The 110,031-nt window shown below is 55.6% G+C and overlaps 7 protein-coding genes and 1 pseudogene across 11 annotated transcripts; 4 read left to right on the top strand and 4 right to left on the bottom strand.

The window, feature by feature from the left end:
* Positions 1–4,559: 4,559 nt before the first annotated feature.
* Positions 4,560–27,389, top strand: ASIC4 (acid sensing ion channel subunit family member 4). The gene is given in 13 exon segments (XM_032401415.1): positions 4,560–4,614; positions 4,617–4,667; positions 4,670–4,863; positions 4,866–5,516; positions 20,716–20,860; positions 20,957–21,084; positions 21,284–21,446; positions 22,144–22,200; positions 24,619–24,772; positions 26,134–26,225; positions 26,305–26,384; positions 26,722–26,826; positions 27,013–27,389. Coding segments are annotated over 13 exon segments (1,989 nt in total). The 3' UTR covers positions 27,127–27,389.
* Positions 27,390–28,023: 634 nt separating this feature from the next.
* Positions 28,024–33,031, bottom strand: CHPF (chondroitin polymerizing factor). Its single transcript, XM_032401405.1, has 4 exons — positions 32,704–33,031; positions 31,038–31,610; positions 30,344–30,523; positions 28,024–29,741 (listed from the first exon to the last, which is right to left on the bottom strand). Exons 1-4 carry the CDS (start codon positions 33,016–33,018, stop codon positions 28,482–28,484), a joined length of 2,328 nt encoding a protein of 775 aa, XP_032257296.1. The 5' UTR covers positions 33,019–33,031; the 3' UTR covers positions 28,024–28,481.
* A 207-nt stretch (positions 33,032–33,238) lies between these two features.
* OBSL1 (obscurin like cytoskeletal adaptor 1) lies at positions 33,239–59,287 on the bottom strand. 3 transcript variants are annotated; one of them, XM_032401363.1, is made up of 21 exons: positions 58,223–59,287; positions 55,994–56,263; positions 55,658–55,909; positions 55,223–55,525; positions 54,760–55,056; positions 53,474–53,746; positions 52,026–52,298; positions 51,107–51,379; positions 47,923–48,195; positions 46,975–47,250; positions 46,611–46,898; positions 46,148–46,423; positions 45,288–45,557; positions 44,869–45,141; positions 43,611–43,877; positions 42,742–42,854; positions 42,123–42,279; positions 41,801–41,962; positions 41,368–41,472; positions 40,739–41,008; positions 33,239–33,306 (listed from the first exon to the last, which is right to left on the bottom strand). In XM_032401363.1, exons 1-21 carry the CDS (start codon positions 59,232–59,234, stop codon positions 33,263–33,265), a joined length of 5,727 nt encoding a protein of 1,908 aa, XP_032257254.1. In that variant the 5' UTR covers positions 59,235–59,287; the 3' UTR covers positions 33,239–33,262. The 3 variants fall into 3 exon arrangements, with proteins under 3 accessions (XP_032257254.1, XP_032257264.1, XP_032257272.1); XM_032401373.1 differs by lacking the exons at positions 33,239–33,306; positions 46,148–46,423 and having other exon boundaries at positions 40,731–41,008; XM_032401381.1 differs by lacking the exons at positions 33,239–33,306; positions 40,739–41,008; positions 41,368–41,472; ... (8 more) ...; positions 46,975–47,250; positions 47,923–48,195 and adding an exon at positions 50,387–50,686.
* Positions 33,745–39,749, top strand: TMEM198 (transmembrane protein 198). The gene is made up of 5 exons (XM_032401395.1): positions 33,745–33,836; positions 34,154–34,358; positions 36,628–37,203; positions 38,260–38,462; positions 38,849–39,749. The coding sequence occupies exons 2-5, from the start codon at positions 34,193–34,195 to the stop codon at positions 38,984–38,986; spliced, it is 1,083 nt and encodes a 360-aa protein (XP_032257286.1). The 5' UTR covers positions 33,745–33,836; positions 34,154–34,192; the 3' UTR covers positions 38,987–39,749.
* A 1,063-nt stretch (positions 59,288–60,350) lies between the features above and the next one.
* INHA (inhibin subunit alpha) lies at positions 60,351–63,312 on the top strand. The gene is made up of 2 exons (XM_032411118.1): positions 60,351–60,655; positions 62,319–63,312. The coding sequence occupies exons 1-2, from the start codon at positions 60,382–60,384 to the stop codon at positions 63,149–63,151; spliced, it is 1,107 nt and encodes a 368-aa protein (XP_032267009.1). The 5' UTR covers positions 60,351–60,381; the 3' UTR covers positions 63,152–63,312.
* LOC116637815 (60S ribosomal protein L34-like) lies at positions 63,184–67,535 on the bottom strand. The gene is made up of 2 exons (XM_032413359.1): positions 67,165–67,535; positions 63,184–63,190 (listed from the first exon to the last, which is right to left on the bottom strand). The coding sequence occupies exons 1-2, from the start codon at positions 67,533–67,535 to the stop codon at positions 63,184–63,186; spliced, it is 378 nt and encodes a 125-aa protein (XP_032269250.1).
* A 4,240-nt stretch (positions 67,536–71,775) lies between these two features.
* Positions 71,776–83,760, bottom strand: LOC116637808 (annotated as a pseudogene).
* STK11IP (serine/threonine kinase 11 interacting protein) lies at positions 83,501–98,820 on the top strand. 3 transcript variants are annotated; one of them, XM_032401340.1, is made up of 25 exons: positions 83,501–83,564; positions 83,734–83,819; positions 86,054–86,259; positions 86,448–86,522; positions 86,810–86,905; positions 87,283–87,390; positions 87,513–87,584; positions 88,660–88,786; positions 88,998–89,101; positions 89,237–89,332; positions 89,568–89,609; positions 89,794–89,940; positions 90,139–90,223; positions 90,792–91,073; positions 91,263–91,468; positions 91,782–91,898; positions 91,999–92,176; positions 94,109–94,339; positions 94,436–94,539; positions 95,517–95,614; positions 95,709–95,887; positions 96,116–96,197; positions 96,448–96,518; positions 97,011–97,258; positions 97,847–98,820. In XM_032401340.1, exons 2-25 carry the CDS (start codon positions 83,759–83,761, stop codon positions 97,994–97,996), a joined length of 3,165 nt encoding a protein of 1,054 aa, XP_032257231.1. In that variant the 5' UTR covers positions 83,501–83,564; positions 83,734–83,758; the 3' UTR covers positions 97,997–98,820. The 3 variants fall into 3 exon arrangements, with proteins under 3 accessions (XP_032257231.1, XP_032257220.1, XP_032257240.1); XM_032401329.1 differs by having other exon boundaries at positions 91,239–91,468; XM_032401349.1 differs by lacking the exon at positions 89,237–89,332 and having other exon boundaries at positions 91,239–91,468.
* Positions 98,821–110,031: the final 11,211 nt, after the last annotated feature.

The raw sequence follows: 110,031 nt of genomic DNA, 5'->3' as shown, positions 1-110,031 counted from the left end.
GACGGTGTTCCATCTGCCACCTCAAGGAGGCGCTGCGTGCCCTCAGTTCTCTAGCCGGGAGCTCCCAGGCTCCCCGGGCCGGCCCTGCCATTCCCACTCACCCCATCTGCCGTGCACCCCTCTGCTTAGCTCTGCTACCCTTGGCACGCGCAGGGCATGGGGGCTCGCCAGTAGGGGGAAAGTCCCCACCCCCATGAGATGTCAGGAGCCCCTTCTTTCCTCTCTGCCAGGCGATAGCCACCTTCTGGCCCCCCGATTTAATCTTGTCCCCTTCACAGCCCTCGTTTCTCCCGCTCGTCTTGGCCCCGATGTCCTGCCCTCGGCCCTCTCCTTCCTGCCCCTCGCCCCCGTCCGCGCCGCGCCCCCGCCCCTGCCCCTCAGAGCTTTAATCCCTCCCGCGGCTCAGCCGCCTTATCTGCTCCCAGCAGCTTTCACTGCTGCAAAGCCCTCTCCCCCTCCTTCTCTGGATCTTCTCCCCCTCCTTTCCTGGCTCCCTCTTCTCTCTGACCAGCACCCCCACTCCCAGCATGTCTCTGCCTCGCAGGCCCCCAGGATGGCTCCTGGCCGACACCAAATTTGCACCCCAGTGCCCTTTGCCCTCTCTCCAGGCTCCGTTCTGAGGTTGCCGGGTGCCCACCCACTCCCACACTGGTCCCTTCCTCCCCCAACCGCCCCCTGAAGGCCCCACAGACTTGGGCAGTTTCTGCCTCGCCAAGATTTTTTCCTCTTTCATCTTCCTTTTCTGGTCCCCTCCTCAGTTCCTCCAGTCACCTGCCCCTCGATCTTGGACCTGGTGCCCCTCAGCCCCAGTGATCCAGGGCCTCAGCTTGGGCATCCCCAGAAGAGGATGGGGTCAGGCCGGGCTGGCCCGAGGATGGGGTAGGGGGTGCAGAGTGCTGGCCGGCAGTGGGGGCAGGGCCTGGCGGTGGGACGCTAACCCTCTTCAGTCGCCTCAGATCACGTCCGGGCCTCCCCACCCCCCCTTCGCTGGAACTCTCATTAACCGCTTCTCCTGCCTCGTCCGCGGCATAAATAACCCAGATAAATCAGCCGCCGTCCGCCCCCCGCCCCTCGGCCCCCGCACAGCCCGTTTGTCACCGCTGCTTGCTCACCAGCCAGGCCTGGCCCAGTCCCGGCCTCCGCCCCCCCATCCTTGTCCCTTCCCGCCCACATCTGTCCCACACTAGCTCATCCCTTGGTCCGCACCAGAGCCAGGGCTGGGACAGGTGTCTGGGCTTGGGAAGGGTGGCCAGGAGGTGTCGTCCTCTGGGAGCAGGGGAGGCTGGGGACTCTCTCTAGAAGAATGCTAAGAGTTTGGGGGTCATGTCATTTATGAGTGGGCCACCCAGGAAGGGAGGTGAGAAGGCGCAAATGCAGACGGTGCACCGGGGGTGGAGGTGGGGGTGCTCTGCTGGGAAAAGAGGCAAAGTCCCAAAAGCCTGGGTGCAGTAAGGACCTTGGAGGCTCCCTTTGGAACCCCCAAGCTGGATCATGGGAGGTCTCTGGGTCTGCCTTTGAGGCATTTTGCCCAAATAAAACCTGCACTTCCTCAGGTGCTCTGGCAGAACCCTCCTGCCCTCCCTGTCTCCTCCCTCACCCTTCTGTCCCCCATTCCCATGCTCTCTGCCTTGTCTAGCTGTACAGATGCCACTCCCATCTCTCTGCCTGCCGGTCCATCCACCACTATCAGGAAGCCTCGTTCACCTCTGGGGCGTGGGGCTGGGTGGAGAATTGGACCAGGAACAAATCTGGGGAATGGGGACAACTGGAGAGCCGCGGAAGCCTGGCCCTGCAGCCCCCTCACCCCTGTGCCTCTCCTGTGCCCCACACCCACTCCCAGCCCGAGTCCCTGACAGACCCTCCCCCTTCTGCTCACACCCAGCTCAGGTCCCGGCCAACCACGCTTGGCCCTGATGCTCACTGCAGGGGGGCAGCTGGTCCCAGGGGAGTAGGTGGGGGAAGCCAGGAGGGGATGGGGGGAGTTTGGGCGCAGGGCTGGGGGTGGGGGTGGGGAAGAAGCTGGGCCGGGCCCCAGGGACCAGCTGGGCAATGAGCCGGGGAAGCAGCCGGGAGGCTAAATGAGGGAGATTATCACCCAACTGCAGCCGGGCAGAGAGGGAGGCAAGCAGGGAAGCGGGGAGAGGGAGGGGGGAAAAGGACGGGGGGCCAGAGGGGAAGGGGGTGTAGGGGGACAGGGGAGCAGAGGAGACAGAAGAGACTGGAGGGTGAGGTGCAGGATGGGTGGAGGGGATGTGGGAGGGGGCTCCCACCAAGCATAACTGGATTCCTAGGGGTCTGGGAGACTGGGTGATGGGGACCTGGGGACAATTGGAGACAGCTGGCTGTGGGGCAGTGGGGGGTGGGGTGAGTGCAGTGAACTCCTGTTCCAGTTCCGAGTGGCCTGGAACTCCCCTCTCCACCCACCCCCCAACTTCATTCCTTCAGAGGCTTCGTACATGCCCTCTGGAGGAAAGAAGGTGTAATTTGGGCTGATGATGGAGGCCAGTATATTAGGGGAGTATGACCCCGTGATCCCGGTGGATCTCAGGGCAATTTAGGGACATGCGTTGAGTCCAGGGTAGCACCGAGTGCTGGGGAGAGCTCGGGGGGCAGCTCCCCGCTTTCTTGGCAGAGCCCCAGACTGAAGTAACCTTAAAAAAGCAATTAAATCACCTTTAAAAAAAAACCCAGTAAAGAAAAATCAATACTAGGAGAAAGGGGGGTAGGCTGGGGGAGGAGGAGGTGGGGCGGAAGCACTAAAGGGTCTGGGAGTCTAGCAGGGAGGGCAGAGCATGGCAGGGGGCTGCCCGGGTAGGGGGCACTGTCTGTGGTCACTTGGAGGCTCTGAGGGCTAACTCAGCGGCTGCTTCCCGTGCCTTCCCCGCTTTTTCCCTCTGGGACGCTGCTGGCCCTAGCCCTGACCCCAGGGGCCTCCTCTTCCCAGCTGGGGGGAGACTGCTTGTGGGGGAAGCCCAGCCGCAGGGGCACCCCCCAGAAGCTACTTTGAAGAGAGGCTGGGGACCACCGCAGCAGGGTGCCACACGTGGCCGGGGCTTGGGGCTGGTGGGCTCCATGCTGGGGTGACCGGTGACTGATGAGGCCTGACCTGGCCTCGCAGCCAAGGTGGGCAGTGACAGATTCCCTGCTCCCCAGGGTAGCCGCCCCTAGGCCCCTCCTCTGGGTCCAGGTGGGGGCTGTGACTGTTGGGGCAGTCCTGATGCAGGGGAGGGGTGGCCTCTGGGCAGCGGGTGGACCTGGGGCTCTAATCCCCAGCAGCTGCTGTTTCCCTCAGATCGATTCCCTTCTCACTTTTTTTTCAGCTGCTGGTTCCGCGGCTCGGATCGATGTAGCCACCTCCCCCGCCCCTCTGAGCTTCCTCTCCCTGCTGCTCATTAGCGCCCCGATTAATCAGCCCCCCCTTTCATCTGGGGGACAAGTGCTTCCTCCCCCGGGAGGGCTCACGTTCTCACACGGCCCCCCCCCCCCCCCCGCCCAGAACACAAGCTGCTCACTGTGACCACTCCACCCTGGGAGCACCAAGGCATTTCCTCCTGGGCTGCCAACTGGGGACCCACCCCTGCCTGTGAGAACAACCCACGTGCCTGCTTCCCCTCCGTAAGCCAGCAGCCAGGCCAGGGCTCCCCTGCCCTACGGTCTGGCCACCCTCTGCTTCTGCTTCTGCTTCTGCTTCTGCTTCTGCTTCTGCTTCTGGGATAGTACTCCCTCCCATTCAAGCCTGCACATTTCTCCTCCCTCCCAAATCCCCATTTGGGCTCTTTCTCTCCCTCCATTCCATACCCTCTCCCCCACCCATCCTACCTGGTCTCTGCTCCCTGGCTTGTTCACCCCACACACTCCCCCCACCCCCAGCCTGGCTTGGCAAGGGATTTGAGAAACGTTTGGATTAGCCAAGCGGCCATAGATGTGCAAGCCAGCCAGGGCGTCCTGTCTCAGACCCACGAGTGACTAAGTTTGGGGAGACGGGAGGGGGCGGCCAGTGTCCCAGGGCAGGCGGGGGCATGGTGGGTGTTGAAGTTGGGAGCAAAGCTCCAGGGAAGCCAAGCATCTTGGTGGAGTCACCGTTGTCCCCTTGTCTGTCTTGCCTGCCCTCCTCTGCCCTCCCCTCCCTCATTCAAACAAGTGGCTCTCCCAAGGAGTTTCTGGAAGTCGCTGTGAGTGAGGTAGTGGGGGCAGGTGGTGGCTGGGTGCTGGAGTCAGGAGTCAGGGAGGTGGGGGGTGGAGTTGGCTGACCCTTCCCGGGCGTGGTCCCGAAAAGTGGTGGAACAAGCCGAGGCCTCTGGGTGCAGATGTCTTCTCTGAGTGGCCTGGGAGTGCAGCCGTCTGGGGACCCCACGAGTGCCTAGGCTGTAGCAAGAGTTTGGGGGGGCAGCCCGACGAGGTCTGGGGCAGGGGCCCGGGGATCCCTGGGCCCCGGGGGGTGGGGTGGGGCTGTGGGGGGGCTGCCCCCCGCCCCTGGCCTGGCTCCTGCTGCCAGAGGCGCCGGTGAAGCGCTGTTGACATGTCCTGAATTATTAAGCACGGGGTGGGCTCCGGAGCACATGCTGAGCGGCGCGGCTGGGGCTGCGCGGCGTGGCGGAGCGGCGCTCACTCCCTCGCTCGCTCGCTCGCAGGGACACACGCAGGGGCTGACAGCTGTGCTGGTGCTGATAAGGAAGCCACAAGGAGCCGATAGAGGAGAGAGACAAGCAGCAGCTGAGGCAGCGGCGGCAGGGCTGCGGAGCTGCTGGGAGTGGGAGTGACTCCCCCACCTCGGGCCCCCACCCTGTCCCTGTCCTCCTCCCGCTTGCCCTGAGTTTCGAAGAGCGGCCGCTGCCACCGCCGCCACTCCGGAGGGCACTGGGGGGGGGGGCCCACTGGCCAGGGAGGGACAGGGGCAGGGAGGCTCCGGCCACAGTCCCAGCAGCCGGGGACAGATGCCGATCGAGATTGTGTGCAAAATCAAATTTGCAGAGGAGGATGCGAAACCCAAGGAGAAGGAGGCAGGGGATGAGCAAAGCCTCCTGGGGGCTGCACAGGGGACAGCAGCCCCCCGGGACCTGGCCACCTTTGCCAGCACCAGCACTCTGCACGGCCTGGGCCGGGCCTGTGGCCCGGGCCCCCACGGACTGCGCAGAACCCTGTGGGCACTGGCCCTACTCACCTCGCTGGCCGCCTTTCTGTACCAGGCTGCCGGCCTGGCCCGGGGCTACCTGACCCGGCCTCACCTGGTGGCAATGGACCCTGCCGCCCCAGCCCCAGTGGCGGGCTTCCCGGCGGTCACCCTCTGCAACATCAACCGCTTCCGGCACTCGGCCCTCAGCGACGCCGACATCTTCCACCTGGCCAACCTGACAGGGCTGCCCCCCAAAGACCGGGACGGGCACCGCGCCGCCGGCCTGCGCTACCCGGAGCCCGACATGGTAGACATCCTCAACCGCACTGGCCACCAGCTTGCCGACATGCTCAAGAGCTGCAACTTCAGTGGGCATCACTGTTCCGCCAGCAACTTCTCCGTGGTGAGTCCTGCCAGCTGGCGCGTCCGGCCTGGGGTGGCCAGAGGCTGGCAGCGGGGGGGGGGGGGGCGGGGGGGGGTGCATAGGGGCATCCTCCATAGGGCTTCCCTTCCTTCCGCCACCAGAGGCTGGCCTCGTGTCTCCCCCGAGCCCGGGTGTTGCCTTCGGGCTTCCCGGCCACGGAGCAGGGGACGCCGCTCCTCGGGGCTTACCCTGCTGCTGCGGCCGCTCCTCTTCTTGGCTCTGCTGCTGGTGCAGTGCCCAGGTCTGGGGCCGGGGGGCCTGGAGTGGGCCTGGGGGGCCCCAGAAGCCGGGCAGCTTGCGGGGAAGGGATGCACGGGGCCAAGGCAGGAGCAACTGACCCCCACTTATCTGTTGTTCCCTTTTCCTTTTGTGGCTACTGGATTCTTCTCCCCACTGGATGAGGGTGATGGGAAGAGGGTGTCTGGGGGGCTCCAGCAAAGAGAGGGACTCAGGGCTGCCTCCTGGGGAGCTGGCCCGACCGGCAGGCTGGAAGAAACGGTCTTGATCTTCGGGTACACTGGGTGCCAGTGTCTCTTCTCTGTCCCCGTGTCTCTCATACACACCCCCTTTCACAGACTCTCTCACACATCCCTCTTTCATGCGGCCCCTCCAGCTTCTCCCGCTCGCCCTCCCTCCGTTTCCTGGGTCTTGCTGTTCCCTTGCCCGGCTCTGGCTCTTACACTGAGAATCACTCATTCACTCTTGTGTGCACGGCTCAGCCTCGCTGCGACCCAGCACACGCACGCGTGCGCACACACACACACACACACACACACACACATCCCTGCTGCTGGGGACAGTTTCCTGCACTGCCTCTCGCATACTCAGTGTGCCTGTCACTACGCTCACGAGCACACCCACACACCCACACACCCAGAGCTCCTCATCCCCATGCCCACATCCCAGATCTCACTTAGCTGCTGAGGACAGGGCCACACTGTGGATGCCATCCCCTCTCCTGATGCTCCCCCCACCCTGTCTACCTCAATCCCTGCTCCCCACGTGGGGACTGCTGGTGCCACGTCTCACACGTGTGTGAGCACAGACACACACACTCTCATTGGGATCGGCGTGTCGGCTCGGGCTGCCCTCCCATAGTCAGGTGTGAGTGTGGGGGGCGTGTCTCGTGTGCGGGCTGTCTGTCTGTCGGTGCTCCATTCACCCACAGTCACGGGGTATCTATTACCCCCAGTGCTTGGGATGCCTGTCCCCAGCCCACAGTTGACTCCCAGCATTGTGTACATGTATGTGTTTGCAGCCTTGTCACCACTGCCCAGTGCATGTGCAAATATGTGGCATCAACATGGTGCCCACTCCAGCCAGCCTCCAGTGGCCTGCCCTAGAGATGGGAGCGGGAGTGGGGGGCTTGCCTTCCTCCAGCCCAGCTGCCCCCGGCCCAGGTTCCCATTCACTCACTGCCTCAGCATCGGCAGGAAACATGCCCCTAGTAGGCCTACTATGGCTCCTCTCACCACCACCCATGCCTGCAGCTGCTGGGTCCTCCTGCCACGGGATGCGGGCGCAGTTGGGTAGGAATGGAGGAAGGGACAGGAAGGAGGGATAGTGCTGGTTTGGGGGGCTCTGGGCTTTTGTGTGGCTTACATACCCTCTTCTAGGAAAAAAATCATTGCTCCCAAACCCAGGACTGCAGGAGTCCCCAAGGAGGAGGTGAGGTGTTGAGAGTGTGCATGTGGCCTTTGGGGTCCCTGGGGCCCCTCTGTCTGACATCCTCACCCCTCAAAGTTGGGGGGGCAGACAGAGCCCATTCTCAGCAGGTGCTGTGGGGGCAGAAATCAATGGGAGCTTTGTGTCCCTGAGCGGGAGTTTGCATCTCAGGCCCCAGTTGGGGGTAAAAAGGAAAGGGGAAGTGTGTTGAAACCTCAGTGGGAAGGAGGGGCGGAGGGAGGAGGGAGAGATGGGTAAGGTGAGGGAAGCAGGGGTTTCCTGCCTGGCTCTAGGAAAGGAAGAGGTGCTTGGAGGTTATGGGAACAGGGAGTCTCTCAGAATCCTGAGGATGGCTAAAGAGGAGGATGGACATCCCGCAGGCCTTTTCATACTCTGGGGCTGCAGAGAGGAGGCTGAGGAGGGTAGGCGAAGTTTGTGGGTTTCAGCTTTGGGGTGGCGGCATGCCCGAGAAGAGCGGAGGGGCAAAGCAAGCACTGAGGGACAGGAATTCCCCTTTGGATCCTGCTTTCTGTGTCCCCCACCCAGTCTAGATGCCATACCCTTCTGCCCACACCCCATCCCCCATTTGCTGAGTGTAACTCTCCCTTGGACCTGGCCTTCTAGGGTTGAGTCTGCTGCAAATACAACGGGGTCTGGGATTATTGGCTGGGATGGCAATCCATGAACTGTGGCAGTGGACAAGATGGGGGTGTCTTGTGGGGCAAGATTGGAGAAGAGGTAGGAGATGAAGACATGAGGTCTCTACTGAGCACAGGAGGTCCACAACGGCCCTCTGGTAAGAACATGGAGCTCATGCTGGGGATCAGTGGTAGGGAGACGGGTACAGGGACCAGGTGGCGAGGAACCTGCCTGGGCACGGGTGGTAAGATGGTCAGTGACAGTGACAGGCTTTGGGTAAGGGGCTGCGATGTGTTTTCTGTTGCTTTCCCTGTTTCCTCCTTCCCACTCCCCACTCTGCTGTGACCTTTCCTCCAGAATCCAAGTTAATAAATGTCACATTTTCCAGCCTATTTTTACTCCGGGTAATGCGCCCTCCCCCAGTCCCCTAAGCTGCTTCTCCTGCTTCTTTTACCACTGCAGTTGCTTCCCCCCCACGCTCCCTGATACCCCCTCACTGACTCCCAGTCACTCACCCAGTCAACATGGAGCTCGGCGTGCCGGCTCTGTGCCTGCTAGGTGGCGTGGGGGAGAACAAAAGAGGGAAGCCCTGGTCCCCAGTCCCTGTCCTCAAGCAGCCTACACTCTCGCGGTGGAGCAGAGACAGGGACGCTCAGAAGCTTAACCAACCATGCAAGAGTTAACCAGCCATGCAAGCGGTGTCATGAGGTGCCAGGATTAATTGCCAAAAGAGGTACATGAAGAGTAAGAGCCTGAGTTCAGAGAGAGAGAGAGAGAGGCCACTCTGGGATGAAGAGGGTTGGAAAGGTTCAAGGCATGAGGCAGGTGTGGGGAGTCTGGAGAGAAAGGGAGAGATGGGGGAGATGCTCTTGGCCCGACCCATGCTCCCCTCCACCCAGTCCCCTGGGGCCCTTCTCCTCCTCTTCTCCTCCCCTCGCCCTCCTTACTCAGTCTCATCCCCACCCACCCACTCCCACCTCGCCTCCTGCTCTCACCACCTATATGTTCTCTCCCTTCCTCCCGATTCCCACCACCATCTGCTCCCCCCCCACCCTGGTGCTCCAAGCCCCATCCATACTTTCCCCATTGCGGCTCGCTCTCAGCTTGCCCACTTACTAGAAGGCAGAAATCACTCTTTCTCCCTAGGCTTCATTTCTTTAGCTATAAAATGCAAGGGTGGCTCTAAAATTCAGCATCTCCTCTCAGCCCGGGAGTGTATGGTGGGGTGATCAAGTGTGTGGTTTCCGGAGCCAGACCAGCTGGATTTGAACCTCAGCTCTCCCCTTCAAGCTGTGTGGCCTTGGAGAAGTCAAAAAGCTTCCATGAGCCGCGGTTTCTATACTCAGTAAATACAGTAGTAGAACCTAAAAAATTCGGGCAGTTGTAAGGATGAGAAAGATGGCTGCAAAGAACTTAGCGCGCTGCCTGGTGGTGCGTGTGTCTCTGGAAGCGTCTGCTCTCTCACCTGACTGCTGCTGTTTCTGACCCCTGGGTTGGCAGCTTTGCTGCTGGCCATCACCCGGCCTTTCCCCTGTCTCAACCCTCAGGCCCAGACCCTCCCCTACACTATTACAGCATTGCCCTGCGACCCACCCCTCCCAAATATCCATGCACGCATGCATGTGTGCACACACACTCTCCAGATCAGTGCTCTCCCACCAGACATCTCTGGGATGGGGGGAAGGTTCTGGATCTGCGCAGTCCAGTAGGGTAGTCACCGGCCACACTGGCTATCGAGCATCTGACGGGGGATTGGTGTGACAGGGAAAATGAATGGTCAGTTCAAACAGTCGCATGTGGCTAGTGGCAACCATATTGGACAGTGTAGTTCTTGGTGGTCCGAGGAACGTGGTCAGACTGCCAGAATGGGCAGGGCTAGGAATTCCAACTGGGGTCCAAGGATGTGAGGTGGTGGCTGTGGGCTCTGGTTGGAAGTGCCGCCATCTCCAATCAGGGCTGAGGTTAGGGTCTGTGTCTGGGGACATCGAGGTGTCTGGAAACACCACATGAGCAAATAGACCTTTTTCCCCAGGTGCAGGACATGACCTTGGTCTTTTCTCTTCCATTCTATTGTCTGGAAAATTGAGGGATGGGGAAGGTGGAGAGTCCTTGAGGAGGCAGGGGTAGGACCTGGCCCCTCTCTGTGGGGTTGTCAGGGGTCCAGGCAGTCCCTGGGCGGGCAGGGGACCAGGGACCCGTGGGCACTTCATGGCTCCATCCCCTCTTGGCTCTCAGACTTCCCTCCCCCTCCCAGCCCTCCTTCCCCACTCGCTGGTGACTGCCGTGACTATTAATCACTCGCCCTGTTCTCTTCCTCTCTACTAATCAGGCACAATTAGACAAGGCCTCTTCCAGCTGGGCAGTCCCCCTCCCTGCCCTCCTCCCTCCTCTCCCAGCCCCACCCCAGCTGCCAGCCAGGTCAGCTCTGAGGCAGGGGGAGCAGCAAGCGGGGAGGCCCTCTAGCACTCCCTGGCTCCCCCATGCCAGATCCTGGGCAGTCCCCTGCCTTCCATCCCAGCTGCCTCCTGAGCCTGTCCCCCTCCCTGGTGTGGTCAGGCCAGTACTGATCATCTCTGCCCCACCTCCTTGGTTGTGGGGGGGCTACCCCGAGAATATGCCAACTCCATACCTTTGCTGCTGGCTCCAGAGGGGCTGAGGGCTGCCCCTTATCCCCTTGACTCAAGAAGGGACGGGCTTCCCATTGAGGTTGGTCCAGGCAGACAAGCTTACCTCTTATCCTCACCCTCTGTCCAGCCCTCTGTCCCTATCTGCTCCTGTCCTCTCCTGAGGCATGAATCTTGAGAACATTTAGTTCACCATCTAGTTCAGGGTTGATCCTGCCTTTAGGAGCCAGGCAGGTCAGGTCGGGGAGGGCACACAGCAGGGAAGGGTGGGGTCTGAGCAAAACTGAAGCTCACTTATCCCTGAGGGGAGCAGCTGCTCCTCAGCCCCAGCTAACTAGGGCCCTATGGTCAGGGATGCCCAGTGGTGTGTGTGTGTGTGTGTGCGCGCGTGCGTGTGTTGGGGGTGTTGTCCAGGGAAGCCCAAGTCTTGATCATTTTAATAAAAATGTTCCTGATTTAAAAAAATACTCCAAGGGCTATCTACGACTCCGGGATTGCAGAACCCGGTGTTTGCGCTCCCCCGCTCCTGCCCAGTGCTGGCTGCTGTCCCTCAGGCCCTCCTGGAGGGGGTGCTCTCAGTCTGGCTGCTTCCCGTTGGCCAGTGGAGTTGGTGGTGGGGGGTGGGGGGGGTGGATCTGAGTAGTATGGCCAAGCATCCAAGGGCAGGGGCTGTTATTGTTACAGAGGACCGGTCTGCAAGGGCAGCGGGGAGGGCCAGGAGGGACGTGCCCCACCCGGCCCCACTCAGCAGCCCTGTGGCCTCTTCATTAATCAGGAATCAGCCCCGAGCTGGGCTCATTATCAGCTCAGCTTCTTGTGGCACTGCCGGAAGATGCTGATTAGCATTTGAAGAAATGGCCCCAGTAACACCCTCTTGTCCTCCCTCTTTCTCCCCTACCCGTGCTCCCTCCGGGATCCCCACCCCTACCCTTCTGCTTCCCGGGAGGAATCTGCTCCCTCTTGTGGCTGGCAGCGGGGCCTCTGCCAGGCCGGCTCGTGGAGGCAGAAAGGATCAGGGATGGGCCGCAGGGAGGCAGGAGCATCCCGGGGAGCACTAGGAGTGCTGAGCTTCAGGGCTGCTCAGGCTGAGGCCCCTGAGTCAGTGGGTCCCACTGGGCGGGAGTAAATGCAGGGTGGGGACAGGGTGGCCGGGAGAGATGGACAGGCACCCTGGGGCAGAGGGGGTGGGGACAGCCGGCACCGAGGACGGAGACCTGAGGGTTAGAGTCTTGGAGCCATCCAGAGGAATGGGGGTGGGAAGGCGGGAGGAGGACAGAGACCCGCAGGGTGGAGACAAGAAGGTTCAGAGTGCTGTGTGTTTCCAGAAAGAGAGTAGGGGTGGGGGGGGGGAAGTGTTTGCGCTACTTGTCCTGGCTCCCGAGCCGGGGGCCGGCAGCGCTGGAAATCCAACCTACCCCCCCGCCATGTTCCCCATGCCCTTGGGACACCCGTTTGGGATTGGAGGGGGAGCAGTTCCAGAGACAGGCATGGGCTGCAGCAGGCGAGGCAGCAGCGAGAGAGTTCAGAGAGGAGCCACGGGATGATTAAGGGGAAATGGAGGATTGATTTAGGAGGAAAGATTAAAGGAGCTAAATCCGTGGCGCTTGGCTCAGCGGTGACTAAGCGTGGACAGGATAATAGCTTACAAATGTGTGAAAGGTGTAAATACCAAACGGGGGGAGGGGAGGCGGCTCGGCGGGCCTGGGGAGCGGGGACCGGGGCTGCTCAGGCCCCCAGGGGGTACTGGAGACCCCCTGGGCGACTGCCCGTTAGGGCTGGCCCCTCTCCAGTGGCGGGGCGGGGGGGGGGGGGGGGGGGGGGACGGGGTGTTGGGGAGCCCCAGGTTCCAAACAGGGGTTCCGTTTCTGGGGCGCAGCTCCGCGAGCCTGGTGCTGGCCTCCACGTCCCCACTCCCGCCCCGCAGGGGATCTGAGGTCGCGGGTTCAAATCCCATCGGAGTCGGTGTGCGCCCCTCGGCCCCAAGGCCTTTCCCGCCGCTCGCGAGCCCGCCGGCTGCCCCTCACAGAGCCGCCTCCTCGGGCCCCCGCCCCGCCGGCCGGGCTCGCGCCCCCTCGGCCCTCCCCGGGCGCGGCGGGAGGCGGTGTCTCCCTCCGCGGAGGGAGTGCGGAGGTCACTTTGCCGAGGAGCCGGGAGCCGGGGGAATGCAAATGAGGCCAACCCAGGGAGGAGAGCCGAGGCGCCCGGAGGAGACGGGAGGGAGGGCGCTCGGCGCGGTGATGGATGCCTGCCCCGCGGGAGGGAGGAGGGGGCGGCGGGGAGCGCGCGGCGGTGGGTGCGGCCCCCTGGGTGCGTGCGGGTGGGCCGGGCCTGGACGCCGGGGTGCGGTGCTGGGGGTGGGGGGCGCACCCCCACCCACCCGCCGCCGCCGCTGCCGCAGCCGCCACCCTCTGGGTCTCGGCCCCGGAGCTCCCGCCCGGCCGCGGGTGTGTGTTCCGCCGTGCCAACACAACTCTAACGAATAACTTTGCATCGAGGGGCCGCAATGTCAGCGAAGGGCTTCGCTACCAATTAAAAATATTCCCGCCTGGAAAAATTACTTTCTAGGGTTTAAGGCCTAAGTGGTCGCTACCCGGGAACAGGTTTGCCTGTTTACCTGCGTGCCGGGGGCCCCGCGCCTCACCTCTCCCGTGGAAACGCGGCGCACGCCTGGAATAATCGCATTCGGCTACGGGCCCCAAGCTCTCCGGGCTCCCAGCTCGAGCTCAGCCTGGAGTCACGCGGCCTCGGCCGTTGCCTACTTCCCTTCCACCACAGCTCACACATTTACATTTGAACAAACACTGCTCGGATTTGGAGCGGGAGCGCTTCAACCTTGGGGAGGAAGTCGCTCTGCAAAGCCCCTGGGTGGCTGTGGGGGTGTGGTAGGGGAGGAGGCCAGGCCTGCTCGGGAGGTGGGCGTCCTCCTCTGTCTCCGCTGTGTGGCACGATCGCCCCCTTCTCGCGGGGGTGAGTGGGCTTGCTCTGCGAAGATTTCCTCCCCAACCCAACTCCAGCTCTTGTCCCACCGTCAGAGGACTTGTGCTGGTCTCCCCATCACAGCAATAATTACAACTAGTAACGATCTCCCTATACCTGTGGTTGCCGGGTCTGTTTTGTTCCCCACTGCTGTTCACCTGCCTCTTAGTGTAGGCGGCTCAATAAACACGTTTTGAATGAATGAATCCCTCTGCAGTCAGACAGCAAAGGCCCTCAGGGCTGAGACCGTCTGTTTGATTCTCTGAACCATCCCCAGCGCCATTCACGGTGCCCGACACAGGGCACAGGCTCAAAGAATAGTGCTGGGACATGACTGTTGTGTGAGCACCTGCCATCTCTTTTTTTTTTTTTTTTTAAGATTTTATTTATTTATTTGACAGAGACAGAGATAGCGAGAGCAGGAACAGAAGCAGCTGGAGTGGGAGAGGGAGAAGCAGGCTTTCCCCCTGAGGAGGGAGCCCGATGTGGGACTCGATCCCAGGACCCTGGGATCATGACCTGAGCTGAAGGCAGACGCTTAACGACTGAGCCACCCAGGCGCCCCGCACCTGCCATCTCTTGAGCACCTACTATTGGCCGGCGCTGTGCCCGTGTGTATCATCACACACTAGGTTCAAGCACAGACTTGGGCACCAGACTGCCCAGCACCTGCTGTGCTGTGTGATGTCACCCTGGCAGGCCCCTACCCTCTTTGGGCCTCTATTATCTTGTCTATAAAATGGGGATAAGTCACCCCCTGTATAGGGTTTCTGTGAGGATTAGGGCGTTAATTTATGTAAAGCGCTTAGGTCCATGCTTGGCAGAGAGTAAGCACTAGATAAATGTTAGATGTTGCTATTACTCATGTAGATTATCTCTTTCCTTATGACACCTCTGAAGGGCGCCTATTATTATTATTCCCATTTTACAGGTGAAAAATGGAGGATCAGAGAGGTTAAATGACTGAACCCGAATGCCACAGACAGTGAAGGCGGGGCCCAGATGTGAACCAGGGTGAGCTGCAGGCGTGTTGGCTGGGTGCTGCTTCCCAGCCAGTAGGAGAGCCGTAGCTCAGCGCTGGGGGGTTTCCACGCTGACAGATTGCTGAGAGACGCTTTACCAAGGTGCATGCTGCCCTGAGAATGGGACCAGTGGGAATCCAAGATCAAAATGCTGCACCATGTCAAGTATACGTCAATATGAGAAAGAGAGAGAGAGAGAGAGAAAAGAGCTGCACCATTTGGCAAGAAGCTCCATTCACAAATCCACACCCCACACCACCGCCCGCTGCATTCCTTGAGCACCCTACCACGCATCACTCTGAACTTCTCTCTCATCCTCACGACTAAGTTTAGGAGGAGAAATTACCACTTCCCTTTAACATATGAGCAACCTAGGCTCAGCGAGATTAAGTCTTGCCCACACACCCAAGGTGGTTTGTCCGAGGCTGGTGGCAGAGCCAGGATTTGAACCCTGTTCTGTAGGACTCCGAAATATGTGCCCCTTTCCCCAAGTTAAGAAGCTGTGTTATGTGTATCCATTTCCAGCACCACCTCCAATGGTCCATCTCTGCCCCAGGTTCTTAGCTGTCTCTACAACACTCTTCTTGCTAATGTTGAGGCCTCGGGTATATGATTTCACTTTGCAGATGCCTTTTAGCTCCACTCCTTACAATCACCCCGTGAAATAAGTCAGGCAAGAATTTCTATTCCCACTTGACGGATGAGGAAACAGGTCAAGAGAAGTCAATAAATCACTTTATTAGCCAAGGTTACACAGGCTGTCTGTGGTGACGCTGAGGCTGGCACCAGGGTCTATTGACTCCCCGGGGGGTCAGAGGAGAGTGTTGGGCCAGTGGGGGAGAGGGACTGGACTCTAGTTCTGAATTTGCCCCGTCTTCCTCTGTGCCCTTGGATATGTACCTTGCCTCCCCTAGGCTTCTGCTTTGGTCTTTATAGGACCAGCACAGACACCCCAGGTGTCTTGAGTTGGTGCTTTCTTCCTACCCAGGTGAGGATAGAGAAGCAGGAGGCTTTGAACTTGTTGTTCAAGAGTTGTTCAACCTGCTGTGTTAGTCACAGTCCAAGACCAGAGAAGATGCATCCCCTTCCACCACCGGCCCCCTGTGGACTCCAGGGCACTTTAGCGTTAAGGGGAGTTCATTCCAGGGGCCTGTGAAAGGCCTGGGGCTGGACCACATCAGGGGAGGGCTAATGGAATATGGGGGGGATGAAGCTACTGTGGAAAAGTGGGGGGGTGGAGGTGCCAGGGCCTTAGCGGAGGCAGGGTGCCCAGAAGGCGGTGAAGATAAAAGCCCAGGCCGCAGATTAGCTCCAGGATTAGCCCAGCCTCTGCTGCTCTGGGCTGCTTCTTATCTCCTGGCGGCCCAGGGCCCTCTCCCCCACAGCTCTGAGCCCTGGCCCTGCTAATTGCCTGTTAACCCCGTGGGCTCCAGTGGGCTCCATGACTGCAGGGAGGATGAGGGGTGGGGAGGGCTGGGGGGTGCATGCAAGCCAGCCAGCCAAGGAGAGCTTTGCAGGGAAATCGGAGCTGTGGATAGATGGAACCCAAGGGGCTGAGAGGAGCCACTGCTCAGAGTAGAGAGCTCTGGACAGATTTCTCCCAAGCTCTGATGTCAGTGGGGGGGGGGGGCAGGGAGAAGGAGGGAAGCACACCTAGGGAGGGGTTCCTGGTTTGACAGGGGCAGTTTCAGGCCCAGGGAAAAGTCTAGTAGGACAAGAGACAGAGACTGGACACCTAGGCTAAGGATAAACAGGATGCAGATGCTGAGGTCGATGGAACAGAGAGAATGGGGGCAGCCAGGCCAGTGGGAGAGGAAATGGAGGCTAGGGTGACAGACAGGCCAAAAGAAGGCGATGGACAGAGAAACAGAAGCCGGATGGGTAGTTTCTCAGACGCTGAGGACAGCCAGGCCAGGAGAAGAGAGAACGGCCTTGAGACACAGACCAAGATCAGGGGACAGAGACTAGGGAGGCAAACCCAGGCCAGGGTCTGGGCCGAGAAAGTGTAAAGCGCTCTGAGAGGGACAGGTAGGGGGCTGGCCAGAAAAAGGTCATGGAGGGGCACCTGGGTGGCTCAGTCGTTAAGCGTCTGCCTTCGGCTCAGGTCATGATCCTGGGGTCCTGGGATCGAGCCCCGCATCGGACTCCCTGCTCGGTGGGGAGCCTGCTTCTCCCTCTGCCTCTGCTGCTCCCCCTGCTTGTGCTCTCTGTCTCTCTGACAAATAAATAAATAAAAGCTTAAAAAAGAAAGAAAGAAAGAAAGAAAGACAAAGGTCAAGGAGGGGGTCCAAGGGTCCCCACGCAGCACAGACAGACTCCCGTCTAGAAGCTGTTCAGCCTGGGAGGCCATGAGCTTAGCCTTGGATCAGGAAGGTGGACCTGGGAGCTGAGGCAGAGAGCAAAGGGGGTGGGGGGCAGACCAAAGGAAGAGGTGGGGGTCTGAGATGGGAACAGGGCCCAAAGGCGTTGATGGTGGGTCATTTGGAGACAGACCCTCAGCCCATGAAGGCACATGGTGGCCCTGCACCTGCCCCTCTCCATTGCTGGGCCCCGGACACACCCTCCTTCGGGGCCTGTCCATGGGGAAGGGAGCAGTGACCAGCCTGGGGGACCTTGAGGCGGAGCTGCCGTGCCGTCTCCATGGAAGAGGCTGGGGGCTGTGCCGCCACCAGACTTCTGCCACTTAGGAGCTGGCAGCTCCCCCCGCCGCTACTGCCTGGCCCGGGGACTGTCTCCGGGGCAACGCTCTGCTCTGCTCAGCAGTCGGGCCTGACCTGGGCCGTGCAGGTGGCCCTGCCAATCTGGCCTGCCTGTTCCCTGCAGGGTACAGCCAGCGGTCCCAGAGCTCCTCCCCCCTCTGTCACTGCTGTTCTGCACCACCGCCTCAAGGTCAGGGGGCCAGGAAGTGCCCCCCCCCCCCCAGCCAAGTCACTGTAGTCAAAACCTTCCTGGTTCCCTCTGCCCTGCACGGGGCTGGGCTCCAGGTCACGCAGCATGTGTCTGTATGAACACGTTGGAAGTATCAGGAAGGGAGGCTGGCCGAGCCCCATCCAGGGCAGGAGCCTACCAGAGTCTTGTAGTCACTGAATGCCTATCGGGTCTTTATAAGCACTAACTCTGCTTTGGTGTTGGGGCTCGGTTGTGTTTGAATCTCTGTCGTCATTTCCTTGCTGTGAGCCCTTAGCCAAGTCACTTTCCCTTTCTGAGCTTCCTCACCATTAAATGGGGGCAACAGTACTTTCCTCGTGTGGTTTTCTGGAAGGCTCGAAGGAGAAAATAAATCAAAAGCGCCATAGCACCGGGCCTTTGGAAGGACTTGCCTGCAACTCCTTCCGTCCACCTCATGCCTCCTTCTACAAGTTGTGCTGGGCTCTTTGCCAGCCAAGATGGTAAACTGTGGCTCCCAGCCGCAGGGAGGCCACAGTCCCATGGGTTGGGTTGAGCTGTGGAGAGGCCGTGATGGTTCCTGGTGGTCAGGGAGAGCCGAAGTACAGCAGCATGGGGGGGGGGGCGGGAATGGAGGTGGGGGGCAGCTCACTAACTGGGTCCCCCACGGAGCCCATGCCTTGTTTAGCCTCTCAACTAGAGCATACGCTCAACTGGCTGCATTGGTAAGAGCCAATTCCAGCATCTTTTTGGCCGTAAGTAGGAAGAGGGTGGTGCTTTGAGATTTGAGGCAAATACTTGTATTCCCCCCATCTGTCTTTCCTACACCCCTGGGGATCCAAGAATCTTGCACCCACCCCTTTTCCGGGTTCCCCTCCCTCCAGTGACAGGTCAGAGTGCAGGTCTAAAGTGGAGCTGTCTTACTGGACTCTCACCTGTTGTTCATTCAGGGCCTTTCTACTTGAAGTGCGGTCCACGGACCAGCAGGTTGTTAGAAATGCAGAATCTCACACATTACTGAATCAGAATCTGTATTTTAGCAAGGTCCCCAGGTGCTTTTGTGCACACATGAAAGTCTGAGAAGCAGTGATCTCGGAGACCTCGGTAAATCAGTCCACCTCTCTGAGCCTCCATTTCTTCATCTGTGGGATCTAGGGTGGTTGTGAAGATCCCATTGGAAAGAGCACGTGAGGCATTTAGCTTTAGTGCCTGGGCAGGGCAAATGCTCTGGGACTGTGCCGTGCTTCCTCCTGCCCCAGCAGAGTGGGCAGGGTGATCAGGACAGGGCCAAGGATGGGAACCCAGAAGCAGGAGAAGGGGCAGAGCAGGAAGGGAGGGACAGGAGAGGAACTGAGAGGGAGGGGATCTGCAGAACAAAGAGTAAGGAAGGTGTACAGGAGTGGCGCTCAAGGGAAGGAGGAAGAGGGGAAGGGGGGACAGATGGGTGTGGAGTCACACACCTGTCTCACTTCCGCTGGGCGGGGCTGAGAAGGAGCTGGGGTCTGGCTTGGCGGGTGGGCAGCTCCCAGTAATGGGTTGTAGAAACAGCTCAAGTCTTGCATCCAGACGAATTCCACTTCTCCCACCAACTAGTTGACTGGTTGTGTGACCTTGAGCAAGGCACATCACCTCCCTGAGCGGTCATTTCCTGGTCTATAAAAACTAGGTTAATGAAACCTGTCCATACCAGAGTTGCTGAGTGCATGCAATAGGGCAGGGGTGGATGTAGCCATGTTTTGTAAATTGCACGTGCTTGTTACGCACCCATTTTTGTTTGAGGACCGAGAGGCAGGGTGTTTGGGTGACAGAAGAACGGTGTGATTGGAGAGCATCATTAGGGCATGGGAGACTTAACCCTGCTCCCCAATAAGGGTGTCCCAGGCCCCCAGTTCTTCGACAGCCTCCCTCCCGCTGCCCCCAACCCAGCCCCTCTCTCTTCTACACCGTCTCTCTGAAGCTAGGCATTTAGGATATCTTTTCCCCAACACCGCCCGTGCCTTTTCTCCCAGCTTTTACCAGTGCGAAATGTTCCCAAGGAGAGGGGAGGGGGAGCGCGAGAGTGATTGAGGGCACTGACCCCTTGCCCCCAGGGAAGGTGTTGCCTGTGATGGGTTTGACCCGGGAGCTCGTCTCTGTGGGGTGAGCCTGGCAGCGGGGAACTTGCCTCCGCCTCTCCTTTGACCCCCCGGCCCAGCTGCTCCGCGAAGCCCCGTCGCAGCTAGGGCCGGCGGGGCCTCGGCTTCCATCTCCGGGGCGCCAGCGCCATCTGGTGTCCATGCCGGGGAACTCTCCGTACGGGAAAAGGGGGCTTCGTTGAGCACGGCAGTAACTGCTTATAAGCATCCCTTGTGCTCGGCACTGGGCCAGGGCTGGGGACACCGGACAAGCTCATTGCTCCTCTGCCGCATAAACCTCAGTGGGGGAGAGATGGGCCCTGGACAAGGAGACAAACAGATACACCAGATCATCTCAGGTCTTGATAAGTACTCAGCAAACCAACGAACACCTCGGTGACGTGTGTGTGGTATATGGGCACGCGTATGAAGAGGGGACATTTAAGCAGAGACTTAAAACACAGCTTGCCATGCCAGGGGCAGGATGGGAGGAGGCATTCCAGGTGGAGGAACTGAACGAACAAGGGCCAGAGGAAGGAAGGTGCTCCATAAGTTTGAATTTGTGACTGGCGAGATCCCGGGGCTGGAGTGGCAGGAGAGGTCACACTGCATGGAGATTTCCAGGCCAGGGAAGGAGTTGAGCTTTACTCTCTGGGAAATGTTGGGTTTCAAGCCAGCAAGGGACTCGATCGGATCCATGCACTTTACAACGGGCACTCTGGCTACTGTGTGGGGGAAGGGCCAGGAGCGAGGGGCAAGGACGGATGAAGGCAGACCAGTTAGGAGCCCATCGCCACGGCCAGGTGGGAGATGGTGGTGAAAGGGGGCGGGGCACGAGATGGAAGGAAAGTGGTTGGATTCTAAATAGATTTCAGAAGTCAAATCGCCCGGCGCACATGCTGGATCTAACGCAGGGGTGAAGGAGAGGGAAGTGTCAGGGATTCTGACTTGAGAAACTGGATAGATAGATGGTGGGGCCCTTTAATTAGAGGAGGGGGAGCACAGGTTTTGGGAAGGTAGCAAGAGTTCTGCTATTGATATGTGATGCTGGGGATGCCTTTGAGTTGTCTAAGAGAGGGTGTCACTAGAAAAGATCCTGCTTGGGGAAGAGGCAGGGCTGCAGACCGCTCGCTATTGGACAGTGGTGTCCAGGCAGGTGCGATGGTCCTCCCACAGGACAGGGAACCTTGAGCTTGAGGAATTGTCTTAGCCCCTCCATTCATCTCCTCTCCTCCTCTCTCTCACCCCGCAGGTCTATACTCGCTATGGGAAGTGTTACACCTTCAACGCAGATCCACAGAGTTCGCTGCCCAGTCGGGCAGGGGGCATGGGCAGTGGCCTGGAGATCATGTTGGACATCCAGCAGGAGGAATACCTGCCCATCTGGAGAGAGACAAGTATGCAGGGAAAGGGACGGGGGGCCAGTTTGGGGGCTCCAGCCTGGGCCTGCTGCCCGGCATGGGTTTCCCAATGTCCCCATGGCCACTGTGCAGACGAGACATCGTTTGAGGCTGGCATCCGAGTGCAGATCCATAGCCAAGAGGAGCCCCCCTACATCCACCAGTTGGGCTTCGGTGTGTCCCCAGGCTTCCAAACCTTCGTGTCCTGCCAGGAACAGCGGGTGAGCACCTCCAGTTGGGTCCTGAATTGGGCATAGGGCAGGGTCTTTGGGCCCAGAGGGGATGCCGACCGGCCCTGCCCTCAAAAGCTCACCGCCCACCAGCCCTCCCGCCCCCCGCCCATGGACTTTGCTGGAGCTGTGGGCAGTGGAGGGCCCCGGGGGACTCTGAGACATGACCCCATATGCCCCACCTCCGCAGCTGACCTATCTGCCCCAGCCCTGGGGCAACTGCCGGGCGGAGAGCGGGCTCCGGGAGCCTGAGCTTCAGGGCTACTCAGCCTACAGCGTGTCTGCCTGCCGGCTGCGCTGTGAGAAGGAGGCCGTGCTTCAGCGCTGCCACTGCCGGATGGTGCACATGCCAGGTGGGCGCCCTCCCCTCCCGCTGGCCTCCGCCACCCTGCCGGGCTCCAGATCCTCCAGGGCGGAAGGCTGCCCCTGTGCGGGTCTAGCCTCCTGTGAGGGCGTGCGTGTGGGCTTGGGGTTTTTAAAAAGGACTTATTTATTTATTTGAGAGAGAGAGAGCGGGGAGGAGGGACAGAGCGAGCGAGAGAGAAGCAGACTCCCTGCTGAGCAGGAAGCTGCCTGGGGCTTGATCTCATGAACCTGAGATCATGACCTGAGCTGAAACTAAGAGTCGGATGCGTAACAGACTGTGCCACCCAGACGCCCCTGTTTGGGATTTTATGTGGTTTCACGTGTGCACCTGGGAATGCACACGTGCATGCTTGTGGCATGTTAATATGTATCTGAGCATACATGTGCTTATGTACATTTATGCTTGCATGCTTGACGGGGTTGTGTGCACAGGCTGGAACACATGCATACAGATGTGTGAATACGTGCGCGTGCGAGTGCGCACATGCTTGCAAGCATATATGCTTGTGGACATTTCGGCATGCATGCACAAGCATGTAGAAGCTCGTGCGTGTATAGGGATGTGCAAACACCTATATGTGTGTGCACGTGTGCATGCACGTACGTGTGTGCCCACACTTGGGAATGTGGTGGGGGAGAGGGGGTGGACCCGTAGACTCCAGGAATAATCTTCTCTCCTTTCAGGCAATGAGACCATCTGCCCGCCAAATATCTACATCGAGTGTGCCGACCACACACTGGGTCCGTGCTGCCTTCTCCCTTCCCCTGCCTCTCCATCCTCCTCCTCTTCATCTCTCTGTCCACCGTTCTCCTCACTGCCTTGGTCCCCCTCCTCCTAAGTCTCTCCCTGGATGGTTCTTCCTGGGGTTGAGCCTTATCCCATATTTCCAGGGGTTCTGAGGACTTTGCAGGTGTGGACACTTGGGTAAGTGGAGGCAGCAGGGTGGGGGGGTGTAGAAAACCCAGGACTGGGAGTGAAGGGCTGGGCTTCTGTCCTGGCTCAGCAAATGAGCTCACTCTCTTTGGGAAAGGGAAAGGACTTCTCTTGGGCTGAGGAGAGATGCACTGCTGAGTGTCAGTGTGGGTAAGGCAAGCCCCATCTGTCCATAGGTCTCACTTGGGCTGCGATTCACTCATTCTTTCATCCATCCATCCACTCCTTCTTCTGCAGACATTGCCAGCCTGGGCTGGTGCCGGAGGTGAGAGTGGGAGCAAGAGGCCGTCCTCATGGAGCTTCCCAGCCCGCAGGGCTGTGGACGGGCACCGTGATGGCATGGAGCTAGTCCTTGCAGAGGGGGAATCTCAGGGGTGCTACAGGGCCCCAGGGAGGGGCGTGCAGCTCCACCTGGGAATGCGGGAGGATCCTTGGAGGAAGTGATTGATTAGCTGAGACTTGAAGGGTACGGAAGAGCCAGACTGGTGAAAGGCAGGGCCATGATCTAGGTGGTGGGTGCTAGACATCTGTGGCCAGAGAGAGTGTGGGGGTGGGGCACGGAAAGGTCAGCAAGCCTGGAGGGCAGAGAACACAGGAGGGGGCAGCAAGAGTGGAGGAGGCTCTGGGAAGCCCATGGTGGCTCAAGGCAAGGCAAGAACGCCCTCTGATGTTAAACAAGGTGACTCTGAGCCGCTGCGGAGAATGGATGGCGGGAGTAAGAGCAGAAGCAGGGCAAGCGGTCAGGAGGGCATTGCAGTCATCCAGACAGTGGGGCCGTGGGGAGGGAGAGACAGGACCGGCAGTGGAACCACACCGAGACCTTCTCTGTCCCGCATCCCAACCGCATCAGCCAAAGGGGCAAGGATGGTTAATGAAGGGGCAGATGTGAGAGCAGGGACACGGGAACCACAGGGATGGTGAAACTGCACAGAACTAGCAATACCAAGCAGGATCGACTTGTGCGGGCCTGAGGTGGTAAAGGGAAGGAACACGGCTGGGGCCCAGACAGAGACCTGTGGCTGTCCCAGAGGACAGGAGCTATGGCCACGAGAGGGGGGAACAGCCTCAGCCGACCCACAGCCTGGTGGAGAGGAAGCCAAGAAAAGAAATCCCCTGGCATCTGTCCCCTCCTTACCCTCTGCCTCTGCTGGGGTCTCTTCCATTGGCCCAACCCAACCCAAAGCCAGAAGACGAGGGAGTCTAGCTGATGCGTCTGGCAGAGAGCCCCGTCTCCTGGGCACAGAGAAAAGTGGAGGAGAGTGGAGAGTGAATCTGAAGAGGGGAACAGAGAAAATCTAGCATATTTTTTTACTTAAAAATTTTTTTTTCAACATATATATATATTTTTAAGATTTTATTTATTTATTTGACAGGGAGAGACACAGCGAGAGAAGGAACACAAGCAGGGGCAGAGGGAGAGGGAGAAGCAGGCCCCCCACCAAGCAGGGAGCCCGATGCGGGGCTCGATCCCAGAACCCTGGGATCATGACCTGAGCCAAGGGCAGACGCTTAACGACTGAGCCACCCAGGCGTCCCTCAACACGTTTTTTTAAAGATTTATTTATTTGAGAGAGAGAGAGAGAGAGAGAGCGCACATGTGCGTTCACACAAGTGGGGGGGAGGGGCAGAGGGAAAGAATCTTCAAGCAGACTCCCCGCTGAGCATGGACCCAGGCCCGTGAGATCATGACCTGAGCTGAAACCAAGAGTTGGATGCCTAACTGACTGAGCCATCCAGGCTCCCCGAGAAAATCCAGCATATTAAACATAGCATTTGTCTTTCTGCCCATCTGTCCATCCACCCACCCACTCATCCACTCATCCATCTGCATATGTAAAAACAAGCATATAATCCCATTCATCCAGCATCCTCCAAGCCCCGTGTGTATGTGAGGCCTCGTGTGATTGATTAGCTCCGATGGATGGGCTGTGTCCTCAGTCTGAGCCATGGGGACTTCTCCGCCCCAGGGGTCTGGGACACAGAAGGATAAGCCTATAGGAGGGTGCTGGGGGGCTCTACCTTCACCTGCTTTCTTAGGTAGTCTGAAGCTGGTCCAGGAAGGATCCCCCAGCAGGTCTCCCCTAGGCAGTGCCTGTAGAGGCCCCCCCCCCCCCCCCCCCCGGGGATGTGCCTTCCTCAGAACAGTCCCTACACCTTCTCCTGGCAGCTAGTGGGCCTCTGGGCCACCCGCCCTCCCCCCTTGCACTGGTGCCTCTGTGTTGCAGACTCCTTGGGTGGGGGCTCCGAGGGCCCGTGTTTCTGCCCTACTCCCTGCAACCTGACTCGCTACGGGAAAGAAATCTCCATGGTCAGGATCCCCAACAGGGGCTCAGCCCGGTACCTGGCAAGGAAGTACAACCGCAATGAGACCTACATCCGGTACGTGTGTGTGTGTGTGTGTGTGTGTGTGTGTGTGTGTGTGTGTAGTGGAGGTCACCCTCACCAGGCCTGGTGCATGGCGCAGACTGGGGGTGGGCTGCATCTTTCTTACTAACGAGGTTCCTGCCAGGGATGCCTTTCACAATCCCATTCCTCTAATTAAACCCTACCCATCCTCCATGTCCCGTCCTGTGTCCCCACCTCCAGGGAGGCCCCTCTTTTTTTAAATAAAGATTTTTATTTATTTGAGAGAGAAAGCGTGCGTACACACACAAGCGCGCATGAGTGGGGGGAGGGGCAGACGGAGAGGGAGAAGCAGACTCCCCGCTGAGCGCAGAGCCTGACCCGGGGCTCCATCCCAGGACCCTGAGCTCATGACCTGAGCCGAAGGCAGCCACTTAACTGACTGAAGACACTCAGGCACCTCCAGGGAGGCCCTTCATGATCCAAACGTCTTTCCTCTGAGCTCCCACAGCAGCCTCTACCTCTCTCTCTCTCTCATTGCACCCACCTGTTGCTCTCCCGCCCTCTGCTGTGTCTTTCTCCCCCAGCAACCTGGGGGCCATTAAATGCACAATGAGGGAATGCTGTGCTGATGGAGAGAGACCAGGTGGCTGGCCGGCAGGAGAGACCTCACTGAGCCTTGGGTCTGGTCTCCTGCAGCCAATCTACAAATGCTGAGCATCCTGTGGGTGCCAGGGTGCCAGGGTGTGGGTCCTGTGGGGACAGAGACGATTACACCACAAAGCTCCCGCCACAGTGTGTGGGTGAGGCCATATTTGATGGTGTGATACCGACTGTCAGGCCTCCACTGAGATTACTGGGCTGGGAGGATGACGAAGCAGGGGAGGCCAGGCCTCTGAAGCCCCTGGGTGTGTGAGAGGAGGAGACGGGGGGGAGGCCTCCCAACTAGAGAACTGTGGGATCATACAGAGACGAGCCTGAGTGGCGGGGAGGCTGTGTGGAGAGAAGGTGCAGATCATGGGCAGTCTTGGAGGCCCGGAAAAAGAATTTGGGGGTGGACTGCTGGGCAATAGGGAGCCACTGAAAGTTCTAGAGAGGTATTGTGGTGATGCGGAGTGAATGTCATTTGCTGCTTTACAGCGGAAGGCAGGAGGGACTCCTTCAGGTCCAGGAGTTTTATTTTGCTCTCCCAGGCCCGTGGGTAACCCTCAAAATATAAAACAGACATGCACCTAGGACTGTCCACCCTCACAGCCTTTGGGAGTCTGAGGGAGGTGGTCACCGGCTTCTTGGGGCAGGGGACCTCAGATCAGGACCTGCTGGACCTGGGATGTCCCCGCCAGCCGCCTCCTCAGGAGGACCGCCCCACAGGGACCCTCTGCTTCCTGTCTCCACAGGGAGAACTTCCTGGTCCTTGATGTCTTTTTTGAAGCCCTGACCTCTGAGGCCATGGAGCAGAGAGCAGCCTATGGCCTGTCAGCCCTGCTGGGTGAGCCACGGTCCTGACCCGTTTCCATGCGGGTGGATCAGCCTAGCCCGTACCTCTGACCTGCTCTCGTGCTCCCCAGGAGACCTCGGGGGACAGATGGGTCTATTCATCGGGGCCAGCATCCTCACACTACTGGAGATCCTGGACTACATCTATGAGGCAAGGGATGGGGGCCTGGGGAGGCCCCCCCTGGAGGGGGCATGGAGGGTGGGAGGAGGGGCTGTGGGAAAAGCCGGGCGGGCAGTACAGGCTTCCCGGTGCGGCTGGCCTGGCCGCGAAGCCAAGCTTGGCAGTGGGGGCTGGGGTCTCCTGACCAGCTGGAAGGCATGAGGGCGCTGAGGAGTTAGGAGAAGGGGATGGGTGGGGAGGATTAGGGAGTCCTCTTGGGGGTTTGCTGGGGCAGCGAGTCCTACAAGGTGGGCCCCAGTGAGGCCTAGCCCTTCTCGCCTACCAAGTTTCCTGAGCCCACTGCTGTCCCCCCACCCTGAACCCCAAGGTGTCCTGGGACCGACTGAAGCGGGTGTGGCGTCGTCCCAAGACCCCCCTGCGGACTTCCACTGGGGGCATCTCCACCCTGGGGCTGCAGGAGCTGAAGGAGCAGGTGAGGATGAGCTCTGCAGAGTGCAGTCAGTGCCCTCTGCTAGGACTGAGGGCCTCAGCAGCTTCTGACCCAGCCTGTCAGAGCTCGCCTGGAGCCCCTGCCCCAGGGCACAGGGAAAGCCTGGCTGTGTGGGGCCCGGGGGTCTGACTCGCATTCTTCGTGTCTCACTCCCTCTTCATCTCGCAGAGCCCATGCCCCAGCCGGGGCCGTGCTGAGGGCGGGGGAGCCAGCGGCCTGCTCCCCAACCACCACCACCCTCCTGGCCCCCGAGGAGGCCTCTTTGAAGACTTTGCTTGCTAGGATGGTGCTGTGTCTAAAAAGACCCAGGAGTCTGGGACCCCTCCCAGGATCCCCAATCTCCTCCTGCTCCTGGGACACAAGGCCTGGGGGCAGCCCAAGGGGAGGGGGAGAGGGCGGTGCTCGCTGGGAGGGTGGGGACTCGTTCAGGCTCTCACAGCTCTGGCGCCAGTGGCTTTGCACGAGGGTCCTTCTGGTCTACCCTCCCACCCCCCCAAGCCCCAGGCTGGTGCCCGGGGAGGGCTGGAGGGGAGGGGAGGAAAGGAGCAAGGGAGGTGGAGGAAGGGGCCCACCCGAGCAGGGGTGGGACCCCCTGTACATTTGTATATATTTAGGGAGGACAGGGTGGGGGTGGGGCTACAGATGTAGAAGGTGGGTGGGGTTATGGGGGTGGGTGATTCAGGGACAGCCAAGGGTCCCAGCCCTAGAATGTCAGCAGGAGAGGGAGAACCCCCAGGACTCAGGAGTGCTGGGCTGGTCCTACTTCCTGTCCCTCTCCAGGCCCAGCTCCCCTTTTGGCAGGGGGACTGGGTGGCCCAGCAGGCCTGGCCCAGCTCCCAATTCCCCCTGCCCCAACCCCACCTTCAGAGTCCCCTCCACAGGGAGCAGGCTGACCCATTAGACCTTGGCTGAGCTTGGGGGTGGGAAGGGAGCCTTCTCCACGGGCCTCTCTGCCTCCGGTCTGGTTTTATAAAGCGCTGACGAAACTGAGAATAAAGAGGCATAAAGAATTCTCTGTGTGCCTGTATGACCAAGCTGGGGCAGGGCGGGGCACAGGCATGGCTTGATCCCAGGGAAAAGGAAACCCGGGCCCCAGCCAGCCAGGACAAGGGAGCCTCCATCCTCCCCGCCAGTCCTCCCCGTCCCCAGGCCACCTTTGAAAACTCAGAATCACGAGTCCACACTCAGTCAGTTTATTAAAGGCAGGGAGCTTCATCCAGGTCCAGAAGGGAGAAGTTGGGAGATACCCTACCTTCTTCTCTCAGCTCCCCTCTTCCCCAACCACTCATCTACAGCCCAGCCCCCAGGAGGCCCTAGGAGATGGGGCTGGCGTCAGGCAGACTGCACTGCATAAATACTCAAGAGGCCACAGCCTGATCAGCAGCGTCAAGGGGGGCGGGGGCAGGGAGACCAGGTTTGGGGCAGGAAGGGGCGGTTCCGGAGGCCCCCCCCCCCCCCGCCGGGGCCTGTCCTGAGCCCGAGGACCCACAAAGCTAGAGAGAGGGGGCCCGCGGGCGGCCCTGGGGTCCGAGGCTGCGGCCAGCCCTGTCCGGCGAGGCTGGTAGGTGGCTCTGGGTTGCTGGGGAGGAGTTGGTGGGGGGCGCTGCCATGCCGCGGCTCCGGGGTGCGGGGCGGGCTCAGGTGCTGTTGCCCTGCTCCTGCTCGAAGAGCAGCATGGCTAGCTGGGTGCGGGAGCCCAGGCCCTCCAGCTCGCTCTCGCGGCAGCGGTGGTACAGGTCCTCGCCGAGCCGCGCGCTGCACGCCTGGGCCCGGTAGCGCTGCAGCAGTGCGGGCTCCACGGCCCGCAGCACGTGGAGGCCGGAGAAGCGCAGGAAGAGCCCGTACACGTCCAGGCTCTCCAGCAGCTCCTCCTCCTGCTCGGGGGCCGCTGCAAGCCGCCCGCGCGCCGCCACGTAGTCGGAGTTGTAGAAGCAGGCCTCGCTGGCCGCCTGGCGATCAAAGCGGCCCGTGTCTCGGCCCAGCTCCGGGGGCCCGGGGCCCTGGGGGGGGGCCACGGCCGGGTGGAAGGCCTGGAAGTGCATGGGGAAGAAGGCCTGCCAGCCGGAGATGGCGTGCATGCGGCAGCGGTTCAGGAAGTCAGGCGTGAGCACCGTGTCTGGCCCGGCCAGCAGGAACAGCGTGTCCAGCGGGTGCTTCTTGGAGAGCAGATCCAGGAGGCGCAGCGGTGAGGGCGCGGCCGTCTGCACACTGAGCCAGGGCACCCGGGCACCGGGGAAACGCCGCTCCAGTTCGGCCACGCGGGCCTTGACAGGTGCAAAGACGTCCGCATGGGCTGCCCGCTGGGCCTGCCGGGGCTCGTACAGGAGCAGCAGGGTCAAGGCTGCTGCCGCGTCGCCGGGCTCCAGGGCTGCAGCGGCGAAGGCCTCCAGGAAGCCAGGGGCCAGGTCACGCTCGGCCGCAGCCAGAGGCAGTAACACGGTGAGACGCGAGGCCTCCGTGACATAGGGCACAGGCAAGATCTCCACACGGCTCAGCGGCCGTAGCAGCTGCACCCGGCGGGTCAGGGGCCGGCGGCCGCCCTGGGGGGTCAGCACCTCCAGCTGCAAGTCCAGTGTGTACTCCATGCCCCGGGCAGGATCAAAGCGTCGGTAGCCGTTAACCAGCTGCTGCTTCTGGAGCCGCAGGGCTGGGTGGTAGCGACGATTGAGCTCTTCCAGGGCTGCCCCTAGAACGTCAGCCACATCGGCTCGGTCAGCCCCTCGCAGTGGGCATCGGGGCGAACCGTCAGCACAGGAGAAAGCATGCTGCTCTGTGAAATAGTCCCAGCGCAGCACCTCAAAGCGGGAGGCTGGGCGGGATGGTGCTGGAATGCCCACGGGCCAGGCGGCTGCCCGCTCCCCATCAGCTGCCAGATGGCTGGTGTTCTGGATCTCCCACTAGGTTGGAGAAACAGACCATGAGCAAGGCAAAGACCGTGGGGGTCAGCACATCGCTGGAGGACAAAGCAGCCATTGGGATGCTACTTTGGATGGGTGCTACTTGGGATGGGTCCCCACTCCCCTGCCAACCTCTGCTATCCCAGGGCCCCCACCTATCCTTTCCCCAGATTGGGGCAGCCTAAGGGTGGAAAGGGAAGTTTCCAGAGGAGCTTCTCAGAAAAGGCAGAAACGAACAGCGACTGGGAAGCTGGTTTGTTCTCGGACTCTAGTGTTAGTGTTTTTTTTTTTAAAGATTTTATTTATTTATTTGACAGAGAGAGAGAGAGAGAGAGAGAGCACACAAGCATAAGCACAAGCATAAGCACAAGCATAAGCAGAGGGAGCGGCAGGCAGAGGGAGAGGGAGAAGCAGACTCCCCACTGAGCAAGGAGCTGGATGTGGGGCTCGATCCCAGGACCCCAGGATCATGCCCCGAGCCGAAGGCAGACACCCAACCTACTGAGCCACCCAGGTGCCCCTCTAGTGCTAGTTTTTATTTCCCTGGGATCTCTGAGACGTCTCAGGACCTGTCTCCTCTATCCCCGGGGCCCAGACCATACCTGCAGCTCCTGGATCTCCTGGTATGTGCGTTCCAGCTCAGCTCGGGCAAAAGCTTTGTGCAGCTGGTACATATGCACGGGGTCATGCACAGGGTGTGCTGTCAGGGCACTGCGGAAATGGGGGTCTCCTTCCTGCACATGCTCCCCAGGGCGTAGCTCCAGGTAGCTATAGTGGACTCCCTGGAGAGGGGGAAGGGAAGGGGTCCATAACGGGAAGAGTGATGGGACAGCCTCCCCACCCACCCCCCAGTGTGTGCCTCATCTTCCCATCCTATGACCTGTTGTGGACTTGGGAGTCAGAATTACTGGGTTTAAGTCTACCTTGACCAGTTGTGAGCTTGTGTGACTTTGGGCAAGCCTCTGCTAGCTCATCTGTGAAATGGGCATATGCATCCTATCTCAGAGCTGTCCAGGGGCTCAAATAAAATAATAGCCAACTCTGAACACCTACTATGTGCAAGGTATTTTTTTCCTAATCCTTAGAACAACCCTGAGCAATAGTTATTTTCATTGGTCTGGAGGAGGATACCAAAGTTCAGGAGATGAGTGATTTGCCCCTGTAACCACAGGGATAGAAAGTGACAGCACTGGCATGGAAAACCCAGGGCTATTATTCCCAACTACCCCCTCGCCTCTGAGGGACAAGTGCACAAGCTCAGACCGGAGGAGCCGGCGGGGCGGCTTATCTGCCCACCTCGTGGTCGCCGGTGCAGCCCACCCCCGTGGCATCGAGGAGGCAGCGCCCCAGCCACTCGTCCGGGCGTGCGCTGACGATGTCGTTGCGGCAGCTTTCCAGGTGGGGGCGCAGCTGCTGCAGCAGTGTGCGAGACAGCAGCACCCCAAAGCCGCCGTGGCAGTAGCGGCCTGGGGCGGGCTCTCCCCCGATGAAGTCCTGCGGCCGGCCCAGATAGAGGTGGGCGGCGGCTGCCAGGCTAAGACGGCCAGCTAGGCGAGCCAGTCCATGGGCCTCGGTGTAGGTGGCATCAGGCACTATGAAGAACCAGTCAAAGTCGTCACCGTGTTGCTCCAGTAGGTGGCGCAGTGCCAGGTGCAGGTGCCCGATGGGCCGCTCCTCACCCAGTGTCACCACGGCCATGCCCGGTGGTGCCCGGCGGCCCCGAGAGCCGGTCAGGAACACCACGCGCTCTAGCCGGTGCCCCAGCGTGCGGTTCACGGCCACACCCAGTGTGGGCAACGTGGCTTGTGAGGTCAGCACCGCCACAAGCAGCCTCTGCCGGATGCCCAGCTCTGGGCTGCTGTATCGGGTGGTGGGGGGGGGGCGGGGGGGGGGGGGGGGGGGGGGGGGCAGAGGGCACAAGGTTATCAAAAAGACAACAGGGCAGGCAGGAGAGCGCATACATAGGCTCTGGCGGGTCACATCCTCTCTGGGCCTGTTTCTTCCCCTATGTATAGGATAAGAATAACAACTCTCTCCCAGGGGTCATGAGGATTTACCTGAAATATTGGCCTTACCTACTCAGTGCTTTGGGGAGATGGCAATATCCATGCCGATATGAGGGATACTTTGTGGGTCTGATTCTCTGTTTCACCACTTAGCAACTGTGTCCTTGAACAAGTAATTTAACCTACCTGAGCCTCGCTCAGTAGCCTGCTCTGTAAAAAGTGGTTGATTGTATCTAATCAAAGCACTTAGCCACGTGCTCAGCACATAGTTATTCCACACACCGCGTATATACTGATTTCTATATAAATACGCCATTATACCACAAATACATCACACAAATGATGTAAAGGAATCTATGGCATAGGAACGTATTGAGTGTGTTTGGGACAAAGGCAAACTGGGGTTCAGGGGTTCCAGTAACTTACCTTCCATAATGCAGAAGGTAAGTTGCAAAACTGAAATTTGAACTCAGGGTTACTTAGGAGAAAATTATTTCAACTCATGGGCAGAGGCATTAATGGGATGGGTACCTCCCCCCTCCTCCCCAAATCTCATCCTGAGGTGTCCCACCCAGGAACAGGAGAAACAGGTAAATCCTAGTTTTTTCTTTTCTCTTTCCCTCTCTCTACGCACCCACCCTATGTACCAGTCATTTCTGGAAACCCAACAGCCCAACCAGGGAGCTAATAGGATCTATGAGGGACCACGGCATGGGGTCGAGCCAGTTTAGGACAGAGGAGGGCAAGTTCAGTCCAGGCCTGGACGGGGCCCAGAAAGGGCTTCCGATGGGTTCCACAGCTCCCGGGGAAGCAGGGCCATCGGAAGTTATCGGGGCCAAAGACTTCCTGGCCGGCCGGCCCCTTCCTTCCGGAGCCTGACCCAGCCTCCGGCGGCCTCCCCGTTGCGCCCGTCCCGGCGGGTGCCTAGGGGGTGGGACTGGCGGGGCTGATCCCTACCTGACGGCCTTTTTGGCGGCCTGGCCAGGCTGTGCAGGATGGTAGGGCAAGACACGCGGCTCCCAGTTCTCCCCGGCGCCTGCGCCGGTCCCGGGCCTCTCGCGCTCGGCTCCGGGCTGCACCGAGTTGGGCCGGCGCGCCGCGTTGGTGTTGCCGCGCGGCGGCAGCTCAGAATCTCCGGGTTGGGGCGGCCCTGGGCCGCACGGCTCCTCCACCCAGGTGACGCTGAGCAGGCTCAGAGTGAAGCCCAGGGAGATGCCCACGGCCACTGGCCCTGCGGGCCGCAGCACCGACAGCAGCAGCGATGCCCGCATGGCGCCGGGACCGCGGGCCGCCGGCCCCGGAGCAGCCCCACAGCAGCCAGAGGAAGCTCCGAGGGGGCGGGACCAGGGAGGGGGCGGATCCGAGGGCCCGGGCCAAGCGGGCGGTCCCGCTCCCTCCCCACTGACGCGGCCCTCGTCGAACTCCCCTGCGCCGCGCTGCGATCCTCCTCCGTAGGGCGCAGGGTTCTAGCGCTCCGCGCGGGAGCCTGGGCCGCGGCCGCCGCTGTCCGACGTGTCACTGCGAGGTCCCCGCCCCCGGGGTGGGGTCTCGGGCTCCAGCTACCGGAGACGGAGCAGAAGGGGGAGGTTAAAGGGGAAGGACCCCCGGAAGTGCCCCCTCCTCAGTGCGGGTGAGGGAAATGCCGGGGGCGGAGTCCCCTGCCTCCCCGGCGTGGTTGGTGCGTCCCGGGTGACGTCAGAAGCAGCCCGCCCCTGCCTGGATGGTGCGCCCTGAGTGACGTCAGGAGCAGAGGCCGGAGCTGTCCATCAGCACCAAAGGCCGCGGGCGGGCTCAGGGCATGGGGCCGCGGCTCTGGGGCAGCCCGAGCCCCTGCTCCGGCTCCTTTCCCTTTCCCAGGCCCAGCCTGAGTCCCCAGACTCCGCGGGACTGGAGTGCCAGCCGGTATTGGAGGCGGAGCAGCGACGCCGCCGCACAGAGACCAGTCTCTCCGGCCCAGCAGCCCCCTTCCCCGCACGGCGGACTTTTCCCGGACCCCAGTCAGCTGGGGCCTCTGGCGCTCCACAACCCCGGAACCTCGGGCCCCTGCACGGCCTCTTTCGCTCAGAAGCTCAGGTCGCCTCCAGCCCAGGTAGATATTGGACAATCCCAGATTTGGCCGCCCACAGAGGAGTCTCCTGGCTGCCTCCTTCTTACCGGCGGCACACTGCCCTCCTCTTCCCTCAATCCAGTGTCCCTTTTAACTTCTTCATCCCAGCCCCTCCTTTAGCCAGGCACTTTGTTTCCCTTTGTCTTTTGCTCCACTTCAGAAATGCTTCCAGAGCTGCATGATCTGGGCACCACTCCTTTGTCCGCTGGTGTCCTTGCCTGGCTCTCCCATTCCCATTCTTGCCCCCATCCTGGTGGAGACCCAGGACTCCTCCTTGACCCCAACTTCCTCTCCGTCAGGCTGACCTGGGAGGGTGACTCCCTTCCATTCCCAGCACTATGCCAGGCACTGTGGCGACACTGCGGTTCCAACTGCTGCCCCCCGAGCCAGATGATGCCTTCTGGGGTGCACCCTGTGAGCAGCCCCTGGAGCGCAGGTACCAGGCACTGCCGGCCCTCGTCTGCATCATGTGCTGTCTGTTTGGAGTCATCTACTGCTTCTTCGGTGAGACCCCTATCTCATCCCTCATCTGGGCACCCCACTGTTTCCCCTAATTATTTCTCTAGGCACCCCAAATCTTCTCTAGAACATCACCACCACCACCACCACCACCATGAATAGCTATCTCTTTCTTTCATCCCACACATGTTCATGGATCATCTAGACTCTAGATCCTAGAAAACACAGGTTTTTTAATTAGGCATGCTTGAATTTGAAACTGGCTCTGTACCTTACTAATTGTGATACCTTAGCACATTAAGCTGTCTGAGCCTCAGTTTTCTCATCTGAACAGTGGGGACAATGATATTTGTCTCACATAGGGTTGTTGTGAAAATAGTAGACACTCAGTAAATAATAGCTATTGTGGTGAAGATGTGTTTGGGTCACTGTGCTAGGTAGGCACTGAAAATATTTAGCAGGGTGATTGAACATAGTCCTTTACCACAGGGCATATTGTCCAGTAGGGGAGAGACTTCTGGAACATTCACCCCTGTAATACATGTTAGGGTGGGCTAGGTGGTAGTCACATACATGGAGATAGCCTACAAGGCAGGCTCTAGTAATCAGGGCTGCTGTGAACAGTTGTATAGGATGGGCACTGTACAAGGGAGTTCAGTTGAATAGGTAACTGGGGGCTGAAATCCAGCCCATGCTCCACTTGCCAAACTCTAGGCCTTGGCATGGGCTGCTTTGCCTAGAGGAAGACACGACTTTTTCTAATTTGCACAAAGGTGCCAGATGGGCTAGTGGAGTAAGTGCTCAATGACTATAGCAAGAGCTACAGGATTTCAGAGAGGGGAGCAAGCTCGATGGGCTGGGGGCCTCCAGGGGGAGCATTATAGGCAACTGGAAGAAGCACAAAGGAGGCACGGAGGTCTGGATTCCAGGCTGGGCAGAGGTGTCATGAGACTAGTGCTCTGCAGCCTCTATACCTCCCCCTAGAATGGTTGTGTAGTAGGCACGGATGGGAGCCAGATGGTCCCTCCCCTTCCACCCACAAACTCGAGGCTGCACAACTGCAGAATGAGCAAGAGGAAGTGCCCTTCTAAGGGTTCAGGACACATTCTGGGTCTCCAAGGAGTCTGTCACCTCATGCCCTCCACTACCCATGCCCATTCCCTCTGCAGTTGCTCAGTGCAACCTGACATTCCCTCTTCTGGGCTTTCCTGCCACCCTACCCTCTTTGGATGCCCTCATTCCCAGGCTCTTGGACTCTGAGCACTTGTGTACGCCCTACTCCTCTTTCTAACCCCAGAACCTCCTGGACTCTGATGCCTCCCCTCAGTCCTAAAACTCCATCTCCTCTTTGTAAACTTTCTCTTTGGAGCTCCCTGACCCCTTGACCTCCATCTCTGATTTCCATCTACCCAACTGTTCATATCTACAAGTTCCTCACCATTCCAGGTACTCTTAATGGGTATAACTTCCATTTTGCCGAAACTCCATGAGCACTGTTTCCCCTTATAATCCTCTTTGACACCTATGACCCTAGTGATCCCCAACCACCTTGTTATCTCATTACCTCCCATCCCTCTGTCTCCCTCTATTACTCCTAACACTTTGATCCCTATGATGCCATTGTGTGCCCCTCTCCCACCATGATCTCCCATTTCTCTGGCCTCAATATTACCCCCTCTCAGAAACCCTTTAATACTCTCAATGATTCCATGTCTGTCAATTCCCCTACTTGCAATGACCTCATCTTCTGGAATCCTTCCCCAATAACCCTGCTTCTCCATTCTCTGTCGTTTTCTAATAATGTCGTATCTCTGAAGCCCTGTGACCCCTCAAAGACCTCATCTTTCTGAACCTGTGTGACCCTCATCTCTCAAGTTCTTTCTGACTTCTGAATCCCTCATGTCTCTGAACAGTCCCTCCCAGGCCACGATGATTCTAATTGCTGATCCCTTGTGACTCCAGTGACCAATCTCTCTGACCCCTATGATTCCAAAGATCCTAATGACCCTATCACTGATTGACTCTTGACTCCAATGATTTATCTGACTCCTCTGACCCTCAAAGATCCAATGCTCATCTCAATCACTCTATCTCTCTGTTTTCCCAGTGACTCCCAGTGACCTATCTCTCTGACCTGCCTTGACCTCAGTGGTCCCATCACTGATACCCTCAGGACCCCAGTGACCCCCCAAGTCTCTGTCTTAGTGTCCTGCTCCTGGTTCCCCTGTGATTCCATATCCATGAAACCTCCAATCTCCTGCCTGGAGCCCGGTGACCTCATTTTGGCCCCTCACTAGCCCTTGTTCCCCTCCAGGTTACCGCTGCTTCAAGGCAGTGCTCTTCCTCACTGGGTTGCTGTTTGGCTCGGTGGTCATCTTCCTGCTGTGCTACCGAGAGCGGGTGCTGGAGACGCAGCTGAGTGCCGGGGCAAGTGCGGGCATCGCACTGGGCATTGGGCTGCTCTGCGGGCTGGTGGCCATGCTGGTGCGCAGCGTGGGCCTCTTCCTGGTTGGGCTGCTGCTCGGTCTGCTGCTCGCTGCTGCCGCCCTGCTGGGCTCCGCGCCCTACTACCAGCCGGGCTCCGTGTGGGGCCCGCTAGGGCTGCTGCTGGGGGGCGGCCTACTCTGTGCCCTGCTCACGCTGCGCTGGCCCCGACCACTCACCACCCTGGCCACCGCCGTGACCGGTGCTGCGCTCATTGCCACGGCCGCCGACTACTTTGCCGAGCTGCTGCTGCTGGGGCGCTATGCGGTGGAGCGCCTGCGCGCCGCCCCAGTACCTCCCCTCTGCTGGCGGAGCTGGGCCCTGCTGGCACTTTGGCCCCTGCTCAGCCTGATGGGCGTTCTGGTGCAGTGGCGGGTGACGGCCGAGGGGGACTCCCACACGGAAGGTGAGAGGGCACAGGCCAGGGTGGGCGAGAGAGAAATGAGCAGCTGGGGATGGGTGGGGGGAAGGACAGAATGGGGTGTGGGGGAAGAAGCTGTGCACACCAGCGGCCAAATAGGGTTGGAGAGCTGACCTGCTCAGGGTCTGGCCAGGCAGGACCTCAGCCCCACCCTTCATTCTGCAATAAGGTATAGGGCTGTGTGGGGTCTGTGGCAAGCCCATTTCAGGCACAGGGGCTCCAAGAGCAAAGGTCCCTGCCCTCATGGGATTACATTCAGGTGGAGGGAGACAGACAACAGAATGCAAACACTAGATTATTCCAGCTCTGGAGTCATATGAAAGAGATATGCAGGGCAACGTGAACAAGTGACTTACAGAGGCTATTATAGATAGGGTGGTCAGGGAAGGCCACTTGGAAGAGGTGACATTTAAGTAGAGTGCTGAAAGATAAGAGGCCACATGCAAAGAGCTAGAGAAGAGGGAACGGCAAGGGCAGGCCCCCAGAAAGAAAGAGCTTGGCTTGCTGAGCAAGTGGGCTGGAGTGTGGTGGGTGGAGGCATACCATTTGTGCGGGCCCTGTGGGCCATGATGAGGACTCTGGATTTTACCAGAAAGGCAATGTGATGCTCCTGCAGGTTTAAAGCAGGGGGCATATAATCTCATTTAGGGTTTGGGATGCTCACTCGCTGCTGGTAGAAAACATCGGGGAGGGCAAGTGTAGAAAGGCAGACCAGTGAGAAGGAGACAGTAGTTATCTGGTTGAGAGAGGATGACGTCTGGTTTAGGTGAGTCACCTGGGGCTCAGGATGGGAAAAGGGATTAACAGCTGGAGAGGGAGTACTTAGAAGTCTAGGAATCTTCCATGTGACCGTCGGAAGAAAAAAACAACTGCAAGAAGTCCCATCTGGGAGGTGGGAGACCAGGAAAGGAAGGGGGAGTGGGAGGTCACAGATGAAGGGAATCTGGAAGCCTGGAGCCTTCGGGTAGGGAGGATCAGGGAGGCTTGGGGGAGACAAGGCATGAGGGCCTGTGAGACCCTTCTCTGCCCACCCCCTCACAGTGGTCATCAGCCGGCAGCGGCGACGCGTGCAGCTGATGCGGATTCGGCAGCAGGAGGAGCGCAAGGAGAAGCGGAGGAAGAAGAGACCCCCTCGGGCACCCCCCAGAGGCCCCCGGGCTCCTCCAAGACCTGGGCCCCCTGACCCGGCTTATCGGCGCAGGCCTGTGCCCATCAAACGTTTCAATGGAGACGTCCTCTCCCCGGTGAGCACCCTGAGCCTCTCTAGCCCCGAACGGGGAAGAAGGGAATGCGGCAGATTCTGTCCCAGCAGGACTGGGCCTTCCCAAGGGGCTGATCACACTATCTAGAAGGCCTAGCATTTGTCTACCTATTGTGACCCCTGCCCAATGAGCCTGAGGGGTCCAGGTCTAGGATTGGGGGAAAGGTGTCCTGAGTATGAATATTAATGAGGTATGGTAGGGGATAGGGTCTCAGGGCTGTGGACTCCAGGTGTGGTGAGGTCCCGGGCCTAAGGCAGTCTGGGCTGAGTCTCAGGCTGTGGACTGCAGGGACAGGATGTCTGCCTGAGGTGGCCTTCTGGGCAGGGTCTGCAGTACCTCTCTCACACCTGTCTTTTACTCTCCCACAGAGCTACATCCAGAGCTTCCGGGATCGGCAGACAGGGAGCTCACTGAGCTCCTTCATGGCCTCGCCCACAGATGCGGACTATGAGTATGGGTCTCGGGGGCCGCTGACAGCCTGCTCAGGGCCCCCCGTGCGGGTATAGCAGTCCTGCTGCTCCTGCCCACCTAGACTCTTCGGTCACCAGCTCTGCCAGCTTGGGGAGGCCTGCTGGACCACCACCCAGCCCACCTGGCCTTGTGGCCTTTGGCTGTCCCTCTCCCCACGCTGAAGAGGGCTGGCCTGGCTACTGGGAGGGAGAACCTGTCTCAGGCTAGCCCTGGCCTAAGGGGAAAGCCTCCTCCCAAGCTCCAGAGGGGCTCCTGAGGGATGCGGGGTGTGAGCCCCACTGGGGTGTGCTCAGGGTTGTGAGTGTGTCGCCTGTGTGTGTGTGTGTGTGTGTGTGTGTATGGAAGGGTGGGCTTGGAGGGGACACTGGGACCCTTGCCTTAGATTTCTGATTGGTAGGGCTTGTCTAAGGTTGGCCCTGCCCCTCCTCTCCCACCGCTGGGGTCCCACAGGCCACTCTCCTGCATGTCGAAGTGGAGGAGGTCTGCCTTCCTTCCCCATGGCTCCACCTCTCAACCAGACTCATCTAAGGCTTCTTGTCCTTGTCCATGGGGCAAACGGCAGCACCCCTCACCCTGGTCCCCTGTCCTCTGCAAAGCCACCAGCCTGAGGGCAGTGGCAGGGGAGGGGGGTGGGGGGTGCTGCTCTGGGCTGGGGTAGGGAGAGGGGCTGGGGGAGGGGGCTTCAATGCACGGTGCATGTCTGGTGTCTGTCATGCCACCCTGGACACCTCATGCTTCTGTCTCCCCTCACCCCACCCTGTTTTACATATTTTATAAATGTGCCAAACTGTGTGGCTTCTGCCAGGTGTGGTGGTGGTCTTCAGTGGCTGGCACTTTCAGGAGCCATACTGGAAGTGCTGCAGCCTTTGGTGTCCTGTGTCACTTACTGCACAGGGGCCCCAGGCAACTTCCGCCCTCCTACATCACACAGAGAGCCAGGGAAAAGGACTGTACCACTTTATTGTCTCCCAACACCTCTGGTTCCCCTGCGCCCCCGCCCCCCCGCCCACCCCTGCCCAGGGTACGGGCACACGCCTTCCAAGCTGTCCGAGGGCACCTGCCTGGCCTGGTTCGGTCCTCCTAGCTACCTGCAGAGGAATGACTCGGCGTGGGGCTGGGGAGAGAGTGGGTACCACCGTCCTCTCCCCTGGCAGAGCCCGGGCACCCCCACAGGAAGAGCTGGGTCCTCACTTTCTGCCCCACCCTTTCCGGGCCTCTGTCTGGGATGTCTGCGGGGGCAGGAAAACGGGTCAGCCCCCAGTTAGGGGTGGGGCAAGGCATGAAATGCAGGAGGGTGGGGCATCTGTATGTGGAAGAGGAAGGAAATGGGACTAGCTCAGGAGCCCTCTGCTCAGACCAATGTGGAGCTCGCTGGGATGGGCAGAAGCCAGCTGGGCAGAGAGCAGAAGCGGGATCAGAGGCAGGTGGGGGCATAGACCAAGGGACCAGTAGGTGGGAAGGAGAGGAATTAGGGTACAAATGGGGCATTCAAGAGAGACAGATGTGGTGCAGAGGCAGGAGGGAGTGAGAAGCCTGAACAGGAAAGGGCATAGAAAGGTGGGAAGAGCTGACCTGAAGCAAATGGTTCCTGTGGAGAACACAGGGCTCCCTCCTCTCCTCAGCCCCTCCCCCACTCCCCCCCTCCAATGCACCCCAGAACCAACTGGCCATCCCAAGTCCTGGAAAACCTCTGGTAGGTGTGTCTCAGCCCCCCAGCTCCCAGGCAACCCCTCCTTCCTGGTCAGCCAGCCTGTCCCTCTGACCTCTGCCCAGTCAGCTTCACTCACCCTCTACCAGCAACCGTGTGTGGGCGCTGTCCTGGCCGGCCTGGCAGCTGTAAGTGCCCTGGTCCTCAGGTCGCACGTCATGGATGACCAGGCTGTGGGTGGGGCCGTGGCTGCGCAGCTCATACTTGTCTCCCGGGCACAGCTCGACCCCCTCCCGCAACCAGCACACGTGGCCCCCCGAGCGGGACACAGTCACCTCCAGCACCGCCCTGCGGCCGACGAGAACCGTCTTTTCTCGAGGGGGGCGGCGGCACATCTGGAGAGGCAGTGCTGGGGGTGAGGACGAGGGCTTAAGTTAACAGGGACACGCAGGGCCCCCAGGAGGAGAGACGCATCTTCCCTCCCCCTGCAGCCTCCACTCCTGGTCTCAGATCTCTGTGGTACCAGCCCGTTCCTCTGTACCCCTACCCCAAAGTCTCCTGCCCAGGAAACGCACTGCCTTCTGTGACCCTCCCCAGAAGAAGAGTCCCTCGAGGAAGGGAGGTGGGGAGGCAGCGTTTCCAGGACCAGCCGCCAGCCTGCCAGTCCCCGGGGGAGATGATGCCTGCCAGTCCCCGGGGGAGATGATGCCCACTCCCTAGAGACGTTAGGGCTCTACCCCTTTTGTCTGTCCCTCCCCAGTTGCTTACCCTCTACCTCCAGCTGAGCCACGGACTGGGCAGGTCCCGCCTGGAAGCGGACCTCACCGGCGTCCTCCGGGCGCAGCTCGCTCAGCACCAGAATATGTTTCTTCCCTGGGGAGGTGAGGAAGGCGCTAAGCGAGGCAGGAGCCGCCACTGGGGAAGGTTCAGGGAGGAGGGTGGGCTGGAGTAGGTCCCCGGGTCGGTTTGGACGCGGCAAATGTGCGCTGGGCTGGGCGGAATTGGGATGCCGAAGGGAAAGAGGAGCGGTCTAGGACCGAGGGCTCAGAGATGGGGACCCGGCAAAGACCGGGAGACTGCTCTTTGGGCTATGGGGCGGGGCCCATCGAGGTGGAGGCGGGGCTTATCCTAGTAGGGCGGGGTCTGTCTGAGCCAGGCGCGGGGAAGCAAGGGACCAGAGTGGGAGGAAAGTCGGCCAGACCTTCCTGTCGGATGCGGACGTGGCCTCCAGGTCTCAGCGGACGGCCTCCGAGCTCCCAGCTCCCCGTGGTCTCGACCTCCGACACGGTGCACTCGAACGTGGCGCCGTCACCTTCGCGGGAGCGAACCGACCGGAGCTCGGAGAGTACAGACACGTTGCGCTCTGGGGCGGAGCGGGAGGCGTGAGGTGGGGCGGGGCGGAATCCGACCACGCCCCGCCCCGCCCCTCTCTCTGGAGGCACCGGAGTCCGTCCCGGGCCAGTCGGGTCCGCAGCCCCCGCGCCCACAGCAGTGCCCAGCCCCGGCAGCGCCCCCGAACCCACCGCGCACGACCAGGCGGACAGGCCCGGCGCGAGCCGTCCCCACCGCACAGCTGTAGGTCCCGGCGTCCAAGGGGCCGCAGCGCCGCAGCTGGAGAAGGCGACGCGTGCCGAGGGCCTGGAGCCTGAGCCGAGGGCTGGGGGTGAGCGGGCGCCCGTCCTAGGGGCGAGAGTTACAGAGGGTCAGGGTGCAACTCGGCTGGACACAGGCAGCCGCGGCCCTGGGAGGAGGCGGCGCCCTCTGTTGATGTCAAGCGGTTTCGAGGCGCGTTTATGCTTTCCTGGCTCTCAAGCCGGGATCTGGCTGTCCCCAGCCTTCTGGGCCTCGCCAGGAGCCAGGAGCCTCGTTGGGAAGGTGTCCCCCTTGGAGACGTTAGGGCTCTACCCCTTTTGTCTGCCCCTGGGCAATACTTCACCCCACTGAGCCTCAGGCTCCTTAGCGATAACACTGAGATAGCAAAACCTACCTCATAGGGCTCTTGTAAGGATTAGAGGGTTAAGTGTTAAGTAAATGTAAATCTGAGCACAGTGCCAGGCACATCCCTTCAGTGAATATTAGTTGTTTCCTTTTGGGGCATTATTATTACTGTCCTCATGCCGCCAAGGTAGGCTGGGCTCTGACCTTCTCCCAGGTGACATCAGCCAAAGCCTGGGAAAGCTCGCACTCCAATGTAGCTGTGTCTCCCTCGGTCACCTCTAGGTCCTGTGGCCCCCGCACAATGGTCACTGGGGCCTCTGCCAGTGGGAGAAGGAAGACACACTTGAGTACAGGGGTCAGTGGTGGACACATTTAGGAAAGATGATGAGGAGAGGCCACTAGTGAGGGGGGGATGTGCTGGGACAAGTGGTCCAAGTGGGATGCTGGTCAGTGGAGGACACGACAGGGCCACAGGAGTCAATGGGACAGGAGTGGCCAGCTGGGGGTGTCAGTGGGGGACATGCTGGGGCTACAGGGCCTGGGGGGGGCGACCAAAGCAGAGATGCCAGTGGAGTCACCCAGAGGCAAGCATGGTCAGTGGGGACCACACTTGGCTGGAATGGACAGGTGACACTGGCCAGTGGGAGACATGATGGGTTCAGAGGCCAATGGGTGGTGTGGTCAGCAGGGAACACGGTGGGCTGGACAAACGGGGGACACTCAAGCAGAGCTGCTAGTGGGGTCACCCTTAGGCAGTTAGTGGATCACTGGGACTGGAGGGGCCAGAGGGGCCCACTGAGGCAGGCAGTGGGGGTCACGGCAGGCTGGTGTGGTCAGTGGGGTCACGCTCAGAGCGGTCGGTGGGGCCACAGTCAGGCAGGCAGACAAAAGGGACCACACTGGCAGAGGCCCACTCGTGGCCGCACGGCCAGTGGTTCGCAGGGACTGCAGGACCAGTGGGGTCATGCTGGCTGATCAGATGGGTCAGAGGAGCCACACTCAAGCAGTAAGGGGGATCAGCAGAGTCACACTCAGGGCAGTCAGTAGGTAGGCAGCGGGCCCAGAATCCGCACCTCTCACAGTGAGTCTGGCTGCACAGCGCAGGGAATCCACAGTGAAGGAGATGCAGCCCGAGTCGGCCAGGCCCAGGCCGCTGAGTACCAGGCGCTGAGTGCGGCTCTCGGCATGCAGGTGGCACTTGGGCCCCGGCTGCAGCCGCACTCCACCCCGGGCCCACTCCCCAGTCACACCCTCCTGGGACAGCTCCAGCTGGAACGTGGCACTGCCCCCCTCAATGATGGTCACATCCTCCAGAGGCCGTAGCACCCTTAGCTGCTTCGCTGATTGGGGAAGACGGGGGGAGAGGGAGAATGAGGGCTCCAGCTCTGGGCAAGGGTTTTGAGGGCTCACACACCCCCTCGGCCCTGCCTGTACCACCCCTAACACCCAACCTGAGCTCCTATGGAAAGAAGCCCAGAACCAGGGTACAGGGAGAAAGGAGCGCAGCAGGCCAACTCGGGGGGAGGGGCTTATTGCTGTTAGGGGAGGGCACACATGAAGGGGATGGGCTGTGGTTAGAGGGTTGAGGAGTCTGGGTGAGGAGGGATGCTGTGACACCGGAAGGAGCACAGAAATTGAAATCAGATACGCTGGGATTGGACCCCAGCTCTGCCACATAGTTTGTGTGCTGTGTGACCTTTCGCAAACTGCTTGACCTCTCTGGGCCTTAGTTTTCCCAATTGTACAAGGTGAATAGCACTGAGACGTGGGTTTATTGTGATTAAATGAATGAAATAAATTAGAAGAGAATATATATCAGCAACAGCAATCATTCACCAAGCTCTGGTGGGCATTTTTCATGTTATCTCCATTCCCAAAGACCCTTGAAGTAGGGATCAGCCCCATTCTTAAGAAGACTTGGCTCAGAAAGGTTAAGTAATTTGCATGAGGTCTCACAGATGATAGAAAGCTCCGGCTTGTGGGGTGGGGTTGCTCTTTGCCAAATGGGCCCGTGTATCCTGGGGCATGTGAGCAAGGGATAAACACAGCAGGTCTTTCCGGAGTATAATATTTATGTTTACAGCAAAGCCAACTTGGACATGTGAAATGGAATGCAAAATCCACACGGACTTCTAGGGTACATAGAAAACACTAGAAAAGGCAAGTTTTGCTTTGGGCAGGCTGCTTCAGGTCACACTTCTGTAGGCCAGGCAGGGCTGACTTGCCTCAGTGGTGAGGGGCACTTTGGTGGGGGTCTGAGGGGCCCTGGGCCAGCCAGGAAAGGCTGCGCCAGGGGGCGGGCGATGCATTAGGAGAGGACAGGACACTCACGCCTCACGCTGAGCCTGGCCAGGGTGCGATCGTGGTGGCTCTCACAGCCGTAGGTGCCCTGGTCGGCCAGCACGACGCCGTGGATGAAGAGGCGGTAGACGTGGCCATCCTGGGCCATGGACATGCGAGAGTCCCGGGGTAAAGGCTCCCCACCTCGCATCCAGCGCACGGCCCCCGCTGCACCCACTCGGCCCGTCTCCACTTCCAGGCACACGTCCTGCCCTTCCTCGGCCCGCACGTCCTGCAGGCGCCGCAGGAAGAGCAGCTCCGTTTCTGTGGAGGAAGGGGGAGGGGGTCATGGAGCCTGACACCCTGCTCCCTGGCCGATGATCCCGGGGCAGACGGACAGGTCTGCTAGGGCCAGGGTTGGGCGGACAGGGACAGGAGCCAAGACCACTTCATCCCCATCAGGACCAGACCTCGAACGTGGAGCCGGGCGCTCGTGGCCGTGCCCCCTGCTCGCGCAGTCACGGTCCCCGCGTCGTCAAGCTGGCAGCCTCGGACAGTCAGCGTGCGGCTCGAACCACTCTGGCCTAGCTCTAGCTGGGGCCCCGGAATGACAACGGCCCCGTTGCGTAGCCAAGTGACCTCGGCGTCTGGTGGGGAGACTTCACACCGGAACGTGGCATCATCCCCCTCGTGGACGGTGAGTGGTGTCAGCTCTGAGACCAGCTTTGCCAGTGGTGGTTCTGGGCGGGGGAGGGGGGGTCGGGTAGTGAGGCGGGCTGTGTCTTTCCCTCTCCCTCTTTTTCATCCTCTCCTGGGGGTACATCTCCCAGTTATTGTGAAGATCTTTCCTGAGGACCATAGGGGGGTGTCCCAAAGGACAAGATGCCAGCTCCCTGCCCCTCCTAGCTGCCACCTCTCAATCCTGGTCTGCCTCTGACTCCCTAACAGATCATTTATCATGGACCCTATCTTATTTAACTGTCACCACAGCCCTATAAGATAAGCACCATCCCCCCACTTCAGAGCCGGGGCTCAGAGAGGTGGAGCAACTTGCCAGGGTCACACCCTCCTGGCAAGCAGAACCCAGATCGGACCCGGGGTGGGCTGACTCCAGAGCCCCTGCTTTTAACCACTGGGCTAGGCCTTCTTCTATAGAGATGGTTCTTGAAAGAAGGAGGCCTGAACCCTCGTCTCAGTAATAGCTGTGCACGCATTGGTTGGAGCCAGAGGTAGCAAGGAGGGGATCGGGGGCTGAGGGGGTCCTGGGACGGTGCAGAGGTGTGGTCTTTGGGGTGCCAGGGCCCACAGGGTGTGAGGGGTGCACTGTTACCTTCCACGCTGACGAGGAAGATGCGGCTGTCCTGGGGCGTGTCGCACAGGTACTCCCCAGCATCCCCACTCCATGCCCCCCGCACCCGCAGCACCTGCCTCGCCCCGGCCTGCTCCAGCTGCACCCGCCCCTGGCTCGCCAGTCGCTCCCCGTCCTTGTACCAGCGCACAGGGCCCCCCGGCCTGGAAAGGTGCACCACCAGCTCCAGGTCCCTGCCTGGGGTGCTGCGAACCCTCGTCTGGGCTGCCTCGGGGGCCACCACCTGCACGGGAGGCTCTGTGGGGTCAGAGCAGGGTGTCACTGGGAGGGAGAGGCCTGAGGGCTATGAGGGGGGCAGTGGGAAGCAAGATGCCGAGAGACGTGGGTGAGGGATGGATGAGGCACGCTAGAGAAGCGGAGGGGGGAGACTCATACTGGTTTGGGGGTGCGGCTCTCTCAGGCCTTCTGCCCAGGCCATACTTACCAGCCACTCGGACGGTGAAGCTGAGGCTGGGGGCCCCCGGGGCTGTCGCGGACTGGCAGGTGTAGAGGCCTGCGTGGGCCAGCTCTGCAGCCTGGATGCAGAGGATGCGGCGGGGGCCCTCGGCATGGAGCTCCAGGCCCTCGCCCTCCTGCACCGGGCTCCCGTTGTGCCTCCAGAAGACCAGGGCGCTAGCCCGGGACAGTTCACAGCTCAGCACCACTGGCTCCCCGGGGGCCACACAGAGTGGGGCAGGGGCTGCCTCTGGGGCGAGGAACTGGACTGGGGGCTCTGGACAGAAAGAGGAGCATGTCGGCTCGGGCTTACTAGCCCCCCGCCCGCACCCAGGCTGGCAGGAAGCACCCACCAGCCAGGCTGACATTGAAGGTGACAGCTTCGTCACAAGTCTCACACACATACTCCCCGGCGTCCTCGGGCTGGGCGTGGGGCAGGGTCAGGGTGCGAGCAGGCCCCTCGGCTCCCAGCTGCAGCGTGTCCGATGCCTCCACCTCCAGCCCATCCTTGTACCAGCGCACCCGGGACCCGGCAGGGGCCACCTCGCAGCGCAGCTCCACGCGCCCCGGGGCCCCGAACTGCAGGTCCAGGGAGCGGGCTGCCGGGTGCACAATCCTCTCTGGCGGGGCTGGCGGACAGACGGAGGGAGCGGTGCTCAGGCTCAGCAGGCAGGCCTCTACCTGACTCACCCCCTGGCTTCTCAGCCCTCTCTCTTCCCAGCGCAGCTCTTGGGACCGGGGTGGCTACCATCCATGCGCACCTACTGTGTGCTAGGTGCCACACTAAGCGTACTGAAGCTCTTGGCACGGTTACTCCTGACGCTCCCTAGGAGGGCACCGATGTTGGCTTCACTTTACGGGTGAGGACTTGAGGCCTCTTTAGAGGAAAGTGATTTGTCCAAGGTCCCAGGGGCAGAAAGAGGTAGACGCAGACCTAGCTGGCCCCAACGCACGCCCCTCCCTAAGTCGCCCCCACTCCATACCCCTCTTCCCTGCTTTCCCTCTGATGTACTTATCATCACCTACTGGTTGTCTGTCCATCCTCACTAGAAGTCGAGCTCCACGAAATCGAATTCTAGTGGAGAATTGGAGGTTTGCTCTTATTGGCTTGCCACTCTGTCAGCATTCAGAACAGCGCTAAGCGCAGAGTAGTTGCTCAATAAATATTTGATGACTGAATGAAATCTCCTAAGGGGGCAGGTTGGAGGGGGGGGCCTAAGATGCAGGAAGTGAGAAGGTTGGGTGTCTGTCCCTTAGCCCCCTGCCTCTCTAGCTCCCCAGGGTGCCCAGAGACTGCCCACCTGTGATGGTGACAGTGAAGAAGGCTGAGTCATCTACGGCGTCACACACGAACTCGCCCCCCTGCTCGGGCTGGGCGGCAGGCAGCACCAGGCGGCGGTGCGGCCCGTCACTCGCCAGCACCAGGGCCTCGCTCTCCTCCACCTCCAGCCCGTCTTTGTACCAGCGCACAGGGGCGTCCTCCCGGGACAACTCGCACATCAGCACCACGCACTCCAAGCTCACGGCGATCAAGGTCACCTCATCCCGGGGGTATATGATGCGCACTGGGGGCTCTGCAGAGTGGGGTGATCACAGGCTGTCACAAACTCACCGTTGGCCTCCCTGGCAGTAAGAAGTTCCTGTCGTTCACAATAATAAGAGTGATAAGGATAATCATAACAAGGAGTAAGAGGTCCAGGGCCTGCTCTCTAAAATCCCTGGGGCCGGAGGTGTGAGAGAATCCAGAATGCTTCAGATCCCAGAAATGGTGCATTTATCAGAGATCACACACCTGCTCCTCCCAGCCCCCTCTGGGGCACCTCCTCCCACCCCATCAACTTCACTAACATTTCTGCAGTGTAACCTAGAGATATACTCACTCTAAGCAGGATAATTAAAGAGTAGAAATCGTTCCACAGCAGTTAAGCTCAGATTTTACTAAATGACTTTGAATATCCAACTTGCAAAGAGACTTTTAACTGTTTTTTTTTAGATCAGAATTGTGAGTAAGAGATCTTAGATCTGTAATAGCAAATACTATTTCCTAACATTCCAGAACAGCCCTAAGCACTTTACACATTGAACCCTCACAGCGATCCGAAGAGGTAGGTATGGTTTTATCCCTGTTTTCCAGACGAAGAACCTGAGGCACAGAGTGATTACCCAACCTCTTTAAGGTCACAGCTGGCTACAACTGTTCTGGGGCGGGGGTAGGGGGGAAGGGTGGGGAGAACAGCCATCTGTGAAAGGGAGGCTCAGACTCTGCGAGCAGTGGTAGAGATTGCAAGCCAAGGCGGGCGCAACTCAGTAATGATTTTTGCATCTGTGCATAAGACTTGCCAACACCTGTCTGAGAATTCCCCAGGGATGCTAAACACTGATTCTGGGAGTTCATTTCCAACTGCTCCAAACCGGTCGCTCCCCCACAGAAAAGGAGTTATGTCAACACTGGAAGTGACTGGTGCACTGAGTCCGAGCCTGCCTGTGCTCCCATGCACCCTGCACGTCTCTCAGAATCTTCTAGGTTCCAGGACACTTTTCGAGCTCCTTTAACATTCAGCCCCCTAGTGGCGAGGCTCAGGAACTGCTAGCTTCCCGATCCCACTGTTTGCCGAGGCGCGCGTGGGCCGACGTGCTCACCAGCACACACTCAAGTCCTCTGCCTCCACCACCCACCTCCCTAACAGCTTGTTCTAAGAGTCTAGAGGATGCGGGCTGGTTCTCTGGGGCCCCCGCAAGGCTGGCAAATTGCAGAGGAGTGACTGCCTGAGGTGGGGGGGGAGGTGATGGGGGCAGTCGGGTGAAGACAGGGTGCAGTGATGGGGCTGGGGGTCTGCACAGCTGTGGGACCTCAGCTTGGCATCAGACTTGATTCTCCCTGGCCCAAAGCCGAGGTGGTGCTTGTGTCAACTTCCCTGTGAAGAATCTGGTGTTTTGTGGGGAGGCCAAGTGTGGGCTGAAATGTGTGTAGCTGTCATTATGTCTGGCCGGAGCTTGAAGGGCCTCACTACAGGACAGAACGTGTGCAGAAAGGCCTCTTTGGCTTTGTGGCTTGTGTGCGCCAGGCTGCACTATCCGGAATGCAGGGAGTGTGTGTGTGTGTGTGGGGGGGGCTAAGTAGCTCAGCCTGGACTGAGGCATCACTCCTGGGCCAGGGCAGGGGACAGGGCAACAAGACGGTGCCAGGTGCAGGACGGGCACTCCAGTGAAGCCAGCGGGGTTCTTCTGTGCCCGCCAGAGCTGCCTAGGCCCTGCAACACCCCTCCCCCACCAAGCCCCCCCCGCCCCCACACTGGGATCGGCATCATGGGCTGCAGCCCCTAAGTTTCCAGCACTGAATGAACCCCCATCACTTCCATAGTCGTTCTGTGCTTTTCCAATTTTGAACAGTCTCCCCCCCTCCCTTCAGTCCACACCTGACCCCGCTTAGCTAACTCAGCCCCTGCCTCAAGTATCCAGTTTGAAAGCACTTCCCGCCTGTGCACAAGGCCAGCTGCCACACGGCCTTGAGCTCCCGCCGCACCCTATCACAACACTGGACAATCCATATTCTAAGACCCTCTAACGTGTCTGGCTTTCCTGCCAGGCTGTGCACTCCCGGAGAGAAGCGAGCACGTCTGCCTGCCTGCCGCTGGGGGGTCCAGACCCAACCCAGGGCTGGCTCACACGGGTGGCATGGTGACTTTCTCCGAAGCCCTCCCTGACTCTCCTGTTCTCCTCTCTTGAGCCCTCTGCTCTCGTCCTTCACAGCACTTGTCACGAGGTGTCCACTGTACATTTATTTGCGCGTTTATTGGTTTAAAACAGGGGTCGCAAACTCCAACGCCCACACGGGCCAGGTAGGTAAGGTCAGTGGCGGAAGCAGTCTGGGGAGAGGCAAAGAGGCACGGCAGGGAGGTAAGCACCGAGGAATGCGGGCCCCGCAATATGGGGGTAGCTGCTACTCAGCACCAGCTGTTCGTCGCCATGGGGGGAAGCGGGACCAGAGCCGCCGGGTCTTCGGCTTTTTCAAGAGGACGCATAACTCCGGATTGTTATTTGAACTGTCCTGACTTTGGTAAGACTCTGCAGGCCAAACAAAACACATCTGTGGGCTGCATGGGGCCCTACGGACTGCCCGTTTGCGACCCCTGGTTACCAGCGGCCTCCCCAGCTAGACCGGCGGCTCTGGGAGAACGGAGCCCGCGTGCGTCCGCAGCCCCGGACCCAGCGGCCGGCACGCAGGAAGTGCTCGGCCAACGAGCCGATGGAGCACAGCTCTTCCTGGCGCCAGTGCCGGGGAGGAGACGGCTCACCCGAACAGGGGCTGAACAGGGCCCCCCCACACCCCCCACCCCGAGGTCTTTCGGGCAGGGAGCCTTGGTACAGGCCCCGCGGCCCTACCTCCCTCCTCCCCGGCGAGCTAACTAGGGAGTCCGTGGCCAGCTCCCCCAAGGGCTCAGGACAGTCTTCCGGTGACCCGGGGCAGCTGGGGTGAGCCCACACCTGTGACAGTGACGGTGAACGAGGCCGACTCGTCGTCGATCTCACACAAGTACTCGCCGGAGTCCTCGAGCTGGACAGCGGGCAACACCAGGCGGCGGACCGTGTCCTCCTTCTGCAGGAGCAGCGCGGGACTCTCCACTACCTCCTCGCCGTCCTTGGTCCAGCGCACCTCGGCCCAGGGCCGGCACAGCTCACAGGTCAGCACCACGCGCTCCAGGCGCACGGCTGCCACGTATACCTTGCCGCTGGGGTACACGATCCACGAGGAGACGTCTGGAGGACGGGGACAGTCGTGGCTGGGACCCACGGGCCCTGCTGCCCTCCCTCATCCGTGCCTGTTCCCTCCTCCTGGCGAGTGGGCCATGTGTCGAAGGAGAGAGCCTTCCCTCAGGTTAGGTCTCACAGCTGCTCGGACAGCCACGCCCAGCTGGAGACACGACCACGGTCACCAAAGCACATCAGAGGCATGGGGGCACAGTGGGGACGACGGTGGCAGCCTCTGCTAAAGAAACGTGCTACATTCTCGGGGTTGGGACAGGGACAGTATGAAGGGTGGGACCAGGGAGAGGAGGGTTGGGTGCCCAGATAGAGCCAGGGCCTCCCTTAGGCTCTTGAGAGCTTCTGAGCCCTCTAGTGCAGGGGCCCACCTGCCCTGGACCCCACCCCGCCATACAGCTGCCATTCCTAACGCTCCCCTTCGCTGGAAAACGGAGAGAGCAGAGCTTCCCTGGGAATCATACACCCTGGCCAGTGTTAATGACAACACATTTTCTGTGGGTGACTGAACCTCAGGGTGCAGACCAAGGAGGGACCTGGGATCAGCCAGGGAGAGGGGAGCAGGGCCTGGGGACAGTGGCCTGGGGGGTGAGAGCGTGACAGCTGCCCGGGCGGTGTCCCACGGGCCTGCCTGGCCCCCCACCTGTGATGGTGACCGTGAAGTAGGCGCGCTCATCTCCGGCAACGCACTGAAATTCGCCCCCGTCTGGGGGCTGGGCGGCAGGCAGCACCAGGCGGTGGTGGGGCCCTTCCTTCTCCAGGACCACGAAGTCACTCTCCTCCACCTCCTGCCCGTCCTTGTACCAGCGCACGGGCGCATCCTCTCGGTCCACCTCACAGGTTAGCATGACACACTCTGAGGTTATGGCATGCACGAACACGTGCTCCTGGGGGTCCAGGATATGCACCGGGGGGTCTGGTGGGGAGCAGAGACCGGGTCACACAGACACCCCCCCAACACACACACAGGAGACCGCTTCCTCCCCGAGGGACCCTGGGAGGGTTGAGGCCACGCTGTGCAGGGTGTCTGGAGCAAGAACGTGGGGTACTGAGTGCGTGGCGGGTGAGGTAATGCAGATCCTGTGGCACCTGAGGGCTCCCTGAGTTGATTCCCCAGAGGGTCAGAGGTGGCTCGGTGGGGATATAGTTGGGGGAGGCACAGACAGCCTTTGTCTCGGCTGAGGGGAGGTCACCATCATGGGCCCCATCGGGGCCATGCCTGCTGCTGGTTTTACAAGGGAGCCCCTGGAGCACTGGCCCCAGGATGGGCAGGGGGTGGGAACGACTTAGCAGTGCCACCGTGAGACAGCTGCTCTCTACAGGTAGTAAGTTCCCCATCACTGGGGGCATGTAGGCAGCAGCTGGACGACCTCCTGGCAATGAGGTTGAAACAGGATTTCCACTCAAAGCGGGAAGATGAGCTGAATCAGGGGTTCCCAAGCTGCCCTCCCAGAGTGGATCCCTAGGCTCTACCCTGGACAGCCTGGCGCTAGAGGTCTGGGGGGCCTGGGCATACGTATTTATAACAAGCTTCCAGGGTGGTTCTGAAGCAGCCAGAACATGGACTGGCTTGAGAACCACCGGACCACTGCACTTAAAGCGTCCCTTTGACCCGGGCCACCTGAGGCAGGCGTGAACCCAGCTACGGTGTTTGCTGGCAGTGTGATAATGGGTAAGTCCCATAACCTCTCTGAAACCTCAGTTTCTTCCTCTGGGAACTGGAGATCTATTCCTTCTCACCCAGTTGTGAAGTTTACACGAAATGGTATGTATGCGAAGCATTTAGTATAACGTTTGGCTCATGGTAGGTACCCAATAAATGTTAGCCCCCGTCTCTCCTTCCCTTAACTGAGTTTTGTTTCCCCACCCACTACCCAGAGCAGGGTATGTGGAGGGCAAGTTTGCTGGAGAGCGTTGGTGGAGGGAGGACTTAGAAGCAAGTACAGAATAATTTGAACACATGTCCCCTGGCCCGCTAGGATCTCCCCGGAAGGGACCCCCCCCCCCAAGCAGGCAGACCAAGGGACGGGGCTCACATGGCCCCTAGAGTCAGCCTCAGCTGCAGGAGCCCAGACCACCACAGTTGCTGACCTCGGACGGTGACACTGAAGAAGGCGGAGACCCCCTCCGTCCTGCACTCAAACTCGCCGCTGTCCCGGACCTCGGCGGCCGGCAGGATCAGGCGGTGTTTGCGCCCGTCCATCTTCACCACCAGGGACTCGCTCTCCTCTACCTCCTGCCCATCCTTGTACCAGCACGCTGGGAAGTCCACCCGGGAGAGCTCACAGGTCAGCACCACCCGCTCCGAGGTCGTGAAGGTCAAGGACACCTTGTCCTCGGGGCTCAGGATGTGCACGGGGCTCTCTGTGTGGGGAGAGGTGTGGGCACAGGCAGCACTCTCGTCACGCTCTGCCTGGGGTCAGCACCCCTCCCTGCTGCGGGGGGGGGGTGCCTCCGTCAGGCCACACAACTGCTGTCACTGTCAATGCAGTTGTGGGGATTTAAAAATAAATCATCTGCGGCTTACACACCAACTCTCAAGTGCAACGCCTTTAGTGTACAGAATTCCTAGGGAATCTGCTGAAAATGCAGGTTCTTAGGCCCCACACACGCATGCAAGGGCCAGGGAATCTGTCTTATCAAGCAGCCCTCCAGGCGACCCTGATGTCAGGGATCCCAGTTTGCATTGTGGAAACGCTACTCTGGTTGCTGGTTCTTATTCTGCCCTCCCCTAGGATGCCGGCAGCTGACCACCTCCGGGCCCTGTGCTTGGGCACCGAGGAATTCCTCGATGGGCCTTACAAACTCTGGCAGTGGTGAGATGGCAAGTGCCACATGTCCCTGCACTTTCAGATGCCCACCAAGAACTATCCACAGGTGGCACAGGGTGAGTCTGGAGCCAGACTGCCTCGCTGCATCACCCAGCACTACCACTCATTAGCTTGGTGATTCTGGGCAAGTCACTTAACCTCGCTGTGACTCAGCTGCCCCATCTGTAGAATGGGGTAAAAGAAGAGCCTACCTTACAGGGCTGTTGAGAGAACTATGTTAATGAATACAACGTATGTGAGACGATTAGGGTTGTGCTCAGCACATAGGAAGTTGCTTTGATAATGTTATCGATTACAGGAAGCAGTCAGGGACTAGGGACCAGGGTCTGTGTCTTGGAGATAACAAATGTGACAGAATTCCGTCAGCCACAAAGCGCTCCAGAGAATGTGGCTATGAAGCTGATGAAGATACTAAGGAGTCCCCTCTACATTGCACATAGGTTGAAATGGGCCTTCTGGACCACTGAGCCCTCCGTCTGGGCCCACTAAGGACTTCTGTGTCTTGACCCTATCTATCTGTCCACCCTGGTCCCCACGAGCACCGACCTTGGATGGTGAGGGCGGCTGAGTCCTGCACACCGGGGCAGCTGAAGCCAACCAGGGCCCCGCTGTGCTGGTGCTTGACGGCTCGCAGGAGGAGTCTGTGCTGCAGACCTTTCTGCTCGATCCGGTAGCGCAGGGCCCCGGGCTCCACCTGGCCCTCTGGCTCGTGACTCTTGAGTTCTTCCCCATTAAGGAACCAGGTGCCCTGGATGATGGTGGAAAGATCCAGGGAGAAGACTGCATCTTCCCCGTCGTATACCTGGACATCCTCCAGACCAGCCACCAGGCGAGCTGTGGGCACTGCGATGGGGACGGAGTGTGGCCATCAGAACCAGAGGGGCGGCAGAGGGCAAGGGTGTGCAGGCGGAAGGTACAGACCAAAGGCTGGGGGAGGGAGGAGAGAGGATGGGGAGGGCCTGATTGGGGTACGGCCGCCGACAGGCCGGGGCCAACAGCACTGACTCACCGAGGTGAGCGGACCCGTGGAACACAACATGGGGGCTGCGGCCGTGTTCGCTGACCGTGCAGACGCGGAAGCGGTAGTCGCCCTCGGAGGGCACACAGTCTCCCGGGACCTCCACGGCTCCGGCTTTCTCGATGCTGAAGCACTGGATCCAGTCTTCGGAGCCCACCTCCTGCCGCTCCAGCCGATAGATGAAGGGGGTCTCAGGGGCTGGCTCAGGGGGCTTCCAGGTCAGCAGGACTGTGTTCTTATGGCCCTTGAACATCTCTGCCAACACGGGGGGTCCTGGGGGGCTGTGCTTGACACCTGGGACAAAGGCAGGGTGTGCATTCCAGCCCTGCTCCAGGCTCCCTGCAGCCCTCCCACCTTGAGTCCACCTCGCCAGCCCAGGCTCTGGCATCTGGTTGCCCTCCTGCCCATGGGCTCTCATGCCCTCACATTTGACTCTGAGCAGAGTGGTGGTACGGGAGTTGCCCAGGCTAAAGGTGACCTCGCCAGCATCTTCTCGGGTGACCCCTGGAAGGACCAGGGCGTGCATGTGGCCAGAGCTGCTCTGGCAGGTGGCCGGCAGGTCCTCCCCATCACGGCTCCAGCGGCCCTCGACCCCAGCTTCTTGTGTCTCCACGAGCAGCACCGCATTCTCTCCCTCTAGGACGTCCAGCTTCCGGGGCAGCCGCTTCAGGATGGGCCCTGAAATACGCACGGGAATCGTTCAGCCTGGGGGCTGGGCACCTGCGTGCCTCAGCCCGGGCATCCTCCCACTGGCCAGCCCACCTTTGACTGTCACGTTGGCCACGGTGCGCACCCGGCCCCGCATCTCGCACAGGTAGACGCCGTCATCATCTGCCTTCAGCCTGTGGATGATGAGGCGCCGGACAGTGCCCTCCTCGATCTGCTCGTACTTGCGGCACGGCAGGAGCCTCTGGTCCTCGCGGAACCAGGCCGTGGGAATGCGAGAGTTGGGCACTTTACACTCCAGCACGGCAATCCCGTGCTCCCGGCCTTCCACATCCTGCAGGGGCCTGGTGAAGCGGAGGCGGGGCTCTGTGCAGAGGGGAGAGACAGAAGGCTCTGGAGGGGGCCCGGCCAGGGGAAGGACTCCTTGCATCATCAACTGCCTAAACCCACAGTAGCTCCTGCCATTTTTCTCCCAGGGCCTGTAGGTATTCTGGAATCACAGAAAAACCATCAGAAGGGAAGTCAGATGGCCTAAATTCTCATCTGACCCTGACACTCATCAACCACATTACCTTGAACAAGGCCATTTTAGTGATCCTGGGCCTCGGTTTCCTGACTTTATTATTTTTAAAAAATACTTATTAAAAAAATATTTATTTATTTTTAGAGAGAGAGAGAGAGAGAATCCTGAAGCAGACTCCTGATGCGGGATGTGGGGCTCGATCCCAGGACCTTGAGATCATGACTGGAGCCAAATCTAGAGTCAGCCGCTCAAGTTTCCTGACTTTAAAGTGGGGAAAGGGATGGAAGGGCTTGGATTACACCAGTGATTTTCAAGCTGTTCCCTGGGGCCCGTGAGGGCCCTACACAAATTCTGCAAGGGTCTGAGTCGAATTTCATTTTTAAAGTACTTTAGTCGTTTTCACATGGATGGAGCTAGAGAATAGAATGCTGAGTGAAATAAGTCAGTCAGAGAAAGACAAATCCTATATGATCTCACTCGTACGTGGAATTTAAGAAACAAAATAAACGAGCAAAGGGGGAAAAAAAGAGGAGGGGCGCAAACCAAGAAACAGACTCTTAACTATAGAGAACAAACTGCTGGTTACGAGGAGGGGGAGGGGGGGAAGGGGGATAGGAGATGAGGATCAAAGGGTACAATACAATTATCCTGGTGAAAATAAATACATAAGTAAAATGATTTTAAAAAGTTCGATTAAAATATATATATAAAAAAGTACTTTAGTCATTTTCAAAACTGCATTTTCTAAGAAGAAAGCACGATGACGGAAATGAGCGGTGGGTTCTCAGGCTGCTGGAGTAGCATGTTTGTCCCGCTGCGGGAAGCTCTGCCTCCCCACTGGGCTCCTGTTTCCTGATGGTGTTAGTTAGCGAGGCCCCGCGGGCTTGGGCACACCAGACCTCAGCACAGGGGCCACACGCCTGACTGAGCACCAGGCAGGGCTCCGGAGATTTGCCAACTTTTCTTCCTCTGAGGGAACAAGGTGGGTAATAACTAATGAAGGTATAATCCCTCGAGTTGTGATGAACTCTGATTATGGAGAGCTTTACCTTCCAGTGGGAGTTTGGGGTGGTTTTTTTTATCCCCCCTCTGAATTTTCTGTTTATGAGCACTGTAAGCATTTATGAGATACTGTTGATGACTCAACTTTGAAATAGAAATTTCCTCTCGTTCACCTTCTTCTTCTTTCAAACCTGGAGAGCATTTTCGAAACAGGGCATGTTTCCTCCCTCAAGCCTACTTTTGGTGTGAATCAGGAGTTTCTCAATGTGTCGCCTGCAGCCCCAGACTTTCCCACAGGGCTCACAGATGAGACCCAGTTATGAATGCAGCCTCGTCTTAAAACGTGTATATTCAATAAAATAGCACCCTGGTTCTCACTGATGGGCTTTATAAGTACATGGTATAAATCTGGACCTAGAAATTTACACCCATAAAATGTTCCTTATACCAGTCTTCTTTGTTGGGGCCCCACATGGGATTTCCATTGAGGGAGGGGAGAGTAAAACAAAGAGGCTGAAATCCACAGGACTAGAAGCGCTCCCTCTTGGTTGGTCCATCAGTCACTCCTTAAAGCCGTTTATCAAAGAGTCATTTTCCACCCTCGGCCTCAGAATCACTTAGGGGGTTTGCTAAGCAGTTCCTGGCTACCCTGGAGACCTACTAAATCCGAATCCCTGGGGGGTGGGAGGCGGGCAGGAAAAGGTATGTGATTAGTCCGCCTCCCCTCTCCCCCACCGTCTCCGGGGCAGCGCTGGAGGCCCCTCCCCAGGGTCCGGGGAGCCCCGGGGGCGCCGCAGTACCTTTGACGTGCAGCTGCACGGCACTGAGCGTCTGGCCCGCCGAGTTGCGCGCTGCGCACACGTAGAGCCCGCGGTCCTTGGCCTGGCAGTAGAGCACCTTGAGCACGAAGCCGCCGTCGCGGTCGCGGTACATGAGGCGGCGGCGGTCGGAGAGCAGCGGGCGGCCCTCCCAGTGCCATTCGATCTCGGGCTCGGGCTTGCCCATCACGTAGCAGCGGAACTTGGCGTGCTTGCCCTCGTTCACCCAGAAGGTCTTGGGCGCGCACTTGAGCGGCTCCACCACGGGCTTGGGGGCCTCGTCGGGGTCCTCGGGCGGGTTTTCGGGGGGCTGGTGCACCTGCAGCAGCGCGCCGGCCTGCGCGTGGCCGTGCGCGTTGCGGGCGTGGCACACGTAGACGCCCGAGTCGGGCAGCCGCGCCGCCAGGATGCGCAGCGCTAGGCTCACGCCCTGGCCGCCCTCGGCGCGGCCAGGCTCGAGCGTGAAGTGGCCGCTGTCCCACACTTCGTCCAGGGCCATCCCGTCCTTCTCCCAGTAGAGCGCGGGCGCGGGGAGGCCCCCCACCTGGCACGTCAGCACCACCTGCGCCCCCCGCAGCACCCACTGGGACCGGGGCCCCGCCAGGAACACCGGGGCGCCCTCCCCGGCCCCGGGAGGCGGCAGCGGGCGCTCGGCGGGCTGGGGCTCGGGCTCGGGGGCCGGCGGCTCCAGCACGGTGACGGCGGCCGCCGCGTAGGCCTCCCCGGCCGCGTTGCGGGCGCGGCACACGTAGACCCCCGCGTCGGTGGGCAGCGCGCCGCTCAGCAGCAGGCCGTGCTCGGCGCCGTCCGCGGGGAAGCTCACGCGCTCCGAGGCCGCCAGCTGCTGGCCGCCCTTCTCCCACACGACAGTGGGCGGCGGCTCCCCCAGGACCACGCACTTGAGCTCGGCCTCGGCGCCACTTACCACCCGCACGGGCCGCGGGAAGCGCAGGAAGCACGGGGGGCTCCCCTGATCCCCGGAGCCCGCCTTCATCGTGGCGGTCGCCGCCGGCCCGCAGCGGTGCGGGGGGAAGGGCGGGCGGCGGGCGCGCGGAGGCCCGGGGGCGGCGGCGGGAGCCCGCGAGGCGGGGCGCGGCTGGGGCCGGGGCGCGGGCACCCGCGGAGCTTCCCCCGTTCCCCCGGCCGCCCGCTCCCGGTTCGTCTCCTTACCCTCGGCCCGGAGCTGCGGCTCTGCGGCGGCGGCGATTCCCGGGCCCCGAGCCGAGGAGCTCAGGGGGCAGTCCTTCCTGTTTGCCTTTGCAGCGAGGGGCCCCGCAGCCTCCTCTGCCCGCGGCCTGGCTTCCTGCTCCGGAGAGCCTCTCTTCCCAGCCCCCTCCCACAGCCTGGGCCTCTTTCCCCTCCTCCCTCCCACCTCCAGCCGCCAGGTCCCCAACTGCCGGCCAGGCTTGGGCCTGAGTGGCAGAGGCGCCTGCAGCTGCCAATCCCAAAAATATTCTCTGATGACACAGCTGGAGGGACAAGAGCCCAGACTGGCTCCTCCAGGCTAAGTTTAGAGCAGGCGGGACCACCTGCCTCCCACCCTAGCCCCAGTTCTAGCTCCAGCCTCAGCCCTTCCCCCCCCATGACTGGCCCAGCAGCTGCTTGGTTGAAAGGGGCCCCAGAAGGTCTGAGGGGCTGGCGCATTCTGTTCTCCCTACGAATAACACTTTCAGGAGCTGGCAGACCCCAGCTCCCAGGCTCCTGTCCCACCGGATGTCACCTCTGTGCTGGGTGCTGGGATGTGGCTCTGTGTGTGTGTGTGTGTGTGTGTGTGAGAGAGAGAGAGAGAGAGAGAGAGAGAGAGAGTGTCTGTGTGTGTGTAGGGGGAAGGGGTGGTATGTGTGGGTCAGGTCACTCAGGGTGAAAACCCTCACCAGCCCCCTCCCCCACATGCTTGGCAGGAGTGGGAGATAAGGCTCAGGGCCACAGACATCTGCGTCAGAGATAGGAGGTCTCAATGCCATGGGCAGGGGCCACTCTGGATTGCAGGGCGTGGGAAGGACTGGGGAGACCAGGATGAGAAGGGTAGAAGAGGACTCGCGGTGGGATGGGGAGGGCAGAGTGGGGAGGCGGGGTGCAGACCCTGACGGAAGGGGCACAGGGCAGGGTGCGGGTTCACCGTTGGCAGGGCTAGGTGAGCTATGCTGTCCCAGCTACCACTCCTGCTCCTCTTGCTGCTGTCCCCAAAGAGTGGGCATGGCTGCCACGGGCCAGAGCTGGACCGGGCACTTGTCCTGGCCAAGGTGAGGGCCCTGTTCTTGGATGCTTTGGGGCCTCCGGCACTGGCCGGGGAAGGTGGGGATCCTGGAGTCAGGCGTCTGCCCCGAAGACATGCCCCGGGGGGCTTCCTGCGCAGGGGCTCTGAGCCCAGGAAGGAGGAGGATGTCTCCCAGGCCATCCTTTTCCCGGCTACAGGTAATGAGCGTGGGGCACCGGCAGGGCGACTTTGAGAAGCAGTGCAGTACATATAGCATGGGCTCGGGAGCCAGGCAGGTCTGGGTTTGAGTCTCTGTCTCGTCACCTGAAAATGGTCAATGATGCCTACCTCTCAGGATTAAGCGAAATGGAGCGAGGCTCAGAGGAGTCATTTGGGGGACATTCATTTGGGACACCAAGGGTCTCTAGAAAGAGATATTTGGGCTTGGGCCTCTTTCTGCCGCCTTTCCTTCTTCTTCTGCCTCGCTCCCCGCTGCAAACCTTGTTTCTTTAGCCCCAGTTAGCTGAGACTTGAGAAGATACAGAAATGCTGGGGTAAGATTAGTTGGGGAACTTTTCCAGGAAATTAGTCTACTTTCTCTTGAATTCCCTTTTCATCTCCTTATGTGTGTTCCCGTGTTCCACTGACTGAACCAGTAAAGCCCTCTTCCAGGTGGACATTCTTGTAGTCTGGCCCATCTTTCCCTCAGAGAGGAGCCCCTGCCTCCCTGTGCCGCAGTGACTTCGTGTGGCTTTGGGATCAGGCCGAATCCCAGCCTGGCCCCTTAGTAGTTAAATGTCACTTCCCCTTTGTAACCCTGTTTCCTTATCCGCAAAAGAGATCAATTGTGAGGTGAGGGGCGCCTGGGTGGCTCAGTCGTTAAGCCTCTGCCTTCAGCTCAGGTCATGATCCCAATCTCCTGGGATCGAGCCCCGCATCAGGCTCCCTGCTCAGCGGGAAGCTGCTTCTCCCTCTCCCACTCCCCCTGCTTGTGTTCCCTCTCTCACTGTCTCTCTCTCTCTGTCAAATAAATAAAAAAAATTTTAAAAAAAGATCAATCGTGAAATTTATAATGAGAAAATCCACGCGACAGCATCGTCCCAATCTGCAGTCCTTCCCCTAGTCATGATTGTTTAGTGGAGGGATGCCAACTGCCTTTCTTAGAAAGCACCTGGCTGGCTCAGTCGCAAGAGTGTGTGACTCTTGATCTCGGGATTGTGAGTTTGAGCCCCACTTTGGGTGCAGAGATTACTTAAAAATAAAATCTTTTCTTTTTTTTAAAGATTTTATTTGTTTATTTAACAGAGAGAGACACAACAAGAGAGGGAACACAAGCAGGGGGAGTGGGAGAGGGAGAAGCAGGCTTCCCACGGAGCAGGGAGTGTGATGTGGGGCTCGATCCCAGGATCTGAGCCCAAGGCAGGCGCTTAACGACTGAGCCACCCAGGCGCCCCTTAAAAATAAAATATTAAAAAAAAATTTTTTTTGAAGCAATATGGGGGAATAAAACAAATGCCCGTGTATTCAAGGTACCGTCATCCAAGATCCCATTTCACACTACTGGTGAACAAAAATTTAGGTCTAACGATGCCAAGCGTTGGTGAAGGTAGAGGGTGGGCAGGGCCTGTTACATATATTGCTGATGGGAATATTAATTGGTAAAACCATTTCAGAGAGAAGTTGGCAACATCTGGTATTTTTTAAGTCCGTTAAGGGTGAAATAACAAATGGAGAGCCTCTGTCAGCTCTCTCAGGAGGCTGACAGCGCTCAGGGTGTGGCTGGCTGATGAACTGCCGTCGCATCCCGGCCGCTGAGGAGGAAGAGAGGTCCCAGGCTGTGCCAGTCAGGGCTGCCCTCTCCCTTCCCTGTGTCTCCTGCAGGTGCCGGCTGTGCGGTCGAGTCAGCTGCTAGAGAGCTGACCCAGGAGGCCGAGGACGGCCTCTTCACATATGTGTTCCGGCCGTCCCAGCACACGCGAGGCCGCCAAGTGACTTCAGCCCACCTGTGGTTCCACACGGGCCTGGCCAGGCAGAGCGAAGCGGCCTCCAATAGCTCTGGGCCCCTGCTAAGCCTGCTGGCTCTGTCATCAGGGGTCCCCATGGCCGTGCCCATGTCGTTGGGCCAGGCACCCCCTCGCTGGGCGGTGCTGCATCTGGCCCCCTCTGCACTCCCTCTGCTGACCAGCCCTGTCCTGGTCCTGCAGCTGCACTGCCCTCTCTGTTCCTGCTCAGCCCGGCCCGAGGCCACACCCTTCCTGGTGGCCCACAGCCGGGCCAGGCCACCCAGCGGAGGCGAGCGAGCCCGACGCTCGACTCCCCCGCTGCCCTGGCCATGGTCTCCGGCCGCGCTGCGTCTGCTCCAGAGGCCTCCGGAGGAACCCGCCGCCCATGCTGACTGTCACAGAGCGGCCCTCAATATCTCCTTCCAGGAGCTGGGCTGGGACCAGTGGATTGTGCACCCTCCCAGTTTCATCTTCCACTATTGTCACGGTAGCTGTGGGCTGCCTGCCCCATCAGACCTGCCCCTGCCGGGGCCCGGGGCTCCTCCTACCCCTGTCCAACCCCTTTCTTTGGTGCCAGGGGCCCAGCCCTGCTGTGCTGCCCTCCCTGGGACCATGAGGCCCCTACGTGTCCGCACCACCTCAGATGGTGGTTACTCTTTCAAGTATGAGACAGTGCCCAACCTTCTCACTCAACACTGTGCTTGTATCTGAGGGAGTCCTGCTGGCGGCCAAGCCTGCACCCGTCAACAGCTGGAAGAAAGGGCAGAGTTCAGAAAATGGATGGTTCCCACTTCCCCCTCCTTCCATCCCTCTCTGCCTGAGGGCTCCCTTCCCCATCCCGCCCCTGTGACATAAACATGTGACAATAAACAACACAGTGCATATGACTGGGCATGCATTCTCTGGCTTCTCTGATATGGTGGGGGGCAGGTCCCAGGAGTGTGGGATTGTAGGATCTCAGGTCACACAGCCTCACTTGACCTCAAAGTCAAGGGGTTCCAGAGCTGTGATTGGATATGTCTCTGGTGGGGAAGCCACAACACTTGGGAGAAGACACAAAGTGTTCTGAGCTCTTGGTGGCCACTCTGGAGACTGCTGGAACCTCATGCCGCTCCCCTGCTATTGTCTGCCCAAGCTGATGGACCCCTAGCTCAAGGTCAGGGGATTTGTAGACTGGCCAGAGATGATGGTTTTCAAGGACCCACTGGAGATAGACGTTCAGAGCAGCTTAGATCTTGGGTTTCTCAGGAACTTGAGTGGGAAATAAGGCAAAGACAGATGAGTTGGCAGGGCCTGAAAATTTACAAGGGCAAGAGAGGGGAGAGAACGAAGACCCGAGGATTTCAACTTGCTGAGGCTCCCGGGACGCCTTTAAATCTACCATTGGTTCCTGACATAGACTCCTTGAGGCCCGGCGTTCTGGAATTCAGGTTCTCAAAGTCTTTGGTTTCCTTAATGTGCCCTGTGTATCTTTACACTGACTCCTTAACTCAGTCCTTAATGTCAGAAGCGTGGAAAAGCAGAGCCTACTATTAGAGAAACAAGTTCTTGTGTCAGTGTATGCACTTTGTGCACATGCTTAGAGTCCAGAGCCCAGTGCAGAGTCTTTTTCTCTTCCCATTGTCTCCTGTCAGTCCATTCCTGCCTGCCTTGTCTGGGCCTTGCTTCCCTGGCTTTCCTCTGTGCTTTGTTCACTCTCCCCTTTCTCCCTCCCTCTGGTTGTCCACCTGCCCTGCCCCAGGGTCCTGGCTCTCAGCCAGTAGCTTCCATCCAGTCTCCTTTTAAAGGGAGGATGTTCAGATCCCTCCGACCGAAAGCTGGAGCACTTTCTGGTATTGACCGCACAACCACAGTGCACATGCATGCTAACAGTGATTCGTCAAAGCCTCCTTCCTATGAACCCCGCTTCACTGGGTGGGTAAGTGCCTGCCCCAGGAAGGGGCTGTGGAGGGGAGAGACTCCCATCCCTTCACCTTCAGGCTAATGTCTTCCCCCTCTTTGAGCTGAGCTGAAGGAGCTATTCTTCCTCAGGGCACAAGAGAGCAGCCCACCTCCTTACTCCGGAGCTGGCCCCAGTCTCTGTTGATGCTGAATCCCCAGCGAGACTGCTCCTGCTGTCTGTTCACAGGCTCCAGTCTCTCCCAGCGCCTTCATCTAGACTCAGCACTGCAACTTATCTGTGCTCAGGGCTCCTGGGGTCCCTACTCAGGCAATGGACTGGTGGCGAGAGGGCTGGTTGGGCTCGGGTAGTGGTGGGAAGGGGAAATTTTCCTCAAGTCTCTCCAAGCTTCATGCTCTGGCTGTCTGGCTTCCCTTGCCAGATCCTCCCTGCCTTGAGTGAGGCCTTTCCCTGGGATCTGCAATCCTCCTCCTAGGTCTGGGACCCTGTGTTGGTCAGACTTCCCTGTCCCAGGGATGTGGATGACATCTGAGGGGTGGGGACTCTAACGAGGCGCACAGGATTCTCCACTAGGCAATGCTAGTAAAAAGTTTTCATGTACGCGAGACAGAGAGAGAAACGTGAGTACAACGTGAGTCTTTCACAAAGCCACCAGAGGTGTTCATTTTAAAGGGATATCCTTTATTTGAAAGTTATCCTTTCTCTGTGTGTGTATGTGTGAGAAAGCGAGAGATTAAAAGTATTTCTTTTATGATATTTTATGCTATGATATTCTTTTATGATTACTTAACAAAATTAAAACTTGGCAATTTTAGGGGCGCCTGGGTGGCTCAGTCGGTTGGGCATCTGACTCTTGGTTTGGGCTCAGGTCATGATCTCTGGGACAGGCTCCACGGTCAATGGGGAGTCTGCTTGAGATTCTCTTGTTCTCCCTCTCCCTCTGCACCTCCCCATGCCCCCCCTTCCCCTGCTCTCTCTCTCTCTTTAAAAACAAAACAAAACAAAACACTTGGCATTCTAATTTGGACCCTAACATTTGTCTTTGTAATTTTGCTGCTGAATTCTGTGAAATCCCAAAGTCTGGGAGTCACACTGGTCTGGGCCACCCCTTCCAGAATCTCTAAAGCCTTATTGCATTCTGTTAACTTAGCAAATCAGAATGACACATCCTCCCCTCCCTAAGAGGGTCTGACAGTGGCTAAGGACATCTTTTTGTCCTCATTTCTTACCATGAGACTAAGAGCAGTAGATTTCAGAGATGCTCCTTGTTCCCAGGGCTAATCATTAGAAACACTGAATGCTCTTAAGTGAGTCAGTTTGAACAGAAAATGCAACTCAAACTGACTTAAACCAAACTAAATTAATTTTTTTTAAAGATTTTATTTATTTATTTGTCAGTGAGAAAGAGAGAGAGAGAGCACAAGCAGGGAGAGCGGCAGGCAGAGGGAGAGGGAGAAGCAGGTTCCCCGCTGAGCAAGGACCCTAGGATCATGACCCGAGCTGAAGGCAGACACTTAACCAACTGAGCCACCCAGGCGTCCTCAAACCAAATTATATTAAATTTAATTAAAAAATCATTGGCTTGTGAGAAGTCTGTGGCCACAGCTGGCTAAGGTTTGGCTTGATCTGGGGCTCCAAAGATGCTGCCAAGATCCAGCTATAGACTCGCCTTCCCTTGGGCACATGGCGGCTTGAGCAGCTCCAGGTTCCCATCATCTCACACCTGGTCTCAGGAGGGAGTTGGCTTCTGGATGTCCCAGAATGGGTCTTGGTGGGCCTGATTGTCCTGCTTGGGATCATGTGCTCCTCCAGGAAAGGTGGCTGAGGGCACAGAATGCGTTAATGACTTGCATCCTGTGTCCTACCCTGGGAGCCCAGAGCCAAAAGCACAAAGGCTAAAGGTGAAAAAAGGTGATTCCTCAAAGCAGGATACAGTTACCACGAAAACGGGGAGTCGATGCTGAGAGGCAGGTGCTGTGGACGCCTCCTCCTAATTCTCTCTAAAATCAAGCCCTTTCTCCGTCCGGACACAGACGCTCTTGTGTCACTTCTGGGGCAATTCTCGAGGGGCAGGGCGGCAGCCTCCTTAACCAGTCCCCACGCACCCGTTCCCTACCTCTCCGGTCCACTTGCCACCTGGCTGCCCAAGGATACTTCTTTTGTGATCATGCCGCTGAAGCGGCTTAAAAAGTTGTCTCCACAAAGTTCAACCCCCTCTGTGTGCATGGAAGCCCTTTACAACCGGCCCTAAACGCATCCGCACAGCCCGATCTCAGACCTGTCCCTCCCTTCCTCTCCCCGCCCAACCACACACACCAGAACTCTGCTCAGACAAATTCCCATCCTTCCTCAAACACGTCATTTTCTTCTCCAGCTGCCCCTTCGGCAGCAATCTCTTTCCCTCAGGCAACGCCTCCCTGAAGATCCAATTCTGATGTCATCTCTTCTGTGACTTCCCTTCACTCCCAGACGGCAGAGCCTGCTAGTCTTCCTCGCTGCTTCCTGGGCGCTTTGTTCTTTAACGTTGATTTAAAAAAAAAAAAAAGTTTCACAAAGAACACACAGATATGTTCTCATGGTAACGATTCAAATACGGAAATGAATGCTGAGGTTCTCCTTGGCCGTCCCCTCCAGGGAGCTAAGTATCCTGCCAGACACATTTCTATGAGTTTACACACAGACACATACCTTGTAGAAATAGCTTTTTCCCTCACAGATGGTATCATGTCTTATGCATTGTACTGAAACTCTTTTACCTTTATGTTCTGAGGGCTTTCTTTGATTTTTTTTTTTTTTTTTTTTGCCTTTTGATTTTTTTTATTACTCAAAAAACTTCATTTTATAATTAGCTTTCTGACTCTGTGCTTGGGCCTTCAACACTTTCACAACAATTTTCTTCTCCTCAATAAGGAAAGCACGCTTGATCCTGTCACGAACACACTTAGCACACATGGAACCACCATAGGCCCTGCTGACGTGTTTTTTTGTTTTGGACAACGTCCTAAGGACTTTAGGTCTCGCAGCATGAACTCCTCGAAGTCGGCCTGGGCACACGCCACATGCAGATTTTGGTGCTTTCCCAACCTTCTTGGTATAAAGGTAAGCGATTCGATTACCAGGGGTTCGGGACAGCCTAGTTTTGTTAAAGGCTGTATTGTAGGACAGCCTAAGACGGTAGGTCAAATGCTGGACCATTCTGAATGCCTGATAGACGCCGTCCCTGGAAGAGCGCTTTCTTTGATTTTATTTCCAGTCCTACCGTTAGCTTTTTTTTTCTTAGAAATCACACTCCCCACGCCAAATAATCTTCTTTTGTTAATTTAAGTATTTATATAACAAACAAACACATATATAGAACTTACTATGGGCCGGGCACGTTACAAGTAAAAGCTCATGCAATCCTCATAACCATTCTATGAGACATGCACTGATATCACACCTATTGCACAGATGAGAAAACTGAGGTACAGAGAGATTAAATAATTTACCCAGAGTCACATCCCTAATAAGTGGTAGAGCCAGGTTAGGGACTCCAGAAGTCTGGTTCCAGAGTGTGCGCATCCACCGCAATGCTACATGGCCACGTGGACCCTCCTGTCCACTGTTCTTCAAATATGCCCTGCTGAGGAGATGAAACTGTGTCCATTGATAAGGAAGACATTCTAGGGGCACCTGGGTGGCTCAGTTGTTAAGTGTCTGCCTTCGGCTCAGGTCATGATCCCAGGGTTCTGGGATCGAGCCTCGCATCGGGCTCCCTGCTCCGTGGGAAGCCTGCTTCTCCCTCTCCCACTCCCCCTGCTTGTGTTTCCTCTCTCTCTGTGTCTCTCTCTGTCAAATAAATAAATAAAATCTTTTTTTTTTTTTTTAAAGGAAGACATTCTAGCCCCAGGACACTTGTGAAGATGGCAATTTCTTTGTTTCTGTCATTTTTAAAAAAAGATTTGATTTATTTATTTGAGAGAGAGAGAGTGCACAAGCAAAAGAGCACAAGCAGAGGGGAGGGGCAGAGACCAGCTGCCTGGCTGGGCTTCTACATTGCTTGGGACAGTGGTGGCTCCTTCGTTCATTCCATTTTCTGCTTTTTGAATGGGAACGTCTCTAACTATTATTCCAGGACTGTCTTACTATTATATCTGGCAGCCGAGAACTTGTTTTGTAGGTTCACAGGTGCCCAGATGGAGAGCAATTGTGCCCCAGGAATCATACCCAAGTCCTCACCCAAACTTTAAATAATTTAAATAACGAGATTTGGGACTTTTGAGATGGTGAGATTCTGATAAAATTTTGGAATTTGAGTTGATGGTGTCATGGGTTGAGGCTTTTGAGCGCCTTTGGATGGGGTGCATTTATATGGGTTGGATGCGAACTTTGGGGGTAAAGGTAGGCTATGGTAGGCAGAATAATGACCCTCCAAAAATGTTCATGTCCTAGCCCCCAAATATGTGAATAGGTTACCTTATATGATAAAAGGGACTTTGCAGATATGATGAAGTCAAGCTTTTTGAGATGAGGAGATTATTCGGGATCATCTAGGTAAGCTACATGTAATCACAAGGAGGGGCACCTGGGTGGCTCAGTTGGTTGAGGGTCAGACTCTTGATTTCCGCTCAGGTCATGATCTCGGGGTTGTGAGATCAAGCTCCACATCGGGCTCCTTGATCAGCGGGGAGTCTCTCTCTCCTTCTGGCCCTCTAACCCTCTCTAAAATAAATAAATAACTATTTAAAAAATGTGATCACAAGGATCCGTGTAAGAGGCAGGCAAAAGAATAAAAACTGTAGAAGATGTAAGGCCAGAAGCAGAGACTGCTGTGATATGGCCTTGAGCCAAGGGGATGCCAGCATCCTTTGCAAATTGGAAGAGGCAAAGGACAGGTTTTCTCCTGGAGCTACCAGAAGGAAGCTGCGATGTGTTAATTAACGTGGCAAAGGCCACTCAACTTTGCAGGTATGATTGAGGTTCCTACAGACTTTAAGATGGAGAGATAATCTTGGATTATCCAGTGAGCCAATCTAATCACATGAATCCGTAAAAACAGAGAACCTTCCCTGGCTGTTCCAGAGAGATGGGATTATGGAAGAAGGGCCAGAAAGGTGCAAAAAGGGGGCTATGAGCCAAGAAATGCGGCAGGCTTTTGAAGCTGGAAAGGTAAGGAAGTGATTCTTCCCTAGAGCCTCCTGAAAAAAATGCAGCCCCCCGCTGTCACCTTGATTTGATTTGATTTTTTAAGATTTTATTTATTTATTTGTCAGAGAGAGAGGGAGCATAAGCAGGGGGAGCGGCAGGCAGAGGGAGAAGGAAAAGCAAGCTCCCTGCTGAGCAAGGGTCAGGTCGTGATCTCAGGGTCCTGGAATTGAGATGCCTGTTGGGCTCCCCACTCCATGGGGGGGTCTGCTTGTCTCCCTCTCCCTCTGCCCCTCCCCCTGCTCACGTGCGCGGGCTCTGTCTCTCTCTCTCTAAAATAAATACATCTTTAAAAAAAACAAAAGTAAAAATAAAACCTTAAAACATAAATAAATAAAAATAAAGTAAAGTAAAAATAAAGTATCAATATTTATCACATATCCTCAAGGACTACTGACGTTTACGTCCTTTTATTTCTGGTTTATGATGGTCACAGCTCTATAAAATACAACGCCAAATTGTATTTTTTGATACTAGTAATGTAGCTAAATTGATAAGTAAAAAGGATGCATAAAATCTAAATAGAAGGGGTGCCTGGGTGGCTCAGTTGGTTGAGCGTCTGCCTTCTGCTCAGGTCATGATCTCAGGGTCCTGGGACTAAATCCCCTGTTGGGCTCCCTGCTTAGCGGGGAGTCTGCTTCTCCCTCTGCCTGCAGCTCCCCCTGCTCATGCTCTCTCTCTCTCAATTAAATAATAAATAAAATCTTTTTAAAAAATCTAAATGGGAGAAATAATTATTATATGATCAAACTATTTCAAAATCAGAATACAGATACTTTTTGGTATATATCACAGAAAAACTTTCAACTTAATTTCATTAAAAGATTTCTTACTAGCTACTGATCAATGAAGCACCAAGAAATTTTAGTGCAAATTCTACCAAATGCATTCATCAAAACGGGGGTTTGTTCATTTTTCTGCAAGTAAATGTTGTTACATTAACACTAAGCACGTAATAAATTGGGTTGACTAGATATTTAAAAGCTATCTCCGTGGGGCACCTGGCTAGTTCAGTCAGTAGAACATGAGACTCTTGCTCTTGGGGTCATGAATTTGAGCCCTATGTTGGGTGTAGAGTTTACTTTAAAAAAAAAAAAAAAGGCTATCACCATAAGGCAGCCCTGCAACTAAAAACTCAAACACAGTAATCTCAAGATCCATCCCTAGTCCAATATTATCTATACTCAGGCTGGAAGACAGAATAAGACCACAATGTTTTTATAAAAGTAATAAAAATAATTTGATTGCTTTAATGCTGGAAGTATTTTATTATATTAATTAATATGGCACATAATCTTTCCTACCCACTACTTCATGGATAAGAGCAATATTATTTTAGCTACTCAAGCATCATAGTATAGTTGATCTTGAACAACATGGGTTTGAACTGTGAGAGTCCATTCATACATAGATTTTTCCTGATAAACATAGTACAGTACTGTAAATGTATTTTCTTTTCCTTATGATTTTCTTAATAACATTTTCTTTTCTTTAGATTTATGAAAAGAATACAGTATATAATCCGTATAGCATACAAAATACATGCTCTTTGACTTTATGTTATCATTAAGGCTCTGGTCAGCAGTAAGTTATTGGTAGTTAAGTTTTGGGAAAGTCGAAGTTATACATGGATTTTCAGTTGTGGGGGGAGGGGTCAGCACCCCTAACCCCTGCAATGTTCAAGGATCATCTGTATTAAGAATATCTGCTTTTTGGCTTTTCATCAGCTCTCTGGAAATGAAGTCATAAGAATAAAGTCTTCTTTAAGTAGCAAATTCAGGACAAGACTGTACAAAAAAGTCCCCAAGATCCAGGAACCTGTGTGCACTATTGAATCTTTGTATCAAATGACTGTCATCTGCTAACAGGGTTTGAAAACATTTTTTAAGTGATCTCTATGCCCAATGTAGGGCTCAAACTCATGATCCTGAGATCAAGAGTCGTATTGTCTACTGACAGAGCCAGCCAGGTGCCCCAGGTTTGAATTTTTGTTGGCCCTGAATCATCAACAAGCACAACTACATTAAGTACTGACTTCTCTTCCTCTTCTGGGAGGAAGGTGTGCTGACTATGTCAGGTGTGAGGATTCCAAGTTTTTGCCTTTTTCCACTAAAAGCCCTGAACCTTATTCTAGGTTTTAGGATGCTTGATCTTGATGATCCTCCATATCCAAATTCACTTGGCCACCATGAGCCAGTCATTGAAGTCGCAGGGGAGTCTCTTGAAATCTTCTGCCAGCAGTAATGTCACATTAAAGGATTTCTAATATAAGTTGTTGGATTTCAGGCATACATGCAGAGTCACCCTTCTCTTAACAGATTCCAGAAATTGAGCATTTGTTGGGTCATTGTATGGTTTCAGCTCCCCATCATCTAAACTGAAGCTGTTGCTGAAACTGTTATAAGCAAAATCTGAACATCCTGTGGCTGATTTTCTCCATAGATGTAGTCAGACTGCTTACGAAAGAAATGCCCCACTCTGTACCCTCCACATGCAAATGACTTTGATTTGTCATCACTCAAAGCTCTTGTGGTTTCATTCAGAGGGACAGTCCCATGTTCCCTTGCCTCTTTGAAAAGTTCATTCACAATTTTTCCAGTTGAAGGTTGAATTACATGTGATCCCCTGTACTCATGTTCATTTGCATAGAACCTTACAACGGAGTGATGTGGTGGGCAGCACCTCAACCAAGGGAACATATTTCCAATAGCAGGAAAACCTTTGAGGTGGTGTGCATGTGCTTTTAAAGACTGTAACTGTAGGTCTGTCACATTTGGAAGATTTGCATTTCATTTCATTTTTAACTAATTCTGCCAAGGCGAATTTATTTCTTGATACATCATCACTTTGGTTGTTTTTAGGTTTCTTTGCAAGGTCTTCACTTTTTTTTTTTTTTAAGTAGACTCCACACCCAGCATGGAGGTCTATGTGGGGCTTGAACTCACAACAATGAGATGAAGACCTGAGCTGAGATCAAGAGTCGGACGCTTAACCAACTGAGCCACCCAGGGGCCCCAGGTCTTCCCATTCTTATTACATTCTGTAAATTCTGGGACCCTTGCCTGGCTCAGTCGGTAGAACATATGACTCTTGATCTCAGGGTTTTGACTTCAAGCCCTACTTTGGGTGTGGAGCCTACTTAAGAAAAAAAATTTCTGCAAATCCTGTGTGCTCGGGGGCCTTGGCCCTGTAGACCTCCTCTCTTATCCTCCAGCCCTCTCCAGCCAGCTCCCTCACTCTTATCCTTTGTTTCTTTTTTCCCTTCCTCCTTCCTGTGTGTGCCTGTGTGCCTATTTTTTCCTACTTTTTAGTTTGAATGAACTTACTAAAGTCTTCGTTTACCACTGTTTTTGCCTCCTCACTTCTTCCTCTCGGATTCATTTTTTCTTAGTGCTGATCTAGCCTCCTTTACATTTACTTCAGAGTAAGTCTGTAAGTGTTAAACTTCTGGTTCCTCCCCTCCCAACTAAAAAAGTCCTTTTATTTTCACACTTGAATGATGTTTGGGCTGTGTATGTAATTCTAGATTCAAAGAGATTTTTCCTCTTGGGGCGCCTGGCAGGCTCAGTTGTTAGAGCATGCAACTCTTGATCTCGGGGTTGTGAGTTCGAGCCCCACATTGGGTATAGAGCTTCCTTAAAAATATGTAAAAAAATAAAAAATAAAGGCCTTTTTCCATTAAAAAAAGATATTTTCCCCTGAACTTTAAAAATTCTCTCTTTTTCTCTTGCCCCTGCTTTTCAATGGGAGACTTCCTGTCAATACAATGGTCATAACTTTGTAGTTCATCTTTTTTTCCCCCTCATTGGAAATTGTCAGGATTTCCTCCATACTTGGCATCTGCAACTGCGTCACAATAGATCTGCACTTTGGTTTTATAAAAGGATCCTGATTGGCATTTGGTGGACTCTTTCCTACTGAAGGTTCATGGTTTTCTTTCTTCCTGGGACATTTTTCTCTTTTATTTATTTGAATAAAACTTCCTCTCACAATTACAGACCAATATCCCTGATGAACATGAATGCAAAAATTCTCACTAAGATACTAGCCAATAGGATCCAACAGTACATTAAAAGGATTATTCACTATGACTATGTGGGATTTATTCCTGTGCTGCAAGGGTGGTTTAACATCTACAAATCAATCAATGTAATACCCTACGTTAATAAAAGAATGGACAAGAACCATATGATCTTCTCAATAGATGCAGAAAAAGCATTTGACATAGTACAGCATCCTTTCTTGATTAAAACTCTCCATAGTGTAGGGATAGAGGGAACGTACCTCAATATCATAAAAGCCACATATGGAAAGCCCACAGAGAATATCATTCTCAACAGGGAAAAACTAAGAGCTTCTCCCCTAAGTTCAGGAACATGACAAGGATGTCTACTCTCACCACTCTTGTTCAACATAGTACTAGATGTCTTAGCCTCAGCAATCGGACAACAAAAAGAAATAAAATGCATCCAAATCAGCAAAGAAGACAAACTCTCACTCTTTGAAGATGACATGATACTCTATGTGGAAAACCCAAGAGACCCCACCCCAAAATTGCTAGAACTCATACAAGAATGCAGCAATGTGGCAGGATATAGAATCAATGCACAGAAATCAGTTGCATTTCTATACACTAACAATGAGACAGAAGAAAGAGCAATTAAGGAATTGATCCTATTAACAATTGCATTCAAAACCATAAGATACCTAGAAATAAACGTAACCAAACATGTAAAGGATCTGTACTCTGAAAACCAAAAAACACTTATGAAAGAAATTGAGGAAGACACAAAGAAATGGAAAAACATTCCATGCTCATGGATTGGAAGAACAAATATTGTTAAAACGTCTATGCTGCCCGGAGCAATCTATACGTTCAATGCAATCCCTAGCAAAATACCATCAACATTTTTCACAGAGCTGGAACAAATAATCCTAAAATTTGTATGGAACCAGAAAAGACCCCGAATAGCCAGAGGAATTTTGAAAAAGAAAAGCAAAGCTGGTGGCATCACAATTCCGGACTTCAAGCTCTATTACAAAGCTGTCATCATCAAGACAGTATGGTACTGGCAAAAAAACAGACACATAGATCAATGGAACAGAATAGAGAACCCAGAAATGGACCCTCAACTCTATGGTCAACTCATCTTCAACAAAGCAGGAAAGAATATCCAATGGAAAAAAGACAGTCTCTTCAACAAATGGTGTTGGGAAAATTGGACAGCCACATGCAGAAGAATGAAACTGGACCATTTCCTTACACCACACACAAAAATAGACTCAAAATGGATGAAAGACCTAAACGTGAGACAGGAATCTATCAAAATCCTAGAGAAGAACATAGGCAGCAACCTCTGTGATCTCGGCTGCAGCAACTTCTTGCTAGACACATGTCCAAAGATAAGGGAAACAAAGGCAAAAATGAACTATTGGGACTTCATCAAGATAAAAAGTTTTTGCACAGCAAAGGAAACAGTCAACAAAACCAAGAGACAACTGACAGAATGGGAGAAGATATTTGCAAATGTCTTATCAGATAAAGGGCTAGTATCCAAATCTATAAAGAACTTGTCAAACTCAACACCCAAAGAACAAATAATCCAGTCAAGAAATGGGCAGAAGAAGATGTACAAATGGCCAACAGATACATGATAAAACACTCAACATCGCTTGGCATCGGGGAAATACAAGTCAAAACCACAATGAGATACCACCTTACACTAGTCAGAATGACTAAAATTAACAAGACGGGAAACAAGAAATGTTGGCAAGGATGTGGAGAAAGGGGAACCCTCCTACACTGTTGGTGGGAATGCAAGCTGGTGCAGCCACTCTGGAGAACAGTATGGAGGTTCCTCAAAAAGTTGAAAATAGAGCTACCCTACAACTCAACAATTGCACCACTGGGTATTTACCCCAAAGGTACAAATGTAGTGATCTGAAGGGGCACGTGTACCCCAATGTTTATAGCAGCAATGCCCACAATAGCTAAACTATGGAAAGAGCCCAGATGTCCATTGACAGATGAATAGGTAAAGAAAATGTGGTATCTATATACAACGGAATATTACTCAGCCACCAAAAAGAATGAAATCTTGCCATTTGCAATGATGTGGATAGAACTAGAGGGTATTATGCTAAGCGAAATAAGTCAGTCAGAGGAAGACAAATACCATATGATTTCACTCATATGTGGAATTTAAGAAACAAAACAGAGGATCATAGGGGAAGGGAGGGAAAAATAAAACAAGATGAAATCAGAGAGGGAGAGAAACCATAAAAGACTCTTAACTGTAGGAAACAAACAGAGGGGCTCCTGGGTGGCACAGCCGGTTAAGCATCTGCTTTCAGCTCAGGTCCTGATCCCAGGGTCCTAGGATAGAGCCCCAAGTTGGGCTCTCTGCTGAGCTGGAGTCTGCTTCTCCCTCTCCCTCTGTTGGCCGCTGCCCCCCTGCTTGTGCTCGCTTTCTGTCAAATAAATAAATACAATCTTAAAAAAAAAAAAAGGAAACAAACTGAGGGTTGATGGAGGAGAGAGGGCTGGGGAGGATAAGGTAACTGGGTGATGGGCATTAAGGAGGGCACATGATGTAATGAGTACTGAGTGTTATATAAAACTGATGAATCACTGAACTTTACCTCTGAAACTAATAATACACTATAATTAATTGAATTTAAATGGAATAAAATAAATTAAAAAAATAAAAACTTCCTCTCACATTCTATTTCCTACTTTAGAACTCTTTTTTTTTAAAAGATTTTATTTATTTGAGAGGGAGAGAGAGTGGGGGGAAGGGCAGAAGGAGAGGGAGAAGCAGACTGCCCGCTGAGCAGGGAGCCCGGTGCGGGGCTCAATCCCAGGACCCTGGGATCATGACCTGAGCTGAAGGCAGACGCTTAACCGACTGAGCCACCCAGGCACCCCTCTACTTGAGAACTCTTATTAGCTGATACCGAAAGTTTTAGATTGGTCCTCCATATATCTTAGATTTTCCTTTCAATAAATACTTCCCATATTTTGTCTTCTACTGTGTGATACAAAAACATATTACCCATTTTGGTTGTTCTGTTGAGGGATTTTTGTTGTTTCATAATCATGTTTAATTTTTCCTATTTTGAATATGAAATACGTACATGAATAATCATGTTTGTATTTTGTCTTGTACTGTGTGGTACAAAAACATATTGCTCATTTTGGTTGTCCCATTGAAGGGTTTTTGCTTCATAATCATGTTCAATTTTTCATATTTTGAATATGAAATAAGTACATGAATAATCATGTTTGCATTTTGTCTTGTACCACATGATACAAAAACAGTGCCCATTTTGGTGGTTCTGTTGAGGCGTTTTTGTTGTCTCACAATCATGTGCAGTTTTTCAGTTTTTTTTTTTTTAAATGCATGTGTTATCTTTTTGCCTCCAAGAATGTTATAATTATTCTGAAGTCCTGTTCTTGCTCTATGAGCGATTTCACTGGGTGAAAGTTCTTCTCTACGCTGGATTTGATAGCTCTTTCAAGATGTTGATTTTCTTCTTATGTTTGATAATTGCTCATTAGAAACTCAGCTTTTATCTGAGATTTCCTGTTAGACTGTTTGCGCTCTCCATTTCTGTGCTGTTTAGCAAAAAGGGGGATGAGACAATGGCATGGTGCACGTTGTGATACACTGTCAATAACTGGCTGGAGGCATATACTGATGGGGGAGAATTTTGGCCGCTCATCTTCCGCAAATGTGCTTCCCTTTCCTCCTAGGTGTCACCAGCTATGAGGAACAAGGTCCTTTCTTTCACCTAATGATCTCATATCCACTGCTCTCACCTGGAGGCAGGTAGCTTGCTGGAGTTTCTCGGCCCCAGGAGACAAGAAGGGGGAGTGTGTGGGGGCTGGTTAACATGCTTGGTGCTGCCTATTTTGGCACCCTGAGTCATCAGTGCCTTGTTGGTGACTTCTGAGCCCCAAAGCTCCCAGGATCCACCCTCTTTGAGCCTTGGAGTGATTTTGGTGCTGTTTTCAACTCCTGTGGCGGTCAGTCGATTGCTCTGCACATTTTGGGCCGTGGTTTTCTTCTCTGACCAGTTCCTACCTGCCATCCAGCTTTTAGGGAATTCTCATGGCTTCTGGTCCACCAGGGGCTCTCCTTGTCGTCCAGGGTGATTATGAATTTATATTACTTTTTTTTTTAAGATTTATTTCTAAGTAATCTCCGCACCCAATGTGGGGCTTGAGTTTACAACCTCGAGATCAAGAGTTGTATGCTCTTCCAACTGAGCCAGCCAAGCGCCTCTATATTACTTATTTTTTTATCTTTTGTATGTTTTCATTTCTAACCAGCTGGGATGGAAGGGAGAGGCTACAGCGTGTATTCTGTTTGCAATCTTGGACTGGAACTATCTATACCATAACACTCATCATGTTGATGGTAGGCAGAATAAAAGGCCTCCTCCCTCCCCCCCAAGATGTCTGTGTCCTAATCCCTGGAACCTGTGCAAATGTTATGCTAGATACCAAGGGAGAATTAAGATTGCAGATGCAATTAAAGTTGCCAAACAGCCAACCTTACAATATGGAGATTATCCTGGATTATCTGGGTGGGCTTGATGTAATCACAAGGGGCCTTAAATGTGGAAGAGGGAGGAAGAAGAGTTAGTGTCAGAGGGATTGATGCGATGAAAAACCCAATTGGCCACCGCTGGGGGTGAAGATAGAAGGGGGCCAGGAAAGTGGGCAGCCTCTTTAAGCTGGAAAAGACAAGAAACAGGTTCTGCCCTGGAGCCTCCAGAAAGGAACACCGCCCGCCCACACCTTTATTTTAGCCCAGTGAGATCCATTTTGGACTGCTGACCTTCAGAGCTGTAAGATAACAAATGTGTGCTGTTTTAAGCAACTAAGTTGGGTGTAATTTGTTACAGCAACAACAGGAAGTGAACACAATGTTGAAATGTGATTGTGGGTGTCTGTCCTTCCACCTTACCCCCAGCTTCTAGAGAACAAGAGCCATACTGTTGTCTCCTTTATTTCCTGGGAATCCAGTACAGGATCTGGCACCCAGTCAGGGCTCAGTCAATGTTTGTGGAATGAATGAGAGAATGAAAGGCTGCTCTCACTTTTTTTAAGATTTTATTTATTTATTTCACAGAGAGAGACAGCAAGAGAGGGAACACAAGCAGGGGGAGTGGGAGAGGGAGAAGCAGGCTTCCCGCCAAGCAGGGAGCCCGATGCGGGACTTGATCCCAGGACCCTGGGATCATGACCTGAGCTGAAGGCAGACGCTTAACGACTGAGCCACCCAGGCGCCCCACTGCTCTCACTTTCTGAAGTAAGATTGCAAAGCAGCCACTACCTTTCCCCTTCCCCAGGGCCTGGACACCCGAAGCCCTTTGATCGCAACTTTTCTTGGCTTTCCTTGTCCCCCATTGCGTGTCTTATGCTATTACACTTGCAGCTCCCTCCCCTGCTGTGGACCATGGCCCTCCGCTCTCCAGCCTGTGTGCAGGAAGAATTGGGATGGAAGACACGGGTCACATATGTACCCGACTTTGCCCACAGGCCTTCTTGCTCTCCAGGATCCTGCTGCTTTCCTCTCTTCTCCCAGGGGCCTCCATCCCCATTCCCCAGCCAGCTTCTGTGCTTTCCCAAGCAGCTTGAATGAGGGATGTAGCTTTTGGTTCATCTCTTTTGAACCACAAGGTCCCCATCTTTCTTACAGCACTTCTGAAACCCCTTCCCTTATGATCCCAGAGGTTTCCAGGAGAGACAATGAAAAGAATTAAAGGCACTCTCAGATGACCTTGGGTTTACTATAAAGCCACCCAGGGACTCCCTCAGTTCATTTTCTGCAGAACTGCAAAATTCCCCAGGCTGGGCTTTCCGAGCTGTTGCTGGGTCACTGCGATATTCTTATTTTGTTGCTTCTTTTTCAGGCAGCCATTCTCAGGCCCTGGCTTCTCTAATCCCGAGCTGAGATTGGCTTCTGCTTCTCTGGCTTTCCCTTCGTGTGCCTTGTGTCAGTCTCTCTGGGAACCAGGCTCTGATGGGCTCACTTGGTCACAGTCTAATGCACGTTCTCATGCCAGACCTCCTGTAATGCTGCTGATTTGTTCCATATGTTTGATTCTGGTAACCAGGCCAATTCCTGGGCAGTCTTTTGTGGCTAGGTCTGGTAGCAGAGCCAAGAGAATCAATGTGTGGTAACTTATGTGGCAAGAACTGCCTCTGACCACTGGGTCCTGGGGCTGTCCGTGCCAGGCACATGGACGCCCCTAGAGCGCAAACTCCTCTAACACAACTCTGTTTTTGCAGGTGATAATTCACACCTCTTCATTCTCTTCCATTTGCCCCCTTTTCCCACTCCATGAAGATACCTAGTTAATGAAACAAGTAGATCATCTAATTTCACCCTCCCGACCCACAACTCAATTTCAAGTGTGAACTTTTCATTTTGGAGGCATCCTTAGGTCTGCATCATCTGGTCTGCTGCAGGAGGCTGGAGCACCTCAGCAGTGAGGTCCGGATCTAAGATGATGGCTCATGTCTTAATAAGGAACTGTTACTTCTGTTCCCCTGTGGGCAACAGTCTAGGGGCCTGCATGCTCCAAAGGTATCAGAAGCAAGCGGGACCAGGACTCTGAGGTTTGTATTCTCTGGTAGATAACTTTTTTTTTTTTTTAAGATTTTATTTATTTATTTGGCAGAGAGAAAGAGAGCACAAGCAGGGGGAGCAGCAGGCAGAGGGAGAGGGAGAAGCAGGCTCCCTGCCAAGCAGAGAGCCTGATGGGAGCCTCTATCCCAGGACCCTGGGATCATAACCTGAGCCGAAGGCAGATGCTTAATCGACAGCCACCCAGGAGCCCATGTCATTTTTTAAAAATTTATTTATTTATTTATTATTTTTTAAAAATATTTTATTTGACAGAGAGAGACACAGCGAGAGAGGGAACACAAGCAGGGTGAGTGGGAGAGGGAGAAGCAGGCTTCCTGCAGAGAAGGGAGCCCGATGTGGGGCTTGATCCCAGGACTCCGGGATCGTGACCTGAGCCGAAGGCAGACACTTAATGACTGAGCCACTCAGGCGCCCATGTCATTTTTTTTTTTTTTTAAGATTTTATTCATTTATTTTAGAGAGAGAGGGAGAAGGAGAGAAAGAGCACCAGTGTGTGTGTGGGGGGAATGGAGCAGAAGGAGAGAGAGAGAATCTCAAGCAGACTCCCCACCAAGCATGGAGCCCGAGGAGGGGCTGGATCTCACAAGCCCGAGATCACGACCTGAGCCTAAATCAAGAGTCGGACACTCAACCAACTGAGCCACCCAGGTCCCTCTGACTTTGTCATTCTTGTATGACGACTCTTTCCTCCCTTCTAGAACTCCACCCCTGCTGCCTAAGCTGGTAACCAGCTCACCTTTCCTTACCCCTTTGATCACAAGCATTTTGCAGAGGCTACCCCAGGGAGATTAAAGGAGTCAGGGTGCTACCAGTGACAGCTGGTTACATTTCACCGCTCTCCTCACACTTACGAACATGACAGTGAAGCCTGAGGTGGATGAGCTGTACCTCTCTAATACCAGGTCTGTGCTGTGCTGGGAGGTTTTAGTCATATGCTTGGAAGGTGCAGCGGAGCATTTTTTATTTTTGGGCAGCTCATTGTCCTCAAACGATTGAACAACTCATTATTTGTATCATTAAAGTCAATTGATCACATATAGCAAAAAAAAAAAAAAATCCATGTAATCATGGTTATTCCTGTATTGTGCTCTATTGATCTAACCATTTTTGTCTACCTCTTTGTCAGTATCATGCTGCTGTGGTTACTGCTGCTTTCTTTACAGGACATTTTGCTACTGCTAAGGCAAGGCCCCTATTAGTGCCTCTTACTCTTTTTTTCCCTCAAAATGTTTTGGCTGTGCTCATGTGAGTCTTCCAGAGGAATTTCAGAATCAACCTGTTAAGTTCCAAAATCTCCCCATTGGGATTTTGATGGAAATTGCATTAAATTGACATCATCATCATATCAAATCTTCTCATCAGGAACATTTTGACTTTTCATTTATTTAGGTCATTGTTAATGTCCTTAAAGTTCTCGGGTTTTCTTCATATATTTCTCAAAATGTTCCAGGTATATACTCTCTCTTTTTTTCCTGTTTCAGCGAATGGGATAATTTTTTTTTTTCCATTTCAGACTTTAATTTTTAAAAAAGATTTTGTATTAGTCAAGGTTCTTAATGGTAGCAATTTACAGAGATACACTCTTAGGCAAAAAAAAAAAAAAAAAGTTGGGTGGGAATTCTTTGGAAGGTGGCCAAGGCGTCCTCTGCAGCCTGAGGGCAGAAGGGGGAGTGGGCCTCACAAGGGGGCCTGGAAACAACTGCTTAGTTTCTCTGTGCTGCTTCTCTGAGTAGATGTTTTCCTCTCCCTCTGTAGTTTATAGCTTTCTTTGCTGCTCTCTTTGTCTCACTCTCACATTTCTGGGAAGCAAAGTGATGTAGAACAAATCTGGCTACAGGGTCTATCCATATGAGTGGAGCAATTCTCAGAATCTACAGGCTGGGGAGACACTCCTTAAACAGATTTCAAAGCTCCGTAATGCCAGGAATTTCAAAACAATCTGTCTCCTCTTGCCTAAGAGGGTTAGAGTTGGCAGAAATGGTATGGGAGAACCCTCCCTTCCTAGTTCCAGGTGATTGATAAACAGGGGCCAACAATCATCACTGCTCTGGGATTAATAATTCAACAAAAATATATTGAGCCCCTACTGCTTTGCTGTTCACGATGTGCTTCTACTTACTTCATTTTGGCTCAGATCACATAGTATCCCATAAACGCTAAATTGTGTGGTTTAGGGACATAAATTGCCATTTCAAATATTTTGACTGTAGAAAATAAGATCCTTCAAATTTTGCAACTTGAGATAAAGATAACTATATTCCTACCCTCAACTGGCATAGGATTCATTTTGATTTCCCTCTGTAGAAAAAGCACTTATTAAAAAAAAAAAAAACAACTCTCCTTGAAAACCAAATTCTGTTAAAAGACATTTTTTTTTTTCGGGGTAGGAGACTTTATTTCACGGGAGGGGTGGGAGGGAGAACCTAGACAGAGGGCAGCAGGCGTTGTGGTAGGGGGTGGACGCTTGGACAGGGACTGGGTTGGGGAAGGGCTGCCCCTAGGCCTGTTGGGAAGGAGAAACTACATTTTTCTTTACGTAATCTAGTTCAGTAGTTGGCCTCCTTTTTTGACTGGGAGCCAGGTGAAAGCTACAACGGGAACTTGGAACCAGGAAACTTTGGCAGTCTTGACGAAGTTGGTTACTAATTGAACGACCTTCGCAGGGAACCTCGCCTCTGGGAACATGCTTTCTCATTTTCAAACCCGGCGTAACAATTTCTGGATTCAGGGGTTATGAAAGGAAACACAAAAAGCAGAACACTGGATACACGTGAGGCATTACCAATCGCAATGTGAGTCTGACACTAGCGAAGGAAAAAAGAACAACGAGTTTGGAGGGACATTAAGGAAAAAGTCTCAAGGTAACTCGAGAGGTGGCACCTTGGCAAGCCCCAGCTCCTTCAGCAGATACCAAAAAACTTCATATGGCGAACACGCTTTCCTTTAATTGGAAAACGAGTGTTCGCTTTGGCCGAGTCCTTTCCTCACTGAGAGAAAATCCCATTGCTCCAAACAGTGCTTCCCCGCCCAGTCTGCAAACAACGAGTCAGGTTTTCCTCACAGGCCTGGAGGGGCCCTGCCGAGCCGAGCGGGAGACCCACGCTGAGCGGGGCCCACAAGCCGGGCGGGGGTGGGAGCAGGGATGAAGGGGCCCACCTTCTGGCCCCAGCAGGACCGACTGCCGAGGGACCGCCCCGTCCGCACCAAGCCGTCCCCGCCCCCGTCGGGCACGTAAGCACGACTTAGGTCGTGACTTCCGGCAGCGCAGCCGTGCTTTCCGGTTGTTCCGCCTACCCGCCTTCCTTCCGGGGCGGGACTTCCTGGCCATTATTGATAGGTGCCGGACTGCAGAGCTGGTGGGAGGAGCACACAGGAGGTCAGTCTGGGGGGCCAGGCCTTACGCTCCTCGAAAGGGTACCCGGGAGGATGCTCTTCCTCGCTCTCTTTCTCACTTTTTTCTCCCCGCGAGCCCTCGTTTGCGCGGACGTCCTGGGCTTTTGGTACCACCCCCCCACCTGAGGCTCTTCCGCTTCCTCTTTTCCCAGGCTCCGCCCCCAGCGTCCCGTGGCCATGACGACCGCCCAGCGGGACTCCCTGGTGTGGAAGCTCGCGGGGCTGCTGCGGGAGTCGGGTGAGTGGATACGCGGTTGATCTGGGGCTGGGGCAAGGTGCGGGTGCACCTTGCCTTCCAGAGACACTCTCCCCCTTAGGAAACATAGAGTTACAGCTGATTAAGGTTACGAGGGTTCGGGCGTCAATTCATTTTTTTTTTTTTTACTCCTCTGAAGTTTATTCTCTCTGGTGCCGTTGCTTGCAGGGTCCTTTGTTTTTTGACATTTCACACCTTAGCCATCCTTCGAGACCCAACTCCAGTGCCACTTCCTCAATGCGTTCTCTGAAACTCTCAGAGGAAAGTGATCTTTACTTGGCTGTAAATCTCTGGAGACCCGGGACTGGCATAATCATTGCTCTGTGGCAAGGCACTTAGTATAGTTAAAAGCACGAGATTTGGAGTCAGATGCGCTTGGGTTGGAATCCCAACTCTTCCAAACGTGGCGAAGTTGTTTAAGTTTTCTGAGCTTCAGTTTTCCACAGCAGGAAAATGGCATAATGATTGTACTTAACTCGGAAGGTTGTTGTGGGGATTAATTTTAACCCATGTAAAGCATTTAGGACGATGTTTGCATAATATGTAAGGGCTCAAAATTGGTAGCTATTGTTACAACAGTTTCTTCTCTCCGTGCCTGGGCACAGTGGAGCCACAGTGGTTCAATGTGTGGTTGACATTAGTTGTGGTAGAACAAGCCCTGATTTGAGATCAGACAGAAGTAGCAACTTCCTGTCATCTATGTAAGCTCAATCAGTGTTCTTCTCCAAGCCCCAGTTTCCATCTCTTTAAGGGGTGGTCAGTAGTGCTTCTCTTTAGGAGATTCTGATGAAGTTTAAATGAGGTAACAAAGTTGTCTGCCACATACCACCTGATTAATGTTAGCCGCCTGCCCGCACTCCGTACTCCTTACTCCCACTGGTGGTGTCTGTGGAATCTCTTTTTAGAGCAGTTTTACTTTCTGGCTTGTTTTATTAACTGTGTACGTATTTTATCTCTTCTACACTAAGAGGCTCTTTGAGGGTGGGGAGAGTCTTTGAACCCTGTCCGCATCTATTGTTAGTGTCTAGCACGTGGAACATCTTTCATGTAAGGTTGTAGGATTTATCTGTTTGTTCAGCACAAATCTGACCTGGTGCTCCAGGGGTTAGGGATGATGGTGTGTGTGTGTGTGTGTGTGTGTGTGTGTGTGACTGTAAGAGGTACCGAGAGATTTTTATGATGATTGGAATAGTTTTGTATCTTGATTGTGATGTTGGTTATAGGAATCCACACCAATGACAAAAAAGTGGCATAGAACTATAGGTACATACCAATGTCAGTTTCCTGACTTTGATATTTACATAAAATGTAAACATTGGGGGAAACTGGGTGAAGAATATAGGGTACCTATCTGTAATATTTTTGTAACATGTTTCGGCTCTATCATTGTCTTAAAAAAATAGTAAAAAAAATATTTCTCCATGCCTACCTCATAGCTGTACGTTTTAGGTGCAGTGGTGGGTACCAGGGTGATCAAAAATGTCCTCAAGGATGATAGTCTCATTAGAGAGAGCAATTTTAACACGGAGATGGAGAATAATACCTCAGTACTATAATGAGTGGTTATTCTTTCTATGACATGCATTTTGGGATGGTTTGAAAATTTCTATAAGTGTGCATATTACTTTTGCAATCAGAGAAGTAAAGATGAAGTACATGGGGTATCTGGGTGGTTCAGCAATGGAGCACGCGACTCTTGATCTCGGGGGTGTGGGTTTGAGTCCCACGTTGGGCATAGAGTTTACATAAAAAAAAGGCGAAACACCCAACCAACTTGTACGTAAAGTGAGTGATTATAGCATAAAAGGGCAGCAGTGTTACACACTGAGAAGCCTGCCTGGAGGAGGATAGTCTCGAGCTGGGCAGAGTGGAAGGGAATGTATCAGAAAATGAGGAATCTGTGAACTGAGCTGACTGTATTCCCAGCACCGTGAGTAGACCAGACTCTCTTGAGCAGATGGTGAAAGAAAATTCGGAAAAGTTGGTTGGCTGTAGTGAACACAAACTCCTGTCATCAGGCTGAAGAGTTAGGACTTTTTGTGAAGATAGAGGGGAGCTGTGGAAGACTTTTGAGGAGGGAGGAGACAGTATGACCCCAGCAGTGGGAGATCTACCGTATGGATTGGAGTGGGTGTATCCTGGGTTCACAGAGTCTCAGAATAAAGGGGAAGACCCCTTTGTTATGTTCTCCTTCCTGTCTGCCCCTTTCCCTGCAGGTGACGTGGTCCTGTCTGGCTGTAGCACACTGAGCCTGTTGACCGCCACCTTGCAGCAGCTGAACCACGTATTTGAGCTGCACCTGGGGCCATGGGGCCCTGGCCAGACAGGCTTTGTGGCTTTGCCCTCTCACCCTGCCGACTCCCCTGTCATCCTCCAGCTTCAGTTCCTCTTCGATGTGCTGCAGAAAACTCTTTCACTCAAGGTCGCTGCAGTGGGAATGGAGTAGGATGTACGAAGAGCCCAAGAGCTGGGGGGGTGGGGGCATGGGTGCAAGAAGTCAGCAGGGCCCAGATGGAGAGGGTGTGAGAGCTGTGGGTGGCTGTGTGAGTGGGGAGAGGCCAAGGAAAGGGAGGTGTGCTGGCCTCAGTGACATGAGGTTTTTTCTTTTAGCTGGTCCACGTCCCTGGTTCTGGCCTCCCTGGGCCCATCAAGATTTTTCCCTTCAAGTCCCTTCGGCAGCTGGAGGTATGGAGTGTTGGGGGTGCTGGCACACAAAGCCCCGTTTGGGGCAACCTTTTGGGAATGGGGAAAGCGGTGGCCCCCCTTTGGTGGGTGGGCCAGGCCTGAGTGTGTCCACTGCTCTGCAGTAACGTGGCATTCATCTCTTCCGTTTAACGCTTCCCTGAACCATAGTTGGATTTGTCATCTTTTCCCTCCCCATAAAAGAAGGAATTGAGGTGAAGCCTCTGTCTTGTGAAATTCTGTCTCACTCCCTCCCTCCCTCTCTCCCTCCCTCCCTCCCTCCCTCTCAGCTCCGAGGTGTCCCTCTTCATTGCCTCCGTGGCCTCTGTGGCATCTACTCCCAGCTAGAAACGCTGATTTGCAGCAGGAGCATCCAGGCATTAGAGGTAAGGAGGATGGGGGCTGGGCCCAGATCCCTGTTCTGAGGGACATACAGGACCAAGCTCTGCCGTTCCCTTTTCTTTGCAGCCTTCCCTGCTTCCCGCTTCCCTTCAGACAGTGGCCTTGCCCCCTCTGCTGCACTCCCGTAGTGCCGTGTACCTGTCTGTCGTTTATGGTCACACCTGCCATCTTGTATTCAGTATTCTTGTATCCGTCTCCACATTCTTCCCACAACAGACTCCTGGGGGCAGGGCCCTGGGCTTGCCTTCAGTCTGTCTCTGCAGACCAAGCTTAGTATATAGAGAACAAATGAATGGCTGGGGGACAATGGCTTGGAGCGGGGAGGAGGGGACAGCGGAGGTAATGGAGCACCCTATCTTAGGAGCTCCTCTCAGCCTGCGGTGGTGACCTCTGCTGTGCCCTGCCCTGGCTGGCTCTGCTCTCTGCCAACTTCAGCTACAACGCACTGACTTCCTTAGACAGCTCCCTGGTGAGTGCCTCAGAGGGAAGGGGGTTTGGGGAAAGACGGGGGGCCCTTAGGGAGGAGGGCCAGCTGGCTGCCTGGAGGTGTCTGATTCTCTGCTGCTTTTCCCATCTCCCCCCGCCCCCCAGCATCTCTTGTCAGCTCTGCGCTTCCTGAATCTGAGCCACAATCAAGTCCAGGACTGCGAGGGCTTCCTGATGGTGAGTGTGAGCAGGCTGGTTGGGGCTGGCCCCACTTGGCTCTCTGGTCATCCCACTCTGACCCTCTCTCCTGGACCTGTCCCCCACCTCCCCCAGGTGGGGCTGTATCCTGGAGGCAGTACTCTTGGGGAACTCAGGCTGTAGCGTAAGAGAAGCCGGTGTTCAAATCTCAACTCCTAAATTGTTGTGTGACTTGGGACAAACTAAGCTCTGAGTTTCTTAACTGGTCAAGCAGAAATCCTAGGAGTACCTGTTTTTATAGTATTAGAGTGGTCATGGAGGTTGTGTGATGTTACTTAGCCTGGTGTCTAGCTCAGAAAAGGTAGCTTGGGGATGATGGGGAAGAATCTTCTCCAAGTCTTATTGTCAGGGACAAACAAAGTTGGATGGTAGTTACTGTGGTGAGAACAGATTTTAGTAACACACTATTGCAGTAGTAATAAGCTATCGTGGTATGTAATCAGTAGTAGAACCATTTTAATTTGTAATAAACTTTAGCATAAACTAAACTCAAATTTGATTTGTGCAGAGATTACTGGATGTTTTAAAGGCATAGTGAGGGAGTGGGCAGGAGAAGGCAGGGACTTGAGCAGATTCTTTCGTTGACCGAACTAGTCAGTTTTAAACCTCTGAAGTCAAGGAAGTGGAAATTTACAAAAAGCAGGAAGGGGGTGTTGGTCCATATGAAATCCATCTGGGTCTGGGATTGCTAACTGGCGCCTGCCAGAGTTAGCCTTCTACCTTCCTACAGAGGCTGGGAGACGGGGGTTCTGTCTTCAGCTGTTGGCTGGAACAAACTAAATTCTTCTGGCAGCCTTGGGTTTTTCTAGGAGGGAAGGTAAAGGGGCTGGAGTTGTCTTCCCAAGGACGTGGCCTTGAGCTATTAGGAACTATGCTAGGATTTGTTCAATTCTGTTAACGTTTGGTGGGGGGGGTGGAGGATGGGATGAACTCATTTGTGCAGAGAGTATGCAGTCTTTATAGGCTAAGGTTGAGGCCTACTTGAAAAGAAGGCTCAGAGAAGCCCGGCTAGAGTCTGGTCAAGGAGAGAATCTTTGTCACCACCCCCTTTCAGGACTTGTCTGAGCTCTGCCATCTGGACATCTCCTATAACCACCTGCGTTTGGTGCCAAGAATGGGACCCTCGGGCGCTGCTCTGGGGACCCTGATACTGCGAGGCAATGAGCTCCGGAGCCTGCAGGGTGAGTGGGGAGTGTGGGGGGCCAGGGAGTAGGAGAGGGTGGGGTGAACATGGAGGGTAGAGGGCCAGTGTGAGACTCAGCCTGGGACCCGCATGCCTCCAGAGCCTCAGGTGGGCCTGCGGGTAGGTGTGAGGTGCCCAGGCTGGTCTTTCTGCTCTTACCAGCCCCCCGCCCCCAATATGCCCTTCCTCCCTGCTCGCCTCCACCCCAGGCCTGGAGCAGCTGAGGAAGCTGCGGCTCCTGGACGTGGCGTACAACCTGCTGGAAGGCCACAGGGAGCTGGCGCCGCTGTGGCTGCTGGCTGAGCTCCGCCAGGTGGGTCCTCAGTGCTTCCGGGACCTGGGGGCCGGCTCTGCGCCTCTCCCTCCCTCCCCCGGCTGATTCGGTGAGTGCCCTTCCTCACACAGGCAGGCCCAAGGCCCATCTCAGTCTCTTCTTCCTGCCCTTCAGCTCTACCTGGAGGGGAACCCTCTGTGGTTCCACCCCGCGCACCGAGCGGCCACTGCCCAGTACTTGTCACCCCGCGCCAGGGACGCTGCAGGCGGTGTGAGCGATCTTCTCCTGTCCGCTCTGCTTTCCCTGTCCTGCCTGTCCCACCCCCTGCCCCGTCATCCGCCCCCCACCCCAGCCCTGGGTGAGGGGCCGCAGCCCTGGCCCCCCTGCTTGTTAGGCTGCCCCCGCCCCGAGCCTGCTGGTCCCTGCAGGGCTAGGAGGGCTCCCCTGGGTGGGTGGGCAGGTACCCCGCCACCGACGCAGCCCCTCCCCTTTTATCTTTGCTCAGTTCCTTCTTGATGGGAAAGTCTTGTCACTGACTGACTTTCAGGTTAGTGTGCGGGGAGCGCTGGGGGTGGGCCATCCAGGAATGATTTGGGAGGACATGACAGGGGTCCCGGGGTGGGGGTCTTTCTGGGCAGCTACAAAGTAGGGCCCATCCCTTGGCTAGGCCGGTAGGGCAGAGGTGCATCTCTGGCTCCAGCCTCGCTCTCCTTCCCGTTGTCACACGCCAGACTTCCACATCCTCAGGGCTTGGCTCCTCGGCCCCACCTCTGCCCTGGTCAGCGGGGAGTACTGCCGAAACCTCAGGCGGCCCTGACTTGAGTGACAGCATCTCCTCAGGGGGCGTTGTAGCCCAGCATCCGCACCGGAAGGTTAAGGTAAACAGTGTCCTAGGCCACCTTCGCCTGGGGTTGGGTCCCTTTCTGGGGGCTCTGGGTTGTGGATGGGCTGGGAAGAGAAAGGCCTCATCCTTGCTTGTGGGTGGGGTTTTCTGGGTTAGGTTGAGTGTGTGGCCACAGACGGCAGGGTGGGAGGCCCCGGCTCTTCTAGAGCATCGGTCCTGTGTCCACCTTCAGAGCCGAGTCCGTGTAAGGCGAGCAAGTATCTCGGAACCCAGCGATACAGACCCAGAGCCCCGGACTCTGGACCCGTCCCCAGCTGGTAAGTCCTCTGTGGCCCCAGCTGCCCTTGCCCTAAGTCCTGTCTTCAGGCTCTGGCCCCAGTCTTCACGGTAGGAGGGATTCTGTCTGAGGTGGAGCAGAGCGTTGTAGAGGGCCTCTTAGGCTTTCCTCTTTTCTAGTTTAAGGAAAAAGGAGACCACCCCTGGGTAGCATTTTCCAAAGTGTTTTTAAAGGAACATGAATTGTGTGGGATGTCGAGAGGTCACTTGCTGAAAGGATCCCATGGGAAAAGCTGGGCTAACCAGAGTTAAGTAGGCGTCCTCCCCCCAGGACATCTCAGGACCTCCAGTTCGCTCCCGTGTATTTCCAATCTCCCCAGCAGCGTATGCTGCGTGGTTCTGACTTGTATGTGGGCACGGCGTTCCATAGAACATGCTTTGAGACATGCTGCTGAGGGGAAGCCTTGAGTCTCCCTCTGATCCCCACCCCCCATCACATCACACACCTTTAGACTTCACCCCAGGGAGCAGTTGCAGAAGAGGCTGGGGTCGTTGGGGGTCGTGGTGAGGGCACGGGCTTGCTAAGCGGTGCACCCCTCACCGGCCCAGGGAGGTTTGTGCGGCAGCATCGGGAACTTGAACTCATGAACAGCTTCCGGGAACGGTTTGGCTGTGACTGGCTGCAGTATAGGAATCACCTGGAGACCTCCGGGACCTCTGTTGTGGCTACCTCTGAGACCCCTGCCCTCAGCACACTGCCCCTGAGCCCAGGGTCTGTGCCCGGCCCTCCACCCCCAGAGAAGGAGTCACTGCAGGAAATGGCAGAGGAGGTCAGGCTCCTGCCGGAGACCCGGGAGGAAGAGGAGGTGGAGGAACAGGATGAAGTGGAAGGTGAGCACCGAGTGCTCATTCAGTGGCCGCCAGGGAGACCGGGCCAGGTGCTGGTGGTGTATCTGGGCGAGTTGGGAAAACCCAGACTTGGGGCAGCTGACCCCTTCTGGATGGAGGGCCACCCCGTGGGAGGGTGGAGTCGGGGATACCTCTCTCTTCTTACAGGTTGCTCTCCTGGTCTCTCCTCAGTGGAACTGTGTCGCCCCATGTTGGTGTGTCCCCTGGAGGGGCCCGAGGGCGTGCGGGGCAGGGAATGCTTTCTCCGGGTCACTTCCGGCCACCTGTTCGAGGTGGAACTCCAGGCAGCTCGGACCCTGGCACGGCTGGAGCTCCAGAGCCTAGAGGCAGCTGAGGTGGAACCTGAGCCTCAGACCGAGCATGAGGCAGTGCTCGAGGTGAGTGGCGGCATTAGGGGTCCTGGAAGAGGTGCTGGGCCTTTTGCTGGAGCCACTTGGGACAGCACAGCTGTTGGGTACCAGGCGCTGGGTCGTGAGTTTTCCCCAGTCTCTCGTTGGTACTTGGAGCAGAGCAGGGGAGCTGTGGGGGGCGAAGGCACGGCCCCAGACAGCTTGGAAGGCTGAGCTGAGGAGTAGGGCTGCTAAGCTAGAGTGTGGATGTCAGCAAGAGCATTTTCATGACATCCAAAGCTACGATTTTCTTCCCTACTGTCAGCATCACCCAGATCTCTCGGATCCCCTCTGTGCGCAGGGCTCAGATCCGCTTCCCGGGGCCCCTGTCCTTGTTCTGCGCTTCTCCTACATTTGCCCTGACCGGCAGCTGCGTCGCTATGTGGTGCTGGAGCCCGATGCCCACGCAGCTCTCCAGGTAACCGGGCCTAGAGCGAGGTCAGGGCACCGGGGGAGGCCTGAAGGGCCGAGGGCCAGGGTCCACTGCTCACAGCTGTGTCTGGCCCACCCTGTTTCAGGAGCTGCTTGCTGTGTTGACCCCAGCAGCCACCACATCTCAGCATGAGCTTGGGGAAGCGAGAGACCTGCTGCGGGGCAGACTCCAGTGTCTACGTTGTGGCCATGAGTTCAAGCCAGAGGAGCCCAGGTTGGGGTTAGACGGTGAGGAAGGCTGGAGGCCTCTGTTCCAAAAGACAGGTATGCGCCTTGCCCTTGACCTTCTGTCCATGGGACTCCCACCGTTTCAGAGACAATGGCTTTGAGAGAGGGAATACAGAGGGGGCACCCCAGGGAAGGAAGGAGTGGGGACCAACTTTTCTCTCTGGAGGAAAAATAAAACTGTCTGATACATTTGCTAAAAAAAAAAAAAAATGACAGGAGCAAAAGAAGAAATTAGATCCTTTTCTTTTTTCTCTCTCTAAAAGTTAGGAAATACGATCTCCTTAACTGTTGAAACATACTTATTATTTTTTCATAACTTGAAGGCTTTTTCCACTTTTTTGGCTGATAATTTAGAAACTCCATAAAAGTTCCTTAGCCCTCACTGCAGTATCGGGTGTAGTGCTGTCCTCTGAGCACGTTTGGCTGTTAAGTAAGATGCTTTTCGAGTTGGCTGAGGTGGTCCCGCCTTGACTGACCTCGTAAGCTACTTGAGATCAAGTGGTGCCTCATGGCATCTCCTCACACTCTGTTCTTTAAAGTGAGAGATTTTTCCACTGTAGATTAGTCAGAAAGCAATGTCTTTAAAGATCCTAAAGAGAAAAGAAATATTCTCGATACCATTTATGTTGAAATGCATGACTTTTAAAAAAATTATGTATCTGTCTATGTATCTATCTGTCTGTTCATCTATCTATCTATCTGACAGAGAGAGCCAGCGAGCACAAGCAGGGGGAGTGGCAGGCAGAGGGAGAGGGAGAAGCAGGCTCCCCGCTGAGCAAGGAGCCCAACAGGGGGGCTGATCCCCGGGTCCTGGGATCATGATCTGAGCCAAAGGCAGACACTTAACTGACTGAGCCACCCAGGTGCCCCGATTTTTTTTTTTTTTTTAAGATTTTATGTATTTGCGGGGAGCGGGGCTCATGAGCAGGGGAAGGAACAGAGGGAGAGGGACAGGCAGACTCCCCGCTGAGCTTGGAGCCCAGGATCCCGAGATCATGACCTGAGCCAAAGTCAGACACTTAACGGACTGAGCCACCCAGGTGCCCCAATATTTTTTTTAAGATTTTATTTATTTTGAGAGAGTGCAAGAGTGTGTGCGTGTGAGCAAGAGCGGGGCAGAGTGGGAAGGAGAGGGAAAGAATCTCGAGCAGACTCTGCGCTGGCTGTGGAGTCTGACTTGGGGCTGATCCCATGACCCTGAGATCATGACCCAAGCGGAGCAGAAACCAAGAGCTCGGTGCTTAACCGACTGAGCTACCTAGGCGCCCCCCGGGTGTGTCATTTTTTTGATCCTTGCTTTGCTCATTTGCAAATTGGGATCCAGAGAGTTTTAATTCTATTGTCAGAGGGTCCAGTATATGCCCGTTGTAGCTGCTCAAAGTGTTCCTTCTCTCGCTGCCGATCCCCGACCTGGATTCTTTCTTTACCTGATCCGTTCACCCATCCTGATGACCCTATAGGACAGGCACTGTCATCACTCCTATTACAGAGGAGGAACCAGGCTCAGAGAGCTTAGGTGACTTGTCATAATTGCTTAGATGACAGCTATTAAGTGACGGAGCCTGGAATTGGACCCGTACGTGGCACCCTGCTGTCCTGATCTGTTGGTTTGGGGCCTTCACACGTGGCTGGTGGAGCTTCAGAGCACATGACAGGCTGTGGGAGGGGCCCAGAGCAGTTTGGTTCTCTCTGAGAAGGCCTGAAATAAGAAGATGGGGTATATTTTGAGGAGGTCGTGGGCCATGGGTCTGGGTTTGCTCCTCCCTCACTGGGATGGAGAGCGGTTGACTAACTGGCCTGCCCAGGAAGTGGGGGGAGGGGGGTGTTGGGAATGGTGGGGAGCATAGGAAGCTGGAGATGTTGGCCAAGGTGAACCTGAGAGGGGGTGGGGAGCATGATGAACACAGTGGGGGGATTGTGGTGCTGTGTGTCGGGGTTCACAGGGACTGTGCTCATCCTTCCTTCCAGAATCTCCTGCTGTGTGTCCAAACTGTGGTAGTGATCATGTGGTTCTCCTGGCTCGGTCCCTGGGAACCAGCCACGGGGAGCACAGACAGGACGAACAACCGCCAGTTCCCTCGCAGACGGCCAGTGCCGTCCGTGACCCTCCTGACCCCAGTGACCACAGCAGCAGGGCTGACGGGGCCCCATCTCAGGCGCCGGTCTCCCAAGATCGCCACGGTTGGAGCCTCAGTCCCCGTGAGTAGAGGTGAAACGGGACCGAGGTGGTGTTCAGGGAGGCGGAAGAGTGCAGTGGTCGCCCGGGCAGGCTGACGGCCCACGGCTCGCCCCTAGCCCCTGAGCGCCACGGCCTCCGCTCTGTGGACCACCGACTCCGGCTCTTCCTGGATGTCGAGGTGTTTGCTGACGCCCAGGAGGAGTTCCAGTGCTGCCTCAAGGTCTGTGCCGGTCTGGCGCTGCCCTGCGCCCCTCCCTGGCCAGAGTGCCCGCTGTGTCCCCCACAGCAAACCGTGTCAACGCAGGGGCTCTGGAAGCCCCGGGTCAGGCGCCCGGTTTCAGCTCCCACGGTCACTCGCAGTGTGGCTACGGACATGGTCCTTGATATGGCGAAGCCTGTCGTTGCCGCTCCGCGGCGGGGATAGTGCTTCCTACCTCATGGGGTGTGTCGGTGGGCGCCCATGGCACTCACAGGGGGCCTCCCGTCACCGCTCTAAGTACCCAGTGTTATCGGTCCCTCTGCGGGCACCTAGCATCTGCACGACACTAGGATTTCGAGTAAATCCGTCTCGCCATCTGTCTTGTATTCTGCTGTGAGAAACCCGACGATTGTGAGGTAGGAAAGTGCTGGAATCAGGCTGAGGCATCGGATCCAGCCTGAGTGACGGAGCCTCCCCTTCTTGGGGAGCCGATCTAAGATCTAATCCAGGGCTTGAAAGATGAGTTCTAGAGAAGGTGGGGGATGGTCTGGGGAAAGGAAGCAGCACCTGTGTCGGGGGCCTGAGAGAGGGGCTAGCTAGTGGGGAGAAACTGTTGCTGTCGGGACAGCAGGGGGTGGGCTGGGGAGGGGGCAGGGGCCCTGGGAGGAGTTTGAAGAGGCAGGCAGGGGCCAGTTCAGGGGCAGCCTCAAGTGTCTGCCAGGGAGTTTGGACTTGATCCCAAGGGCCGCGGGAGCCCCGGAGGCAGGGGAGTGCCAGTTGGTTTTGTTGTACGGTAGTCCGGCAGAGTGTGGAGGGCGGGTCGGAGGGGGCACGATGCCAGGCAGGGAAACCCGCCGAGCCCGCCTGCGGGTCAGGGTGCAGGGGGGTGGCAGGCGAGGCCGGACGCATGAGCAGTGGGGAGGGTCGGGCCACGGTGACTCTGCTGTCAGCCCGGCAGCCGCCTTCCTTGTCCCCTCTTTCTTTCCTGTTCCCCGTAGGTGCCACTGGTGTTGGCAGGCCACCCTGGGGAGTCTGTGTGTCTCGTGGTGGTGTCCGACCGCAGGCTTTATGTGTTGAAGGTGACAGGGGAGATATGGTGAGCGAGTGGGGCCGTCAGGGACAGGGTGGGGCTCCCTGGGGGTCTCACGCCGCTCACTCTTTGCCACCACTCTGGCCCTCCCTCTCCACAGTGGGCCTCCAGCCAGCTGGCTACAGCCAGCCCTGGCCGTTCCCCTGCACGACCTGAGGGGCATCGAGCTGGGGCTGGCGGGACAGAGCCTGCGGCTGGAGTGGGCGGCTGGGGCAGGCAGCTGTGTCCTGCTGCCCCGAGATGCCAAGCATTGCCGGGCCTTTCTAGACGAGCTCACTGGTGAGAGAGGGAAGAGAGAGGGAAGGGAGGTGCGGGGAGGGGGGGTGGGGGCCGAGGGGTCATAGCTGCCCACGTCTGGCAGCCACGGTGGAGACAGACAGGTAATGGGACACATCCCCTTTAGAGGTTTCTGAAATGTGGAAGTCAGGAAGGTCTTGAGAGGTGGAGAGGTTAGGATAGAGGAGATGGAGTCTCTGAGGTTCCCTGTCCCTGGCTGGCTCTGTCCAGATGTCTTACAGGCTCTGCCCCCCAGCTGGAGGAACAGCGTCAGTGCCACAGAGGAGGAGGTGACCCCGAAGCACCGCCTCTGGTGAGCGGATAGGAGGTTGAGGCCACGGTTGGTGGCCAGACAGCCGCTCCCGGAGCCCGGGCCATCTCCGCAAGCCCCAGCCATGGTTGGGCCCTGAGCATCTGGGCCGGCCTGTCCTCATGCCCCAGCCACGGTTGGGCCCTGAGCACTTGGGCCGGCCTGTCCTCATGCCCACACCTCCCGCCCTGGTTCCTCCTCCCTGCCCCTCTCAGTATTTCCCACCCCCTGGCTGACCACTCCTTCCCCCCAGGCCATTGCTGGAGAGAGAGACTTCCTCCGAGCCGCCTCTGTTCTTCTACCTTCGGGTGTTCCTGGTGGAAGGTGAGGCTTCTGTCTTCTGTCTTGCCCCAGGCCCCTGGCTAGGTGCCCCCATTGCCTCTCTGTGCCCTTGTAGCATTTTCAGTTTCTGGAATCTGGACTTCTCTCAGGCACACCCCAGTGACAGCCTCGGTCTTCCGGCCTCTCTTAGTGGGGCCAGCAGGTTTCCTGGGTCCTCAGAGACCTTTGCTTTGGGGTGCAGGCTTTCTGTGATGGGGAGCAGATGGGCTGGGTCTGCTCCACCTAATCCGGTCAGAGGAGGCAAGCGGATCTTTCTCATGGGCTGGGTGGGGGGCAGGTTCCCTTTGTCTTGGGCCTCAGAGGTTTTGGAGGCTGGAGATGCCTGGAGTTTGGAAAAGGGAGAGGCCTGGCCCCCTGTGACCACCTTGGCAGGGTGTGATTCACCCCTCTCGAGTGACACCGGGAGGTTGCCCGGGGAGCTGGGCTCCTCTGTGGCTTTCCACTCTGGGCCTTGCCCTGTCTCTTTCCCTCCAGGCCCTGTGACCTGCCCTGTGTCTCTGTTGGTGACGCTGTCCACCCTGTACCTGTTAGAGGAGGACCCTGCAGGCTCCCAGGCAGAGCCCGCTCTTCCTGCAGCACCCGGCGGAGCCTCTGAGACGCGCCTGCCCTTGGGGCTGGGCCCTTCCGTGCGCGTCAGGGAGCAGTGGCCTCTCAGCAGCTTGAGCTCGGTGCTGCTCTATCGCACGGCCCCGGGGGACCTGCGGCTGGTCTTCTACGATGAGGTGTGTGTGTGAGAGAGAGAGAGAGAGAGAGGTGGGGCGGCAGTGTGGAATTGCGATGGGTAGTTGTGGTGGAAGGAACACAGAAGTGGGGCGTGAGGAGCTGGGGTGCTCGCTGGGTGTGGAGGAGCAGCAGGGAGAGAGGGTGGCAGTTGTGGGCGGTGGAAGCCCGCGGGCCTGGGGCCAGGCTGGTGTTAGCTGGGAGGCGTTCGCATTTGGATGGGCCCCCGGTGCCAGCCCTCTGCTCTTCCCAGCCGCCTTAGGCCTATTACAGATGGAGAAACTGAGGCTTGGGGGCATTAGCCAGTTTGCCTGGATCACAAGTGGTCAATCCAGGAATTGAACTCCAACCAGTTCCTTGGAGTTGATTCCAGAACTTACATTCTAGAAAACAGGGTGGATTAAAGAAACAAGATAGTAAACGTGGAAGCCTTCTGTTTGGGGGTGACTTCAGTAAGTGTTGTGCTTCAGAAGCTCAAAGTCTGGGTCTGCTGTGGAGGGGCACAGGCTTGGGGAAGGAAGCAGGCCTTGGGGCAAGGAGGGGTGGCGGGTCCTCCGCGAGTCTCCCCTCACTGCCACTTGCTCTGCCAGGTGTCCCGGCTGGAGAGTTTCTGGGCCCTTCGTGTTGTGTGTCCGGAGCAGCTGACGGCCCTGCTGGCCTGGATCCGGGAGCCCTGGGAGGAGTTGTTTTCCATCGGACTCCGGACTGTGACCCAAGAGACCCTAGATCTCGATCGGTGAGGCCTCCGTGCCGAGCCCGCTCTGGCCTCGGGAGCCATGGCTGCGGAAGCTCTCTCTCCCCGGACTCTGGCTGCGGACTTCTCCGGGAGGCCCAGACGACCCACGGCTCAAGGGCAGGCTGAGAGACATCGCCTGGCCTGGTCTGGCCCAAGGGGACAGGCTCCATGGTCAGTAGGAATGTTTCTCCTGCACTTTTTCTCAGGTATCAATAAAAGTGTTTCCCTTTTGGATGCCATGGGGAGAGTTTCCGTGTGACACTCAGGCCGCCTGCCATTCCTTCACCTCTTCTAGCAGAAACCGCCCCGCCCATAGCTCTCCCTCAGTGGACAGCCCAGCCTTGTCGGTCCTGTGAGCCCCCATTTCCAGACCCCCTCTGCCGCAGCTGATGGGAGCAAGTGGGACCCCGGGCCCATGGGCACCAGGCCTCAGCCAGCTGTGCCTGTTACGGGGGCCCGATGAGGAAATCGCTGCCGAATAAATGGCTGGACCAGTTCGGTTCTGGGCACTACTGAGGACCTCCGGCCACTGGCGCTCAGTGAGGGGGTGTCTGGGGAGAAGGGGTGTGGACTTGGGCTGTGGAGGAAGTGGTTGCCTCCTCTCAGCCCTGCCTCACGCAGCCCGACGGCCTGGTCAGGTGGACCCCATGCTTTCACCTCGGTCCCCGCAGCCTCAGTGACCCATTCCGGGGTGCTCACATGGCTCAGTTTGGTTGCTGGAGCACCCAAGAAAGAGGTGCGCTTTCCCCATGAGGGGTGCAGAGAGGGTAAGCCTGGAGCTGCCAGCCACGGCAGGGGAGCTTTCCTGAGAGCGGAGCCGTGCAGAGAGTGGCAGAGTGGGAGCACGCAGGGCTGGGTCCTGGTGGTGTCTTTGGAGTTCCTGGGTCCAGCTGTGCCTGCAGGCAGGTGCCTCTGGGACTTCAGGTTATGTTAACTAAAGGAGACTCCTTCCTGTTTTTTTTTTTTTCTTTTAGCTTAAGCTAATTTGAATCAAACAGTGAGCCATGGAAAGGGTCCTAACTGCATAAATTCCCACCCTGACTTGAGCAAGCCTGACTTGGGATTTGATTTTTGCACCTGAAAATGAACATAGCAGGAGGAGTGGCACCTACAGGTTTGTGTAGAGAGGCCCTGGGAGGAAGGCTTGGGCAAGGAGCCTTGGAGGCTCAAGTCAGGCTGCCTTTGAGTCCAGAAGCTGGGCTCTGGCTGAGTCTGCTGTGTGGTTTTGGGGTGACTCTCATCTACGGAGCATTTACATGATAGGTGCTGAGCCAAGTGCCTAATGATGGTCTCTGCTGCTCACGGGGGTCCTGGGAAGGGAGTGGCATCTTGTTATAGGAAATAGGCTTAGAGGAGTTAAATGACTTGTTCAAGGTCACATCAGTAAAGGGAGGAGCCCTGATGCATCCAGGCTCATGTGACTTCACAGCCAGGGCAGTCTGCAAACCAGGGAGCCTCACTGCCTCCCCTTCCCTGTCTCTGATGGGCCTCTGAGCCCTGCCCCACTCACGGAGGGAGCCTGGCCCACCCAGCCCTTCATAATCCTCCACTTGTCCAGGATGGGCAAGCCGGATGGACCGTATGTATCTGAAGTAGTGAGATATTAGGTGATGGATTAATTCGTGGGTGATTTTCACTCCTTCCCTCTGAACTGTAGAGAACAAAGATGCCAATCTTAAGGTGTTAAGTTGAAGGACTAAGGGTAGGAAGAGATTTGAAAGGACCATAAAGGGAAATCAAGAGTTCTGCAATGGGGAGGGGGAGAGTTTTTAGAGAAGGGCATTAGGGGCAGTGTAGGAACAATTCCCCTTAACACTGGGGGCTCTCAGGGTGGAGGGTCCCTGGGCCGAGCTCCATGTTTGGAATTAGGGAGGACAGTGACCTGTCAGATGCTCCCTACACCACCAGAGCACATGGAGACAGCCTTTTGGAAGCACTTGGCAGGTTAGTTGCCCAGATTTCTCTTGAATGGAGAAAGGAGGGGGTCCAGAGGATCCTGCGGGTGCCTGGCATGCAAGGAAGTCACCTGAGAGCATGTTAGAGAGCTTGCCAATTGGTCGTTGGAGGAATGCAGCAGGAAGATGGTATAATAAGCCCAGCCCCCAAATGGGGATGTGATCAAGTTAGACTTGAATCGATTGAATTGAAATCATTGATGAGGCTGAGTTGATTTGAACGTTACCAGATTAACTTCTCTGTTGGTTGGAAATGGGGGTTTGTTACAAGGATAAAGTTGAGGGGCGCCTGGGTGGCTCAGTCGTTAAGCGTCTGCCTTCAGCTCAGGTCATGATCCCAGGGTCCTGGGATCGAGCCCCACATCGGGCTCCCTGCTCCGCGGGAAGCCGCCTTCTCCCTCTCCCACTCCCCCTGCTTGTGTTCCCTCTCTCGCTTGGTCCCCCCCTTTCAAAAAAAAAAAAAAAAATTTTAAAAAAAAAAAAAAAAAACAAGGATAAAGTTGAGTTATCAAGAAAAAGGTCATTTTTGCATACCTGAATTTGGAGGACTGCCATGTTTCTGGAATTTCTGTCAATTACCATTGGAAAGGTCAACATAGGGTTTGGAAGGTGTGGACCTAGAGAGCAAGGGGAGTGTGGTTTCTTTATGGTGGTCTGGGGTTACTCCTTTGCCCCCACTAGAAGGCCTTTGACTTAGGGTTCTTGGGGGAGGGTCATGCTCTGGAAACTTGGTCAGGGCTCACTGTAAAGCTATTTTGGAGAAGTCCAAGGTGGGGCCTGGGGTTGGGGTGTTTCCTGGCTAGAGAAGACTGAACTGGGCTCCTGGGGCCCAATTCCACCCTTGACCCAGCCAGCCCTCTGCAAACCCTGGGGCCCCAGAGGATGGAATCGTTTGGGAAATAATCAATGCCCTGGAGGACAGTCACTCAGCCTCCTGCTCTGTAAGAGCAAAAGTACAATAGAGAAACCCCTGGATCCTGAGGAGGGGAAGGAACTGTGGGGCCCTAGGAGGGAGAAGCCTTTGATATTGGTTAGAGCCCGCTCCTTTCCCTAGTTCTGCCTTTTCTTTTTCTTTTTCTTTCTTTCTTTCTCTTTCTTTTTTTCTTTCTTTCTTTCTTTCTTTCTTTCTTTCTTTCTTTCTTTCTTTCTTTCTTTTTTTTCTTTCTTTCTTCTTTTTTCTTTTCTTTTCTCGTCTTTCTTCCTCCCATCCCCTCCCCTCCGTTCTTTTCTTTCTTTCTTTCTTTCTTGATTTTATTTGAGAGAAAGAGAGTGAGTGCACGACTTGGGGGAGGGGGAGAGGGACAAGCAGACTCCATGCTGAGTGGGGAGCCTGATGTGGGGCTCAGTCCCAGGACCCTGAGATCATGACCTGAGCAGAAGTCAGATGCTTAACTGACTGAGCCACCCAGGCGCCCCAGTGCTGCCTTTTCTGACCCTCATGTGGGTCAGCATTGTTCCTGTCCTGAAACACGATCGTCACATATTCATAAGTATACTGAATGGATGGGTTTATTTATTCCTTCACTTGACAGAGATTAGTAGGACACAGGTCCTACTGCTGAGCCCATTAGAGCGTCTGTCAGGGCAGGAGGGTTTCTCCAGTGGCTCATAAACGACTCTTAAGAAAGCAGATACCTTCTCTGGGCCAGGACCGCTGAGGGGACGGCGGGGCCACCGTTGAGAGCTCCCTGGAAGACTGATAGAGGCACACCTCTAAACAATGAGGAAGGTCATAATCCAACAGCTGTGGCTCAGTGAGCCCTTCCTACGGTCCATGCGTTGTTTAAAAGCATCTCATTTTCCCAAATGTTTCTTATAGTCCTTTGATCACAAGATCTAGAGCCACTTAGCTTAAGGAAAGAGCCCTGTGTATGGAAATGACCCAGCCCGGGAAGGCTGGTGCTGAGGCCCCAGAGACGAGCTTCTCCTGAGGCTTCCCATGTGTGGAGCCAGATGGCCTCTCTCTCTCCCCCCGCGCCCCCACCCCCAGCAGGACCCTGGTCTGGTCCAGCCGGAGAGTGGGGAGGAAGCGGTGTGCACCTTGGAACCAGTCGGGAAATGCTGGCTAGGGTGGGGGGCCCTCGGTGACAGGCCTGAACAAGGGTGGCGGGGCCCAGAAAGATCGGTGCAGAGGTTCGGAAAATAAGTTCACCTACTTCTGTTTGCTCAGAGCTGGCCTGAATTTTTAATTGAAGCAAATTAAAACTTCCCAAAAATATTAGTCCACTTTCTTGGCGGTGCACACACCCTCTTCCCCATCAGCACTTTTGTACTGTCTGCAGACAAGCCAGGACTGGCCCTGAGAGAGCCCTTCCCCAGCCCCTGGCCTGGCGTTCCCTTTCAGAGCGGCCAGGCCCATTTACAAGCGCTTCCCCAGAAGTCCCGTCCGGTCACGGTCCAGATGGGGCACAATCACCCGCAGTCGTTGTAGGATGATTTGCCAAGCGGCGTGAGGCCCGGGCAGTGGAAGAGGAGCTTTCCTCCATTTCTTCGTGCTTAAGTTCTCTGCACGTGGCTTTGTTTTAACAGTGCAGCAAAGTCCTCTGCACCCTTCATCCTGGGGGTGCTCTTTCTCTGGTGACCCACGAGACAGGTAGTGGTATGGGCCACCGAGGAAGCCGTCAAGGGTGAGGCCATCGCCGCCCCTGGCAGTGTCTGGCCTTTAGCTGTGCACCTCACCAGGTGCCAGGATGCACCTGCCCCTGACACCCGCCACACTGAACGAATGGGTCCGCTTTGCTTCTGACGCCTGTGCACAGGTGTCCATCCACAAGCACTTGCCTCTCCCACTCTCTGCCCCAGAGATCGACCTGTCCGTTCAGTCTGGCCTTCCCCTCACCCCCAAGCAAGTGCTTATGGATCAGCTGTCCAGCCTTGGGCTTGCTGGCAGTGGAGGGAAAGGATTCACTCCCTAAAACTGTCCATAACAGCACTCTGCCGCATTTTCTGTAGAAATGAGGTAGGATGGGGTATATTCATGTTAGCTTCTATTTGTATAAATGAATTCCAGAGGGACAAACAAATTGGTGGTGGGGGATGAAGACGAGAACAGGGCAGAAGGGGTCAGGGATGGTATTGAGGCTCTGTTACTTTTTATTTTAAAAATATTTCTAAACTCCCTGAATGTATTTTGATTCAAAAGTAATATTTAAAAATTTAGATGAGGCCCTGGGGGGGGGGGTCAGTGGCCAAAACTGAATGATATATTGACTTATTTATTTTTATTTTTATTATTACTCTTTCTTAAGTTTTATTTTATTTTTTTAAGTAAACTCTACCCCCAACATGGGGCTTGAACTCCTGACTCTGAGATCAAGAGTCCCACCCTCCACCCAGCCAGGCGCCCCCTAAACTGAGTGGTATAAACGTTGACTCCTGAGACTTTGGAAGGTGGGGTGTAGGTCAGCTTGAAGGCACTTTCTTTCTCAGTGGGAGAGATAGCCGATGAGTCTTTTCACATGGAATGAGGGGTGACATCCTTCCTCCTTTGCTGGCATGCCATGGGGGCTTCTGAGCAGAGCCTCCCCAGACTGGTTAGCCGTGGTTGGAAATCCCACCGCAGGGCTGTGCTATGGTCTCTCTCGGTGCCCTCAGGACCATGCATCTGTGCGCTCACCAGTCAGCGTGGTGTGGTGGTCATACGGGAAAAGGCACAGTGGTTTTGAGCACAAAAGGTTCACGTTTATGCCTTAGTTTTGTGGCTCGCTATTTAACCACGGGCAAGTTGCCCTTGCTGATCTGTGGCACCTTCATCTCCAGCGAGGATGGGACTAATCGATAACCAAACTGTGCCGCGCAGCAGTGCACAAGGTGGTCTGTATGAGCCACCAAACATCGAATCCATGCTGGTTTACAAAAACTGCCCGTGAGTTATTACAGCCCACTTGGTTGCCTCGAAATGCCCTTTGTAAGCAGAAGAAGGAAGCCTGCATCTTACTGCTCGTCCCTCTATGAGTGGCTATTTCCCCAGTGTGCCTCAGAGGGAACCCCAGACGCTCCCCGGGAGCTGAGCAAGCCGTGGTGTGCTTTTTCTTGGCCCATCCTTTGTCATTTGATCATCTTGGACTCAGTGACTTCTCTGTCCTCTGTGAAAACATTCCTCAGTTTATTAGTTACTATAATTACTCGTGCACTTGTCTTCAATTCCACGACATTTATTGAGCTCTTAAAATGGGCCAGGCCCTGTTGTGAGAAGGTGGGAGGGTGGAATATAAGGGTGAATCAGACCTGCTCCCGCTTTCAAGAAGCTTACCGTCCAGGGAGGGAGTGGACAGTGGCGCCTCGGAGCTGGCTCACACAGGATGGGTAAGACCACAGTAGGAGAATATTGCCACAGTGGCCATTTTGGAGCACCTACTTTGTGCTGCTCTTTGGACTGATCATCCCATGGACACTATTGTGCTCAGTACAACCCTGAGGGAGAAGCATGATCTCTTTTACAGGTGAGGAAGCTGAGGCTCAGGTGAAGGGTCTCACCAAGGGGGTGCAGGATCTCACATTCAGGACCTCTCTCTCTTTCTTAAATGGTATTTATTGCCTCTTAGACCTTCTAGACTGCCTACCCTGGTTCACCTTCAGTCATTTTATTTTATCTCATTTTTTAAAAAAGATTTAAAAAAATTTTTTTAAAGATTTTATTTCTTTCTTTGAGAAAAAGCATGAGTGGTGGGGAGGGGCAGAGGGAAAGGGAGAAGCAGGCTCCCTGCCGACCTGGGAGCCCGACCAGGGAGCCCGACCAGGGAGCCCGACACTGGGCTTGATCTCAGGACCCTGGGATCATGACCTGAGCTGAAGGCAGACGGTTAACCAACTGAGCCACCCAGGCACCCCTAAAGATTTTATTTTTTTAAAGTAATCTCTATACCCAATGTGAGGCTTGAACCCACAACCCTAAAATCAAGAGTTGCACACTCTACCAACTGAGCTAGCCGGGTGCCCCCATCCTCAGGCAGACCCTCAGTCTGTCCCCTTGTGCCCCCAGGTTCTAGGGATACCACCTCCCACCACAAGAACACCATCCAGATCCTCAGCGCCCAAAGCTCCATGCCTGTTCTTTCCTGCTACCCAATGGGTCCCAAGCTCTTCCTTCTGCCTGGAAGCCTCTCCCTTGCCCAGCTTCCCCAGCATACCCTTCATTGCATGGCTGATTCTTTTGTATCCTTCAGGTCTTCGCTCCATTGTCCCCTCTTTACAGAACACATCCTTAACTATGCCACCTGAATATTCCCTGTAACTGGCACTTGCCATATTTTGTAATTACAAGTTTACGTGTTGCTTGTTTGTTGACTGTAAGGTGCCCAAGGACAGGGACCATGTCAGGTTTTTTCGCTGATGAACACCCCAGAGCTGGTGTAGAGTACAGAGTGAGTGTGTGGGTTTCGGTTCACACACTTGGGTATGCACGAAATACTGCTTTATGACATTTTCGAAACCTTTTATTTCAAGCCCCCATCCCCTGAGGTTGGCAGGACTCACTGACCTCACTCTCCCCACCCCCCACATCTTGGGAGCACCTCGTGCTTTGCTGATGGGGCAAGACAAGGGGTCTGGGGCAGCTTCTGGCCTCTCCCCCACTTCTGGCCAAGATACTGCATGTCTTGCTAACCCTTTCTTTTTCCTCCTCTACAATCTCCCTAGGTTTCCTGAGACTTTGGCTCTGGGTGAACAAAAGACAGACATGCGGGCTTCTGTCCTATCCATTCTCAAAAAAACCCAACAAAATTCAAAGCAGGCTACCTGCTCAGATGGTTGGGGGAGCAGAAAGAAAGGACATAGTTTTATATGTCAAAATGTCAGTCCAGCCACAAAGAATCTGTGCATCCGAGCTGAAAGGTGGGCTCTGCAGGGGTGAGAAAACCTTCTGGGATAGGCAGTGCCCTCCCGAGATTGGATCTGTTTCAAATCTGAGTCCAGGTTTACTGAGGGACACTGGTTCGAATGGGATAAACCACTGCAGGCCAATGGCAAGAGTAAATAAGAATGACATTTGTTGAGCATCTGTTCTGTGCCAAGCACTGAACTGGTATTTTATTTTTATTTTAGCCTCTCTAACTCCAGAGTTTGGGGCTTTTTCTCAAGCCCTGTTATCTCTCTTGTAAAAATAAGGTCTTACTCATGATGAAGGCAGTCAACGGCAAATGGCACTGGGTGCTCAGCTCTGGGGAGCAGGGAGGGGAATACTCTCAGCCAAAAGGGATTCTCAGCCAGTCTGAATGGCAACTGTGGGCTGAGCCCACACCCTCCCACCTTCCAGAAACTCTTCAATCTGCGGAGTGAGGATTACAAATGCAAAGACTGGTCCACTGGCCAAGGAGGGTCAGAATCTATCCTGGTGGAGGTAAAAGCTGTTCTGGATCTCTCTGTCTTCTCGGAATTCGCACGACTAGTATCTTCAGTTTGGCTGGAAGACTAAATTGTCCTTGTAAGTGTAAGGCAATGTCCACTTCATGTGTGTACATTTTATTATTTTTCATATTCTAAGTTACCTGAAGTCTTTTCAGTACTGTGTCTCTTAAATTTTTTTTTTTTTTTAAAGATTTTATTATTTATTTGACAGAGAGAGCAGGGGGAGGGGCAGGCAGAGGGAGAGGGAGAAGCAGGTTCCCCCGTTGAGCCGAGAGCCCGATGCGGAACTCGATTCCAGGACTCTGGGATCATGACCTGAGCCGAAGGCAGACACTTAACCCACTGAGCCCCCCAGCTCTCTGTGTCTCTTAGGTTTCTAATAGTAGGAAGCTAGCGAACATTTATCGAGCCCTTACTATGTGCCAGGCACTGTTTTAAGCACTTTACATGGATGAACTCATTTCATTCTTTCAACAACCCCATTATTATTACCATTTTACAGATGGGGAACCTGAGGCCCAGAGAGGGTAAATAACTTGCTCAAGGTCATGTGGAGCTGGGCTATGAACTCAGGCGACTTGGCTCCGGACGTCTCATGCTTAGCCACTCCTCTGTACGGCTTCTAGTAGCAAAGATGGAATCTCCTTAAAAAATTCACCTGGGAAGTTAGCAGTATATTTCAGTTTGTGCTCATGGCAAGGAAAGTTCAAAAGTTGCAGGAAAGGTACCAGGACATGGTGGTAGGGACTGGGGGGCACTGTAATGTTTGGGGATAAATATTACACATGAAACCAGAAACCCCTGGGTTTCATTTAAAAAAAAAATTTTTTTTTAATTTTTAAGTAATTTCTACATCCAACATGGGGCTCAAACTTATAACCCCAAGATCAAGAGATGTGTGCTCTACTGACTGAGCGAGCCAGGCAGCCCACCCCTGGGTTCAATTCTTGGCCATGCAGAGCCTTGGACCGTGGGCAAATCACTTCAACTTTCTGAGCCTTTTTTTCTCCCTCGCGTGTCAAATGGGATTAAGACACTCTGCCTCAGAGGGTTGCTGTAAACTAATGAGATTATGAATATCAAAGTGGTTTGTAACCTGGACAGCACTACCTACATTTAAGGTAATGAAGTTATCGTTGTGTTGGCATTAAGATTAAGGAACGGAGGAGCTGTTTTTTTTGTTTTTTAAGTTTATTTATTTAAGTAATCTCTGCACCCAACATGGGTGGGGCTCGAACTCAGGACCCCCAGAGATCGAGTCGCATGCTCTTCCGATGGAGCCAGCCAGGCCCCTCAAATAAATAAACTTAAAAAAAAAAAGATTAAGGAATGGAGTTGGTGAGGAGTGACATAGTAGTAAGAGAGGCAGGGACTGCCCAGGCCTGCTAATAAGATGGCCATTCTCCCGGCGCCTGGGTGGCTCAGTGGGTTAAGTGTCTGCCTTCGGCTCAGGTCATGATGCCAGGGTCCTGGGATCGAGTCCCGCATCTGGCTCCCTGCTCAGCGGGAGTCGGCTTCTCTCTCTCCCTCTGCCCCTTCCCCCTGCGTGTGCTCTCTTGAGTGCTCTCTCAAATAAATAAATAAAATCTTAAAAAAAAAAAAGATGGCCATTCTCTCACGTGCTTGCTACCAGCTCCCTGGTATCGGTACCATTCACGCCTGGTGCCAGCTCAGCCTGTGCCCTGGACTCAGAGCCATTTCCCCGATTCCGTCAGAAGGCTGAGCTGCGGACAACAGCCACTCTAAGCTGGAAAGGAATTTATTCAAGGAACTAGTGAATAGTGGGCGGTGTTCTGGGGAGGAAGAGAGAGCTAGGAGTAATGACCAGCCATGTCCGTGGAGCTTCTCTAGTGGAAACACCACAGCTGCCCTCAGAGGACCCGCACGACCCCCGCTCCTGGGCTCGCACAGGTGCACAGCGCTCATTCCCGATTTCAGGTCTTGTGCAGGCGAGTCCGCTGGGTGGAACCCAAGCGGCGTCTGTGCCCTAACTAACTTCGAGGGAGTCCTGCGAGGGGCACGTGGCCTTGACCTTGGAGAGATCGCACCCATGGGACATGACCAAAGGATAGAGGGTTTGCAGAGGTTTGGGTGGCCACAGAGGACGAATATCCTCTACGTCAGTCTCATTGCCAACATGCTTGATCCCAAGACGGCGACTGCAGGGAAGGGCTAGGAGAGGAACCCACTGCAGAGGGCTCCTGGCCCATGAGGACCCCAGAGGACGCTGTGCTTGCGTCTCCACATCCGGGTGGTGTGGTGGGATGGCTCCTGGGCTCTTGGACATCTGGGACGGACCTCGGCGGTGCTGCATGTGTCAGACGAGCGCTCCGGGCCTCAGCATGCAGGGTGGGGACATTCAAGTCAGCCTGGGCCGAGGAAGAGGATGCGAGCGGGGTCCTCTGAGCTGCTACCTTTGTTGTCGCCTTTCCCGTCCCCTTTGTCTCTCACACACACTGGCCATCCTTTGTGTATGGAAGAAACACTCTTGTCACAGGAATAAAGACTCCATCGGGAACACTGCTGGGGACTGATGATTACAGGTGCCGGAGAACACAGCTGGAAAGGCCTCCAGGAGGCCGGGACATCTGAGTGGGCATGATGGAAGCATTCACTGATGTCTAACAATGGGATGAGTTGGCATGAATCAACTGGTGGCCGTCAGCATCTGCTCCAGCTCCACCCTGGAAGGAGAGATGAACATGAGCATCTAAGGATTCTTTGAGGGCTATCACCCCATCATCCCAGCGACTGCGGGATAAGGGGAGGGACTTCTGAGGCTGGAGACCAAAGCTGCTGACTCCGGGTGGGGTGGGGGAGTCCCCAGCTGGGAAGAGGATGGGAGCCTGAGGCGTCCAGGAAGGTGAGGGCCTGTGCTCAGCACGCTCCCTGGGGAAGGTAGGGGCCTCAGAGGCATGAGTCATGTGGTGCTTTTAGGGCAACATTGTTCAGGGCCCAGTACACTGGAGGTCCCAGGTTGGCAGGACCCTCCTCAGGCTGTCTTGGTATTCAAGTAGCTGCTGTCCAAGTTTGTAGCCTGGAAGCCGGGGACCGGGGCCATGAGCAGGACCAAGGTGTCAGAGGCAGACCGGGGAGAGTCCTCTGCAGCGTTCCCGACTGGGAAAGGCTCCAAGGCTCTTGAGTATCTCTCAGGAGGTGAGGGCCCTGTGTAAACAATCCTTACAGTAGAGACTTGGAACCAAGTCCCCTGGCTCGGAGCGTAAAGGCTAGGGCTGCTGTAACGAAGTATCACAAACTAAGGGGCTTAAACAACAGAGATTCGTTATCTCACAGTTCTGGAGGCTGCAAGTCTGAGATCAAGGTGTCAGCAGGGCTGTGTTCCCTCCGAAAATGCCAGAGAAGGATGTGTTCCAGGCCTCTCTCCCAGCTTCTGGCAGTTCCTTGGCTTGTGGCAGGCTGACTCCATCTTCCCATGGGGTCCTTCCTGAGTGCGCATCTGTGTCCACATTTCCCCTTTTTATGACCGCACCAGTCATATTGGAAAAGGAGCCCATCCTACCCCAGTATGACCTCACCTGAACGTCTGTAACTATGCCATTTCCATATAAGGTCACGGGATCAGAACTTGGACATGTACATTTGGTGGGGACACAATTCGATCCATCACAGATGGGTCTCGAACCCCGAGTTCTGGAGCACAGTTCACAGGTTCCACTTACACACAGCTGACTGTCCCTGGCGTCTTGTCTTGTTTTGTTCTCTCACCGCCCTGCAGGGT

The sequence above is a fragment of the Phoca vitulina genome, unplaced genomic scaffold, assembly GCF_004348235.1.
Source record: "Phoca vitulina isolate PV1807 unplaced genomic scaffold, GSC_HSeal_1.0 scaffold1, whole genome shotgun sequence".
NCBI lineage: Eukaryota > Metazoa > Chordata > Mammalia > Carnivora > Phocidae > Phoca > Phoca vitulina.
This window is presented reverse-complemented; position numbering and strand designations above follow the sequence as displayed.

Excerpts from the sequence above, each read along its gene's own strand:
- CHPF (XM_032401405.1), bottom strand. The coding sequence starts at position 33,018 with ATGCGGGCATCGCTGCTGCTGTCGGTGCTGCGGCCCGCAGGGCCAGTG. Across the intron at positions 31,611-32,703 it reads CCGCCAAAAAGGCCGTCAGG|ACCCGATACAGCAGCCCAGA; the intron begins TAGGGATCAGCC and ends CCCCCCCCCACC. Across the intron at positions 30,524-31,037 it reads GCTGCACCGGCGACCACGAG|GGAGTCCACTATAGCTACCT; the intron begins GTGGGCAGATAA and ends CCCCCTCTCCAG.
- TMEM198 (XM_032401395.1), top strand. The coding sequence starts at position 34,193 with ATGCCAGGCACTGTGGCGACACTGCGGTTCCAACTGCTGCCCCCCGAG. Across the intron at positions 37,204-38,259 it reads GGGGGACTCCCACACGGAAG|TGGTCATCAGCCGGCAGCGG; the intron begins GTGAGAGGGCAC and ends ACCCCCTCACAG. Across the intron at positions 38,463-38,848 it reads ATGGAGACGTCCTCTCCCCG|AGCTACATCCAGAGCTTCCG; the intron begins GTGAGCACCCTG and ends ACTCTCCCACAG.
- OBSL1 (XM_032401363.1), bottom strand. The coding sequence starts at position 59,234 with ATGAAGGCGGGCTCCGGGGATCAGGGGAGCCCCCCGTGCTTCCTGCGC. Across the intron at positions 55,526-55,657 it reads CACTCTGCTCAGAGTCAAAT|GTGTCAAGCACAGCCCCCCA; the intron begins GTGAGGGCATGA and ends CCTTTGTCCCAG. Across the intron at positions 41,963-42,122 it reads TGTCCGCCTGGTCGTGCGCG|AGCGCAACGTGTCTGTACTC; the intron begins GTGGGTTCGGGG and ends GCTCCGCCCCAG.
- INHA (XM_032411118.1), top strand. The coding sequence starts at position 60,382 with ATGCTGTCCCAGCTACCACTCCTGCTCCTCTTGCTGCTGTCCCCAAAG. Across the intron at positions 60,656-62,318 it reads CATCCTTTTCCCGGCTACAG|GTGCCGGCTGTGCGGTCGAG; the intron begins GTAATGAGCGTG and ends TGTCTCCTGCAG.
- LOC116637815 (XM_032413359.1), bottom strand. The coding sequence starts at position 67,535 with ATGGTCCAGCATTTGACCTACCGTCTTAGGCTGTCCTACAATACAGCC.
- STK11IP (XM_032401329.1), top strand. The coding sequence starts at position 83,759 with ATGACGACCGCCCAGCGGGACTCCCTGGTGTGGAAGCTCGCGGGGCTG. Across the intron at positions 86,260-86,447 it reads AGAAAACTCTTTCACTCAAG|CTGGTCCACGTCCCTGGTTC; the intron begins GTCGCTGCAGTG and ends TTTTTCTTTTAG. Across the intron at positions 89,941-90,138 it reads ATCCGCACCGGAAGGTTAAG|AGCCGAGTCCGTGTAAGGCG; the intron begins GTAAACAGTGTC and ends GTCCACCTTCAG.